At 40.2% G+C, this 144,179-nt stretch overlaps 7 protein-coding genes, 1 long non-coding RNA gene and 1 pseudogene across 8 annotated transcripts in view; 2 read left to right on the top strand and 7 right to left on the bottom strand.

The window, feature by feature from the left end:
• Positions 1–9,551, bottom strand: part of LOC120729232 (CD209 antigen-like protein A) — a 9,941-nt gene extending 390 nt beyond the window's left edge. Inside the window, exons 1-6 of the mRNA XM_040024774.1 lie at positions 9,383–9,551; positions 4,213–4,302; positions 3,944–4,030; positions 3,704–3,846; positions 3,501–3,601; positions 1–711 (exon numbers count right to left, since the gene is read on the bottom strand). The exon at positions 1–711 is cut by the window's left edge and continues 390 nt beyond it. Of these exons, the coding sequence (XP_039880708.1) occupies positions 573–711; positions 3,501–3,601; positions 3,704–3,846; positions 3,944–4,030; positions 4,213–4,302; positions 9,383–9,419 (597 nt within the window). The 5' untranslated portion in view covers positions 9,420–9,551 and the 3' untranslated portion in view covers positions 1–572. The remainder of the gene's footprint in view (positions 712–3,500; positions 3,602–3,703; positions 3,847–3,943; positions 4,031–4,212; positions 4,303–9,382) is intronic.
• Positions 9,552–26,943: 17,392 nt separating this feature from the next.
• LOC120729231 (CD209 antigen-like protein A) lies at positions 26,944–30,934 on the bottom strand. The gene is made up of 6 exons (XM_040024773.1): positions 30,704–30,934; positions 29,085–29,174; positions 28,815–28,901; positions 28,575–28,717; positions 28,372–28,472; positions 26,944–28,196 (listed from the first exon to the last, which is right to left on the bottom strand). Exons 1-6 carry the CDS (start codon positions 30,738–30,740, stop codon positions 28,058–28,060), a joined length of 597 nt encoding a protein of 198 aa, XP_039880707.1. The 5' UTR covers positions 30,741–30,934; the 3' UTR covers positions 26,944–28,057.
• Positions 30,935–37,458: 6,524 nt separating this feature from the next.
• LOC120729230 (CD209 antigen-like protein E) lies at positions 37,459–43,538 on the bottom strand. The gene is made up of 8 exons (XM_040024772.1): positions 43,230–43,538; positions 42,998–43,087; positions 42,713–42,775; positions 41,092–41,151; positions 40,954–41,016; positions 40,042–40,184; positions 39,828–39,928; positions 37,459–39,687 (listed from the first exon to the last, which is right to left on the bottom strand). The coding sequence occupies exons 1-8, from the start codon at positions 43,351–43,353 to the stop codon at positions 39,543–39,545; spliced, it is 789 nt and encodes a 262-aa protein (XP_039880706.1). The 5' UTR covers positions 43,354–43,538; the 3' UTR covers positions 37,459–39,542.
• Positions 43,539–61,001: 17,463 nt separating this feature from the next.
• LOC120729229 (CD209 antigen-like protein E) lies at positions 61,002–67,002 on the bottom strand. Its single transcript, XM_040024770.1, has 7 exons — positions 66,751–67,002; positions 65,225–65,314; positions 64,627–64,683; positions 63,638–63,780; positions 63,452–63,552; positions 63,116–63,263; positions 61,002–62,778 (listed from the first exon to the last, which is right to left on the bottom strand). The coding sequence occupies exons 1-6, from the start codon at positions 66,869–66,871 to the stop codon at positions 63,116–63,118; spliced, it is 660 nt and encodes a 219-aa protein (XP_039880704.1). The 5' UTR covers positions 66,872–67,002; the 3' UTR covers positions 61,002–62,778.
• A 13,627-nt stretch (positions 67,003–80,629) lies between these two features.
• LOC120729228 lies at positions 80,630–82,892 on the bottom strand. Its single transcript, XR_005694867.1, has 3 exons — positions 82,685–82,892; positions 81,047–81,154; positions 80,630–80,953 (listed from the first exon to the last, which is right to left on the bottom strand). It is a non-coding gene; the product is annotated as an uncharacterized LOC120729228 (long non-coding RNA).
• Positions 82,893–84,078: 1,186 nt separating this feature from the next.
• Positions 84,079–94,132, top strand: LOC120729252. The gene is made up of 6 exons (XM_040024793.1): positions 84,079–84,487; positions 85,959–86,159; positions 86,252–87,899; positions 90,267–90,449; positions 90,811–90,902; positions 92,239–94,132. The coding sequence occupies exons 2-6, from the start codon at positions 86,148–86,150 to the stop codon at positions 93,889–93,891; spliced, it is 3,588 nt and encodes a 1,195-aa protein (XP_039880727.1). The 5' UTR covers positions 84,079–84,487; positions 85,959–86,147; the 3' UTR covers positions 93,892–94,132.
• Positions 94,133–100,282: 6,150 nt separating this feature from the next.
• Positions 100,283–103,414, bottom strand: LOC120729223 (CD209 antigen-like). The gene is made up of 6 exons (XM_040024766.1): positions 102,992–103,414; positions 102,236–102,337; positions 101,845–102,156; positions 100,832–100,968; positions 100,608–100,708; positions 100,283–100,453 (listed from the first exon to the last, which is right to left on the bottom strand). Exons 1-6 carry the CDS (start codon positions 103,134–103,136, stop codon positions 100,312–100,314), a joined length of 939 nt encoding a protein of 312 aa, XP_039880700.1. The 5' UTR covers positions 103,137–103,414; the 3' UTR covers positions 100,283–100,311.
• A 4,195-nt stretch (positions 103,415–107,609) lies between these two features.
• On the top strand, positions 107,610–109,590 carry LOC120729222 (annotated as a pseudogene).
• A 15,458-nt stretch (positions 109,591–125,048) lies between these two features.
• Positions 125,049–140,572, bottom strand: LOC120729224 (CD209 antigen-like protein C). Its single transcript, XM_040024767.1, has 6 exons — positions 140,288–140,572; positions 138,586–138,687; positions 138,321–138,506; positions 125,598–125,734; positions 125,374–125,474; positions 125,049–125,219 (listed from the first exon to the last, which is right to left on the bottom strand). Exons 1-6 carry the CDS (start codon positions 140,430–140,432, stop codon positions 125,078–125,080), a joined length of 813 nt encoding a protein of 270 aa, XP_039880701.1. The 5' UTR covers positions 140,433–140,572; the 3' UTR covers positions 125,049–125,077.
• Positions 140,573–144,179: the final 3,607 nt, after the last annotated feature.

Raw genomic sequence — 144,179 nt, 5'->3', positions numbered from 1 at the left:
ATCATTCTTTTTACAAATAATTTGGTTTTTTTCTGGCACCCTTAAAAAATGGTAACTGTGACAATCTTCCACATGGGTATTTGCATTTTTCTCATTTAGTTTCCAAACTATTGAAGTCATTTACTTGTTTTCCAGTAACCAGGCTCATGTTGTCACACATAACTCGAGAAACAGTTCTTGCTGTTATAATGTAATGAATAAAGTATTTTTGATATTATTTGCAAACACACATGATTATGTTTGCTCGAAGCAAATCAGTGCTGCCAACACATTTATGGAACGTTTTTGTACCACTTATGGCAGAAAACTCTGGAACAGAGGTAAATTTTATATGTATAAAAAGAAGATAATCACATAATTTGAACAGTATTTAAATATTTTTCTGTGTATAACATACAGACAACAGCCTGCACACCAACTTTATAAACAAAGTATTATGTTGGTTGTCTTTTCTTCTGCCTCTCTGCTTTCACTTAAAATCAGCTGACTACCTGAAATGAATGGTGATATTATATGACTACATTTATTTGTCATGATTTTACATCTTAATATTTTCTGGTGGGTTAAATTATCTATAAATTTTTTTCACAAATCCAGACATTTTTTCTGCCACATGGTGCATCATTCCAGGAGTTTTCTCTTTTATAGAAATAGATTTCTCCACAATCTTCACCTCCATCAACATTGTTAGGCTCGCCGATGTACCAGAAGCTGAACACAAAAACAGAAAAAAAGACTAACCATTTTATACTGACACTGAAGTCATGGTATACTGAACTACGGTGGCCCCTAGAGACAAAGCACATGCAAACTCCAAAACACTTGCAAACTCCAAAACACATGCAAACCCCAAAACACTTGCAAATTCTAAAACACAACGGAAGTGCTCCAGGACGCTAGGGGCAGTGTTGAGCTTTTGTTACCTAGTAACTACACAAGCCAGGAAGTACCAATGACCGGATTTGGGGTCTGCAGCCTTAAAGGCCGCATTTTAAGGCCGATTACGTCACAGCGATACGACCAAGGCTGCTCGAAATGCGGCCCTCAAATGCGCCATTAATTTCGCAGAATTTTAAGGATGGGTCGGTGTAGCCTTCATGGCCCAACATATCCCAGACTTCATAGCGCAGCGGTGGTGTGGATAATTTTGCCGAAAAAAAGCGGCGGAAGCGAGCGGACGAAGAGTAAACTTTCAGAAGTAAGTACTGAATATTATGTCACTTATTTATGCGCAAATGTTTTTATAATGAAGAACATTAAAACATTACTGTTGGCCACATGTCGGGAAAGTTATGTGACATTAGCGATGTTTGTACTAACTTGGTTTTAAAGCCTTTCCTTCAAAATATACGCCGTTCAATAGTTGACTTTAATCTTACAGAGAATGTGATGATTTATGGATAATTAAAGTCAGTCATATATCCACAAACACAACAAGCTGAAAGTTAGTGATGCTGCTCGGTTTGCAGTCCTGAATATCACGGCACAAGCAGGATTCACTGCACTGTTAATGTTAGCTATGTTATATTGCTGCCTCTGTTCGGTGGTGTCGAGCCAAACAGACTTTAACGTGTTTGAACGAGCTGACGGTTCACTCGTTAAGCTGAAAGAAAGATGCTTTAATCACAGGAGTCACACATGTGTCCACTGTACCATCTGGGAACTCTTCTTGTTTCGTAATAACACAATCCTCCTTCTTTTGTGCTGTTTTGTAGCAGTGTATACACCTGAGACTGTCACCTGTCTGTCTGTCCTGCACTCTCTCTCTTTTTCTTTCTCTCTGATTGTGTAATAAAAGTATGAACATTCATTAATAAGTCACACTTGTGTTTGAATCCTGCAGCTTATCACACATTTGATTTCCATGTGTGACAACTGCAAGTGTCCAGAGTGAGGACAGACTGAGGGACCCACTGCTGCACATCATCTGTGAGGCTTTGCACCCCTGATGATCCACCAGGACAAACTCAGCAGTGTGTGAGGAAGAGGAGGAGGAAGAGCCAGCAGCAGCTGACAGATGGAGAGAATAGACAGACTGTTCCCTGTTTGTGAAGGACTGCTAGGAAAGTTTAAATAACTAATTTTCTGTCCTGAATCAGTCTTATTAGGTAATGTTCAAGTAATTGTATCATTCCAGTGTTTTCAGTGTGGGAGAAAGTACTCAGGGCCTTCAAGTTACACACTATGAAAGGCAGCAACAAGTTTAATATTCAGAAACCTAAAGTATGTATGAGCAGCAGAATGGAGCTAAAAATAAATGTTTGTTTCAGTTCTATGAAGCTTTGAGTATTTTGGATTATTAGCACTGCTGTGTTTGTTGCATCATATTGCTGTAATTGTTTATATGCTTTATATATTCTGAGGTAAGTTGATCTATAGTGTTACATCACATTCTATAAGGATGTTATGTGTTTGTAGACTTTCTGCCCAGTTTGACCCATTTAGCAGAAGTCAGCCTGTTTAAGGCTCTGATATCTATTCTGTATGACTTAAAGCAGTTATGACATGGTCTGATTTTCACACCCAATAAAGGAATATTTAATATATCAGTCTACTCTTCATTTTATCAGAAACAGTTATCACAGCTCGTACATTTTCTTTTTATAAATATATGTAAGCAATGAGCCAAATTTAGTAATGCCAACATACTGAAGGAACAACATTTGTCTCTTATATATGATACACCTATATATGCACTGTCAAAGATACTTGTCTTTGAGTGAAGATTTAAGGTGATAAGACATAAATAACTGCAACTTGAATCTGTACTGAGGCTCAGTATTTGACATGAGTTCATGTTCACTGCTGTAATAGCCAATAATGATTAATATAATAACTATAATATTGGCCATATTATATTTACATTACCAAAGTGATATGACTTTAGTCTCATGAACAACATTAGCTAATTGTTATTTACTAACTAATCTTAAATGACTGTTCAGTACAGAAATGAAGCCCAAAAATCATGTTTTACTGTCCTGTGGTCTCAGCCTCAGATACTTATCAAATCACACAAAGCTCTTATAGAAACAAACAAACAAATGAACAAAATATGTTCTCCTTCATTTCTGTCAAGCCAAGTTGTATGACACGTTTCCAGCGGTTAGTATCATGGTTGCTAGGCAACCTGGGAAGCGCGACGGAGACTACACTGTCCCATACAGACACACTTGCCGTTTATTTTGCAAATCGAGCTCAACACTGCCCCTAGCGTCCTGGAGCACTTCCGTTGTGTTTTGGGGTTTGCATGTGTTTTGGAGTTTGCAAGTGTTTTGGAGTTTGCATGTGTTTTGGAGTTTGCAAGTGTTTTGGAGTTTGCAAGTGTTTTGGAGTTTGCAAGTGTTTTGGAGTTTGTACGTGCTTTGTCTCTAGGGGCCACCGTACTGAACAAACACCTACACACAAGGACAAGAATTTACACCTACACTTTATCTTAAAATGCAAGTTACCAATAATAATTTATGAAAGAGTCATGTAACAAACATAAAGTGTGAAACCTGATGGTAGGTGTAGTCCCATCCACCCATTTCCATGTCTGTTCTTTTTCTGCGTCAGTCAGTCCAATCCATGTCCGATTTTTAAACTCTCTTATGAAGTTCTTATTCACAGAAAAAGAAATGAACAATAATATAAAATACATCTGAGTTTTACACTTTTGTCTTTGTGTCTCAGAAACAGATTTTGCTCCTATATACTGTACCTGTTCCTCTCTGCTGTTGATAATCACCAGGTCTGCCCCTCTCTGCAGACAGTCCTCTCTGCTGTCATTCCAGGTGTTTTCAGTAGATGAAACGTAATATAAACTGTGTTTGAAGTATATCCATCCTTGTTGGATATAGCGAGCTGCAAAGGACAGTAAAACTGAACCTTCAAAATTATGCTCAAGAAAATAACAAACAGCAATGATAATAATGATAATACTGTTTAGCGTTACACTCACCTAATTCATTCATTTTAATGTCTTCTTCTTTAGTCAAGTTTTTAATAATGGCCTCACAATCTGGTGTTGTTGTTGTATCAGAACTGTCTGTAAGAGCAAACATTTCCTTAAGTAACTACACCACCAGAGTGCCACATGAATGAACCTGATTCAAGTTAAATTCATTGCAATTCTTCAAACTGTAACAGTAATTCTCTGTCATTCTGTTCTTATATTATTCAGATGGTGAATTTATGGTCACATTACAAAGAAAATGTAAATTGACTCACAAAAAGGCAGTCGCAGTGAAATGTTGAGTGTAGCTTGAAGAATACACAGAAGTGCAAAGCTCAAAGCAACCAGTCTGCAGAGTTTTCTTTCTGTGTGCAGGAATCAAACAGATAAGAAAATTACATTTATTGTCATTATATCAGAATGTAAAATGAAAATTATGCTGCACTGCCAGGATATGGACTCATGCATAATAATAATACTATAAACACCAACATGAGAATAAAAAATGTATTGAGGGATAAATAAAGAGAAAGTACAAATGGGTTTAGTGGTTTTTGAGTTCAGTGTGGTTACATTTGTAGGGTAAGAACTGTTCAGGAATCATTTGGTGTGACTTTTTATGCATCTGTATCTCTTACCAGATGTGTATTAGCAGACTGATAAAAGAGCATTAGTTGGTGTGCTAAACCATAAAGATTGCACAGATCACAGGTTTAAAAAACCATCTTAGAAATGTATATTTAAAGATGGAATATTGACTGCATTCATTTCCTGGATTGTCAGTAGCGGCTCCTCGAAAAGCAAGTCTACGACACATCTGTTTGAACAACACCAGTTAATCTGTGACACCAGGTAATCTGAAACACAGGGGGCAGGGTGGCAAAGTCAATAAGGATGCTGACAGCTGTGGCTTGTAGGGATGAGACCAGCGGGCCAAAATATTGACTCTGTTTATTTCCTGGTTTTTCAGTAGAGGCCGCTGAAAACGCGTAGTATTTTCTCTGAACACCGGACGATACCATTTTTTACGGGACGGTTAGCAACTACTAACCGTATGAATAAAATAAAGTTCACTATCAGTAACATTGTAGCACCCACCCAGCTGCACACTCCGTCGTGCTAGCTGGTACGCAGTACGAGTTATTGTAACTGACAGTAAAAACTTAGCACAACGAAAATAAACTACACCCAGGGCTGGACTGGGACAAAAAATTGGCCTGGGCATTTTGACTAGAGACCGGCACCCCAGGTATTATAGGAAAAGCTATAAAGCCTTTGAATGAAAACAGACGCTGTTGTGAAAGTGATGTACACTGTCTTGGTGGTATATGTATGATTTCTATACATTTTACGTCAGATAAAAACTTTGGTTGTAATCTTCAGATAATTATTTAATGAAAGCGAGACATTTTAAATGAGAATAAGAACGTATTTCTTTGTGCCCCCTTTTCCCTGTTAATGCCCTACCTGGCAAAACCTGGCAAAACTTTGCTAGATCCGCCCCTGCACAGTTACCAGCTGTCAGCGTAAAAAAGGATCCTGGTGTTATTTGTCTCTCAGAAACAGTTCATAACTTCCCTTTAACTCATTCATGTAACCTAAAAGGTGAACCCGTTTGTCCATCACCGGTTCAGCTCTGATGATTCAGTAAGGACATCTCCTGGATCCATCTTCATGTTTCCCTCTCACCACAAATCCAAACCATATCATGACCAGCAGCTTTTTTGCAGCTGTGGCTCCAGCAAACATCAGCTGATACTTGAAATTAATATTAAATAAATTCTAACAACAGCTGATCAAGCTTAAACATGCTGCTGTTGTTTAACGCGACATCCGCTGGTTTCCTCTTTCTGGCGCAAAGTGGGCGATAAACAAGAGAGAAAAGCTGATCAGCTGATCATTGATCAGTTTCATGATCATATTAATTGAAGTAGAAACAGGAGAGGGAGGGGAAAGAATGAATGAAGAGGAGGCAGCTGACAGCGTAAAGACAGAATAAATCCAGCTTTGTGTCTTTTTCCATCCTAGTGAAGTACAGGACAAACTGTGTTCCTTTTCAGCTCAATACGAAACGCGTAATATTTTCTCTGAATGCGGGACGATTCCGTCTTTTTACGGGACGGTTGGCAACTCTACTAACTAACCTTATGAATAAAATAAAGTTCACTATCAGTAACATCATAGCACCCACCCAGCTGTATAGAAACTCCGTCATGCTAGCTAGTACGCAGTACGAGTTATTGTAACTGACTGTAAAAAGTCAGCACAACGAAAATAAACTCCACCTAAACTTGGTTCATATCTGACCCAGATAGACTGCAGGTCATAACTTCTTCCCTGAAGTTCAGTTCACCTGACACTCGGGCCAGCGGCTGCCTCGGGTCTCTCCTTCTCCTGCCTCCCCTTTCTCTCATCCACCTGCTGTCCTCCACCACTTGCTAATGTTACTGAATCTGTGGAAGCTCCGCAATAGCCACCACCAAACAACTGAGTTATTTTTACACACCGGCCAGCATCTGACCAATCCACCACCTTTCATTGTTTATACCGTTACCAGAAAAAAAAAAAAAAAATCATCGGCCCATAACAACGAAAAATCACCATCGGCCCACCGGGCAAATGCCCGGTATGCCCAATCGCCAGTCCAGCTATGACTACACCTAAACTTGGTTTATATCTGATCCAGATAGACTGCAGGTCATAACTTCTTACCTGAAGTTCACCTGACACTCGGGCCAGCGGCCGCCTCGGGTCTTTCCTCCTCCTGCCTCCCCTTTCCCTCATCCACCTGATGGGTGGATGAGGGAAAGTTATTACTCGGACTGGGTGATATATTGTACGGAGCCCCGCAGGGGACATGGGAGAAAAAAAAATTAAGACGGACTTTTGCGAGATCTCGCAAAACTAACTCGGGATCTCGCAAAACAAACTCGGGATCTCGCAAAACTTTTCCGAGATCTCGCAAAAGTTTAATACAGCCGGGAGGAACACCGCTTTCCCGGCACATTGTGCTTTGACCTCCCGGTCGGCTTCGAGCCGGCATCCGAAGAATGCGGCTAAAACTTTTGCGAGATCTCGCAAAAGTTTTGCGAGATCCCGAGTTTGTTTTGCGAGATCTCGCAAAAGTTTTGCGAGATCCCGAGTTTGTTTTGCGAGATCTCGCAAAAGTCCGTCTTAATTTTTTTTTCTCCCATGTCCCCTGCAGGGCTCCGTAATATTGAGATTTTTAATACATTGATATATTTTTAGACGAGATATGAGATGTGAAAATATAGTCTATGTTACGTTATAATTATACTTGTGGAACCGCAAGTTTGTCTCTCTTTCGTCCACTATTGTCTCTACGCAAAGTTACTCTGCCTCGCCTCTCTCCTTCACTGAACACAACTCCCCCTCCCCCATTGCTTCACCTGCAGGCAACGACAAGATGGACACAGAAGCTATCAAAGAGGATAACACGTTAGCGTTGCGGTTAGCGTTAGCAGTTAGCTTGTTAACGCATCGACGGCGTGCAGCTAGCAGTACTAGTGTTTTCACCATTTACAACAGCGCCATAAAGTGCAAAATAAAAAGTGTGTGAAACTGTATGCTGTATCCCAGACCGCGAAGTCTTCCAGCCTTCTGCCCCGAAACAAACTACCTTACAAAACTCGTATACCGTATTTTTCCGACTATAACCGTACACTAAAATCTTTTCATTTTGTCAAAAATCGACAGTGCGCCTTTTTTATGAATTCTGGTTGTGCTTACTGACCGCGAACTGATTTTATGTGGTACATGGCGGGCAGCAATCTGTCAAAAACTGTTTTAGTGCGACTTTGGTAAGCTGCGAAGCTGCACTGCTTGATGGATTGTGGGAGCATTACGGCTGCGGTAGTCAGGAGCCTTGCAGAGTAATATTACCGTAATAATACCGTATTGTGTGTGTGTATTAGGACCACAAATGGTACCTGTTAAGAGACACGGTTACGAAGCAGATTTCAAACTCCAGGCTGTCAGTCGCGCAGTAGAACTTGGGAACAAAGCAGCTGGGAAATCTGTTTGTCTTTGTTATTATGCTCAGCGTATTTTTAGTTTACATTTTGACTGCACAATTGTGAGCTTTTTGTTATGCACAAAAACAACATTGTTTTACTTTATTTATGGAGCATTATTATTTAATAATTGCTGATAATTTATTTCTGACCAATTTTTTGATGTACATCTGCGCTGTATGTTAATAAAAGTGCCTGTGTGAGATCTGGGACACAGCATGACTGAGAACTCTCTTTTTGTTCCTACTATATGGCTTTAAAGAAATATCAAGATATATATTGTATATCGCCATCCAGCTAAAGGATATCGAGATATGAATTTTGGGCCATATCGCCCAGCCCTAGTTATTACACTTCAGCCAGCATCTGGCCAATCCACCACCTGTCATTGTTTATAATGTTCGAAAGTAACAAAAAAAAAGAAAGGAAAAAAAAAGAAAAATCATCTACTGGGGTCCTATGGCACTATTTATTCTTGTCTGATTATTTAAGACCGTGTATGCGAGGAGAAGGATTTTGAATTAGATTCTGGAATAAACAGGGAGCCAATGAAGGGAAGCCAATATATGAGAAATATGCTCTCTTTTTCTAGTCCCTGTCAGTACTGTTGCTGCAGCATTTTGGATCAACTAAAAGCTTTTCAGGAAGTTTTTAGGATATCCTGATAATAATGAACTACAGTAGTCCAGCCTAGAAGTAGTAAATGCATGAACTAGTTTTTCAGTGTCACTCTGAGACCAGATGTTTCTAATTTTAGTGATATTAGGCAAATGGAAGAAATCAGCCCTACATATTTGTTTAATACCTGCACTGAAGGACAAAAATGACTCCAAGGTTCCTCACAGTGTTCCTCGAGGCCAAGATAATGCCATCCAGAGTAAGAATCTGTTTAGTATGGAAGAGGATTAGGGCCACCGGGGGAAAAAAAGTGGGCACATCTTTTTTTCTTTTCCAGAATTCTGAGAAAAACGTCAGAATTCTGACTTTAATCTCAGAATTCTGGAAAAGAAAAAACAGACGTGCCCACTTTTTTGCCCCGGTGGCCCTAATCCTCTTCCGTAGATTAGAGACCATATTTCTGCATTTTTTCAGGCAAAGTACAATGACCTCAGTTTTAGCTGAATTTAGAAGAAGAAAGCCCTGATACTGAGGTCTTTAAAAGAAGAAGCTATTCAATATTTTATAATTATTAAATAAAATTATTACATAATTTTAATTGTGTTAGTGGTTGAAAAAATAAACTTTGAATGCAGTTTATTCCCTAATAGTTTGTTTAAAAAAAAAAAATCCTCCACCTGATTCCAAGAATATCTACCAAGGTGGGGTTTTCAGTGCAAACTCATACTTAAAGCTAGAATAAAACATATACATTGACAGCATGAAAATCTTATAAATAAATTGATTTACTTACTACTGGTCGAAGTATCAGCTCCATTTTCACAATCCATGTCAGATTCGTATTTAAGAACAAACTTATTTTGCTGTGGTATGGCAAAGGCATATAGTGAGAAAATGCAGAACTAATCAATAACCTTCATCTATCTTTCTTTCTTCCGTTTTTGACAACATCGGCACACAGCTTCCTGTACACAGAATACATCTACCCCTTCTCCCTTATCAGATCAACTCAGTTTCCAATTTCCACTAAGATAAAAACATTCATATATATCTACTTTTAAATATGAGACGGCAGCATGCTGAGATAGTTTACTAGTTTTTATTGTACTCAGCTACTCCCTTTGCTTCAAGTAAGAGACAGCTGGCTTGGTAGAATGTCCAGGAGGCAGGTACAGGACATCTACTCACTACCTCGCAGTGATTTCTGTGGACAGTTACTTATTGGCACAACTGGACATGATGTGAACGTTATACTAAAAAGCTGGAATGTTAAAACCTGAGTAAAAACAGCTTATATTTTAGGGGGCTACTGTGGTGTCATCAGCAAACTTGATGAGGTTGTTGTTGTGGGCCAAACTGCAGTTGTGGGTGTAGAGGCAAAACCTCTGTTTTTATAAAAGTGCTCTCACTAACTAATGATCAGTTATTTAAGTGCATTTGAATAGTAGCACGTAGCTGTTTACCTATAGTCTAAATCTATAGTCTGTAACAGGGGTGGGCAATTCCAGGCCTCAAGGGCCGCTGTCCTGCAGGTTTTAGCTCTCACCTTGGGTCAACACACCTGAATCACATGATTAGTTCGTTACCAGGCCTCTGGAGAACTTCAGGACATGTTGAGGAGCTAATTTAGCCATTTAAATCAGCTGTGTTGGTTCAAGGAAACATCTAAAACCTGCAGGGACACCGGCCTTCGAGGCCTGGAGTTGCCCACCCCTGGTCTATAAGGTGTACAGACCTGCATAGAGTTCATATTCATATATAAGATATGACATACACATACAAGCATCCAATCACACTTCCATACAAAGGTTGCTGAGTTCCACAATGATCCAGGATTATTAAAACAAAAGGAAAATGTTTAAACAACATAGCCACCTATAAAATCTTTTTCTGCATTTTTTTTAAACAAATCACCAATAAATCTGATCAAAAGGAATGAAAAGTTTGTCTTATATAATATAAAGTTCTTTATAAGAAAACTGAAATCCAGTCCTTTTCATGTCATATACAGTTTATTAGTAAAATGGCTGATTCAGAACGGCTTTGCCAAATTTAACTGAGGTTACAGTGCTAACCACAGCAAGAAGTTTACTTAATGAGTAACACATCAAAGTACTCTGCCTGCCACATTGTTGTCTTGGCAACAAAATATAGTTACAATTGTTATTATTTAGTATGTAGTAGTACGCTAATACTGTCTTACAGAGAAATAAAGTTCAGTCGGATATCTGCAAACTATATACAAACATGCCTTTTTAGCTAAAACTGGTAAATGCATCTTAATATAACCATGTTAGTTTTACATAGTCAGAGGTTTTCTTGTTCACACACTTGAGCAGTTTTCACTGTTGCAGCAATTTATTAATACACAGCAAAGTCCCTGATTTGTCCTTCTTTGTAAAAGAAATTTCACAGTGCTGCTAACAGTATTGCCAACTTAGCGACTTTGTCGCTATATTTAGCGAGTTTTCAGACCCCCTTAGCGACTTCTTTTTCTAAAAAGCGACTAGCGACAAATCTGGCGACTTTTTCTGGTATTATTGGAGACTTATTTATGACGACTTTTTGACGTGAAAGAGCGTGTTGCTCTTACTCTCACCAAGCAGCGGTGCTGCCGTGGGCACCTCACCCGTGCTAAATCGCCCGCGGGCGGAGGATCCCTCTGCCTGGGAGGGATGTGAGATGGGCAAATAAACTGAATCATTTCTTCAACAGATTTGATTCAGCCATGAGGCAGTCTGCAACATCGGCTGCAGACTCACCCACCCCCACTGCTGCTGTTCCACCTCAGACACTTCACACCTCCTCTATTCACCCTGCTCACTCCCCCCCACCCCCAACTGCAGCATCCAATACACACTCAACACAAGGCTCCAGCCTGTCTCTCTCAACCACCCAGGTTAGGAGGGAACTGAGGAGGATTAATGGCAAGAAGGCAGCGGGTCCAGATGGCATCAGCTCGAGGGTCGTCAGGTCCTGCGCGGACCAACTGTGTGGGGTGATGGAGCACCTCTTCAACCTGAGCCTGAGGTTGGGAAGAGTCCCACAGCTCTGGAAAACCTCCTGTGTTGTACCAGTGCCAAAGACTTCACGCCCCAAGGACCTCAACAGCTACAGGCCGGTGGCTCTGACATCCCACCTGATGAAGACCCTGGAGCGGTTGGTCCTGGCTCAGCTTCGGCGCCTAATAAGCTCATCACTGGACCCACTTCAGTTTGCCTACCAGCCTGGCATTGGAGCGGATGATGCCGTCATTCACCTCCTACATCGTTCCCTCGCTCACCTGGAGACCGCTGGAAGCACTGTGAGAATCATGTTCTTTGATTTCTCCAGTGCCTTCAACACCATTCTTCCCTCGGTTCTAAAGGACAAGCTGGTGAACTCTGGAGTGGACCATCACCTCACTACCTGGATCCTGGACTACCTCACCGACCGACCACAGTATGTGAGGACTCAGGGCTGTGTGTCGGACAGGGTCGTCTGCAGTACGGGGGCCCCACAGGGAACGGTTCTGGCTCCGTTCCTCTTCACCATCTACACTGCAGACTTCTCCCACAATTCCACCCAGTGCTTCCTGCAGAAGTTCTCTGATGACTCTGCAATAGTCGGCCTCATCACTGATGGGGACGACAAGGAGTACAGAGGTCTGACCCAAGACTTTGTGGACTGGTGCCAGCTGAACTACCTCCAGATCAACGCCAGTAAAACCAAGGAACTGGTGGTAGACTTCCGCAGGCACAAGCATTCTCCACTGCAACCACTGAACATCCAAGGTATGGACATTGAGGCTGTGGACAGCTACAGGTACCTTGGTGTTCATCTGAACAACAGACTGGACTGGACTCATAACTCAGACGCCCTCTACAGGAAAGGGCAGAGCAGGCTGTACCTGCTGCGGAGACTCAGGTCGTTTGGAGTGGAGGGCCCACTCCTGAAGACCTTCTATGACTCTGTTGTGGCTTCTGCTATCTTTTATGGCGTGGTCTGCTGGGGCGGCAGCATCTCTGCTGGGGACAGGAAGAGACTGAACAGGCTGATCCGCAGGGCCAGCTCTGTTCTAGGATGCCCTCTGGACCCAGTGGAGGTGGTGAGTGACAGGAGAACGGCGGCTAAGCTGTCATCCCTGTTGGACAACATCTCCCACCCCATGCAGCAGACTGTGACAGCACTGAGCAGCTCCTTCAGTGGCAGGCTGCGGCACCCACGGTGTGGGACGGAGAGATTTCGCAGGTCTTTCCTCCCCACTGCTGTCAGACTCCATAATAAAGACTTTAACTGATCAAGCACACACATCCATACATGTGCAATAACACTAATGTGCAATAACACTAAGTGCAATAATCCTTTCTGTCATCGTTGTATTTTTTACTCAGTTGTATATAGTATTTGTATTTGTATTCTATTTTTATCTTATTGTATATTTATTTTATTTTATTCTACTGTATATAGTATTTTATTCTATTCTGTACAGTTGTGTACTGTATTTATTCTTATTGTATTCTAATTTTTGCCTCATAACTTTTGCACTGTCCACTTCCTGCTGTGACAAAAAACAAATTTCCCACGTGTGGGACTAATAAAGGTTATCTTATCTTATCTTATCTTAGTCCTTCCCCAGCTGCAGGAGATGTTCACATCTATGCGTCCAAACTGCAAATGAATCGCGCATGAGCGAAGCCGCTGCTCCCGCACTGACTGTAACGCAGTCAGTTCTTCTTTTACTGTTGTGCTGTTTTGTGGATCACAAGGTTTAAAACTACTTATAAACACACACTCTCACACACAGTAACTCCACCAGAGTGCCTATTTCGGGTCACTTTTGCCGGTCGAAGCCCGAATAAAGGAGCAGGGTTGGAATTGTGACATTAAAAAACAATAATTGCTAAAATAAATTAAATTTGTAGTTCTAAATAAATTCTAAATGCATTTAGGACGTTTTTTGCTAACTTTATGTCTCTTCCACGATGTTATTTCTCTCTCCAACAGCGTAGGTTACAATTATATTAGCATGACCAATTATGCAAATTAGGTGATGACGTCATTTAGCGACTTCTAGCGACTTTTAGGACAGCCAATAGCGATTTTCCTTACTGAGGAGTTGGCAACACTGGCTACTAACTCTTGTTGGCTGCTGGGAAAGTGCATTAAGGGAGATGTTCACAAAAACAGGAAACATGTGGCAACGCAACATATTTCCTGTTATTGGTTGTGCATTAATATATTTTACAGCCATTATCCTTATTTTTATGCAATTTCTATGGTCAGAATAATTTTTTAATCTCTTGAATTTGATTTTAATGTCCATATTTGTTTGAACTTGCATGCATAATGATAAGCCGTTTTCCCTGTGGCTTAAAATACTAGTCGGATAGCCAATTACAGATCCACAATCTTTTCACAGATCCAAAAGTTTTCACTTTTGCGCGCTCTGTCATTCCATTTGTTTTCATCTTTAATGATCTTCATTTCTCCACAGTCTTCATCTCGGCCATTATAACTGTTGGGCTCCCCGTTGTGCCAACTGAAACTAAAGAATCAGCTTTTTTCACGAAATCAGAGATGCATATCAACAACTTATAAACAAACAGGAACAAGGTCCTCAAATTAGCTGTATCTTGAAGTTCAACCTGGATCAGTAAAACAGTAACCACTAAATAAATCAAATAATGATTAAATATCATCAGTGATACACAAACACGGAACTCAAGACTCTGAACATTACAAGATTTATGGCGTATACCTGAAGTTGCTACAACATATCATTAAACATTCAGGCACAGCATACAATTAGCTGAAGGTTGAGCAATTACTTACCATGACAAACAATAATTTGACTTGTGAGTGCATTTCAGCTTCACTTGTCTTTAAACTGTTCATACAACATGACCAACATTACTTCTGCAAAATGTGGCTACTTTGTGGAACAGTTTTATGACTGGTCATGATTGGTCAATACTGCCACATTATTAGTGATTATTAAAAAGAGAATTTATGAACCTTCTGTTCAGTAAAGTCCCGTCCACCCACTTCCACGTCCCCTCTTCCTCTGAGTCAGTCAGTACGATCTATGTGAAATCTCTAAATTGTGTAATGAAGTTCTTGTTCACAGGAAAAAGAAATAAGAAGATAAATCGTAGTCATCTTCCACCATCTAGTTTTAAAATGTTGTTTCCACTCAGGCGTGCTGCCCTGACCGGCTTAACAATAACAATATATTGAATAATGACCAGTGTTGGGGAGTAACGGAATACATGTACCGCCGTTACGTATTTAAAATACAAAATATGAGTAACTGTATTCCGTTACAGTTACCGTTTAAAAAGGTGGTATTCAGAATACAGTTACTTTGTTGAAATAAATGGATTACACTGCGGTACTTTCCTGTTTCATTTTGTCGCGGGTCAGGACTGTTTGGGTTTTGTTTGACAGCTATGTTCTGTTGTTCCAGGCGGCAGCGTTACGGTTGCCATGGTTACAGGACGACACTCTCTCTCTCTCTGCGACTGTGTGTTTCCTGGGTGAGAGAGCGCCTTTTCGTTGTTGTTGTTGTTGTGCTAAGCTAACAGGCAGAATGCTACAAGCATAGCTCTAAAGAATGTAGCATCATGGGCAGTGTAGTCCGTGCTGCAGGGAGAATGGACTGCCATACACGTTATGTGTCTGTGAGCGAGGAGGGAGAAAAAGGGGAGTGGAAAGGTACGAGTTGTCATCGAGGAAAAACGGGAGCTGGAAGCATGTAAATATAATAATAACCACTGCAGCCAAGAAGAGTGCCTGACGAGCCCAGTTGTAAGTAAGCTATTAAGACTCGACTGTACACCGTGTTCGTGTTTTCCTCCGAAACAATAAGTTCCGTTGGAGCAGTCTTTCAACGCCTCTCTCTGTCTCTCGCAAGAAAAGTTGACCCACACAACAAAGTAAAGCTATTTTTCGGCTACGAGCCGACAGGGACCCCGCCGTATTAGTCAGAGGTCCCTTTACTACAGTTCGGAGTCGCGGACCTTCAGTAATAGTAATAAATCACACAGCAATAGTACATTCACGTTGTTGTAAAAAGCATGATAATATATTAAGTAATCCAAAGTATTCAGAATACGTTACTGTCATTGAGTAACGTAACGGAATACGTTACAGAATACATTTTGGGGCATGTATTCTGTATTCTGTAATGGAATACATTTTAAAAGTAACCTTCCCAACACTGATAATGACTAAACTAAACTCAAAGGCCTACAGACTCCCTCAATAATGTGTAATTGTTTTGTGTAATTTTAACTTTGTTTGTTCGTATGTATTTGTTTTGAAATGTGCTGCCTCTTGGCCAGGACTCCCTTGAAAAAGAGGTTTTTGATCTCAACGGGACATTCCTGGTTAAATAAAAAAATAAAAAAAATAAAAAATGACTTTAAAAAATAATATAAAATAGTGTGCAAATACTGATAACAGTGCAAATGTTTGCAATATAAGAAATAAATGAAAAATGTAAACATCTATGTTTAGTGAACTTTGCAGTGTTGCTCTGTGGTGCAGCTACGACACCGTAGCAAAGTTTACACACTATGTCTACTTGATCTACGTCTGACTCCGTGAACCCATAATGTTTCCACACCACTGAAGTTTTTTTTTTTTTACCTCTCTTTTCAACCAACGGCAGACAGTCACTGTCCTCTCCAAATAACTTCTGCTTAGCTTTCCGAGCTTCCCTCGGGTCCTCTTAATTGTTGTGACGAGTGTTCGAAATGCAGAGAGGTGCGCTCGATTTGCCACACGGAGCAGCGCGAGAGTAAAGCATGAGGGAGGGGCTAATAATCGGCTCAGTCATTTTTAATGATCGTTGAAAGCCCAGATCGTAATCGTGATTAAAATTCGATTAATTGAGCAGCCCTAAGTTGAACTACAAACACCACCAAGTGTGGTTCAGTTTCTTACTCTTAAAACCCCCAAATTACTATCCAAAATATACAGAATGCTTTCTAAAACAGATGAATCAATATCACTTCCTATTGCAAAATGGGAAGCGGATTTATCAGTTAACTTAGACCAAAACTTCTGGTCTCAGATTTGCTTAAAAACCTTTCATCTAATCAGAAATCCCAGTCTTCAATTAATTCAATACAAAATATTACATAGAGTGCACTATACAGGTCATCGGATGTTCAAGATGGGCTTTACGTTTACCAACAACTGCTCACACTGCCAAACCAATTCACCGGACAATTATATCCACGCTCTTTGGTTCTGTCCACCAGTTCAGAAGTTTTGGCGCGAGATATGTGAAGACTTATGAAAGTGTCTGAAATGTAACATTCCAACTTCCCACTTAGTGTGTTTGTTGGGCAGCTTAGATAATGTCACTTCAGAAAAGAATATAGCCCATATGGTTTTCACTGCCCTATGCATGGCCAAGAAAACATGAACTGGAAAAATAAAAATAATCTTAATTCTAACCAATATAGAAATTATCTATTAGATTACATTAGTCTTGATACAGCCTCTGCCACCACATCAGATCATTTGCTCTGGGCTCCTTTGATCAGCTCCATCACCTAGTGGGGGTGGGGGGTCATAGTTTGGTCCCGCCGATTGGTGTGGGGGTAGGGACAGGCTTAGGGCGTCGGGGGGTTCCCCGGAGGCATCTTCCTTGGGGGGCTCAACCCGGGGTAGCGGTCATGGCCAATTAGGGGCTCTGTTGGCTCTTAGGTGACGGTTTCCTCGTGGCTGCGTGCAGCGGGGCTAGGGGAGGGTCTGTGCTGACGGACGTGGGTTACTGACCTGGTAGCCTGGCTGCCCCTGGGTGGGTCCGGGATGGGCGTGAGGTTCTGGGGGCGCTCCGGCTCTGGGCTGGGGCCCTGGCCGGGCCTCGGGGGCTTGGGTCCTGGTTGGTGTGTTGCCGGGGTTGTGGGCGGGTGGGTGTATGGGGGCCCAGCCCTGGCGCAGGGTGCCGCCGGTGCGTCGAGCCACCTGGGGGGCTCTTCAACTGGTGGGGGAGGTTGTCACATGTTGCAGGAGCTTTCCTCTCTTCAGGAACTCTCTCTGCAGGAGGGGGAGATACAGGAGAGGTGGAGGAAGATCTCAGTCTGGGCGTCTATTGTCTTATGTAGTCTGGAAGATGAGTGGATGGTGGGGTGGGTGCAGTTTTCTCTGTGGTGGGGTTGGGTGGACTGTCCCGGACTCTGTGGGGCCGGGCGGCGCTGCTGCACTGGGCCCCGGTCCGGATGGGCCTGGGCCCCCTTTCCCTGGCGGGTCGCGGAGTATGGGGGTGCCTACTGGGGTCAGCGGGGGAGCTGGCCCCAGGGAGGGGTCACTTGCCCCTCCCGTCCTTCCCTCCCCATCTCCAGCTGCCTCCCTCTTCCCGCTCCACCACAACCACCCACACATGCAGGGCCTTGGAGTAGGGGTGTGTCACCAGGGTGCAGAGGAGGCTACCCCCCTCTGTCCCCTTCTGGCTGCCTCTGCCTCAATTTTATCCCACAACTTAGACATTCACATTACTCACACTCTCATTACACATACATATAGGATCTTGGGGGTGGGCACGCTACACGGAATCCAAATTACCATCAGGGTGTACACCTCACCCCTGGCGTCGTTGCCCACCTCTCAATTTTAAATACACGTAGACCTTGAGGGCTAGCAGGAGGGACTATGCGCTTACCTGCTGCTCTCTGGCAGGTAGCTCCATGCCCTCCTGGGTTTTAAATGCACCTTAGAACACACATGCATCAACACTACATATGAGCGGGTGGAGGGAGGTTTGGAGTCTTCTCTCACGCCCGTTCTCTGCGGCCTGCTGGAGCGGGGGGCTAGGAGGAGGAGTTGGCCATCCGACTGGGGTCTGGAGTGTGGGGCCTCCCTGCTGCTGCGGAGTCGGGGCGGTCTGCTTCTCCCCACCGCAGGGAAAAGGGTAACACCACCTGGGTCTGGGTGCAGTTCCCCCCTCCAGGGGCAAGGGTACCTAGACCCGGTTTGTAGAGTACGTTTGGGGAGTGTGATTGTGTGTACAGCGTCTCTTTATGTCTGTCTCCATGTTGGTTGAGTGTGGAGTAAGTGCATATGAGAGCATGAGGGTGGGAATGGATGTTTGTATCTGTGTGTGCCTGTATGTCTGTGTCTATATGTCAGGTTGGGTGTCAGACGCCACCTCTCTGGGGACATCTCAGGCCCTCCAAGGTTTGGAGGCCTATCTCCCCCTACCACCACTTCCCCTGCTGGTGGCGAACTCCCTCAGACATCGGTGCGTTGGTGGTTCTTTGTGTCCGGGGATGGGCGTCCAGGTACACACCGGCTCACTCCTTGGCGGCCGCTTATCGGGGCCTGGAGCCTGGGGCTCGCTCGGGCCACTTCGGAGGTGGGGTGCCCCCGGCCTCTCGGCCTGGGGCTCGGTCACTCAGGCACAGCTGGCTGCCGGCGGAGCTCACGGGCGCGTCACTGCAACCCCCCCTGGCTTCTGCTCCGCGGCTGCTGAGTGAGCCCTCATCTGGGATTCTCCTCAGCTCTTTCTGGGACAGTGGCGCGGCTGCCCCTCTGTTGGTCTTCCTTGGTCTCTTGTGTTCTGGGGGCCTCTGGATGTCTGGAGTTTTGATCTCCTCCATACCTGCTTCATGCCCTGGAGGACAGGGCAGTGGCTCCCCACACCCTCTAGCAGATCATTACATGAAGGAACCTTTTAAAACAAAAAAACAAGCGCGTCCATGCTCACAGGTGTACACACGAGTGATCACACCCACAAACTACACCCTTTTTGGCTCCTACCTCAAAGCACACTGTGTTCTGTCGATCTTACGTGCTGCACAATACAGGGAGTGCAGAATTATTAGGCAAATGAGTATTTTGTCCACATCATCCTCTTCATGCATGTTGTCTTACTCCAAGCTGTATAGGCTCGAAAGCCTACTACCAATTAAGCATATTAGGTGATGTGCATCTCTGTAATGAGAAGGGGTGTGGTCTAATGACATCAACACCCTATATCAGGTGTGCATAATTATTAGGCAACTTCCTTTCCTTTGGCAAAATGGGTCAAAAGAAGGACTTGACAGGCTCAGAAAAGTCAAAAATAGTGAGATATCTTGCAGAGGGATGCAGCAGTCTCAAAATTGCAAAGCTTCTGAAGCGTGATCATCAAACAACAAGCGTTTCATTCGAAATAGTCAACAGGGTCGCAAGAAGCGTGTGGAAAAACCAAGGCGCAAAATAACTGCCCATGAACTGAGAAAAGTCAAGCGTGCAGCTGCCAAGATGCCACTTGCCACCAGTTTGGCCATATTTCAGAGCTGCAACATCACTGGAGTGCCCAAAAGCACAAGGTGTGCAATACTCAGAGACATGGCCAAGGTAAGAAAGGCTGAAAGACGACCACCACTGAACAAGACACACAAGCTGAAACGTCAAGACTGGGCCAAGAAATATCTCAAGACTGATTTTTCTAAGGTTTTATGGACTGATGAAATGAGAGTGAGTCTTGATGGGCCAGATGGATGGGCCCGTGGCTGGATTGGTAAAGGGCAGAGCGCTCCAGTCCGACTCAGACGCCAGCAAGGTGGAGGTGGAGTACTGGTTTGGGCTGGTATCATCAAAGATGAGCTTGTGGGTGTCATGGTCTCCGTGCCTGCCCGGTCGGCCCCACAAGGCTACAATTGCTGTTTCTGTTCTCTCCCTCTCTGCCTGGGCGGAGCTCACTGTGGGCTCCTGCCCTTGGCCCACACACACACCTGACAACACTCACCCATCATCACCGGGAGCACTATTTGAGGCTGGAACACAGATCCTCTCGTCGCTGGATGATTGTACCCCTAACGTTAGTGTTCTCACAGCTCTTGTGCTTCATATTCGTGATTTGTGATTAGTTGGTGACCTGCCTTCTCGTCTGCCTCAGATCTCCCCCCCCCGGGACCTGCGACCTCCCTGCTGCGGGAACGTGTGTGAGTGTGAGCGAAGAAGACGTGAGCGAGTTACCCTGTGATTCCCCCGGAGTTTTGGATCCCTTCACTGTACATATATTGCACTGGCACTGTAAATAAACTACACCTTGGAGATACCTTACCGCTCTGCGTTTGAATCCCTGTACCAGATCGTGACAGTGGGGCCTTTTCGGGTTGAGGATGGAGTCAAGCTCAACTCCCAGTCCTACTGCCAGTTTCTGGAAGACACCTTCTTCAAGCAGTGGTACAGGAAGAAGTCTGCATCCTTCAAGAAAAACATGATTTTCATGCAGGACAATGCTCCATCACACGCGTCCAAGTACACCACAGCGTGGCTGGCAAGAAAGGGTATAAAAGAAGAAAAACTAATGACATGGCCTCCTTGTTCACCTGATCTGAACCCCATTGAGAACCTGTGGTCCATCATCAAATGTGAGATTTACAAGGAGGGAAAACAGTACACCTCTCTGAACAGTGTCTGGGAGGCTGTGGTTGCTGCTGCACGCAATGTTGATGGTGAACAGATCAAAACACTGACAGAATCCATGGATGGCAGGCTTTTGAGTGTCCTTGCAAAGAAAGGTGGCTATATTGGTCGCTGATTTGTTTTTGTTTTGTTTTTGAATGTCAGAAATGTATATTTGTGAATGTGGAGATGTTATATTGGTTTCACTGGTAAAAATAAATAATTGAAATGGGTATATATTTGTTTTTTGTTAAGTTGCCTAATAATTATGCACAGTAATAGTCACCTGCACACACAGATATCCCCCTAAAATAGCTAAAACTAAAAACAAACTAAAAACTACTTCCAAAAACATTCAGCTTTGATATTAATGAGTTTTTTGGATTCATTGAAAACATGGTTGTTGTTCAATAATAAAATTATTCCTCAAAAATACAACTTGCCTAATAATTCTGCACTCCCTGTAATGTTTAATATTTAGTATTTACTGTTATATTCCCATATATCATCGTGATGTTGTTTATTATGTTGCTCTTGTTTTCTTCTGCTTGTTTTCTTTTTTCTTTCTCAACAGGTGATCCAGGTGATCGATAGATGCATTTTTTTTCTCTGCTTATTCTGTTGGTTTTTGTTTTTTGCCCTTCTCCCCCGTCCCTCTTCTCAGCTGTTTTTCTTTCCCTCTTTCTTTCTCCCCTTCTTTCCCCCAGTCAAGTCTGTCCCGTATTCAGCAAGTGAAAATAAAATAAACAATAAAAGGTGAATCAAATGGAACATTACGGCAAGGCTGGGATGGTCAATTTGGTAAAGTAAATCCGTTGGGCATCTTTCTTCGCCTTTAGACAATAATTCTGATGGCAAAAGAGCCAAACGGGACAGGCAAAAAAAAAAAAAAAAAGGTGTTATACGATACCGGTGCTTAAAGAATGGAGAACACAAACTTTGTCCTAAAACCTCTCATGTTTAGCTGTTTTTTCTTTTGTAAAAAGATAACAATGTTCCATGTCCCTATTGCCAGTCTTGGCAGCCGGGGGTCAGTCCGCCAGGGCCTCCGCTCCTGGCCGCCACCCGGCACACAATGCACCCGACCCCTATGGCGCCTCCTGCGGGTGGTGGGCCTGTGGGAGGATGGGGCCCATGTCTCCTCTTCGGGCTGTGCCCGGCCGGGCCCCATGGACTAAGGCCCAGCCACCAGACGCTCGCCCTCGGGCACCCTCCCCGGGCCTGGCTCCAGGGCGGGGCCCCGGTAACCCTATCCCGGGCAGGGTAAACTGTTCCCTCGATGTTCTTCTCATGTTCTTCTCATGTTCTTCTCATGTCTTCTGAATCGCTCTTTGTCTGGTCCCTCACCCAGGACCAATTTGCCATGGGAGACCCTACCAGGGGGCAAAAGCCCCCAGACAACATAGCCCCTGGGATCCCTGGGACACAAAAACCCCTCCACCACGATAAGGTAGCGATTCAAGGAGGAGCTGGTGGCCTCAGAATCTCATCTCTGATTTTTGCGGATGACGTGGTTCTGTTGGCTTCATCGGGTGAGGGCCTCCAGCTCGCACTGGAACGGTTCGCAGCCGAGTGTGAAGCAGCGGGAATGAGGATCAGCACCTCCAAATCTGAGGCCATGGTTCTCAGCCGGAAAAGGGTGGAGTGCCCACTCTGGGTCGGGGATGAGTTCCTGCCCCAAGTGGAGGAGTTCAAGTATCTCGGGGTCTTGTTCGCGAGTGATGGGAGAAGGGAGCCGGAGATCGACAGACGGATTGGGGCTGCAGCTGCAGTAATGCAGACGCTGCACCGGTCCGTCGTGGTGAAGAGGGAGCTGAGTGTAAAAGCGAAGCTCTCAATTTACCGGTCGATCTACGTCCCTACCCTCACCTATGGCCACGAACTGTGGGTAGTGACCGAAAGAACGAGATCGCGGATACAAGCGGCAGAAATGAGCTTCCTCCGAAGGGTGGCTGGCCTCTCCCTTAGAGATAGGGTGAGAAGTTCGGCCATCCGGGAGGGGCTCAGAGTAGAGCCGCTGCTGCTCCACATCGAAAGGAGCCAGCTGAGGTGGTTCGGGCATCTGACAAGGATGCCCCCTGGGCGCCTCCTGGGTGAGGTGTTCCAGGCATGTCCCACCGGGAGGAGGCCCCGGGGCAGACCCAGGACACCCTGGAGAGATTATATCTCTCGGCTGGCCTGGGAACACCTTGGTGTTCCCCTGGATAAGCTGGAGGAGGTGGCTGGGGAGAGGGAGGTCTGGGCCTCTTTGCTTAGGCTGCTGCCCCCGCGACCCGGCCTCGGATAAAGCGGATGAAGATGGATGAATGGATGGATGGATAACAATGTTAGCCTTTTCTGCAGCTTATATGGTATCACTCTATCAAACAAGAAGACAGTCGCATAACTACAACGGTGTTTGCTAGTTCACCTTAGGTGCATTAATTTAATAAAGTGGTTAGCCTACACAACGTAAATTACACACGAACAACATTAAGCTACTCACCCAGAGAAGAGTAGCTTAATGTTTCATCATTTCTGCTACACTGGCAGGGCTAGGGGCCAGGACTCTACTCTTCGGGTTCTTGGGGCATGTTGATAACTCCGGGTCCGATAACAGGCACCACACCCGCAGTAGATGTGCACGGTGTGAGGTCTTGCAGCAAGCTATCAAATATGGTGCATTTCTCGGCTTTTAAAAAAACGCTATGCATCGCCAGGTGTTTCATCAGATTCGAGGTGTTACCTCCTTTGCACAGTATCACCTTAAAGCACTTGTTGCAAGCTGCTGAGTTTGAATCTTTTGCTGTGAAGTACAGCCAGACTTTGACCGCTTCGCCTTGGGCATTTTTAATCTGTAGCTCGGCTCTAAAAGAACGTATGTTCCTGGGCCTTCCTAGTATCCTTGGAAAGGTAAAATGATTGACTAGAATCCAAAGTGTATGAAAAAAAAAAAAGCACTGAAATAAAGCATGTGCGCTGCTTTTCGGTCTGGTTACTACCGTTTATGTCAGAACCAGATACCGGCACCCATCCCTAGTGTTTACAGAGTTTAATTCCTGTGTATCCTGTTTCTCTGGTGACATTTTTAAGCTGCAGTGTTAGCTTGACAAAAGTAGTTTTATTTATTAACAAGAGCTTAACTTTGGTGATGAAAACATATATGAACTGATTTTTTTTATTTTTGAATAACAGGACTGTCTAGTAACATCACTGCAGCCTGGTTTGTAACTCTGTTTTTAGCCTATGTCTCTCTTGAAAGAAATATCTGAATCTGTACTTACACCAGTGGGTCAGTAAGTAGGGAATCCTAACTATGTTGTTGCTACAGCTGGGCTTTCTTTTTTGCTAGAAACTTTTTTAACCCTCATCCTGCCAACATATTTAACATAAATGTAAAGCGGTTAACAAGACAATAATAACCAAATGTATTTCTTCTGGAAGCATTATTAGTTATGTAATATCACCTGAATGAAAAAATAGATTATTATTGTTGTTAAGGTTATAATGAAAGTTCGTATTTTGTTTTGCAAAATATGGATAAAATATGTTTCTTTAACACAACTTGCAAATACAATTACTTTAATATTAAAACGTTTTTATTCATTTACTCTGGCATTACTTGTTTTTCAGTTGCTTCAGTTAAAGCAATTGTGCTGTATTAATTGTGTGTCCATAATGTTTGGGACAAAGACACTATTATTGTAGTTTTGCCTCTTCATTCGATATGCGATTGAAGTGCAGACTTTCAGCTTAAATTAAAGGGGTTTTACAAAAAATTGTGTTAACTGATTAAGAATTAGAGCCATTTTTGTACATAGTTTTTTTCTGCGGTTTAAAATTAATGGGACAGTTTCATGGCCAGGTGAGGCCTTCTTCCTTTTTATTTCACAACAAATAAGCAGACATAATATATAGAATTTATTAAAGTGTTGAATTTGTATTCATAACTTTTGACTGTAATTTTCTTGTCAACCAGAAATATCAGATTAGACTCTGCAAGAAAACATATAAAGGAGTCTGCAAAATTCTGTAAAAAAATCTTTGCATTGATAAAATCAAGATTAACTTGTACCAGAGTCCTGCAAAAGAAAATTACAGAGGAAGGAAAAAGCTCCTGATCCAGAGTATACCACATTATCTGTCAAACACAGTGAAGACAACATTATGGCGTGGGTATGTGTGGCTGCCAGCAAAATGAGGCCACTAGAATTTATTGATGATGTAAGTGCTGAAAGAAGCAGTAGAATAAATTGGGAAATGAACAGATCTCTCTGCTCACATTCAGCCAAATGTTGCAACACTGATCGGACAGCACTTCACAGTACAAATGGATATTGCAGAAGAACCTCAAGACTTTTTCAAAACAAAGAAATGAGATATTCCTTAATGGCCAAGTCAACCTAACAGTGCATGGTATTCCATTATTAATTACAAAAGCGAATGCAGAAAGAGCCACAAACAAGCAGCATTTGAAGGTGGCTCCATTAAAGGTCTAATTGAGGAAAAACATTTGATGACGTCCTTGACTTTTAGACTTCATTTAGTCATGGCTGCAAAGTTTCTTCATCCAAGTATTAAAAAAATAAATCTTTATATTTAAATTGATCTTTTCCCATTAACACTGTGAGGAATCTTGGAGTCATTAAGCAAATAGGCGCCAGCAGGGAAGTAACGTGCCGCTTAAGCTGCGAGGCGTGAATAACAGGATGGACCTTCATAGCTGTTGGAAGCTTTAGACGATAAGTAACCGGGTTGTTTATTTACTCATGGCTGCAAAGGTTCTTCATCCAAGTATTAAAAACAATCTTTATATTTAGATGTATCTTTGTTTTCAGCATTAACACTGTGAGGAATTTTGAAGTCATTCAACACATATGTAGGGCTCTTTCTTCCATTTGCACAATATCTATAAAATTAGAAACATCCTGTCTCAGAGTGACGCCGATAAACTGGTTCATGCATTTACTTCTTCTATGTTCGACTACTGTAATTCATCATTATCAGGATGTCCTGTAAATTTCCTGAAAAGTGTTTGATTTGATCCAAACTGCTGCAGCAAGAGTACTGACAGGGAATAGAAAGAGAGAGCATATTTATCCTGTGTTGGCTTCCCTTCATTGGCTCCCTGTTAAATCCAGAATCAAATTCAAAATCCTGTTCCTCACGTACAAGGTCTTTTATAATCAGGGCTCATCTTATCTTAATGACCTTATAGTAACATGTCACGCTATTAGAGCACTTCACTGTCAGACTTCAGGCCTACTTGTTGTTCCTAGAGTTTTTAAAAGTAGAATGGGAGGGAGAGCCTTTGATTTTCAGGCTCCTTTTCTGTGGAACCAGCTTCCAGTTTGGATTCAGGAGACAGACACTATCTCTACTTTTAAGATTAGGCTTTAAACTTTACTTTTTGCTAAAGCATATAGTTAGGGCTGGATCAGGTGACCCTGAATCCTCCCTTATTTATGCTGCAATAGGCGTAGGCTGCTGGGGAATTCCCATGATGCATTTAGTGTTTCTTCTTTAGTCACTTTTCCAACCCACTATGTGTTTATACTCGTCTCTGTATTTAATTATTAGTTATTATTAATCTCTGGCTCTCTTTCAGAGCAAGTCTTTTGTCCTGTTTTTCTCCCCTCACCTGATTTCTGCATCAGTGATGTTGAAATCTGAAAGTTGACATGACAAACATACACCCTAAACTTCCTTTTAGGATAAATAACAACCAATTCTAGTAGTGATGACGTGACACAAACAGTACAGATGTCGACATCAGAGGTGTACTTATAAGTGAAAAAATTAAACTCTATACTATATACCACAAAAGTGTCTTGCACCTTTACTTATAGGAGGAGAATGATCAAAAACAGAAGCAAAGTCTGTACAAGTCTAGATACTGATCATAGTTGGGCTGATAGTTGTATAGTTGTATGCTCCATGAAGTGCTTTACATGGGGACAAAATCTGAAAAGCAGAAGTAAAACATATCCTACTTTTTCTTCCTTTTCTGACTTTACACTTGGAACTCACTTAACTTAGGAGTGGGGGTCATATGATTGTTGGGTTTTTCTCTGTATCTATGAAGCGCCTTGAGGCGACTTTTCTTATGATTTGGTGCTATATAAATAAAATGGAATTGAATTGAATTGAAATTGAATGGAGTGAGCAATGACTTTATATCAGATGCCCTTTATCTATTCATACAGGCTTCGGACCCGTACTAAAAATACGCACGCTTGTACACTTATGGCAGATTTAGAATCACCATTTAACCTAATTAACGTAACCACATGCATGCCTTTTGGCTGTGGGAAGTCTGAGTACCTGTACATGATTACCTATTGTTATGCTATGTATTCCATTTACATAATTCTGTAGACCATTAAACATAACCAGATTTTGCATGTAAAATGGCAATGTTTTTTAAATAAGAAAAAGCAATTCCAGACCTTTTAATGAAGTATCTGCAGTTTATTCATAACAAAATGAGACTAAATACAAGTCAGAACAGTCAGGCAACCTCACATCATTCTATCTAATTTATTTGTGTTTTTTCTGGCACCCATAAACAAATGGTAACTGTGACAATCTTCCACATTGGCAATTGCATGTTTTCCTCATTTAATTTCCAAAATACTGAAGTCATTTACTTGTTTTCCAGTAACCAGGCTCATGTTGTCACACATAACTCGAGAAACAGTCTTTGCTGTTATAATGTACTGAACAAAATATTTTTGATATTATTTGCAAACACACATGATTATGTTTGCTCAAAGCAAATCAGTGCTGCCAACACATTTATGGAAAGTTTTTGTACCACTTATGGCAGAAAACTCTGGGACAGAGGTATATTTTATATGTATAAAAAGAAGAAGATAATCACATAATTTGAACAGTATTTAAATATTTTTCTGTGTATAACATACAGACAACAGCCTGCACACCAACTTTATAAACAAAGTATTATGTTGGTTGTCTTTTCTTCTGCCTCTCTGCTTTCACTTAAAATCAGCTGACTACCTGAAATGAATGGTGATATTATATGACTACATTTATTTGTCATGGTTTTACATCTTATTATTTTCTGGTGGTTTAATTATCTCTACATTTTTCTTTCACAAATCCAGACTTTTTTTGTGTCACACGGTGTATCATTCCAGGAGTTTTCTCTTTCATAGAAATAGATTTCTCCACAATCTTCATCTACAACAAGACTGTTAGGCTCGCCGATGTCCCAGAAGCTGAACACAAAAACAGAAAAAAAGACTAACCATTTTATACTGACATTGAAGTCATGGTATACTGAACAAACAACTACACACAAGGACAAGAATTTACACCTACACTTTATCTTAAAATGCAAGTTACCAATAATAATTTATGAAAGAGTCATGTAACAAACATAAAGTGTGAAACCTGATGGTAGGTGTAGTCCCATCCACCCATTTCCATGTCTGTTCTTTTTCGGCGTCAGTCAGTCCAATCCATGTCCGTTTTTTAAACTCTCTTATGAAGTTCTTATTCACAGAAAAAGAAATAAAGAATAACATTAAATACATCTGAGTTTTACACTTTTGTCTTTGTGTCTCAGAAACAGATTTTGCTCCTATATACTGTACCTGTTCCTCTCTGCTGTTGATAATCACCAGGTCTGCCCCTCTCTGCAGACAGTCCTCTCTGCTGTCATTCCAGGTGTTTTCAGTAGATGAAACGTAATATAAACTGTGTTTGAAGTATATCCATCCTTGTTGGATATAGCGAGCTGCAAAGGACAGTAAAACTGAACCTTCAAAATTATGCTCAAGAAAATAACAAACAGCAATGATAATAATGATAATACTGTTTAGCGTTACACTCACCTAATTCATTCATTTTAATGTCTTCTTCTTTAGTCAAGTTTTTAATAATGGCCTCACAATCTGGTGTTGTTGTTGTATCAGAACTGTCTGTAAGAGCAAACATTTCCTTAAGTAACTACACCACCAGAGTGCCACATGAATGAACCTGATTCAAGTTAAATTCATTGCAATTCTTCAAACTGTAACGGTAATTCTCTGTCATTTCTATTCTTATATTATTTAGATGGTGAATTTATGGCCACATTACAAAGAAAATGTAAATTGACTCACAAAAAGGCAGTCGCAGTGAAATGTTGAGTGTAGCTTGAAGAATACACAGAAGTGCAAAGCTCAAAGCAACCAGTCTGCAGAGTTTTCTTTCTGTGTGCAGGAATCAAACAGATAAGAAAATTACATTTATTGTCATTATATAAGAATGTACAACGAAAATTATGCTGCACTGTCAGGATATGGACTCATGCATAATAATAATAATAATATAAACACCAACAGGAGAATAAAAAAAAATGCATGGGGGGCAAATAAAGAGGAAGTAGAAATGATAAACATGTTGCATAATAAATATTTTATACATAAAAAAAACTGTCTTTAGTGGTTTTTGAGTTCAGTGTGGTTACATTTGTAGGGTAAGAACTGTTCAGGAATCGTTTGGTGTGACTTTTTATGCATCTGTATCTCTTACCAGATGTGTTTTAGCAGACTGATAAAAGAGCATTAGTTGGTGTGCTAAACCATAAAGATTGAACAGATCACAGTTTAAACACCATCTTATAAATGTATATTTAAAGATGGAATATTGACTGCGTTCATTTCCTGGTTTGTCAGTAGAGGCTGCTGAAAACACCTGGACTGTATTTAACATTTGCCTGAACATACCTGGTGCCCAATAATCCAGCCCTAACTATATGCTTTATCAAAAAGGAAAGTTTTAAGCCTAAGCTTAAAAGTAGAGATAGTGTCTGTCTCCTGAATCCAAACTGGAAGCTGGTTCCACTGAAGAGGGGCCTGAAAACTGAAGGTTCTGCTTCCTATTCCGCTTTTAAATAATCTAGGAACTACAAGTAAGCCTGCAGTGCGAGAGGAAAGTGCTCTACTGGGGTGCAGCATTTTGGATCAACTGAAAGCTTTTCAGGAAGTTTTTAGGACATCCTGATAATAATAATGAACTACAGTAGTCCAGCCTAGAAGTAGTAAATGCATGAACTAGTTTTTCAGTGTCACTCTGAGACCAGATGTTTCTAATTTTAGTGATATTAGGCAAATGGAAGAAATCAGCCCTACATATTTGTTTAATACCTGCACTGAAGGACAAAAACGACTCCAAGGTTCCTCACAGTGTTCCTGGAGGCCAAGATAATGCCATCCAGAGTAAGAATCTGTTTAGTATGGAAGAGGATTAGTGACACCGGAAAAAAAAAGTAGGCACATCTTCTTTTCTTTTCCAGAATTCTGAGAAAAACGTCAGAATTCTGACTTTAATCTCAGAATTCTGGAAAAGAAAAAACAGACGTACCCACTTTTTTGCCCCGGTGGCCCTAATCCTCTTCCGTAGATTACAATTTTTTCGGGGAAAGTACAATAACCTCAGTTTTAGCTGAATTTAGAAGAAGAAAGCCCTGATACTGAGTTCTTTAAAAGAAGAAACTATTCAATATTTTATAATCATTAAATAAAATTATTACATAATTTTAATTGTGTTAGTGGTTGAAAAAATAAACTTTGAATGCAGTTAATTCCCTAATCGTTTGTTTAAAAAAATAAAAAATCCTCCACCTGATTCCAAGAATATCTACCAAGGTGGGGTTTTCAGTGCAAACTCATACTTGAAGCTAGAATAAAACATATACATTGACAGCATAAAAATCTTATAAATAAATTGAATTACTTACTACTGGTCGAAGTATCAGCTCCATTTTCACAATCCATGTCAGATTCGTATTTAAGGAGAAACTTATTTTGCTGTGGTATGGCAAAGGCATATAGTGAGAAAATGCAGAACTAATCAATAACCTTCTTATCTACCTTTCTTTCTTCCGTTTTTGACAACATCGGCAGGTTTAAGCACACAGCTTCCTGCACACAGAATACATCTACACCTTCTCCCTTATCAGATCAACTCAGTTTCCAATTTCCACTAAGATAAAAACATTCATATATATCTACTTTTAAATATGAGACGGCATGCTGAGATAGTTTACTTCAGTACTCAACTACTCCCTTTACTTCAAGTAAGAGACAGCTGCCTCGGTAGAATGTGCAGAAGGCAGGTACAGGACATCTACTCACTACCTCGCAGTGATTTCTGTGGACAGTTACTTATTGGCACAACCGGACATCATGTGAACTTTGTACTAAAAAGCTGGAATGTTAAAACCTGAGTAAAAACAGCTTATATTTTAGGGGGCTTTTGGGGTTTCAACCCTGTTTTAAAAAGCAAGGTCAGAATGCAAAATGAAAGTCACAGAAAAAACAGGAGGAAACGTCACATTGAGCAGTTCCATAACAGTCTATGATGCCTTTTAGTTATTTTCAGTGCTCTCTATTAGAACCTGTGAGGGGAAAAAAGAAACATGTAAATAGGAGACAATAGCAGAATATTAAAAGCTGAAAGTTACCCTTTATGGCAGGTGATAGCTGATGCAGCTAATTCCTGTGACAAATATATGAAGTCTTTTGAACATGTGGTGAATGTCAAGGATTTCTTACATAAGTGATCCAAGTGTCAAAATGTATTTAAGTGATGATATCTATTTACAATTCCACATGACATTAAAAATAATGATTAAATGTTATAGAAGGGTGCATAAATGTGTCATTGTGCATCTCATTAATCTCATTTCAATTTTCCTTTACTTATCTTTTGATCTTTTGAATGTAATATCCACCTGGAAATCTATATAATCTCTATATACTGTAGATTCTGATCTTATATAAGTATTTTTTCAATATGAATTGTCTATAATACACAGGCAACTATTTACACATACAGTCACTCAAAAACAAAATCCAGTGAAAGACAAACCAAACCTTGCATACTTACAGTGATGGTAAAACTGGTCTAACGTTCAAGCGTTTGTCTTCAGTCATTTGGAATATATTAAGATATTAAAACTGGAAAGACAGTAGGATTAATTCACACACAGACAAAATCACCACTCATCATGCTACCTTAGCATTGGCTACATCAGTATAAGCAATTCAAGGTCAGTAATTAAATGACCAGTTAAATATAAAATTTGCTTGGGCATCTGCGGCAAAAGGAAATCCTTGGAAAAATTGGTGAGTTTCTTAAAATTGGTGAGAGAAATTCTGTGACTTCTGTTATTGTTTTGAGGTGGGAAACAGCAGGTCAAGGGTTTATATATCTTTTTATAAAGCTTTGAACATTCTTAACAGCACACTGGTTTCAATCATGGGAGAAAAAAGGAAGAAGTATAGAATCAACGAAAACACAAACAAACAAACAAAAAAACAAACAAACCATCAAACAAGAGATTATCGGTCAGAAAGGTGACCAGCAGCGTAATGGTCTCTCTAACTGAATTCCCCTGTACAGTTTAGACAACCTGCCGTATGTTAAAAGCACTTTATAAGCCTGACCAATAGAGCCTTGGGACTAGAGTGCAGTGGACAGTAGCCACTTTAAGTAACCAGTACATAACAGTCATACTGGAAGTTGTAAAACTTAATCTGGATCTGAATCTAGAAGCTTTTAAAAGAAATTACCTTTGTGATGCCATTCCTCTGGAGAAGCATGCTGGTAGCAGTGTCATGCACTTATCAGTGGCAGGAAAATGGAAGCTTGTCAGAATTAAAGGGAAAATGAATACAGCCAAAAATAACGGATAATTGAGAGTTCTGGGAATAGAATAGAATAGAATAGAATTCAACTTTATTGTCATTGCACATGCACAGGTACAGGGCAACGAAATGCAGTTTGCATCCATCCAGAAGTGCTTTAGTGATATAGATATATTACAATATATATTAGCAATAATATAGATATGTGAGTATATTACAGAAATGGGTCTATTATGGTATGTTATAATGTACACGGTATGAAGTATGTTGTGAATATTCTATAACTATATGTATGTACAGGCTGTAGTGAGTACAAGCTATGTACAGGATATGAACAGGATATAAATATGAAAAACTATACAGAATATGAAATAAATAACTTTACAGAAATCTGAGATATACAGTTATACAGAAATGGGAACTATGCAAGTTGTAAACAGTTGTAGGATTAAAAATTATCAAATGTACAGAATGATTATTTACACAGAGCTATACAGTAGTGCAGTTAAGATAAGTGAGATATAATTTCTACAGAGGCTATATAAAGTGCTAGTGGTTGTGAGTGGTGGTTCAGTCCATGTTATTATTGTGTGTTTGAGGGTACAGTTGTCCATTGTGGGTGTTTGTATGTTCAGTCCATGTGTTAACGTGGGTCAGATGTCAGGAGGCAGAGTTCAGGAGTCTGACGGCTGTGGGGAAGAAGCTGTTCCGGTACCTGGTGGTCTTAGTCCGGAGGCTCCTGTAGCGCCTCCCAGAGGGCAGGAGGGTGAAGAGTCCATGTGATGGGTGACTGGGGTCTTTGATGATTTTCCCAGCCCTTTTCAGACACCGCTTCCTGTAGATGTCCTTTATGGCAGGAAGTGGTGCTCCGGCGATGCGCTGGGCAGTTTTCACGACCCTCTGCAACGCCTTCCGGTCCGAGGTAGAGCAGTTCCCGTACCAGACTGTTATACAGTTGGTCAGGATGCTCTCGATGGTGCAACGATAGAAGTTCACCAGGATGTCTGAGGACAGGTGGTTCTTCCTCAGAGTCCTCAAGAAGAAGAGGCGCTGGTGAGCCTTCTTGACCAGCTTGGAGCAGTTGGTCGTCCAGGTGAGATCCTCAGAGATGTGGACTCCCAGGAACTTGAAGCTGCTCACACGCTCCACAGCCGTCCCCTTAATGTGGATGGGTGGATGTGGGTCAGCATTCCTCCTGTAGTCCACGATGAGCTCCTTGGTCTTCTCGGTGTTAAGCAGCAGGTTGTTTCTGTCGCACCACTCAGCCAGACGATCCACCTCCTCCCTGTAGGTGGCCTCATTGTTGTCATTGATGAGGCCAATCACCGTGGTGTCATCTGCAAACTTAATGATGGTGTTGGAACCATCAGCAGGTCTGCAGTCGTGGGTGAAGAGGGAGTAGAGGAAAGGGCTCATCACACAGCCTTGTGGTACACCGGTGTTCATTGTGATGGTAGATGAGCAGCGGTTATCCAGCCGGACATGTTGGGGGCGGCTGGTCAGGAAGTCCAGTAACCATTTGCAGATGAGGGAACTGATGCCCAGGTCTGTCAGTTTCCTGATGAGTTGTGAGGGGTGGATTGTATTGAATGCTGAACTGAAGTCTATAAACAGCATTCTGGCGTATGTGTTGTTGTTGTCCAGGTGTGAGAGGACAGAGTGCAGTGCGATGGAGACTGCATCCTCTGTGCTCCTGTTCTGGCGGTATGCGAATTGGTGGGGGTCCAGGGTGGGGGGGAGACAGGATTTGAAGTGTGCTAGGACCAGCTGCTCTAAGCACTTAGTGATGATGGGGGTGAGTGCTACTGGGCGGTAGTCATTGAGGCAAGATGGGTTGGAGTTTTTGGGTATCGGGACGATGGAGGTGGATTTGAAGCAGGCCGGTACCACAGCGTGGGCCAAGGACAGATTGAATATGTCTGTGAGCACTCCCGCAAGCTCCCCAGAACATGCTCTGAGAACACGCCCGGGGATGCCATCAGGACCTGCAGCCTTGTGGACATTGATCCTGCTCAGCACCGCTCCTACATCGGTGGGGGAGAGAGTCAGAGGTTGGTGGTCTGGCGTCACGTCTGCTTCGGTTGTGGTTGTGGGGTTCCCTCGCTCAAAACGAGCATAAAAGTTGTTGAGCTCATTGAGGAAGGAGACATCAGAGGATGCGGGGGAGGGTTTGGTGGTCCTGTAGTCTGTAATGGTCTGGAGTCCTTGCCACATGCGTCGGGGGTTGGAGTTGGAGAAGTGTTCTTCTACCTTCTTTTTGTAATGGTGTTTGGCTTTTTTGATGCCCTTCTTTAGATTAGCCCTGGCTGTACTGTAGGCGTGTGCATCTCCTGACCTAAAGGCGGTGTTGCGGGCCTTCAGGAGGAGACGAACATCCCGGTTCATCCAAGGCTTCTGGTTGGGGTACATGGTGATCCGTTTCTGGGTGGTGACACTGTCTGTGGTTTCGGAGATGTAATCCAGTACAGATGAGGCGTACTGGTCCAGGTCTGTGTGGGTGAACATATTCCAGTCTGTGTTTTTAAATCTGTCCTGGAGCACTGCGTCTGTCCCCTCTGGCCACACTTTAATTGTCCTCACAGCAGGTTTCACACGTTGGATGAGTGGTGAATACCGAGGTGTGAGGAACAGGGAGAGATGGTCCGATTGTCCAATGTGGGGGAGGGATGTGGCTTTGTAGGCTCCAGCCAGGTTGGAATACACATGGTCTAAAGTCTTGTCTCCTCTGGTGTGGCAGGAGACATGTTGGTGGAATCTGGGGATGACTGTCTTTAAGTTGGTGTGGTTGAAGTCGCCAGCAACAATAAAAGCAGCCTCGGGGTGTTTATTCTGGTGTTTGTTAATGGCTGCAGAAAGTTCTTTCATGGCCAACCTAGCATTAGCGTCGGGGGGTATATACACGGCAGTGAGTATGATCGAAGTGAGTTCTCTGGGGAGGTAATAAGGTCTGCATTTGACCATTAAAAACTCCGCATTAGGTGAGCAGTGACTCTCAGTAGTAGTGGAGTTCATGCACCAAGCATTGTTAATATAAATGCACAAACCTCCACCTCTGGTCTTGCCGGAGTCATCTGCTAGCCTGTCGGCTCGGTGTGTGTGGCGTCCTGCTAACTCGATAGCATTGTCCGGGCAGCTGTTGTTCAACCATGTTTCGGTGAAAAACATGACATTTGAGTCCATAATCCGTCTGTTGTTAGTGATGGAGAGCCGTATCTCATCCATTTTGTTTGCCAGAGAACGGACATTGGCGAGGAAAATACTGGGTAAAGGCAGCCGGTGTGGTGTTAGCTTTAGCTGAATGTGTCCACTGTCACGTTATGGCTGTGTGGCAAGCAGGAATTGGAACCAAACACAAACTCACGGGAACGGAACTTAAACTCAAAAGCACTAGTGATGTGACGTTCTGTATCGAGGCTTCGAAGCTTGTGTCGAGTAATGGAGGGGGCGTTTCCGCGATGCGCGTATCGAGGCTTGCTTCATTTATGGGAGGAGCTGAAAATGATGACGTCCGAAGCCTCGCTGCCCGGCTGTACCACGTGACTGGTTCATGAAGTGGTTCGAACTTTGCCGCGAGATATGACAGCGATATAAACCCCTCAGACTTCATTCAAAAATGTGGGTGTTTGATGGAGAGTTGCGGTTAGTGAGAGTTTGGAGACAGTTTGGAGACAGTTTGGAGGTTTATGAGAGTGAGGAGAGAAAGTCAGGAGAGAATGGAGCCAGCTAAGAAGAGGAGGATGTCCTCCCCTGTGTGGGAACATTTTGATCTTATTCCTCCCAACAAGGTATGTAAATTTCTACAGAAGATGTATTTTCATAATACTGATGGTGCAATACAATTAATGTTAAGCTGTCGTTACTTTTGTACAAGGTGAAGTGTTTGCTATGTGCCAGGGAGCTGGGATATAACAACAACACCTCATCCATGCTTAGGCACTACAGAGCTTTGCATGAGAATAAGGGGAACACCGATTGTGGAGCAAGACCAGGTGAGCCATCAAATGCCATGATAATATAGCATGCAGTAATGTTACTAAATGATATAACAATATTATACAACTGTAATAAGTTACGTGTGTGATATTTATATCTGTGCTTTGTCTTTATTGTCTTTCCTCAGGAGAACAATCTCAAATAGATGAAGACCTGGTTAGCATGGTGATTGAGGACTCCCAGCCATTTAGCATTGTGGTGGACAAAGGATTTAAAATATTTGTTAAATCATTAAATCCTAGCTATGTTCTCCCCACTAAAAAGGTCATAAAAGCAGTGAAAATTTAGTTTTTACAGAATAAAATGTGAACAGGCAGGACTGAGGCTCAAAGCCTCAGTGTGTAGCTGTCCATACCTCAAGGTTACAAAAGCACAACCACTGTCCACACCCCAACCACACCTCACCTCACAGTAAATGATCATTTCCATTTTAAGCATTTCCAAATGATCATTTTCCATACTGGCAGTATAAATATACACAGTATACTGCCATCACTACAATATAGATGTTTTACACACTCCTTTTGTTGTTGACATTTACAGGCTGTGTGCAAAAAGGCCACACTCTTCAAATTCATGCCAACTAATATTTTTACGTCCAATAGATGTCCTACTAGAGCAAATGAAGCTTCAAGAAGCTTTGCGCTGGGGTGAACCAATTGGATGAAAAGCTTCAGTGCTTCATGAAGTTTCATCTGCCCATCACTAAAAAGCACACCTTTATTGCTGGGAAACAGGCAATATAAACAATACAAAATTAAACTGGGAAAAACTAATTATAATATGCACTAGGAGACACGGGGAGAATCACACACAGCTATGAGGGAGGACGCGACAGAACTGAGGGAGACGCAGACATAAATACACAGAAGGATAACAAGGGATGTGGGAGCAAACGGGGAACACAGGTGACACTGATAATCTTATCAAGACAGGGCAGGAGAAAACACGACAGGACGTACACTGATGGGAGACTATCAAAGTAAAACAGGAAGTACGCAGAGGGGGAGAGAGAACACGAGGAGAGCACAGACATAACAGGCTGGGGAAAACATGGAAATAAAACACAAGGAGGAGAAACTAGTCAAGGGAACTCACAGATACAAGGAGGGGACACAGGGGCGAGAACCTACTAAATAGTCAGAACACTAAAAAGAAAATGCAAAAATCTAAAGTAGGACACTAGACTCTATAGAATTTTTCAGTGTCACTTTGAGACCAGATGTTTCTAATTTTAGCGATATTAGGCAAATGGAAGAAAGTAGTCCTACATATTTGTTTAATTGTGGCAAAATCCATTCACATTTAGGTAAAGATATATATTTTTAAATGAAAATTTGAACATTATCTAAATTCTTTTCACACTGTAAAATCTAATATTGTGTTTAACTAAAAATATTAAGTCGACTGAGTTTTTATCAACTTGTTTTTAGAACTCAGTTTAAGTAAGTTACTAGTACTTTTCATTCAAAAAGCTGATCAGCTCTGGTCATTTGAGTTGTCTTAAATTAAAAAAAAAAAAAAAAGTAAGTAAGATGGAGATTTTACTACTCAGTGCGGAAGGATAAAACTATATGGTTTGAAATGCCACATCACTACCTCCCTCCTGCCTCACACAGATCAGTCCACATGTTTATGGCACTCAGGTTTTTTCTGGAATATGTTGAGAAAAGCTGGAGAAGCTTTATATAAGATCATATAATATACAGAAAACAGCCTGCACACCAACTTTATAAACAAAGTATTATGTTGGTTGTCTTTTCTTCTGCCTCTCTGCTTTCACTTAAAATCAGCTGACTACCTGAAATGAATGGTGATATTATATGACTACATATATTTGTCATGATTTTACATCTTACATCTTTTCTGGTGGGTTAAATTATCTCTACATTTTTTTCACAAATCCAGACTTTTTTACTGTCACATGGTACATCATTCCAGGACTTTTCTCTTATATAGAAATACTGAGACACTTTTGTCTTTGTGTCTCAGAAACAGATTTTGCTCCTATATACTGTACCTGTTCCTCTCTGCTGATGATAATCACCAGGTCTGCCCCTCTCTGCAGACAGTCCTCTCTGCTGTCATTCCAGGTGTTTTCAGTAGATGAAACGTAATATAAACTGTGTTTGAAGTATATCCATCCTTGTTGGATATAGCGAACCTCCTTATCTTTCTTTCTTTCATTTTTGACAGCATCTGCAGTTTTAAGCACACAGCTTCCTGCTTTGCTGTAGTTCTATCTTAAGTTATGGTTTGTTAGTTGAGCCAGTTTTTGTTATGGTCCCTGGTTCCTCTATGCAAGAGGTTTCAAAGTCATTTTATCTTAGAGGCCACATTGAGGAAAATATATTCCCAAGTTTAAACTTTTAATAAAAACCATGTAATGTCCGAGTTGCACCACATAAGAATATGGCAGAAAATTGTCAAATTAATTTACAGTGAGTTTATGTTTTCTGGCTTCTGCAAGGCTTAAATCAGAGTATTTCCAGCTGCGAGAATGAGTTCATTTGTAAAAACAGTTTTTGACATGGCTACACTATATAAACATACTTCATAGTATTTTAGTTGGGGGACCAGGGTCCCCTGTATGTCAATCCTGCGTCCACTGAATATGTACTTGCCAGGGTGGCCTTGCAGTCAAAAACAAATCACACACCTGCTATCAGCAGTTCTTCTCTATAATCTGTGCACTTGGTATTTAACTGGGTTAAGATTTAGTGGCCTGGAAAGTAGGCCCCAAAGATCTGTTAATTGTTAAATCCTGATTAACCTGTATGAACACTTGAGTGAGATATAACAATACACAGATCTTTACTTTTACTGTTTTACAAAGGGCTTAAAGGGGAACATTCACATTTTAGACTTTTTTAATGCAGGATATTTTATTAAAACTATTTAGCAGGAACAAAGCAAAACTGTAACCCACATGTTTCACATGTCTTTTTCACAGAGCCAAAAGTTTAGGTTTTCACATGCAGCATCATTCCAGTTGTTTTCATAATCATAGTAGTGATTTATTACTACACAATCTTCATTTCTGCGTTTAAAATTGTTGGGTTCCCCAGAGTACCAGAAGCTGAAAGATAAAGAGGACAAAATCGCAACACAAACACATGCAAATTAGAAACAACTTAAAATCAACAATTTCATGATATTTACAATCTAAACATGTAAATAGAGGAATTATTTAATTTGATTAATTTTTAAAGTGGAAACCTTGCCGTCAATGGAGTCTCATCCACCCATTTCCAAACTCCTTCTGTCTCTCTGTCAGTCAGTCCAATCCACATTACCTTCTGCTGCAGCCTTATGAATTCCTTACACATAAACATAAACATGCAGCAATCAACCATTGAAATGATGTCACACACATTTTTGTTTTACTTAAATGTTTCACTCTGTTATCTAATTATATCATAAATGAACATACCTGTTCTTCTGTGTTGCTGATGATTGCCAAGACTGCGCCTCTCTGCAAACAGTCATCTCTACTGTCTTGCCAAGTTTTCGTGATTGAAGAAATATAATAGAAACTGCCGTTGAAATACAGCCAACCTTGTTGCGCATAGTGAGCTTTCATGAGAAGAAAGAATGAACTGTAGTTACAGTATTGTACAAACCTAAATAACACCTGTGAAATAAGTGTCAAATGTTAAAAGATACAACATAGTTTTCATTTGAATGTGTTTGTTTGGTATTGTGTATATAGTGTATAGTGCTGTGAATGGGTATATCCCCTGTCATGTGTTGTTGTTTGAGCTGGTTATTTGTGGAACCAAAATGCAGAGACACAGAAGGAAGGAGTAAACTTAAAATGAACATTTATTGATGAAAGCCCAAACTACACAAGATCAAAAGCACTAGAAGATACCTGGAGGAGGGAGGTAAAGAGCTAGTGTACACACAGATGTGAGAGCTGAGGGATGGTGCCACAATAGACAGAGGGAGACAGACACAATATATCTTCCTGATAACGAGGGGATAGGTGGCACAACTGATATAATGAGATGGGGAAGTAAACACAACACAACACGTAGAAACAACAGAGCTGGGAAAATAAAATGAACCTGACACAGAGGGAAGATAGGAGGGAGACCACGGAACATAGAAAGATTAAATACAAAAACAGACGTGACTTAGAAGAACAGAAACTAAACAAAACCCAACAGCGATGTCAGCAATGACTAAAACGAGAACAGAAAATTCTGCATAAGGCAGTACAGTAAGGAAATCATAAAGAGCATTTTCACCTATACCCAATAACTGGTTGTGCAATCCTGGCAGCAAGAAAACGATATGATCATGTTATGAGTATGAGTATGAGTTTCATGCTCACACTTACCAAAGTCCCCTAGCTTCCTCTTCAACTCCTCTCTCTCTTTTGTCAGGAAATTCAGCTGTGAAGCTGCCATAAGATAAGAGAGACGAGCTGTTACATGCATCCAGTTTTCTGATAACTAATGGAAACACGTGTATTCACCAATATAATCGAGTTGCCTCTTCTGCTCTTCTCGCTCCTTATTCATAGAATCCTGCAAAGCTGATATTTTTAGAGAGCTTACCAACACTTGAAACATAAGCAGAGCATGATAAAAACATATAATTTTAAACTGAATGTATTGCATAAATGTATGAAAGTATACACTACCAGGTAAAAGTTTGGGCACATCTTCTCATTTAATGGTTTTTCTTTATTTTCATGAATATTTACATTGTAGTCTCACTGAAGGCATCAAAATTATGAATGAACACATATGGAATTATGTAGTAAACAAAAAGGGTTAAATAACTCAAAATGTGTTATATATTTTTGATTTTTCAAAATAGCCACCCTTTGCTTTGATAACTTGCACACTCTTGGCATTCTCTCGATGAGCTTCATGTGGTAGTCACCTGAAATGGTTTTCCAACAGAGTTACCAAAGATGCTGAGCACTTGTTGGCCCCTTTGCCTTCACTCTGCGGTCCATCTCTTCGACTGGGTTCAAATCAGGTGACTGTGGAGGCCAGGCCATCTGGGGCAGCACTCCATCACTCTCCTTCTTGGTCAAATAGCCCTTACACAGCCTGGAGGTGTGCTTGGGGTCATTGTCCTGTTGAAAAATAAATGCTGGTCCAACTAAACGCAAAGTGTATGGTATGGTATTGTGACTGCACTTGGGGACACATTCAAAGTTTTAACAAATTAATAACTGACTTATTTTCAGTTCTTAAAGTAATGATGGACTGTCGATTCTCTTTACTTAGCTGATTTGTTCTTGCTATAGCATGAATTCTAATAGGCTGTCAGTTGTGTACCAAACTGACTTCTGCACAAGATAACTGATGGTCGCAACTCCATTAAGAAGGTAAGAAATTCCACAAATGAACCCAAACAAGGCACACCTGTGAAGTGAAAACTATTTCAGGTGATCATAAAGCTAAGTAAGAGAAGGCCAAGGGTTAGCAGCACTGTCAACAAAGCAAAGGGTGGCTTCTTTCAGCAATCTAAAACTTACATCAAGTTCTTTATCATTTTTTTTCTTGCCTACATTCTTCCATATATCTTGCTTCATATATTTGATATCTTCAGTATGTATCTACAATCTAATCTTCCTCTTCACATTAGTCAATCAACATCAGTGCTGGTTTTTAAATTCAGATTAAAAACGCATTTTTATTCACTGGCTTTTGACTCTGACTTGTATTTACTTATATTTTATTGTTTTTACAATGTTTATTATTTTATCGTATTTATTATTCTTATTGTATCTCTTATATTTCTGTTATTCAGCACTTTGGTAAGGCTTGCGCGTTTTTAAGGTGATATATACATAAACTATTATGACGATGATGATGATGATGATGATGATGATGACGACGACAATGTAGAAAGTAGTAAAAATAAAGACAAACCATTAAATGAGAAGGTGTGTCCAAACTTTTGATTGGTAGTGTATATAGTTCGTGCTTATTTGCACACTGTAAATTTTTATCCATATTTCTGGCAGCTTTATTTAATTATTATGTGGCATTTATAAAACCTGACAAATTATGTGTGCACAATATTTAATAAGCATTTATTTGTGACTATTAGAGGGCTTTTATCCCCATGATGTTTACCAAAGTTGATCTTCTTCAAACTGTCTTCTACATTAGTTCGATTTTCACAGGTAACATCAGTACCTAGTGTAGAGATTAGCAAAATATCAGATTATGACCACCCAACACAACATTTTTCTTTAAAACTATTCTTTTAAATAACCGTAACAATAAACTAGCTTAGGGACATCATGCATCATTTATACATAAGATGGCAACAGTGGTGATAGACCATTCTGTTGTCTGTTTCCACAATAACAACATTTATTAACATGAGTATTTAAGTTATAATTAAAGCCATCTTACGCAGAGCCAGACGCAGGGAAACATTGAGAGCAGCCTGTAGGATACATAAGAGACAAAAGCTCCCAGCAATCCATTTATGCAGCTTTCCTCCTGTAAAGGACCACACACACACACACACACACACACACACACACACACACACACACACACACACACACACACACACACACACATTCATTACACACACTAAAAAGTGTAAAAAAACCCCACTAAAATTTCATTTGTGTCTTACCTGACACAGATGCAGTAGCTTCAACGCTTTCATCAGTGAACCGGTTCAAGCCAACACTCCTGGCTGGAGAGCTGAGGTTTCTAATATCCAGAACCATACCAGATTCATCTCTATGGCCTTTCATGTTTAACAGAAATTGATGTGACCCTTGCACAACCGTTAGTCACTGTGCATTGTTTTTCAAGTTGCTTACACAGGAAAATACTTTCTTCCTCATTTGTCTTTTTTTTTTTTTTCAAGAAATGTCATCACACTTTTAACCTCATTTGGACAGGAAGGAAGAGACGCATATAAAAGTGTCTAGCAAGCAGCAGATTTCCTGTCTTTTTGTTTTTTCATTTTTATTGTTTTTTTTTTTTAAATCAGTACTTTGGTAAATGGTAAATGGGCTGTATTTGTATAGCGCTTTTCTAGTCCCTAAGGACCCCAAAGCGCTTTACACAACCAGTCATCCACCCATTCACACACACATTCACACTTTATCAAAATGACACTTTACCATCCACGCCCTTTACTTCTGTCACACATTCTATTATCAGAACATTATTTCTTTATCTGTTGTACTTACTCAAAAGAAAAATATTTGTTTTTTCATGTTTGTCTCTTAAGGCTGTGTTACTGCCTGTCTGGTTAGTTTGATTATAAATACATTTATTTTAAAACAGTTATGTGAACAGAAGAAACAAAGATATTTCTGTATATCTATTTGCATCTTATAATTTGCCTGAATTTTTATAATGGAGACCTTTATTTGGTTCATTATAAATTTTAACCTTAAAAGTTACTCTAGACACTGTTATCCACACAGCAAGCGGCGCTACAAACTGGTTAATACTTCACTTCACCAAAAGCACAAAATTGGTATGCTGTTACAGAATGCAAATTTAAAAAAAATCAATGAATCATAACACATTCATAGTGTAAGAAACCTCCAGAGCGTTATGTTAGGTTTTGTAAGTTTTGTCATCAGTTAATTTGTCATTCTAAATGTTCGGCTCTTCAGTTTATTCTTCAGAGTTTATTCTTAATATATATATTTCTTAACAAGCTTAAATAAAAAATTAGTTTGAAGTGCAACTCTCCATCAGAGGTGCCTGAACATTTTAATTAAGATTTCCAGTAATTATTTTCCCAAGCATTACCAATAATTTCTGAATTATGGGGTTTATTTGCAGCAAAGGAGGGAAGTAATGAAGTACAAATACTTTTAATACTGTACTTAAGTAGAATTTTTAGTATTCTATTCAACTTTTTACTTTTATTCCCTACATTGTTAAAGAAATATGAGAACTTTTTACTGCCTACATTTTCAAAACAGTCTGGTATGTAGCATAAAAGAGAAGGAGGAGCCAAACCCATTTACCATAGTCAGAGTCAAAGTAGACTGGAACGAGTGCAGATGTCTGTAAGTTATAGTTGCGTACTTCATCAACTATCTAGCACTACAGAAGAGGAGCGAGAAAAGCAAGTAATTTCAAATGCAACATTTCTATCCGATCAACAAACATTGGTGAACACAGTTTCTGTTTACAGTTTGTTACACAGTGTGTTGCTTGCTAAAAGTACAGCTGCTGTATTTCACAGGGAGAGAAATAAAAGTTAACTTCACTCAGTGATGGAGAAAGACAAAGACAGTGTAGGAGAGGAGGGAGAGATTAGATTTAACCTCTGCTATGTGGTATGCGTTTGTATTGTGTTCAGGAAGTGGGGACAGTAGAAGGAAGTTTGACTTTAAGCATCAGTTTGCTAGGACCACACAAAGACAAATGTGTCCTACAGTTAAGGGTATAAGGATATGGAATTCTCTTCAAGATAATCTCAAGAGCTGTACAAACATGCACCGTTTTAAAATGTGTTATATACTTAAAAGGATAAATCAATATGAAGAACATGAAAGTAATTTGGGCTAAATGTGGAAGGAACAATTTTCATTGCCATTTAGTGCTGTATATTGCTGATTATACAGATTTGTTGTTTAGTTTTGCATTGTTACATAAAGATACACGTTAGAGGGATTTTTGGGGGTTACTGGCGTCCTCTTGTAAGAATAATTGGATTGCACATAGGGGGCAGGTGCTAACAAGAATTTATTCTTCTTCCTGCTCCTTTTCACCCATGGGTGCAGTGTTATATTAATGGGAAGGAGGATCTGTATGTGGGAAATGAAACACTGTTGAACCATGTGTGAAATAAATAAATAAATTAAATGAAATGAAATAAACTGGAAATTTAAATCTTACATCTAAGTGCTCATAAAGCTGCTGCGAAACCAACTGAGGTAGGCTAATGTGTCATTTAAAGGTTTCATGAAAATGCACCATAGTTCAGGATAATCTAGTTAGCTTGCATTAATATGATGAATTTAAAATAAAGCATTGTGTTTGAGTGGTGCACAGTGGATGGTGTGCTCATGGTCAGAGTTAGGTTACATTAAGTATAGCAGAGATGAATTTGAAGTGAAACTACAGAAGTTAAAATAATGCTAAGATTAATTCACCTTCATACTGTTTAGTATAATGACACCATAAACAGTAGTGCCAGTCAAACTCACCCAACAGAAAATATAGCTATTTTTTAATTTTCCTTCTTTTGCTCATTTTCTACTTAATTGATTCAAGCTGATTGAATTGGAATTCAAATTAAAACTGATGTAAAGGTTGTATTTTAATTTATTAATACTCTTTTTTTTTTTTTTAGATTAGATTAATATAGCACAAGGGTTTGTTTAGCTTTGCACAAAGCTTCTTACAAAGAGTTATTTTTTCCTTTCTTGCTTTGAGTACATTTCAGAGCCTGTAGTTTTTCAGTTTTACGCGAGTAAATAAGTTGAAAACGTAGGCACCACAGAACACAGAACTGAAGTCTACCTTCCCCACCTGAGGAACAGGTATGGGTGCAGGGACAGTCTGGGTCCTGCCACCGTCATCCTAGGAACAGGGAAAGGAACACTGTCACCCTAGGAACACAGACCTCTCCCACCCAAGAACAGGTACGGGTACAGGAGTGGACTGGACCTCGGCTGGCCTCATCCTAGGAGCTGGTATGGGTGTAGAAACCTGCTGGAGGCCAGTGACCCCCGTCTGAGGAACTGGTACGGGTGCTGAGGTTGACTGGGCCTCGGCTGGAAGTAGTCACAGGAGCATTTGATGGATGAACACTAGCTTTCCCTGCACCCGAGGAACTGGTACGGGTGCAGGGACAAGCTGAGTTAGCTGAGTCTAACAAAAAGGTTAGAGGAAGAAATGGCAAGACTGACAGACAGAATGGCCTCCCAAGAAACTAGTCAGGGTCTGGCTGCACAGCTACCTACTCGTCCATCACCGTTACCTGCTTCACCAGCAACACAGCCCCCTGAAGTGACTATACGCAGGGAATTTAGAATCAGTGGCCAAATTGGGGAACGGGGTCAGAAAGACAAACTGTCATACTCCAACCTGATTCATCAAATCGAAATGGGACTTAAAAAGAATCACAGCGAAGCTGAAATTATTGAAGCTGTTGTTAGGGCCATAAGCCCAGGCCTAAGTCTCCGTGATATGTTGGAGATTAAAACAGACCTCACCCTCATGCAGCTTCGTACCATACTGAGGGGACACTACAAGGAGGATAGCTCTACTGACCTCTATCATCGTCTGATAAATATCACTCAAGGAAGTAATGAGTCCCCACAGAACTTTCTATTTAGGGCAATCGAGCTGAAAGAAAGACTCCTAGCATCATCAAGGGAGCCAGGGACAGATGAACAATACAGTGTCGAACTGATTCAGAAAAAGTTTCTGCGAGCCGTTGGCACAGGTCTGATTAGCGACAATGTGAAATACCAGATCAAACCCTACCTGGATGATCCAGCAGTCACTGACGATGTGCTGATTGCAAAGACAAATGAAGCGGCCAGCCTTGAGTGGGAGAGGCAACAAAAATTCAGAAAGACCACCCAAGAAATGAAAGTAAGAGAGATAAAAGCAGAGGCACAGTCAGTGCAGGAGGCAGCGGTTGGTGCAGTGGGTGGGCAAGACCAGCCATTCTCCACCTCGACAAAAGGTAAAGCTGCTAAAGCACCAGCAACAGTACCACTCAAGGAAACTGAGCTGTTTGATATCATCGATCAACTAAAAGGGGAAATAGCTGAAATAAAAGGAGTTATTCGTGAGTCGCACCGACCTTCTCCCTCACACCGCCCAAGTCTCAAACGTGGCTGCAGGGATTGTCAGGACAGCAATAGAGGAGAAAACTGCGACCACTGCTTCAAATGTGGACAAAGTGGGCATTTGTCAAGGGGATGCCGCACCCGGAGAAAACTTCCAGACAGGGCAGAGCAGATTGGTATGTCAGCTAACACGGTGAACCCACGCCCGTCACCCTCTTTTCAGCTACTAAACCAAGGTGAGCAACAACAAGATGTTCACAAACTCTTGACGGACAGTATAAAACATTTGGAGACAAAAGTAGCAGCCGCCACACAAGATAAGAGGGATGAAGCGGTCTCCGTCAGCCTCCTCTCCCCAAAGCGAAGAGCCCAGCTCCTCAATCTTATTGGGAGGAAGCACATGATCACCTGCCTGCTTGAGGGAGTAAAAACCACAGCGTTGTGGGACACAGGATCACAGGTTTGTCTCATAAATGAAAAATGGAGACAACAGAACATCCCACACCTCAAAGTTAGGAGTTTAACTGAAATCATTGGGCCTGGTATATTAGATGGGAGGGCAGTAAAGCAGACACCAATCCCATTTTCCGGGTGGGTTGAAATCAAATTCAGGTTGCCCACAGAAGAGGCTGCGCAGTTAGAGCTTCTTGTGCCAGTACTAGTAGTAGCTCAGGAAGATGGGGTGGCGGAGGAGCCAATAATTGGCTTCAACGTGATTGAATACATGCTAGAGAGGGGAATAGAGCCACCTCGTGCTGTAACAGAAGCTGTTAGCACAGCATTCTCCATTGACTGTAAGAAAGCTGAGGTCTTTATAAAGGTGATGAAGAGTGGAGATGATAGGCTAGGTGACGGCAGAGTGAAAATTGGGAGAGAATTAATGAGTATCCCACCTGGTCAGATAAGAGTGGTCAAGTGTAGTGTGAGAGCAGGCCCACTCCCAGCAGGTCAGGATGTCCTGTTCGAGCCCAGCCCCTACCCTCAGATGCCAGAGGGATTGGAGGTGCAAGAGTGCGTTGCCCATTTACAGCAAGGCAGCTGGTCCCGTATTAGCCTCCCAGTCACTAATACCAAAGCTTATGAGATCATACTGCCTCTGAGAACTGTTTTGGGACAAACTCAGAGGGTCCGAACTATTTACCCAGCTAACACAGTGGCAGTGGAAATAGAACAGTTGGGAACAACAAGACCTACTGTACAAGCAACAGCTGCACCTCCAGCTAGCCAAATTGGGGAACAGGAAAACAGAACAAGAAGCAACAGTGAAGGTGTTTGGGACCCCCCAGTTCCCCTCGACCATCTCTCTCCGGCACAGCAGCTGAAGATCAGGCAGCTATTAAGGGAGGAGAGTAATGCCTTTGCTCGTGATGAACAGGATGTTGGCAATATCCCCTCACTGCAGCTTAAGATCCGCCTCAGCGACCCCACACCTGTTCGCCGAACATATACATCAGTGCCTAAGCCACTTCATAAAGAAGTAAAAGAATATCTGGAAGACTTGCTGAATAGAGGGTGGATAAAGAAATCAAAATCCTCCTACTCCAGCCCCATCGTATGTGTGCGAAAAAAAGATGGCAGCCTCCGCTTGTGCTGTGACTATAGGGAGCTAAATATGAAGTCAATCCCTGACCGCCATCCCATACCACGCATACAGGATATGCTCAACACATTGAAAGGAAGCTCCTGGTTCTCAGTCTTAGACCAAGGGAAGGCTTATCACCAGGGCTTCCTGGAAGAGTCAAGTCGCCCTCTCACTGCATTCATCACACCCTGGGGATTGTATGAATGGGTAAGAATCCCTTTTGGGCTGTCGTCTGCACCGGCAGAGTTTCAGAGGTCGATGGAAGAATGCGGGACGACACATGTCTGCCTTACTTGGATGACAACCTTGTTCATTCAAAAACATTTGAGGACCACTTAAATGATCTAAAGCAGGTCCTGCAGTGTTATCAGAGCCATGGAGTGAAATTAACACCCAGGAAATGTGAACTGTTCAAAAATCAGGTGAGATTCCTGGGGAGGTTGGTAACTCAAGATGGTCACACCATGGACCCCGCTGACATTGCGCCTGTCCAAGCCTTAAAACAAAGGAACCCCACCACCATTGGGGAAGTGAGGAAGCTGTTGGGATTCATGTCATACTATCGCAACTATATTCCTAACTTTTCGCGCATTGCAAAGCCACTCTATGACCTGCTCTCTTCAGAAAAGCCAGGGGAAGGGAGAGACAGGAAGTCAAAACACAACAAAAAGACAAAGAATCAAGGGGGTCAGCTACCATCCTCTCACCCAGTGGCATGGTCAGCTGAGCATCATCAGGTGGTCTGTCAGCTCGTCAACTTCCTCATTCAGACCCCCGTTTTAGGTTATCCTGACTTCGAGCAACCATTTATCTTACACTGTGATGCATCACAGGAGGGACTTGGAGCTGTGCTTTACCAAAGACAAAATGGGAAGCTAGTGGTTATTGCATATGGGTCTAGGACCCTTACTGCCCCAGAGAAGAACTACCACCTCCATTCAGGGAAGCTGGAATTTCTTGCCCTGAAGTGGGCCATATGTGAGAGGTTTAGAGATTATCTGTACTATTCACCACCCTTCATTGTCTACACTGACAATAACCCCCTCACATATGTGCTGACAACGGCAAAACTGAATGCAACCACACACAGATGGGTGGCTGAACTCGCTGACTTCCAGTTCTCCATCAAGTATCGACCTGGTAGAGCTAACAGGGATGCAGATGGTCTCTCACGAATGCCCTTGGATATGGAACACTACATACAAACGTGTACAGAAGCAGTGACACCTGAGGTCCTAAACAGCGTGACTCAGGCTCTGGCTGTTCAGCTGCAGGGAAGTGAACCCTGGCTCTGCCCGTTAAACATCTCAACTGTGGTAGCAGAGCAAAGTGAGGAGGTAGGGATGTCAGGTCTGGAAATCCCTAAGGCAAACTTAAGAGATGCACAAAAAGAGGATCCTGTGATCGGGGAAGTCCTGAAGTATGTCATCTCTAATCGGTGGCAAAAAGGCAGAAAACAGGCAGGCAACAAGGAGATCGCTGCCCTGGCAAGGGAAAAAACAGAAACTGCACCTTGATAAGGATGGTTTACTGTACAGGAAAACACTTAGCCGAACACAGCTACTCCTGCCTAAGAAATTCCATTCGCTCATTTATAAAGAACTACATGAAGACATGGGTCACTTGGGGGTGGAGAGAGTTTTGGCCCTCATTTGGGATCGCTTTTACTGGCCTCACATGCAGAAGGACGTGGAGCACTACATAACACAGGTGTGTAGCTGTCTAAAAAACAAGCGTCCCCACAAGCCCACCAGAGCCCCACTGATCAATATCACTACAACGTACCCGTTTGAGCTGGTCTCCATTGATTTTCTACATTTGGAGAAATGTAAGGGAGGGTATGAGTATATCCTCGTGGCCATGGACCACTTTACACGATTTGCTCAGGCTTATCCCTGCAGAGATAAAAGTGCCAAAACAGCGGCAGAAAAAATATTTGGAGACTTTGTGTTGAAGTTTGGTTTTCCCACACGGCTCCATCATGACCAGGGAAGAGAGTTCGAAAACAAACTCTTTGCCAAGCTGGAGGGATACAGTGGAGTCAAGGGATCCAGAACCACACCATACCACCCCCAGGGAAATGGTCAGGTAGAAAGGTTCAATAAGACACTGCTGGCCATGCTTCGGAACCTTCCAGAGGGAGCAAAAGCAGACTGGAAGGCATCCCTGACAAAGGTGGTCCATGCGTACAACTGTACGCGCAGTGAGGCTACTGGATATGCACCTTATTTCCTCTTGTTTGGGAGAAACCCCAGACTCCCCATTGATATGATTTTTGCTCTCACAGCTAATGACCAAAGCCCTTCTCATCAAGACTATGCTGAGAAGTGGAAGATTCGCATGCAGGACGCTTACAAACTGGCCTCAGTGACAGCCTGTAAGGAGAGTCGGCGGGGGGAAAGTGCTCTATGACAGAAAAACACATGGCGCAGAGCTGTACCCAGGGTGCAGAGTACTGGTCCGGAATTTTGGTGAGAAGGGAGGACCAGGGAAACTGAGATCCTTCTGGGAGGACCAGGTGTTTCAGGTGACACAAAGGAAACATAAGGAGAGCCCAGTATATGAAATTAAGCCAGAAAATGGCAAGGGACGTGTCAGAGTCGTCCACAGGAACCTCCTGCTGCCGTGTGACTTCTTGCCAGTCGAAAAAGTCAACTCACATGCAGAACTGGGAAAGCAAAAACAGAAAAACAACAAGGACAGACATGAGCGGCATGAGCAAGAGGACAGTTCGGAGGATGCAGATGAATGGAGAGCAATCAGAGGACTGTCAACAGAACAAGGGGAACGTGGTAGACAGTCCTGGTGGGCAGAAGCATCAGAGTTCAATGCAGAAAGTGGAGCAGGCAGTAGGGAGGATCTCTGTGATGACAATGACATGGAACACCAGGAGGATTGCGAAGAAGAGAATCTGGGCGTGAACGATATAGAACACCAGTGCGACCAGCATGACAAGGATACAGAGGCACAAGAGAACAATAAAGACACAGAGCAGACGCACCAGCTTGAGATGGAGTGCAGTGACCAAGAGGACACTGACCAGTCACCTGTCAGTGTGAAAAAGTATCCTTTCAGAATGAGAAAACAAAAGCTAATGTTTACTTACCACAAGTTAGGACAAGCCAACATTAGCACTTGAATAAGTACCTCAGACACAGTCATATGTTACATATTGCAGTAAAGCAGTTATAACAGTTACATTTTCAGGTTTTTATTAATGCTTTATTAGAAGAATAGAAATGTTAATTCTCTTTTGTTAGACATAAAGAAGAGTTAGTGTAATGACCTGTTATGAGAATGGCACCCTATGTTATGTAGCGAGGTTATGTCCAGGTGAGAGCACCTTACTCAGTAAAGATGCAGATACCCGTGATATGGACGGAAAAGCAGTGGACTGTTATCGTGCACAATAACACCTGCTGCGGCATATGACATGAAGGGGAGATACATGTCATGTGTTTCACTGTGGCTAGCAGTGATGCTGAACTCTGACTCCTGAAGGGATGTAGCCTCCTACAAGCAATGCATAGTTGCCACATAAGGACTGATATTGGTAGAATGTCGGGACGCCATTAACTTTTTGAGGGGAGAGTGTAAGGACAAGAAAGACATTGTGGACAAAACAGGATACCCCCCATAATCTCTAGTTACAATATTATAGTTAGTTAAATGGTCTGATTGTTCAAATCTGTATTTTCTTTGATTGTGGTAAAATAATGTGTGCCCCAGTCTCCAAAAATGACATAGTGCAGGAAGCGTAGTTATTCCTCCGTTACACCACAAGAGGGAGTATCCCCTAAAATGAGCAGCTCTAGCGGGAGTAAATAAGCCCAGCCACTACCCATAAGGCAGTGCGCCTATAAGAGTTGTGTGAGACTGCAAACGTGTGTAACGTTGTGCTATGTCCATGTATATATTTGCAGATGCAGTAAAGGCAAACTCACAAAGCCACACTGGTTTCAATTCATTTTAATCCAAGTGTGCAACATGAACACTAATGAGTCAAATACACAGCTGCGGGGGATGAGGGAGATCATGACAACGAACACAAGAAAATGCACACAATATAAAGACATGAGTGAATCAGAGCAGAGAGGAAACACCTGAGGAACATGGCTGGACAATAACTAATGAGACAGGGGAACAAGCACTGAGATGTGACTTACAAACCAAAGAGAGAGCGAGGGACTGTAAATGTAAACAACCAGACATGACTACACATGGGGCGTGGAGCAGGGGGGGAACCTAAAGAATAGATAGGAAAACTAATGCGGCCTAAGAATACAAATATTAAACAGAGGGTTAATTATAGTAACCAACATAAGGAACAGAATCTCAACCTCAGAATATTAAATAAACCAAAAGTCCAAACACAAATGCTGGGTCACAGACTCAGGACCATGACACATATATTAAACATGTTTTTTGTAAGATATGTTGAAAAACCATTTATCGTTTCCCAGTCATTCAAACAATGTACAGTTGTCAGCCAAAGATGACGTGATGAAGAGAATTTAGTGTCAGCAGTGATTGTGAAAAAAATTTACCTAATGGCAGATATGACATTATGTGGAAAAGGATATGTATACGTCAGGTGGGTTAAAGTTTTGTTCCCCAATTTGAAGTGCCCTTGAGCATGACAACATACTTTAAGGCTTAGATTCATCATTCGTTAGACTTTCAGTTTGCTTCCCCTATTTTTACCATTTCCAAATCTGTTAACCACAATGCATGAGTATATTTCCTCACCCGTCATTGCTGAAGAAATACACCAACAGGGGACAAACAGTTCAATGATCAGACAGCACTGAAGCTTTTTTCCTGTTGATGCCTTCAGAGTGTTGCAGGTAATGGAGAAAATGGAGACTAGAAATGAGCTGCAAAGATGCAATGGGAAATGCGGGATGGACAATAATAAAGGTAATGACAGTAATGACAAATATATATATATATATATATATATATATATATATATATATAGAGAGAGAGAGAGAGAGAGATAGATAGATAGATAGATAGATAGATAGATAGATAGATAGATAGATAGATATGAATGCAGTGAATGGCATATGTTTTAACAGAATAGACTTCACATATTACAACATACTAAAAATGATTTCGATTTTTCAGAGAGACGACTCCTTCAGCTGCTTTTCCTCAGCTTTGGTGTGCTGTGTGTCATACAAGCCACTCTCAATCTTGCTTTACGCCTCACATGTGAGCATCATTCCTTATCTATGAAATTCAAAAGAAAGAAAAAATATCCACAAACTGCCTTCATTTGTTCAGTGCTTGTCTTTCTTTGTTTTAGTCGAGGGGAATGACTCACCCCACACAACAAAGTTATGTGGCAACAACCAGTTAAAACCAGGAAATTTTGACCAAAATTCTTGTAGCGAACTACAAGAAAGAATCATTGCTTTGAACAGAGACAGAAGCGTGCTTGAAAAGAGAAATGAAGAGCTCCTTAACATCATAAAGAGTCTTGAGGAGGAGAAGAAGAGGCAGAATGGTGAGAAAGTTCTTCCTCTTTTCTGTACTTGCAGAAGAAATTGTGGTATTCTGATCTCACGCTCATCTTTTCTCTCTTAGGTTTCATCTCATCGTATAATTAGAAAAATGGCGGCTCATATGAAACAGTTGAGTTTCTCTCTAAAATGGTTTTGGTATTATTTCAACAAAGTTTATTATTATCATTATTATCATTATTATTATTATTATTAGTCTATAATCTGTTTTAAGCTAATTGTCCCACATGTTTGACTTTTGCAGTTAATGATTGTGATTGTATTACAGTTTGGATTTCTGTTTGGGGTTTTTAAAAATTACTTTTTATAATTTTTATTAATTACTCTTTGAAATATTTATGTCTGTATTATTCCGAAAGAGAAATTCTTGTTAAATTGAGTTGTTCATGTCTGGTTTTACTTCATGGTTTTCATTATAATTTCTGTTTTACCATCCATAATTTCTACCAAAGTGAGCTGTATTTTTTTAAATTATTTTTCTTTATGAAGGTTTTGGGTCCTATTTGTTAAATTTCACAGTAGTTTCTTGTCTATTTGTCTCCTCATGGCTGTCGGACTTTTGGATTTGTTTCTCATTTGCTTCTTGGACTTCCTTACGCCGTGAATTTCTACATTAACCTCAATAAAATGGCTTGTTTTTTGTTAGTAAGTCTGCCATCTGTGTCCTGCTTTTGGGTCCTAACCTTTGCACGCCACACGACCTAACAAACCAATGTTTTCATGCAGTTTAGAACACTGAATATTTTCACATTTTTTTCTTATTTTCCAGCACATTAGACCTTATTGTGTCTTCCTACACCTGCACTAGAAGTCTCTGAAGTCAAAGATATGATAAATAGAATAGAAAGTTTATATTTATAGAACTGTATCCTTGTAGTACAGTCAATTTCACTAACAAATTGCATTTTGTACCTAAAGCTTCTCTAAAGCACATCTCAGCGCATTATTGTGTAGGCTGTGAATGGTTGTTTGTCACTTTCACAGAGCTGAGCAGTGGAGCATCATCTCAGCAGCCTCCTTATCATTGGAGGGAAGTCATATCTAGATGTTTTCCCCTTTCTACTGGGAACAAAATGGCAGAAAGCAGAAAGTCTTGTGCGAGTGAAGAAGCTAACCTGGTTCTGATCAACAGTTAACAGAGAACAAATAGCCTACAAAAGGAACTGTTAAAGAAAGAGTTACATTAACAAATCGTACGTTTGTAATGTTGCTAAAACATGAATTCAAGTCATGTATTTCACCAGATCTCAGAAGAAAATACATCTACTCCACTATATTTATTTGACAGCAAATGTTACAAATTCACATTTTGCACATAAACAACAGCCATCAAATGATGTGATGTTGTGTTCTTCTGAAACACTTCTTTGATTGTTCAGTATGTCACAAAATTGGCAACTATTTGGATTTGAAAACCTAATTTGTATGATAAACTAATTATGCTAAAGTTATGAAGTAAATGATGACATTGGGGCATTGCTATTTAGTAATTTAAGGATATTTTAAGGGGTTTTAGCACTTTTCTTTATGTAAACATATATCATAAACATACATATATCATCTGGATGGAGATTTTTATATCTTTTACTGGATCATTTTACATGGCAGAGATGACCCCTTGAAGTGGCTGGATAAAAGTCCAATGACCAAAGTATAAGGCCTTTGAATAACTACCTACTTTTTTCCTCTGAAGGACGATACATTTAAAATATGAAATTAAATATTTTTGTAATTAAACTTTTTATTCGTCTTTAAAAAGTGTGTGAATGTGTGTGTGAATGGGTGGATGACTGGATGTGTAAAGCGCTTTGGGGTCCTTAGGGACTAGTAAAGCGCTATATAAATACAGGCCATTTACCATTTACCATTTAAAAAATTATTATATTTCAAATACCAATGCAGTAGTCAAGATTACCCAAATGCAAAATGCAAAAAAAGGGAATCAAATTAAAACAAGTCTTTATTTAAGCTGAAACACAAGTTCCAGAAATTAAAACAAAACAAAACAAAAAATCTCCATCCAAACACTAGACTGTGAGCACCTCCAGCTTCAACTTGGGTCTGCCGGCTCAGTAGGCCTACTGGCCTTGAGGCCGGTAAAATCTCCAACAAATCTGCTCTCTTTTTGCACCACCTGTGCAACCACAGAAACTCCAGCTGTCTAACCTAGCTTCTCACCCATAGTCTGCTTCCCCGCCAAATAAGACCACTCTAGTTTATACCCTCCTCTGTTACCCCCCCACACTCACTAGCCCCTACTTGATAGTAAAGTTCAATTAACTGAGTACTGACCAAAAAGTCTGCTTCTTGGGTCTTGCCAGTACCTGATCATGATATTCTTAGGCTTTCTCTCTTGGCAAATATGACCAAATTGACAAAGACTCCTTACCTGAGAAAGCAGGTCCACTCACAAAGTTTTGGTCTCATATACATTTTCATAAATTGTATTTGAAGATCCATTTTCCTGTTTCTGTGATGGTGTTATGGTCTCACGGTCTAAATATCTGTATATATGGTCAACAGCCACATCTTTAGTCAGTCTTACTCTGCTGGGCAGTTGTCCTTCAAGAGCTGCATACCTAATTAAAAATACTTTTCATAAAGTTGACTGACAAGAGGAAGTTAGTGGAATTAATTACCTTTGGTGACCCATTTTATCAGACTGATTTATATTGGCAGTTCAGTGAATCAAAGATCATGTTAATCTAACACCATCTTCCGTCGGCATTAGCATGTTGTGGATGTTGTGGTTTAACGGCAAATCATTTATTATTTTAAAGGCAACAAAGACAAGTAACCCTCCCACAGTAGGTGAGGGTCTGGTTCACTGTTCTACCACAGGATGCAGCGATTTCCTGCTGATCTACTACTAAATAAATACAGCAGCTGCTCATTAACCAGCTATACACAGAAACTGTTTCTGTGTTAGGTCATATTTGTTGAGCTGTTTGTAAAACAGTCTTTCAAATAATTTGCCACTCTGTTTATGCTCTTCAGCAGAGCTAGCTACATGCTGAGGTACCGTATGTACACCATAAATGCATCACAGTGGATGAAAAGGAAAAAGGGATGTTTTGGCGCTGGGAGGTCATTATTTTTAATACTTAGTAAATATCTCCAAATTGTCCTAACTGGATGCAACGCCAGGGAGCAGCAAAAAAAAAAAAAATAAAATAAAAAATACATAAATAAAATAAAAGTACAATAATTTCAAAGTCATATGGTTAAACTTTCCAGTCAAATTTAATAACTCACTCAAGTGAAGGTGCTGGAATACTATTCTGGATCCTTCTGGCCCACTTTAACCCATACAGATAATGTTTGTTTTTTTTTAATGCTGATTTTATTTCCACATGAACCATCACACATACAGTGCAGTACAACTAACTTTGGCTGATACATTTATATTAAAACAGGAAAGCTGGTATTGAAAAAGTAACAACAACAAGATACAAGATGTTAATTGTTAATGTTAATTTTTTACAACTGATAACTTAAAAAGTCTTAACACTGACCTTCCTGTTGAAGAAATAATAATCTAACATACACACTGTCAGCACACCATAAGTCAACGTGGACAAAAAAATTTACAATTTAAATTACAATTTGAAGTAAAGCTCCATCAAAGCGGTTTTATTTTCAGTCAAATATTATAATAGACAATACTTTTCTTGCCTAACACATCATTATAAGCTTAGAAAACCCCCCAAAACAAAACAAAATGTGTTTTTAGACTCTGTTATTCAGTATTTAGTACACAAATTTTTTGCAATGAAGTTTTTTGGGGGGTAAAATATAAGACAAGAATATAAACAAAGACTAATTAATGTGAGTCTTTGTTAAGAAAAGTCCCTCTGAAGTCTATATCAACTCAATATCCAGATATTCCCATAAAGTCTAATCTAGCTACTGATAGCAACAGTACTGAGTTGCATGTTGTAAATTATCATGCTCCCTACTAAAAATCTATGCTTATATGTACAGTGCAGATGCAAACACATGGAAAGTGGTTATTATGCATTTAGATGCACAAGTGTATGCCAACCAAAGGGGGACTTTCAAAACACATAAGAGTAACTGTGTGTCTCCTGGAAAATCCTCCATGCTCTTGAGACTGCTGGGAGACACAGAAAACCTTCTGGCAAAGGCATGTGTTGATTTCTGTGCAGCTGCTTAAGGCTCGAAATATTGACCTCTACTACCAATAGTAATAATACTAATAATGTATACTTTATTGATCCCCGTGGGGAAATTACTTGTTTTTCTCTGCATTTGACCCAAGCTGTAAAACCCTTCTGTGTTATTGTAGGGTCTTTACTTTACAATATAAAGCACCTTGAATGTTATTGTGATTTGGAGCTATATCAATAATTATTAATTGAATTGAGTAGGTTGACTCTTTGCTGCCACTCTGGTGCACTTGTTATTAAATTCAGTAACACCAAAGCAGCTGAAACTGATTAACAACCCCTTTGCAACTTAACTGACCCGATCAATATCACAGAAGTTTAATTGAATTGAAGCTATATGCTGATTAAAAAGTGTTCCTTTAATTTTTGGAGCAGTGTATTTACAGAATGGTAGACGGTAATCAGTAAAGACCGTTTAATGTCACATCTTAAATTTAAATTTTATGTATTGTGCTCTCAATTTACCGGTCGATCTACATCCCTACCCTCACCTATGGCCACGAGCTGTGGGTAGTGACCGAAAGAACGAGATCGCGGATACAAGCGGCAGAAATGAGCTTCCTCCGAAGGGTGGCTGGCCTCTCCCTTAGAGATAGGGTGAGAAGTTCAGCCATCCGGGAGGGGCTCAGAGTAGAGCAGCTGCTGCTCCACATCGAAAGGAGCCAGCTGAGGTGGTTTGGGCATCTGACAAGGATGCCCCCTGGGCGCCTCCTGGGTGAGGTGTTCCAGGCATGTCCCACCGGGAGGAGGCCCCGGGGCGGACCCAGGACACCCTGGAGAGATTATATCTCTCGGCTGGCCTGGGAACGCCTTGGTATTCCCCCGGATAAGCTGGAGGAGGTGGCTGGGGAGAGGGAGGTCTGGGCCTCTTTGCTTACGCTGCTGCCCCCGCGACCCGGCCCCGGACAAAGCGGATGAAGATGGATGGATGGATGGATGGATGTATTGTGCTTATTTTCTAAAACTCTCCCTTTGACTTCATCACAAAGTCCATTTTACTTGCTGTTTCTGGAGCTTTTAATTACAACTCTTTCTTCTTATGAACAAATCGAATCATCAGTTATTACAAAGGTTATTTAGCGGTTATGATATTACCGAGGTTTTGCAAGCTGCTGCACATAATTTGGTATAATGATATAAGTTTAAAGATAACTGGAACATATGAATGCCATTATTGTTTCTTCTTATACTTCTGTTTTTTTTCCCAGTTCAAATGAGTGTTTTCGTTGTTGAGAGGAGATGAAAGATAGTAATCTTCCAGCTTTCACTGATTATCATTTTTGGCTTTGGCCATGGACTCCAGTCGTGTCTGTAGTTGCTCTATCTGTTGAACCAGATTATTGAAACTGGTCTCATTATAAAGGTTTTCGTATGTTATCTCTAACTGGCGTCTTTGATCACTGAGGTTTTGGTATTTTGTCTCTAACTGGAGTCTTTGATTTTCAAGGCTTTCATAACTGGAGCGTAACTTATTACTTTGATCACTAAGGGAGTTATATTCACTTTCTAGCTGGTCCTTTATTTTAGAAAGATCGTTGTAACTGTTCTGAAACTGGTCTTTTTCTTCAGTCAGATTGTTGTAACTGTTCTGTAACAGAGTTTTTTCCATTTTCCAATCAGAGTTGCTCTTGGTATCTGCATTTGACACATAAACAAATAAAGAAAAAAATCAACCAGAGTTATCTCCTTAGGGCATCATCAGCATACCAAAGAAATACTCACATAAGAAAACCATATAAATGAGTCCAGCCAGGAGGAGAAGACACAACAGAGCCAGAAACACTACAGCAGCTCTGCAGGAATCCTTTGCATGTCCAGACGCTGAAGAAAACCAGAAATATATTATTTGTTTGCTTCCAAATGAATGTACATTTTATCAAAGCTTCACATCACATCTATTAGAATGAGTTGAATTTTGACATGAGAATAAAAGCCAGCACAGCCTTCATCAGTACAAGCATTGGTTTTCATTACCTCAGCGCAGGTTTCAGTTTTCTCTTGAGGCTACCTTACTATTTGTATCCAAATACAAATAGAATGCAGTATTATTATTAGCAAGCTATGATACTGTTACCCAAATATAATCTAGGCATTGCTAAATTATTTCACCTCATTCACTTGAATGTGTTTCCCATAATAAATGTTAGACTAATAGTGATAGTACTGATAGCAGAAGTTATCATTGGTAGGCTTTCTTGGGTATTTATTTGGTAATTACATGTTATTCATTTATCTTTTACCTTTTTAATATGAAATTAATTATTACATCGTTTTTATGTCATTAGTACAGGGCTGAAAATAGTTAGACCACATTAATTTTTTTTGCTTTTTCTTCTTTAATGTGGGTCAAAGAAGAAAAATGATCATCTTTTTAAAAAGTCATGTTCTAAATTTATACACATATTTGCACACTTACCTCAGCAGAAGTTGATCATTGCAGAAGCGTACATGAAAAAATTTACTGTGACACTAACTCAAACCCAGTCACCAAATCATTGTGTACTTACACTGCATTATTTACACTTACATGCATGACATACCATATTGTTGCCTTATTTCATACACTGTATGTATTAACTTGGTTAGTACACATAGTTTTCTGGGGTTGCCAGTCACAAAAATTACACTTCTAAGCTGACTCGAATGGTTTCTAAACCTATGTGCTTGATCTAACAATTATTTCTTTGCAGTGTTATCACGTCAGTCAACACCTGGGTGAAAATTATCACAAAAATTCATAAACTTTCAATCAGGTTTTCAAACACATGTGTTATATTCCTCAACAGATGTATTACCTGAGGGTGCAGCATCAGTTTGGTTGTGAAGCAACACATTATCATAAACATTTTGTGAATCGTGTGTCTCCCACTTCTTCCTGCTGTGTTTTCCTGAAAATCCATCAACATTAGCATAGATATTATCCATTTCCATTCTAGAACTGTCGATGTCTAATGTGAAGGTGGCAGTTTGTAGAGAGTGCCTGTCTAATACTCTAATAAGGAACACCTTCTCAAAGAGGCCCAATTATGTGTGTCTGCTCAACAGGAAATTGATGACTGATGCAATTATTTTTAAAGGTGACTGTCTTTTTCTGTTTAACCTGTTTGCAGCAACTACTTGACTGCCGCTTCTATTTTAAATATACCATACAATACCGTATTACTTTATTTATTAAGCACTTTTAAAAACACCACCATGGCCTATCAATATCACCAAACATAAAAGACAAACACAGGCCGGAGGGTAACAGATATAGAAACACAAAACAGCAGTAGAAGTTAAACAATAAAGGAGTACACAAAAAGTAACTCAAGATGACAGTGAACTTTTCAACTGGTCCGAAGGCCAGGGCGTAAAAGTGTGTCATCAAAAGAGATTTAAAAATGGCAAAGAGAGAAGTCTGATGTGAAATTGTGAAAGCTCTATCACCTCTGAGTTTGTGTTGCATCTTTGGAACGAGCAAAAGCATCTGGTCTGCTGATCTTAGAGAACGAGATGGGACATATGTTTCCAGCAGCTGGCACAGATAAAAGGGGCCACAACAAGCCTTTTAAAATAGATTAGTAAACAAACTGGAAGCCAGTGAAGGGAGGCTAAGATTTGAGGTGGCATGATCTTGCTTGCTTGCACCACATAAAAATCAAGCTGAAGCATTTTACACCAGCCGTAGGCAAGCAATGCAGGCCTGGCAAATTCTGATAAAAAAGTACATGGCAGAAAGGTTATAAGAGCATGCATTAATCTTTCAAGGTTGCATTTGGACAGAAGAGGCATGATTATTGGTAAATACATTTATTGACCGTTACATACAGTGCTTTGAAAAAACAATTTGTGCCCTTCCTGATTTCTTAGTTCCTTGCATTTTTGTCACATTTAAATGTGAGCGTGTAGGTCTATTTTGAGACCTTGGCAAAGTGGTTACTCTTTGGAATAACTTGTACTTTTACACATTTGTTTGAACCAATTATCTTGAAATCTGCAGTTGTTTTATAAATGGATCCGAGAGACTTTCTCAACTTCTATCTTCCACTTCAATCTACAACGCTTAGATCTTCGGTGAGTTCTTGTTCTGAGTATCTGTAAGAGTGCTGTCAAAGTCGTCCTTGTTATGCAGCAAAGAAAATTCAACATGTAAAAAGAGAAATGGCAGACAATTAAACATACCAACCAGACTTTGTAGTTGTTAGTTATTTTAGTCATTTAAGATGTTGAACTGTGTGATCAAACTTACTGCACTTCACAAATTGTGTGTGTGAGTTTGAAAAACAGCAAAACTATCTCATCAATGTCACATATTCATATGCACATATGCAATATCACTGCTCACATATGCAGTATGCAGTCAAAGGATTGTGAGACAGCTTTCAGGCATTTGTACATGAAATGTGATTTTAAGCCTTCAGATGAGGAAGTGTATTTGCACGATGTTACTGGCTTACTTAAGGAACCAGTTTCTTTTCACAGATCCAGAAGTTTTGATTTTCACATGGTATGTCATTCCAGCTGTTTTCAAAATCAAAAAAATTTATTTCGACACAGTCTTCATTTTTTCCTTCAAAACCATTGGGTTCATCAGGTCCCCAGTAACTGAAAAAAACAAAACAAAACAGAGAATTTAATCCAGGATGCATGCAGCTCACTATAATGTGGACAAGTTAAAAAGTTAGAAGATTCAAATAGCTTCCTTAAATAAACTGCAGTAATCTGGCACAACAATATGTGAGGGCATTAGTTTTGCCACTGATTAAAGTAGAATAAAACAATAATGTATAAACCTTTTGCTCAGTGGAGTCCCATCCACCCATTTCCATGTCCCTTTCATGGCTGTCTCAGTTAGTCCAATCCACATGACTTTTTTAAAGTTTCTTGTAAAGTCCTAGCAAATTAAAAGTAAATAATTAATGGAACTAATCACGTATTTATGAGTTTCTTTCCATTATTATTAAGTCACATTTACAAACCTGCTCTTCTTTGGTGTTGATAATTGCCAGGTCTGCACCTCTCTGTAAACAGTCGTCTCTACTGTCTTTCCAGGATTTCGCAATAGAGGAAATATAATAGAAACTTGGGCGGAAATAGACCCATCCTTGTTGAAAATATTGATCTGTTGTTGGAGAAAAAAAACAACATTTAATATTTCAGAGATTAACACATAAATTTACATTAACAGTTTTATTCTAAAGTTCGGCTCCTGTTAAAAATTAGAACATTTTAAATGGTCAGCTTATGTAAAAAATCTCTTTAAGCAAAATTATCAGACTTCAGAGGCGGTCTTTGCTTTATTTATTTGTTTATTTATTAATTTGCTGTGATCAGTATGTTGTCATTTAGAGATGATATTCCTAATAAGGTCAACCCAGGGCCTTTGTGGTCACGGTTCAAATGCTTTGAGTCTTCTTAAGGGAAAGTGTTTGTTTTTTAAATAAAAGATAAACCGCAAGAATGCTGAACATAAGAGGCCTAAGAGGTATTATAGACTGCGAAAAGCACAGCAATTTAAGCAGAGGCCAAGAATAAGAATTATAAAGCTGGAAATGAGCTAAATAGATCTCCTTTAAGTATTGTAAGTCTTGCTTACAGCACTTACACAATGTTTGCTAATGAGGAAGGGCCTTGCAAGGGTAAAAATAGTCAAATACAAAAAGTGAGATGTAAAACGCTGTAACATGTTAAGTTTATGTTGGTGTAAATTTTCATTTAACTCTAGATGGTGAATAAAATCATGCTGCCTACCACAGAACAAAATCCTGCTGTAACCATTTGAATGTAAATATCATTTACAGCTTGAGAATGTTGCCTTAATTTGATTAGCGATAAAAAAGACTCCTTTATTGTAATATATCCTACATGATACCCAGGTATACCAAAGTGTTGATATTATTAACCCTTAGTATATATACATATATGTGTATGAAAGGCCTCTTTACAAATTTTACAAACTCATGCTTACCAGTGAGGTTTTTCAGCTCTTCGGTCTCCACTGTCTTAATACATGATGTTTTACTGTCTGCAAAAGCAGAAACATGTTGTCAACAGAATGTACGACAAGCACGCCCTACAAAAAAAAGCCTAAAATTACTTTTTCTTCAAACCGATACTGGAAAACATTTTGTGTCACAGTGAAATGTAAGTACCTCATGACTATGGCTTTATTTTGAGTTTTTTGGTACTCAAAAACTGAAACATGACTTTAACTGGAAAGTCCCTTTCTTTTTCTAACGCAATCTTTAGGGGTTCTTTGGTTGCATTTTGACTTGATGTTTTTGAATCTAAACTTCCTCAAATCTTTTTTCTCTGTCTGAATGTCAAACAACTATTAATTCTAGCAGTACATATTACAATTCCTTGCCCTCAGTATTAGTGAGCTAAATGAAAACTAGACACAGGATTACAAATGTTTCATCTTGTCATTAATCAATGATGTACACAGTGATAAAACAACAACAACAACAACAACAACAACAACAACAAAACTAAACTAGGGCAGTACTCTGTTCCAATATCTGATTTGTAAAAAAAGTGTTTAAACGTTTAATTACGCTACTTACAGAAAGCAAAACGCAGGGAGATGTTGATGGCAGCTTGGAGGATACACAGGAGTCCAAAGCTAACAGCAACCAGTCTGGCTAGTTTTCTCCCTGCAACACAACCATATAAAAAGTCCTCTTTAAGTAGCCTCTTTAAAGAAACAGGTCTGCAGAATTTTTGGGCTCACCTTACTCATCGAAACCTGACAAACTCACAAAACTGAAAGATATCTGCATTTCCATGTTTTCATTTAAATATTAGGCGAATATGCAGTATAAACAATGATTGTTTGGAAAGTTATTACAAATGAATTTTCTTTATGTGGATGATGATCCTGGTAAAAGCATTTTAGTTGAAAATTATGGGGATTAGTTATGTAAAAACAACTTGAAACAGTTACATCAATTTGCGAGCATGGTGGAGTAAGAATGTGTAGTGGTTTTGCAAAGGAAAGAGAGAACAGAATGCAGAAGATGGACACAGCATGGCACTTCTTTCCCTGTAACCCACGAGCGCCTTCGATGCAAGTTTCTGTATGCTTATGCGTTTGTAGTATTGATGGTCTACATTTTTTTTTCTGTGCAATTCTGTGAAAATGTTTTTTGTTGTTTACTCAATTGCTCTGTATATAGCTATACATCCCATACCCTGGTTCACTCTCCACCCCCAGCATTACTGTACATGAGAACTTATGTCTTTGTTTTTTTAAAATACCCATTAAATTAGAATTCACTTCGATGCACAATAGCAGTTAGTTAGTTCATAAATGATAGTTTGGTAGAGTAGGAATTGACTAATATAAACAGAAATGGAGAACAGAGTTCTACATTCTGCTGTCACTCTGCCAAAGTTTCTAAACATTTCCTGTTTTGTTTTGTTTGTTTGTTTGTTTTTTTCAAAAATCTTCTAATTTTGGTGGCACTGACTTCTTCATTCATTCAAAAAAAGTTGAGTTCTAGGAATTCGAGGTTTTGGGTCCATCCATTCGCTTCTGCTTGTCCTTTTTCAGGGTCGCAGGGGGCACTGGAGCCTATCCAAGCTGTCTTGGGGCAAGAGGCATGGTACACCCTGGACAGATCGCCAGTATGTCGCAGGGTTAACACATAGACAGAGACAACGATTTGCGCTCACATTTACATCTATCGGCAATGTAGTTTTTCTAATTAACCTATTCCCACTAACTACATGTCTTTTGACTGTGGGAGGAAGCCTGAGTACCCACGCAAACGCGGGATGAACATGTAAACTCCACATAGAAAGACCCCAGCCTGATGGTGGAATTGAGCTCAGGACCTTCTTGCTATGAGGCAACAGTGCTAACCACCGTGCTGCCCAAATATATACAGAAGGGAGAAAAGCTCATTATTAGGTCACAAAACAGCAAAATGAATAAAATGACATATTAGATCAGTAAGAGTTTTCATTGCAAAATATGTACACATCAGTAACATGTGTACATCAATTATTGCTTCATTTAAAATATACCTTTAAAAATGTGTTTTTTTCATTGCTATTAAAGAAAAATTCAAAATGATTTATTTTTTACCTGGTGCAGCAGCAGCAGCCCCTTGACTGTGTTTATTAGAGCGACTTCTGGCTGACACATCAGGCAGATTTGCATAATCCATAGTAATCTCTAGTTGCTCTCTATGGGCAACTCTTGCCATCTTTTAAACAACTGCCTGGAGAGTGTCAGTGATTATGTAGAATCCACTTCTTCTTTTATACTTTTCTGTTTGCTTGTTTCCTCTTTCTGTCCTTCACTTTGCTCAGTATTACATAGGTTTTACCCTTCACCCCCCACTTCCAATGGACCAGTTCCTCTGGGGGAACACCCAGTGTTCCAAAACCAGTAATTCTATTGGGGGGGGGGGGGGGGGGGGGGGGGATTTGTCTGCCATAGTTAATAGTGATTTGTTGCAGGTGGCAGGGTCTCCCAAGGAAAACTAATGCTAAAAGCAGTTCTTTAGAACACTATGGAAAAGGCAACAGTGGTAGTGGGTCTGGTAGTCTGGCCTTTCCCGATGATGATCAGCCAGGGCACATGGGCCAGCCCTGCTATGCATCCACAACCGACGGGAGGAACCATAGGAGTTTGATCCAGTGTGGATGAGGTGGTGGTCAAATTTGGAGGACTCAGTGATTTAATCTATTTTAAATATATTTATAACTAACCTTTATGGATTGCTTATGAATAATTTATGCAGAATTGTACCTCGAGCCTTTAAAGTGCAGCTGTTTTCTCTTTTATTTAATCAATTCCTTTGCTTCCTGTAATACCTTGTGAACCTTCTTCCTTTTTTTTTTTTAAAGTAACCCATAAATAGGGTTGGACTAGTAATTTGGTATATATAAATAAAACTGAATTGAATTGAATGAGTCATTATATATATTTTGCACTTTTTACAGGCTACAAGCCAGCCTATAGCCTGGAATTATACAGGCTACAGGCTGGCTTGAAGGGCAACTGTGCACTGGCCCTACAAGCACTGATAGCAGCCCATTGGTTAATTTTTATTACAACAATATATTGCCCAATCAAATCTAAACCAACCTCTGTGTGGCTCATAGCATTTATATTTATATTTTATATTTTTCAGACACATAGCAATATCTTAATTGTAGTGAAACCCGATATTGTGAAAAGCCCAATTCAGCATAATGACAAATAATATGCGATAAATTAAGACCATACAAATTATAATTAAGGACAGCATTTACTCGTTTTGTTAAACATGATAATATTTAGCAAGTCATTTTAATATTAATGTATTTAAGTCTTTTAAAACTAGAAACACCGGGTCATTTATTAAAATGTTTGTTTGCAGAATTGTAGATGCCATTTACTAACAGTACCATCGACGGCAGTAAAAATGTTGTGGTTAAAAAAGGTTGTGAGGCCGCAGAATAAATAAATAAATGGCAAAGATTTTTCTTCTTAGTCATGCAGCCATGTGGGAAAAGAATAGCAACAATAAAAATGTTTTGAATGGTAATGCTTGAGGTGACAAACCAAATTTCCAACATTGCATAACTCGTAGTGATCGATGACAAAGCTGAGACTACGTAATCTTCCTGATGAAGCAACAGAGTGTGGTAAAAGTTCAGTTTTCCAAATGATTATCTCAGATAATTTACAGAGGCACAAACAGCCAGGGATTAAGTTTTAAAAAGTGAACATTGAAGGCTAAAAGCATCAGAGAATCAGGGAGAGCTAGACAGGAAACAAAACTGACAGGAAAGAAAATGAACCCCCCCCCAAAAAAAGAAAAAAAAGAATGAGACACAGGGAGGCACAGACAGAAAAACAAGGAAGATGATTAAGAATACCATGATGAATACTACGATTAATCATGAATCAAATCACAAAACTCAACTGATCACTAGAACCCACAGTGTGAAACAGCAAAAGACTCATTTTACGTTTGAATTTAGTGTCAACATTGACAGTGAAAACCAATTACCTAATGGTTGATGGTTGCATTATTTGGAAGTGGAAGTGTATAGGTAACAGACTGATGTAACACACATCATCAACTGTGCAACTCCAACAGTCACACTGGGCTCAGGTGCACATGTCCAAGTTTCCTTGAGCATGACTGTGAAAAAGACTGCAAAGGTATAACGAAGACAAAGAAATAGTACATGCAAAAAGGTTGTGAGTTGCAATTATCTCCAAAGCAAGACATGCTTTAACGCTTAGATTGAGGATGCAACATTCAGTTTGCATGCTAAACAACATAACAAGACTTAAGCATGAGAGGGACAGGCTTGAAATGAAACGTTATAATTTTTTAAAAAATTTTTTTCTGTTGTTGCCCACAGCTTGATTATGGGAAATTTGGGGGTTTGTGTCTAAAAATTGAAGGGTTTTTAAAAAATGCAAAAATAGTTCCTTATTATACAAATGTCCCAGGATTTTTCATGCAATGACTCCTGGTGCATATTGCTAATTGTATTTCAGAATCAATTACTAAACAGGTATTTATGTATTTGATAACAGTATTAATTCCAATTTTGCCACTGTGAAGAAAGGGTACAAGAAATAAACGTTTAAAACGTTTTAAAATATTGTATTAAGTTAATGTATTTGATCAGGCAGGTTAGAAGAGCAAATGTGAATTAATTAAAATGTCTAGTATTTTAGGCCATAGAGTGTCTTTTCTGAAACTAGCACTAGGAGTCACTAGAGTTATTTGCACAGTATGATCCTAGTTTCAGCTTCAGTCTAGTCTGATATGCAAGTACAATGTACAGTTTAAACATCTAAATAGAATACATGATTTATATTCATAGTACAGTAAATGCCACTGACACATTTCCATCATTGTCTTGTCTGTGATTTTCTTTTTGTTCTCTCACTGAGTTGAGCTGTGGTGCGTCTTCTCAGCGCAGTCTTTCACAGTGGAGGGAAGTGAACTCTAGTTACTTCCTCTCTAACCATCTGCTTTTGGGTCCGGTTTTCAAACACACCAGCAAACCCCACCATGAAACTTTCATTCAAATTCAGCATAAATTCAGCTGAATGTTTTACAGAACTATTAGTACAAGGGTCATTCTTGTCATAACAGCTCGAGAAAATAGCATTATATCTAAATAGATGAAACAAAAACAAATACATACATGGAAACATGGGGAAAAATAAAATGAACAACAATATATTTGGTATATTGCAAAAAGACTAAAGTTGTATTAAATACTTTTGGGCGATGCAGTATGATACATGATGACATGTCACATGGCCTGCTTCTTCCTGCTTAAAGTAAAGTGCTTCATGCTGAACTGTGTAGTACTTTTTTTTTTGATGGATTTAAACATATTTTGGACAGATTGTGTACAATGCAGCGAAGGTCTGAATGTTGATTGTACTTGAAAGAGAAACAGGGTATCATCTCTGTGACAGTGGTAAGAGATTTTATATTTTTGAAAAATAACATTAAGACATTTGTTAAGACAGTAAGGCAGTTTCACAAATCCAGTGATTAGTTTTTAAGCAAGTATGTCGTTCCATTTGAGTAACATATCACTGTTGTAATTTAGTAACTTGGCACAATCCTCTTCGATATGTTCGCCTCCTCCATTGTCAGGCTGTGGATGGTACCAGTAGCTGTGACTGGAAAAAATTGATAAAAGGACAATGTTCTAGTGAAATATATTTTGCACTAATAATAATGGGAAATAAAGTTAACTAATAGTGTATGAAGTTTAAGCTTAGAGTGAAATATTTTAACTGTCAGCAAACTGGATATACTGGATTTTGCATTCACCTTCATGATCTCCAGAGGAGGACAAAAATAATGCACAACGTTTTTACTCATGGATTCAAAGGTGTATTGTGACTCTGACTTTTAGAGGCAACTACTTTATCTCATTAAAAATGATAAGTGTAAGTTGTCTTTTAAGCAACACTAATAAAAAAAAAAATCTGGAACAAATGTCACTGTGCAGGTTTGAACATACTGTACACAATTCAGAGAACCTTGATAAACTCTTACGAGTTTATGGTAGTGACATTTTTGTCACTGCAATAGTTTTTTGATCGACAGTTGTCATATTTTGCATTAAGACCGTTGGTGATACATTAATGTTAAGATGGCTTTTTGTAGGCTAGAGGAAAAAAGTGTCAAAGGTCATCTTTTAGACTTACAGCATTTACAACAGCTGCAAACATTACATGCATGCAAACACTGTAGCCCTTCTGCTGATGGCTAAACGTAGGTATGTACAGATCACATTCAGTGATGACGTTAACCCAACAAGAACAAAGAAATATATAACTTACTCGGAAGCTCATTTGTCCTTATGATCTCAAGTTTTTGTTGTAGCTGCTCTCGCACTTTAGCCAGATCATTATAACTGTTTTTTAACTGGTTAAGTTCTTCTTCCAGCTCTTTGTAACTGGTTTGTTCCAGGTCCAACTCAGATTTGCCTGTTTTATACATAAACATCAAGAACTGTTGAATTGTATCACTTACTAAGTATTTTAGCAGCATTATGCCCTCCTGAAATTGACAGAGCTTCTTGGCCTGCTGGGTCTTCCCAAGGCAAATTGGTCCTGGGTAAGGGGTCTGACCAAGCTTCAACCCCTATGACAGAAACTAAATCAAGGGACCAGTCTACCCTGTCAGGGCCCCACTCTGGGGCTACTGTCTGTAGCTGTCTGTAGTCAGCAACGCTCTCTTCAGGTCCACAAATATGCAAGCACGATGAGGAAAATACTTCTCCACTGTGTAAAACAAAATCAAGAGCGAGAACAAGATAAACCACCCAAAAAAGACATTTTGTTCAGATGTACAATGCTCTATACAAAAAACGAATTAGTGAATTAAGAATCCTGTATTATTGCAGGCTCTTTACCTTACAATGTAAAGATACTATTCCCGCTGTTTCTCTTAACATTGATTTCTGTTGCAGCTGTAAGGTTGTATTCATAGAATTTTAAGACTTGCTTAGGACCAGGTAATCTTTTACTATGTCATTTTTATGTGATGTGTAATTTAAATATTTAAACTTTGGTGGAGTTAACTGAATATTTTTGAGCCAATACAGCAGCACCATCATGTGGCCATTTAAAGAGACTTCTGTAGTTTAAAAATAAAGCAAATGGGATATTGCACATGAGATAAAGTGGCAGGAGCAGCAGTACAAACTGAATAGTACAAAATTTTGAGTGGCAGTTAGTACAGTATTGCACAGAGTAAGGTTTTTATCTGTTTGAATACTAATAAGAATGAAGTGACCAGTGCAGAGTGTACAATGTACTTGTGAAACTGTAGGACAGATTCTCAGTGCATCTGTGGAGTGTGTGTGTCTGTTTAAGTGTTGTGGTTGAGGTGTCATGTGGCTTAATGGTCAAATATGTTTTTAAGTCTCGTATTCCGAGCAGACAGACTCTTGTAACGTCTGCCAGATGGTAGCAAGGAGAACAGCTGATGTGCTGGGTGGCTGTGGTCCTTGATGATGCTGTGTGCTTTGCAGAGGCAGCACTGGAGATAGATGTCCTGAATGGCAGGAATCCTCAAGCCAGTGATGTGCTCTGCTGCTTTCACCAGCCTCTGTAGTGATTTCTGGCTGCTGGCAGAGCAGCTTCTGTACCAAACTGTAATGCAGTTTGGTGCTCACAATTACTGATCATCAGGTAATCCAATGCATTTGATCACCTGTACATGACTGCTACTGTGGAAGTATGCATACTTCCTAAATATATTTGGGATATACTATATACAGATATACAGAATATAGAGATTCTTTATATCACACACTGTCATGTACAAGGAAGTGATAATAAGGACTTTTAATGCAAAGCTTATACTGTAGGGAACAGTGAGCAGGATCAGTCATATACATTTCATGAACTTCTTTTCTGTTTTCTATCACTGTGTGATGAGTTTGGATGCTGATTTATGTAGCCAGTTTCTTCTCACAGATCCAGACTCTCTCAAGGTCACATGATTCATCATTCCAGTTGTTTGGGAAATGAAAGTTCTTTATTTCTGCACAGTCCTCATCTCTTTGTGGAAAACCATTTGGCTCAAAAGTAGCCCAGTAGCTGAAACACAAACAAAATACAATATTTCAAAAAACAAAAAACAATGCAAAAGACACACTCTCTCTTTAAGATTAGGCTTCAAACTTTTCTTTTTGATTAAACTTATTGTCAGGGCTGAATCAGGTGACCCTGTATCCTTAGTTATGCTGCATTACTCTTGGGCTGCTGGGGGGACTTCAGTGATTCACTGAGTGTTTCTTCTTTACACGTCTCTTTTCACTCCCTGTGGGTTCATACACCACTCCGTACTTAATCAATCATTTGCTGATATGGTAACTGTTGGGGTTCCTTTTTAATATTTTAGGAAGTTTACGTTACAGGATAAAGCACTTGAGGTGACTGTTGTGAAATGGCAGTATATAAAGTGAATTGAAAAAAATGATGATTTAGTAAACAAAGTTGTAGTCTTTAATGGAATCTGTACAAAAAAAATATTCAGATATCAAAAATTATGTTGCTATAAGACTGCAATATTTTTCCTGTTTGTCAAATCATTTTGTGAAATCTCTTCTAAAACACATCAAGCCATCATGTTGTATCCATATTTTTCTTATTTCAGAAATTTTGGATTTGAACTTTGTAACGTTTGGACTTAATGACATTAAATACTTACATTGGCTTTAACTTCTGCCTCCTACATCCTGTTCTTCAGTCCTCACAAATTAATGTGTATGCCATTCAGATGTTTGTGACAATTTATTTAACAAACCTTAAGCCAGTATGTGAAGAAGTAAGCACACCGCATGACTCAGAATCTTGTTTAACTGTGTTTAGCAGCAATAACTTTAAGTTCTTTCTGTTTGACATCGTTGCAGAAGAATTTTAGTCCACTCTTTTTCACAATGCTGCTTCAGTTTGCTGTGTTTTTTGGCCATTTGTTTAAACGCAGTCTAGTTGAAATTCTGACTTTGACTGAGACAGCACATTGCAGAAGTTCTGTGATTTGTTGAACTTTGCAGACCTAAGCCATGTTGACATGTTCTTTTTAGAGTGAAGAGAAGAGAGAAGACATGAAGATCTTTTTGTAATTTCTCTTTACATTGCACTCACCGACACAAGGTCATATATAAATGATTTTAAGACTTGATAGACTTAACTTAACTTATCTTGTGGTGCAGCACAATAAGAAAAACGTAAAACCTTGTAACAAGCAGAGACCCATCCACCCATTTCCAGATCCCCTCTTTCTCACTGTCAGTCAATCCTATCCAGATCAGCTTTTGAAAAGTTCTTGTGAATTCCTTGTTGAGAGAAAGAAATATATATACATTATATATATATATATGTATTATATAACATATATATAACATATATACAACACACATATAGACAGAAACCACATTTAGAAAATCACCTGTTCTTCTTTGCTGTTGATAATCACCAGATCAGCACCTCTCTGGAGACAATCATTTCTACTTTCTTGCCAGGATTTCTTGTTTGAAGAAATGTAATATAAACTACCATTGAAGTGCATCCATTCTCGCAGACAACCTGTTAAAGGAAAGAAAAAAAAACACAGGAATGTCTGCAGGTGGAGTGAAATGAGTTTATCTCTGCAGTGAACTCATCACTGTTAGGAGGCCTGATGCTGCTTTTGTCATTTCTAGCAGCTGTCAGTAGTGGAATCACTTCTGCATTTGGTTGTTTGACAGTTTTTTAACAACAAAATAGAGAAATGAAAAACAGCAGACACATCATGAATTAGCTCAGCCTGAGCGAAGAAGTCAGCTGAATTAAGTGATTAAATGCAGTCTTAACTGAGACATTACAGTATTATATCAGCTCTTTTGCAGTGGTTTTAATTGGGTGATTTGACATATACTGTATAAATCAAACACGGGGAACCAACACTGCATGTGTGCTGCTTTGGATAATAAATTTCTATTATTTCAAAACTTCAAACTTTTGTTGAGTCACATTTAGCTCCAAGATTTACTTAAGATGTCATTTGGGATGCACTGAACCTTACTTTTCCTGATATTTTTCCTAAACCTTAATAGGATTATTAATGTGGTGAGAAAAAAAACATGTGTGCCTTACTTACTTCAAAATATCCCCCCAAAACTTGTTTTGTTTTTATGGAGGTGAAATAACAATAATTACCAACAGACTTTCTCTGAAGATCATCTCTATTTTTGGTCATGTCTTCAAGTGTCTTTTGGAGCTGGCCTCTGTCTTCCACCATATTGTTGTAGCTTTTCTGTAGCTGGTCTCGTTCCATTTTCAGAATACTGTGCATGGTCTGTAATTGGTGTTGTTCAGTTGTTAGGCTGCGGTAACTGGTCTGCAACTCATTCCACTTTCTGGTCAAGTTTTCGTAACGGTTGTATGACATCATCATCTCTATCGTCTGCTGAGATTTGCCTTGGGTGACTGTGTTGAGCCCGTGAAATGAAAATAAGAAAACCATGTTAAACAACTACACATCACCTGTTGGAGATTATATTAACTGCTGTACTCACAAAGAAAAAATAGAGTTATGAGTCCAATCAAGAGAAGAAGACACAGCAGGCCCAGAAGAATCACAGCAGCTCTGCAGGAGCTTTTCTTCACAAATTTAGTACCTAGGCATATAAGTCAAGATTTGTGAAGTTTTAGAATAATGAAAAAAACAACCCTGTGCTATCTCTCCATGCATTATTCTAACAATATGTGGTTATTTTTATGTTTTGCATGCACAACAGAAATCAGAACTATTCCCAGAGTGAAAAAACTGCCTTCCTGACAAACAAACACAGAAAAACTGTTCTGCTGTCATGCACTGGGATACCATGTGATAGGTACAGGTCTCTCCATCACAGGGGACCCTTTCTTATCAAAGAAGACTGCAGTCCTTTTGTCATTTAGACAAAAATAATAAATTATATTTTCTTTGTTTCCCTGATTTTTAAAAATCTAGATCACCATGATGACCTAGTTTTAATTTCTGATCCATTACCCACCTACTATGATAGCAAAAACACAACTCTCTTCGATATTGTTTAAGTTAAGTCAGGGTGATACTTTTTTGATATTTTGTCAGAATGATAAAAGACTTAATGCTTTAATTTTCCAAAACTCTTTTGTTATTTACATTACATTTGCTACATTGCTTTTTTAGGATAACTGACCAGCGTTGATGATGGGGGTCAGGAAAGTTCTCTTAAGATTCAGATCTCAAAACCAGAACAGACTATAGTAAAACACATTTACAGTAACGCAGAAACATTTGTCTGAGACGGTTCATCCATGTCTAATAATTATTTTAACTCTGATGCAGTGAAACTTTACAAAGATCCTTTCTGATGGAGCTTTCAGGAGCCACTAGACACTTGCTGTAAGTAATGCTAGCGTATTGTGAGATATGAGATCAGTTATGATCACAGAGACATACATACAGCCAATAGTTGCTTGAACTGTAGACAACAGTATGTATTTATATAGTGCTTTACTAGTCTTTAAGGACCCCAAAGCGCTTTACACATATTCAGTCAGGTCAGTCAATTCTCATTCATCAAAATACAAAATTGTTAAAACAGGTAAAACAATGGGGTTTTTTTTGTTTAGTAAAGTTGCCTGTGTTTGTGCATAAAATTGTAACAGTGTCAAATTATTTGTTTATTACCTGTGAATGCAGGTGCAGGTCCAGTCCTGTTCATCTCCACAGTTTGGATATCATCATAAGTGACATAAATATTTTCTGAGGAATTTAGGTCCCCTTTTAGCTTTCTGTGATTAATTGCTATGTTGTTTAAATAAATGTCATCCATGATGTTATTCTGTGCTGTGGTTCAGTTACAACCTGAACAGGAACTTGAGATTAACAAAGTTTTGAGAACTGTGTGAAAAAGTGTGATTCTCTTTAACAGGAAATGAAGGTCTGATGGGATGAAATAATAATAGGCCACTTTATTTGTGTTCTGCCCACAGGTTGCAGCTGCATCAAAGCAGTGTGTGTGTGTGTGTGTGTGTGTGCGTTTGTGTGTGTGTGTGTGTGTGTGTGTGTGTGTGTGTGTGTGTGTGTGTGTGTGTGTGTGTGTGTGTGTGTGTGTGTGCGTGTGTGTGTGTGTGCGTGATGCACTGTTCATACTACAATATAAATCAAACTGAACTGAATTTGTTTGAACAGCTGTTTGACTTTGTTCACCTTTTTGAAGACAGTCTTGTCTGTTTTCTTTTCAAAATTTGCCTTATGAAGAAATATCTTTCACATGTCATTTGTACATCTTTTCAAACAAAAAGAGCGCTGAACAAAAGCTCTGAGCCACGCCATCTGAGCAGCACTCAGGGGTTAATGGAAACCAGACAAAGGGAGGCAAAACAATTATTAAATTTCTACCAAACTTGTGTCTATCATAGTGTATCTTGAAGACTTCAAAGACCATAGACCAACCAAAGACCAACCAAAATCAAGCACTTCAATCTCACGCTAAGGGCTTACTTGTGCATCCTATAGGATATTTAAAAGTAGAATGGGAGGCAGAACTTTTCAGGCCCCTCTTCTGTGGAATCAGCTGCCAGTTTGGATTTGGGAGACATAATTTTCTTTAAGAAATTCTTTAAGCAATGTCATTTCTCTCTAAGTTATCAGCTTTAATCAATTTTGGCTGTGGGGCGTATGCAACAAGGGAAATATCTGAATACAGTTTGCTGACAGAATATTTCCTGTCAGTTATAACCACAGTAGTATTGAGTACCACAAGCATGGCCCAGCATATTTAAGTAATCTATTGTTTTCCTGGGACTGTGTTTGTGGCTATCTGGTTAGTATTTCTGCAAAACCTGAAAAAAGTATGTTAAAATAGGAATGTTTATGCAGACAGACATAAAAGGATGTAAAGATCTTTCTTTAAGAAATAACAGATCCAATATTTATTGAATATTATGCATATGTCATATTGCCCATTCCAAATATAATATTAAACTTTTTCCCATAGATGCTGTGTTTCATTATTGCTAGCAACCAATTAATTCTTGCAAGCCTAAAACTTAACAGAAATTAAATAATTCTGCCACTTTTAGGTTATGCACCCCTCTGATATTCAGTCAACAAGTGCAGTTCAGTCATATCAGTACAATCTGTTTGTGTTCACTATTTCCCTCCTTGCTTCTGAGATGCCACAAACACACAAGGTTATGAAAAGGTAGGCAAGGCATACACATGAAAAGCACTAGCGAAATAATACATGCACAAGTACTTTTAATTTCTACCACTGCATTGTAGTTCAAATACAACGAAAAGATAGATAGTAAATGAGAGCCACACTAAGTAAAAAGAATAAAATATACATACAGATGGAAAACTTATGGTTAGAGAGTCTTTTTCTATAGGATGAGTATTTTTAAGCGGGGGATTGTTTTTAATCAAATACAGCTAACAATGTTATAACCAGTCCCACCAGAGCAGATCTCCATCACTGAGAAGGTTCATAGCGACAAAAGAGTTCTTGATTTTGAAAACAAAGCAAAAAGCCTCTGTGTGTACTTGTTTCTTTGTAAATTTCCACAGTTTTCTGTCCAGCTTCATTTCACGAATGCATCTTGTGGCTCTGTTTTATGCATTATTTGATGGACTTGATGTGAAGTTATGGGGAAGCTTTCTTCTCACACATCCAGGAGTGTAAAATAGAGCATTTTTCATCATTCCAGCTGTTTTTTGATTTGTAATTTTTTATTTGCCCACAGTTTTCATTTTTGAGTCCATTAGGCTCACCGCTATTCCAGTAGCTGAAAATAAAGATAAAATTATGAGAGTTAAACTCAACAATCTGATCAGTTTTTTCTTTTCAGTAACTGTAACTTAGATACTAAAGAGACAGCATGAACAGTATCTTTTTACTTGAAATATATGCAGACTAAAGAATGGATTCTATTTGTATTTAAACCTTGTGGTCATTGGAGTCCCATCCACCCATTTCCATGTCCCGTCTGTCTCTGAGTCAGTCAGTCCAATCCACAAATACTTGTTTAACTGATTCACAAAGTTCTTTTTAAAAAAGAGAGAAACCAACTGTAAGGATACTGAGTTTAAACTGATGTATCTATATAGCCTCCACTTAACTGAACTTTGATTTCATTTAAATTTTCATTTATATATTTTTAATGCACTCCCACCTGTTCCTCTTGGCTGTTGATAATCACCAGGTCTGCACCTTTTTGAAGACAGTCTTGTCTGCTCTCTTGCCAGGATTTCTCCTCTGAAGACATGTAATAGAAACTACTGCTAACATACACCCATTTATGCTGAAAATATAATATAAAAAAAATAGAAGAAGAATGTTAACAATTTGGGGTTACATTGTACGAGGTAGCTTTCACATAACCCTAATGATGAGCTTTTTCACAGCCATTGCTTTGGAGTTAGTGACACAAATTCAAAACACTTTGGTGGTGAAAAAAACTTTCTGTCATAGTTGCACAATTTGTCAGAATGTGTTTCCTAAGACATAGTCCAAGTCAGTGTTCTCAGCACTTTGATTTTTAGATTTGTTTTCGTGTTCATTAACAATGTGCACTTAATTACTCCAATTGTGCACAAAGTTAATAGTAACTCTCAGGGCTGAGAAGATGAGAAAGATATAAGATTATATAAGAAAGCTATTTGAACTTTGGTGACTTCTAGTGAAGATGTGTAAAATGTGATAAAGTGATTTCCACTGTAATCTGCATCAGCAGCTGTAGGTAAAAAAGGCATGGAAAGGAAGCTGCTTATTACTGTCATCAATGTGGCAAGACTCTTAATGCTGCTTTCATTTCTTACACAAGAAGCCCTAAGCGTAAACCACAATGTTGATGGTACAGTCATCTCTGTATTTGGTTGTCTTTTTTTTTATTATTATTTGCAACTTCAAGTACATAATTGAAAAAGAGTGAAGGCAAACTGAGTGAGTTCAGTTTGAGTCAGGAATTCACCTGAACAGCATCAAAAGATTGTTTATTTTCTAAGTCCAGTGGCATTAAGTTATTGTATGAATCCTTTGGGAATTTTTATCTCAGAGCTCTGAAATACTTCATGTATCAACTGTGTTACGACCCAGTGATGTGTGTGTTGTGTTATGCCTCCCACGGGGGGGATGGCTGTGGGTATCTTTCCCCTTTTTCTCTCCTAGGAGGTGGAAACCTGGGCGTGGCTGCTGGGTATCCGGGTGGAGTCTCTGCCTGTCCTGTGTGGATCCTGTGTGGATAATTGATGGACCACCTCCGGTACTTAAGGACTTAACGACAGCCACCTGGAAGCTCTCCCCGAGCCTCCACCACTCGACCAAGAACCTGTGTGATGATCTATGTTAGTGCAGTGTAGAGTTTTGAGTGTATATCTGGTTGGGATGTCTACTTGGTTGTAAATAGTATATCTGGGTGGGATGGCTATTATGTTGTAAATAATTGTAAATAGATTGTCAAATAGTGATCACGGGTTGGTTCACCTGATATATCACTGTCACTGCCGCAGCCTAGTAGGCGTGAGAAGCCGTTTTCTTTTGTTGAACAAGTTTTCTCCTGTTTTTCGTTAGATAGTTAGGTAAGTGACTTGTCTTTTGTTTTGGCTTCTTTTTATTTTGGTGTAGGGAAGAGTAGGGATTGTTTTATAGGGAGTTTTGTTTATTGTTTTGGCATTGCTCACTGCCGATGAAAATAAATGGCTGCTTAAATACTTGACAAAGGTGTCGTTGTTGGGGTTTGTGCGTGGGTGGGAAGTGAGTGGGGCAAACTATTTGTTACGTTTATTTACTTGCCGGGACCAGAACGTAACAACTGTTATTGTCTAACAGTGCAGCCGTGCTCCTTATGATGCCAAGAAATGAGTAAAAACAAACAAAGAAACAAACTGAAAAATGTGAATTTAAAACATTTTGCAATCACATTTAACTATGATATTTATTTATGATGTCTTGTAGGCAGGGTCTATGCTAAATCTACCACGTTTCGTTTGTTGCAGTTTATAAACTATTGGTTTATTATTGAATCATCAGAATAAAGGCTAGACCCAAGAACATATTTTCTTTGAATGAAATAAAGGAATAATTACCTTGAAACTTTTTCTGAAGATCATCTTTTTCTTTGGTCAAGGCTTCAACTTTTTTCTGGAGCTGGACTCTGTCTTGAACCACACTGTCGTAGTTTTTCTGTAACTGGTCTTGTTCTGTTTTCAAGTTGTTGTAACTGATCTGTAATGCTCTCTGTCTGCCCACATCCTCTTCCCACTCAGATTTGTCTTGGTTGACTGTGTTGGGCATGTGAACATTAAATGAACAAGCTCTATTAATGAACACCTATTTAGGACATCATCAGCATGCTATCTAGCTGCTGTACTCACAAGGAAAAGCCAGAATTATGAGTCCAGTGAGGAGAAGAAGACACAGCACACCCAGAAGAATCACAGCAGCTCTGCAGGAACTTTTCTTCACAAATGTAGTACCTGGGGCTAGAAGTCAGTATTTTTCAACATGTGTGCAAACATAAGACATTAACAACCTCATATTTGGCGACTAATAGCAACGGTGACCCTAGCAACTGCTCTTTTAATTTACAAAGTAGAAAAAAAACCCATCTGTTTTTCAATCAGCGCCTGAAGAGTATTGTCTTCAATACACAACAGCATTTATCTTTGTCAAAGCAATTTGGTACGGCAGACATTTACTGTCACAACAAAAAAAATAATTAGCACATTTAACACGAACCACTCCGAGAGTGTCATTTTTCTTTTTAAACATACTTTAAGAAGTTTGTTGTGCAGTAAAAAAATCAGCTAAGAGCAACATGACAGATGGTCAACTTAATTTAGGGCTGCAGCTATCAACTATGTATTAATTAAGTAACTGGGTAAGTAATACATTTTCTCTCATTAATGATCAGTACATACAAAAAAACCCACTAAACCCATCCATCCATTCTTTTCTGCATATCCTTGCCAGGGTTGCTGGGCCCCTACTAAACCCTTTCATTGTATTTACATGTTAAAATAAAAAATTTAAAAGAAAACATTTTCTTAAATGCAAAAAGATTGAAATAGTTAAATACAACTAAATACAGTAATGTAAAATAAAATGAGAAGGCATTTTTAGTTTGCCTCCTTGGAAGGTGAGAATTTTTTTTATAATCGAGTTATTGGTCTTACTTAATGAACTGAAATTTGAGCTAACTGTAGCAAGTATTGTAGCAAAGCTGGCCAAAATTTATTTGGTTACATTTTTTTTAACAGAGTTTAAATTTGTTTCCATTTTAGAAAAATGGAATTTGTCTATTTCCTGTACTTAAGAAGTTTTGGGGGCTGAAAAATGACGGAAAAATTAAAACCACTAAATTTCAACCTACCCACCCGTACTTTCAAGAGCTATAATTTGGGCACATTTTATAGTATGAAGGTAAAAAGTTTTGCATGGCTTTACTTAGTATGCTCATATATGAGCTGTTTGGGAAATACATCTTCAAAGTTGAAAGGTCGATGTTATGTATTGGCTTTTCTGTCCTGAGAATTTAAAATGTATGCAGTTATAAAGGGTTTATACCTATTTCACAGACTGATTTTGACTAAAAATACTGAATAATGATACTAAATGGGGAATTTCTCATTGTATCTTTCTTGTAATATTGTCTGCAGTAACTGCTTTTTAAAATTTGCGTTTTTCTTTTTAAGCCGTGACCACAAATGAAGATTATTATGCTAACTAAAATAAACTAAAACCTAAAACTAGATTCACAAAAGTAAATTTAAAAAAACATTTGTAATTTTGTCAACTGAAACACCTGCATGTAGCTGTTTTACATGATTTCTTTTTTTTTTATTTTATTATAGTATGGGTTAGTTTGTGAGGTTTAAAATAAAAATATTACAATACTGTAACAGCATAAACTTAATAAAAAACATAATAAAGAATAAATGTTATTAAACTTAAGGGTTTGGTCCTCTTTAGGCTTTCTGACCTTTGCCCCTTTTTCAACACTCTGTGATTACCTGGTATTTCTTCTGGATTCCTGTAGCGCATTTCCATGATTTTCAGATGCGTTGCTGGTTTCAGCTGGGTCTTGGGTTTCTGAAGAAAAGATCTAAGAGTGTCTCTGAAGTTGCAGACTGTTGTACTGAACTGTGTGAAACTGATACATGTGGTTCTCTATTTAACAGGAAACTGAGGTCTGGTGAGATGAAAACATTATACTGCTTGTGCTCACATGGCATGTAATAAATCCTGACAGTGCAGGGGCTAGGATGCCATTAAAATTGTAATTATTATTGACACATTTCATAAATTATTGAATAATGTATTTGTTTGATTCATTTTGGCACTCATGGCTCTCTGTGAAGACTTTGCTGGGGTTACGCCTGCATTCGTCTTTGCTTTTGAATGGGCTGACTACACTCACTGCAGCCCTTAATCTAACTTAAACCAATTTAAATTTACTGAGTAGAAATAGCAGAAGACCAATCCAACAACATATTAATATAACTGATTCATTGTTGGCTTTGGTCTCTTTAGAATGTCAGGTTATACTTTGACAGTCAGTAGTTCAAATGCTATATCTCTTCTTTATTCAGACCATAACCTCTAGTTATTCTGTAAATCTGTTATAGTAAAATCAATGCTTGCTGCAGAAAATGCTGCATTTTAAACAATTAGCTTAAGTAAAAAGTTTAAACTATTCAACAATAATTTAGCTTTTGATACAAAAACAACAACAACAACAACAAAACACAATAGATTTGATACAAAAACAACAACAACAAAAACCAAAAAAACAAATAATCTGCTTCATAGTTCACAGAAGCACGGGCAGCATTTACAATTTTTCTTCCTCACTGGATATTTTCTCACTTTAGACCATTCCCTGTAAACCGTAGAGATGGTCGTGCAGGAAAATCCCAGGACATCATCAGTTTCTAAAATACTCACACCAGCTTAAGTGACATCAAAAACCATGCCACATTCAGTCAACTTTCTTCCTCATTCTGACACTCGGTTTGAACTTCAGCAGGTATCTTGACCATGTCTAGATTCATAATCGCTTTTAGTTGAAAGTCACTGACTAGATATTTGAAATAATGTGACAAACACTGGAGCAGGCGTACCTGATCAACTGGTTGCTGAATGTATGTAGCGTGAAGTTGGTGGACTACACAGTAGTTGGTGCTTTGTCTGCTTTCTGATGCAAATGGTTTTGAGGGAAAAAAAACTAAACATTTTGAATGCTCAGTCTTTAAAAGGCGGTGAAATGTTTTTATTCATTAATTAAGGCGTTGAAGTGATTGCATGACTATTCATGTTTTCACAATTGTGAAAAAGGTTTTGATTGTTGTAGTGTCTTTCACACAGATGTCTCAGTGTTTTGTTATGCTACTGTTTAAAGATCTGCTTTAAGAGTGGTGAGAATAACTTTTCTGCTAGAATTGAGCTATGAGAAAACTGTAAGCGACATAATACTCAGCTTGGACTAATTGGAAACCATAACTTCTTTATTCAACTTTTTGCGACGTACTAGACAATTCTATAGACTATGGACTATAGGATTTCTCCTCACATGCTTCGAAATACTTCGTAGCACCTGAGGAGGGCAGCAAAACGCCCTCCACGTGTCAAACCCGCCTGAAGCCGGAAGAAGACAAAGCCGAAGAGGCGGAGCAATAGGGATTCAACATCAAATTACTGAAATGAAAGTGGAAGTTAGTCAAAGTAAAATTAGAGCTGCAGACAGGTCAATCTCCGTATCTAAAGAAGATCAAGAGAAGATTTTTTTTTTCTCTCAACAACAAACTGGAATGCAGGTGAGTGCAGCTGATCAGATTTGCTGTGTTTAACAGGCACTGTTTCTCTCTTAATGTTACTTCACGTGAAATGTCAGATTAGTTCAACTGGAGACTGATGTTAAGAAAGGTCCATCCATTCTCTTCTACTTATGCTTGTCGGGGTCGCCGGGGGGCTGGAGCCTATCCGAGCTATCATAGAGTAAACCCTGGACAGGTCACCAGTCTGTCGCAGGCTGTGTTGAGCAAAATGGGAGGTAATATCATCAAAGTTAAATGTGGAATATTCCCGAAAAACAAACAAACAAAACAAAAGCAAAACTAAAGGTCCGCTTCGAATTTGTTTCGAATTCGTTGTAAAAACGGAGTGCTGCTGTGAGATGGAATGATCATCCCACAAAAGTCTACACAGTTTCTTTTGACTTGTGCTTTCTTTAAACCACTTAAATGAGCTGTGGGCCACTGCTGGCACTGTCATGTCATTGGAGGGCCACTTTAATGATCAAATAGAGTGTGTGTGTGTGTGTGTGTGTGTGTGTGTGTATATATATATATACACACACACACACACACACACACACACACACACACACACGCGTATGTATATAAAAAAAAAATCAGACAAAAAGCAGTTCATCTCCCCATTTCTTGAGATACCCAGCGTCTTAAAGTCTGAAACAGCCAACAATGCTCAGTTGTTAGAAACAATGCAACAAGGTTGGGTAGTCGTTTAACTAACCGTAGAAAATCTGCTTATAAAACACACTGCCGTTTCAGCTCGATTGTCTGACAACAAAAGCCTTTCTATAGTGTCAGTGTAAAAAGAAAAAGTAATTCCTGTTTGTATAAATTTACCATGAAAAGCCAAAATGCCAACAGCGGCTGATGAACCTTATTAAAACACACCCCGCTAGGAGAAGACAGAGCGTGCGCAGTGGGACCGCAGTGCCCCTTTTCGGATGAGTGAATGCGCATGCACGAGATTGCATGTGCACGTGCTTGTACGTGCAAAAGATGCCAGTTTTTAAGCTCGGCAACGGGGGTGTGGGGGGCATACCCTCCCCCACCCCACCCCTCCCCTCACCCCTCCACCCCTTGTAGAGCAAAATTTAGTGTTTTGGTCTAGATTTGGTCTAGGCCTAGACATTAAAACTTACTTTTTAATGTTTTTTGCATAATTATGTGTGTGCAATTTGTGCAATTTTGTAAATCCTCTGTGTTTACATTCATAAAAGCATCTCTTGATTGCAGATTTTGACAGTGATACCTCATCTATGATATTCTTGATTTGGTTGGATGTGAAGTTGTTTTTTCTTTTAAACAAAAGAAATAATTCCATCATCGTGCACTTTAGTTATCTTGAAGTCTTTCGGGCCTTTTGGTGTTGCTGAGTTGCTCAGTGAAAGTACCAGATTTTTGATTTGCCTACTCCTGAAGTTTTTTCTACTACTTTGATTTAATTTGTTTGTTTGTTTTTGTTTGTTTTGTTCAGCTTAATCATGGATCCCTCAGTTGCACTGACATCTCTTTGGGCCTCATATTTTAAAGTGAAAAATGAAAAGCTATAAAAAGAATCAACAGTATGAAGCAATTTCATTTTTCATGAAATCATGATGGAACAGACCTCATCTGGCTATGAAACAGCTTACCTAATTGTCCCATTACCTGTGAGCTTCTGCAAATGAGAGACAAGGTAATTCCCAAATATTTTTCTTAAACCCGTTGAATCAGACATCTGTAAAAAAAAAAAAATTTTTCCCTAAAATGTTTACTTTTGTTTTGTAGACTGCAGCCATGTTTGCTGCTAGTAATCTGCGACCTGAAGATCAGTTTCTGTGCTCCATCTGCCTGGATGTGTTCACTGATCCAGTCACCACACCATGTGGACATAACTTCTGCAAAAACTGCATCACCCGGAACTGGGACATTAATGTTAGGTGCAAGTGTCCCCTGTGTAACAAACTGTTCAAGAGACGACCTCAACTGGAAATAAACACTTTGTTCTCTGAGGTGGTTGCTCAGTTCAGAGATGAAGCTCAACAGAATGCAAGCAGCAGCTCAGAGCAACAAGCTGCCAAACCAGGAGAAGTTCCCTGTGACTACTGCACTGGAACCAGACTGAGGGCCCTGAAGTCCTGCCTGGTGTGTCTGACCTCCTACTGTGAGACTCACCTAGAACCTCATCTGACAGTCAAAGGTCTGAAAAGACATCAGCTGATTGAGCCTGTGGAGAACCTGGAAGGCAGGATGTGTATGAAGCACAATAAACATCTGGAGCTGTTCTGTAAGACCGATCAGACAAGTGTCTGCACGCTCTGCTCTGTTTTAGACCACAAGACTCATGAGTTTGTACCTCTGAGAGAAGAATCTGAAGAAAAGAAGACAGAGCTGAGGAAAATGGATGATCAAATTCAGCAAATGATCGAGAAGAGACGACAGAAGATTCAGGAGATCAATGAGTCAGTGAAGATGAGTAAAGATGCTGCAGACAAACAGAAAACAGAAGGTGTTCAGATCTTCACTGTTCTGAAGGAGTTTATTGAGAAAGGCCTGAAGAAGGTCATAAAGGAGATAGAAGACAAACAGGAAACAACAGAGAAACAGGCAGAAGATCTCTGCAAAGAGCTGGAACAGGAAATCTCAGAGCTGAAGAAGAGGAGCTCTGAGCTGAAGCAGGCCTCACGCTCTGAAGACCACCTCCACTTTGTTCAAAACTTTTCATCTCTGAAAGCTGTTCCACCTACCAAGGACTGGACAGAGGTCATTGTTCTTCCACCAACGTATGAGGGGACTGTGATGAGAGCTGTGGCTCAGCTGGAGGAGACACTCAAAAAACATTTTAAGAAGCTGCTTGCTAAGGCTGAGCTGAGGAGGGTCCAGCAGTATGCTGTGGATGTGAGTCTTGATCCTGATACAGCACATCCTGAGCTCATCTTGTCTGATGATGGGAAACAAGTGAATTTTGGTAATGTGAATCAGAGTCTTTCAGACAACCCAAAGAGATTCACAGTTTTTGCAAATGTTTTAGGAAAGCAGGGTTTCTCTTCAGGCAGATTTTACTTTGAGGTTCAGGTTAAAGGAAAGACTGACTGGATTTTAGGAGTCGCCAGAGAGTCAGTGAACAGGAAGGGAGGAAACTCAGTAAAGCCTCAGGATGGTTTCTGGGCTCTATGGCTGAGGAACAACAACGAGTACACAGCATGTACTGGCCCAGCAGCCGTTCTCTCTTTTCAGTCTGCTCCTGATAAAGTGGGAGTGTTTGTGGATTATGAGGAGCGTCTGGTCTCCTTTTATGATGTGTATGCAGCAGCTTTTATCTACTCCTTTACTGGCTGCTCCTTCACTGAAAAACTTTACCCATGTTTCAATCCCTGTAATAATGATAATGGTAAAAACTCTGCACCTCTTGTGATCACTCCTATCAATCGCATTAACTAGACAAGAAAGGTTATTACATTTTATTTGAAAGTGGTCTGTGAAAAGATTGTAATGCTGTTTTATTGTTCTCTTTGACAACATGTTTCTCAATACTGAATTTTCATAATTTCACACTCCCCCACAATTACATTTTTCTCCCTTTAAGAGGGCAAACAGGACGTCTAGTCTAGTGTCGTTTAAACCAAAGGAGCAAAAACATTTAGGAAATGTCCTTGTAGAGAAAAAAGCATATCTTTAAATGTGTACATACACATATTTGATTACATTCAATATAATCAAATGTTGGATTCTGAAAATTTAAAGCTGTGTTATTCATATATTTATTAAAAAACTTTTTGGTTAATGACAGCTTCTGATAAATGTGTCAGTTCTTAGTTGCGGAACAGTTTTTAAGCTGTATGTATGTTTACTGCACAAAGAGTATTCATTTCTGAGGTGAGACCAGCCAATCTGTAATTATGTCTTCAATAATGATGTGTTTCAATGCTGTCTCCACCATAGGACATGTTTTCTCAATCATCATGTGCCTGTCTGTATATTTTTTATATATATGTTTTGTACACAGGTCTCTCTTGAAAAAGAGGGCTTGATCTCAATGAAATTATCTATTTAAATAAAAGATTTAATAATGATAAACAGACTTTCTTTACATTAACAGGATAAACCTTAAACCCCAGTCAGAGACAACAGTCAATGGTTGTTACTTTCTTTGCACTCAGATAAATAGCAGCATTGATGCATCAAAAAATGTATTGTATATTATATAAAATCTTATACTCTATATATCACATATATTATAAAAATCATTATTATAACACGTGACTTTTCTTATGTCCCTTGAAATACTGTTTTTAAGAAAAATCATGACACAGGTGACCTGAACCTTTGTGTAATATCTATTAGGAATAATATATTTCCCCTATTTTATTCAGGGGAATCTATGATGGTCGAGATGGAAGTATTTGATGACCTCTCATGAAATGACCCATAAGAACAATTTCAACATTTTCTGCATCAAGAAATGAATGCTTGCAAATTCCACTGTTAATGTAGTTTGCACTGCTGTAACTTTACAGTAGGTGTTCATTGGCAGTGTTAGTAAGAGTGATCTCATCAGGTTGAGCATATAAAAGCTAATACTATAAGAAGTATTGTGGTAACACACTACTTGAAACACAGTACAAAACAAAAGTGTTTCTCCCTTTCGACCTAATAATAAATAATATCATTAAATCTACTGAAAAGGAACTATTAGATAATGTTGAGTCAATTTTAGATATGTAGCAATGAAAATGTCTGCAACGGAGGGTTAAACACAAAGGGAGGAAAAGTTAGGCACTGTGGTGTTTACGAAAAGAAAATGCACCAATCAAATTTGCTGCTGGACTTTTACACCTTTCATTTCACACTGACATGTCAGAATAACTCAAGTAGCATTAACTTAAACTGTAAACAATCAAAGTTAAAAATTCTGTTCTTATTGTTCATGAAACTGTTCATATGGAGGGATGAAGGACTGGAAACTTCCAATTCAGTTTGTGACAAATGTCTTCACTTTTTTGGAGAAAGTTGTAAGCACTAGGGCCTTCATATGATCCATCCATCTCAACACCCTGTTTGGCTTTTGTTGACCACTTTGAGCCTGTCTCTCCTTATTAGAACAGTTCATTTCCAGTATAAACCCATCAGGATTCCCCTTTGATGTTATTCCTCCTCAACTCCTTAAGAAGGTTTTTCCTACCCTTGGTCCTTTTATTCTTGCCATTATTAACAGTACATTGACCTTTTGTAAAAATATTTTTGGGCAATTCTCGCTGAAAAAAAACAGGCCTTGACCATTCTTTTTTGTTTCAGGGGCTGTCTCCAGGCTACCTTTCTTTTCTAAACTCCTACAAAAAATTGCCTTTACCCAACTGAAGTCCTTCCTGGGTGAATGTGCAATTATGGAAGTGTTCCAGCCAGGACTAAAAACTCACCAAAGCAATCAGTATGTTTTATTAAGGCTTTTTTAATGTTATATTTTTTAGCAATAGCTTCTGGTGACTGTGTGCTACTTGTGCTTTTGGACTGAACAGCTGCCTTTTAACGCTGTGTTCCTTGAGATCCGCGTGTCCAGGGTGGAGCAGTGGGTGGGCATCACTGGCTCAGCTCTCCAATGGTTTAGGACCCACCTTTCTGATAGAACCTTTACCTACACCTCTGCTGCCCTCCTCTGGCGGGATTACACAAGGCTCTATTCTTGGAACTGTCCTTTTCTATTTGTACCTGTTACTACTTGGAATAATTTTACAGAAAAATAATATTTGCTTCCATTATTATGCAGACAATTGTCAAATTTATTTTCCATTGATGCAAATTGCAGCATCCTCTCTCATCAGTGCTTTGATCACCAGTGAACTGCCTACTCAGCATACTGTCAAACTGGTCATGGTGGAAGATGTTGAAGGTCCAGACTTTCTGTTGCATGTCCTCAGTGTGACCCTCCTTTCATCTGTGAAGACAACCGGCACACCATTGGACAACCTGCTGGTTCTAGTGTTCACAAGTAAATGTCAATCAAGCTGCACGGCTCTGCACAGGACCCACTAAAGGACGTCAGTCCCTCATGCCACCCTCACAGAGTCTGTTTCTGACAGTTTGGTACTGCTGGGTTTATACACTCATCCTTGCCCATATCTTCTTGTGTAACAGCCTTAGTATCTCCTCAATAGGACTGAAAGATTATGAATTTAACTGAGTCTGTGATCGAGTGTTACCTTCATTTTTCTAGCACTTTATAATCATCTGTGGACCTGAAAGAGGAACCAAAACCTTAACAAACACGTGCAGGAAGAGTTGGAGAAATAATAGGAAATTAAACGTCAAATTCTTGAAATGAAACTTAATGTTAGTGTGAGTAATAGCAGTAATAGCAGTACTACAGCCGAAAGCTCTGGATTTGTGTCTCAAAATCAAACAGTGTTCATCTTTTGTTTCTAAGCAAGTGACTCAAATACTGGTGAGTACAGAACGAGCCACACTAACTCAAAACTTCACTTATACTGTAAGTGCTAAAATTTTAAGAGTACATTTTTTACAGTGGTTTGTTTTAATTATCTATATTAAATTAAACTTAACTCTCATGAATGTTTCTCCTTCTTTTTTTAAGTCTCAGAAATGTTGTTGAATTCAAATTCAAAATCAGCTAATTTTTCTCTTAAAGTGATACTTTTTTTCTGTCAGCTTACACATGATGCATAGTGTTTTGTTTGCATTTGACAAGCAGACCTGATTTTTATTTTTTGGAATTATATCACATATTTTGGATTTTACAACATTTGCTGTTGAAAAGATGCTGAGAAAGTGTTGTCCTTAAACACTGAGCAACCACCTATACCACATGGTAACATAAGCCTTCAAAATGTAGCCAGAATTGCCTTTTTTAAGTTTCCTCCAGTGAATGATCAGAAAACACATAGAAAATACAGGGTACCGATACTTGTTTCTGTTTCTCTACGTCACCAACATTAAACTGGTGCAATTTATTAATATCCTGATATCCCACGATACTGATCCTCAAAGTATGCTATAGAAAAATCATGACACCAGTGTAGAATTCAATTGAATGTAATTTTTTCAATGCTAAAAACGGCATGCTTCAGTCTCCTCCTATATCCATATGAAGTTATGAGTGTTAAAAGTTGCTGCAAAAATCTTGAAACTTTAAGAGTGCCAAATTCCAATTCACCCCCACTTACTTAAGAACCAGGAAGTGTGAAGTAAAAAAAAGAATATGCATGGCTTTATAAATATATTAAAGATATTTTACCGGAAAAAACGGCTGAAGAGAGATGATGAATGATTTTCCATGGACTAAACTATGACTAGAATTAAAGAAGTGGTTATGAAACCAAACATAGTCACACTCTCATCTGAAACAGTGCAGGATAACATGAGAAATTTATTTAAACTTGTAAACAAACATAAAGTCCTGGGATTAACTTCGTAGACCTGATTGATATAACACAGTTCTAAAACTCCTAAAACTAGCTCGGGGTGAGTCCTCCAGTCAGGAGATTGTAGTGAATGGCAGCACTTACTGAGTAAGCTCTACATGTAGAAACATAAAGTGAGTGTGCAGGTGATGTCTCTGAGTGGATTACTCTACTCGTGAATTATTTGATGTGATTCTGTGATTTTTGGACTCCATGCAACATAAGATAGTATACCTTGAAGATTTTTTCAAGTTCTTTGCCTCATCTGAAATTGCTGTCATGATCCCACTTCGACAGTTCTAAACCACTCACAGAAAATCGTTAGACTTTAACTCATCATGCTTTGACTTTTGTTCCCAGAGTGCAGATATGTTTGCTGCCAGTAATCTGCGATCTGAAGATCAGTTTCTGTGCTCCATCTGTCTGGATGTGTTCGCTGATCCAGTCACCACACCATGTGGACACAACTTCTGTAAGAAGTGTATCACTCAGCACTGGGATAGAAATGTTCCTTGTCAGTGCCCCATGTGCAAAGAGGCTTTCTACTGTAGACCTCTGTTGAAGGTTAACACTTTGTTCTCTGAGGTAGTTGCTCAGTTCAGAGATGAAACTCAACAGAAAGCCAGGAGGAGCAGCTCAGAGCAACAAGCTGCCAAACCAGGAGAAGTTCCCTGTGACATCTGCACTGGAACCAGACTGAGGGCCCTGAAGTCCTGCCTGGTGTGTCTGACCTCCTACTGTGAGACGCACCTAGAACCTCATCTGACAATCAAAGGTCTGAAAAGACATCAGCTGATTGAGCCTGTGGAGAACCTGGAAGGCAGGATGTGTACGAAGCACGATAAACATCTGGAGCTGTTCTGTAAGACCGATCAGACAAGTGTTTGCACGCTCTGCTCTGTTTTAGACCACAAGACTCATGAGTTTGTACCTCTGAGAGAAGAATCTGAAGAAAAGAAGACAGAGCTGAGGAAAATGGATGATCAAATTCAGGAAATGATTGAGAACAGACGACAGAAGCTTCAGGAGATCAATGAGTCAGTGAAGATGAGTAAAGATGCTGCAGACAAACAGAAAACAGAAGGTGTTCAGATCTTCACTGTTCTGGAGGAGTTTATTGAGAAAGGCCTGAAGAAGGTCATAAAGGAGATAGAAGACAAACAGGAAACAACAGAGAAACAGGCAGAAGATCTCTGCAAAGAGCTGGAACAGGAAATCTCAGAGCTGAAGAAGAGGAGCTCTGAGGTGAAGAATCTAATATGCTCTGAAGACCACCTCCACTTTATTCAAAGCTTCTCATCTCTGAAAGCTGTTCCACCTGCCAAGGACTGGACTGAGGTCATCGTTCTTCCACCAACGTATGAGGGGACTGTGATGAGAGCTGTGGCTCAGCTGGAGGAGACACTGAGGATAGAAATGAAGAAGCTGTTTGAGGCTGAGCTGAGGAGGGTCCAGCAGTATGCTGTGGATGTGAGTCTTGATGCTGATACAGCACATCCTGAGCTCATCTTGTCTGATGATGGAAAACAAGTGAATCATGGAGATGAAAAGCACAATCTTCCAGACAACCCAGAGAGATTTTCTTACTGTGTTTGTGTTTTAGGAAAGCAGAGTTTCTCTTCAGGCAGATTTTACTATGAGGCTCAAGTTAAAGGAAAGACTGACTGGGAATTGGGAGTGGCCAGAGAGTCGATCGACAGGAAGAAAATAATGACTCTTAGTCCCGAGGATGGATTCTGGACTGTAGTGCTGAGAAATGGTAATGAGTACAAAGCTCTCGATGATCATGATGTCTGTCTCTGTCGTCCGTCTGGTCCTGAGAAGGTGGGAGTGTCTGTAGATTACGAGGAGGGTGTGGTTTCCTTTTATGATATAGATGCAGCAGCTCTTATCTACTCCTTTACTGGCTGCTCCTTCACTGAGAAACTCTACCCATACTTCAATCCCTGTAATAACGACAATGGCAAAAACTCTGCACCTCTCCTCATCACTCCCATTAATCACATTGAGTAGAAAAATGATTTTATATGTAGCAGTCTGTGTTAAGAACACATTCGTTGGTGACACTGATTGATTTGGTCTCCTTTTCTTTTCTGATTCTGATTGATTTCTTTGTGTTTTTATGTCATATTCATCTTAAATTGAGCTTAAAGTCTGAGTGATGCTGATTTTGACTGAGGCAAAATAGTCTTTTAATTTTTTTATAATTACAAAACATTTTTGTTCTTTATTAAAAGATAAATAGAAGAATACGTTTTATCAATATATAAATGAAAAAATGGATTATGTGCTGCTTCCCTGTTGAGCAATTATCATCAAAATAGGAACACTGGGATAAGTGCATCTTTGGATCCAGACATGCTCATCCTTTCTCAAACCTCTCCTCACAAAAGACAAAGACAGCATTAGCTCAGAGAAGGTTAACTAGCTCAGTATAGCTGAAGTAGGCTCATTACGGTTTTGTGATTTTTACTATTTGCTTTTGGTTTTGCGTTGCTCTCGCTAACTTGCTGTAATAAAATTTCCTGCATTTGAAGTCTAAATTCTGAACATTCGCTCCTGAACTGATATATTTCAAATAAATGTAGAAAAATGACAAAAGACTGTTGACAATTGAGAATGTTTTTTTCCTTGTTTTTTTCTTTTGGTCATGCCTGTGATGATGTTATTAACTCATAAAGGATAAATAAATTGTGTTTGCATCACAAATCCACAAAAAGCAAAAGATCTGCAAGTATGACAAAATATTCTCTCAACCATTTAGTGGTAAACAGGGCAGATTGCCAATGTTTATAAATGAAAGTCTCTATTCTAAAATTAAACTATCCACATTCTCAAAAACTCCCATCTTTCATCCATAATTTTTATCACAGTGCCATTCAGCAGAGTTTACTAGTTAGAGACTCTAATTATCGTTAGCTCACCATTCAAACTCATTCAGTAGTTCAAGAATCTGGAGACATAATATTTGCAAACATAATAAAAAAAAAATAAATTATGGATAAGGTGAGAAATTCCTTTTCCAGAGAAGACACTTACTTCTCCTCTTTCCTTCAGAACTTTTCCTCAGTAATTTTATCTCACAGCAAGTAAGTAAATGCAACAATCTGCTCATAGTGATCATGCACCCATCTTCCTGACATTAAACATCTAATCACAAATCAAACCCACCACAAGAGGGCGACTCATTACATCACTTCTTTAACACCCAGGTTTTGACACTTTCTTTTAGACAGGGTGGATTATTTTTTTCTTGTTCAATGATGAATACCATTACAATTGAAAAACAACAAAATGAATTAGAAATTAAAACTGATTGCTATTCTAACAAACGAGCAGCTCAAATACAAGCACTTTTAATAAAGTGCAGCTCAAACCTTTTGGAGAAAGCTGCATTCCTCTGAGCAGAACCCAACACAACCCAGAAAGCTTTTAAAAAATAATTAATTGATTCTTTACAAATTTTGAATTTGGAGGTAGAATCGATATTTGTCAAAAATATCCAAAGTCCAAAAAATTTAAACACATTTATCTCTTCATACATTTACTGTTATTGTAACAGTAAATGTTCTTTTGCTTTAGACAGTAGAATATAAAACGAATAAATCTGAGAGTAGAGTAAGGCTTTATAAAAATAAAGTGGTACAGAAGATATTTACTGTCACTGTCATGAAAAACTAGGAGACAACCATGTGAACATGCTCTTAGAATACCTTTCTATTTTACACTTATTCATTGGTTCAAAAGCTAAATTGTGACAAATGAAAGTTTTTAGGCAAGTTACTTGAACAGCATTGTGCCGCTCCCTGTAAAATCAGTCAAATCTGAGGTTGCCACTGGACCTTTTCAAAATCAGAGGATTTGTTTGTTGTTTGTACGACAGTTTTAACCTTCATACTGTAAGAAACAAAAACTATCCAGCATTTTTCATTTTTTAACTCCCCCACACTTTTTAAGGCAGAAAAAGAACACATTTAATGATTTTTTTAAAGTAAATTAATAAACCAAAACTACAAGTCTCAGGTTTTGAATCTAAAATCATGCATTTTTTCTTCCTGGCAAACATCATGAGCAGATATCGTAGTTTCAATATCAGATTCCACTGCTTTAATAACTGTGATGCATAACAGGAGCAAGTATTAGTTCACTGGATGGTCATCTTCTTTCTCAGTACTCAAAGGAGAAAAGTTGAACAAATGCTTTTTGGGTGAACTTTAAAGGATTATATCACAATGCGCAGGGTGCAAATTTGCCAAGGGTGGATGGCAAATTTGGCTAAAGCCACTTTGCTATCCCACTCCCACTGAAAAAGCTTTCAAGTAAAGCCACAATTGTAAAAGTGGAAAAATATCTGACATATTGTTGAGTCAAATAAATAAACAAACAGGAGAGACATTTTCTCTTGGTGCAAAAGTGCAATGAACTCACCACTCACTGGGACAGCTGTGAGTGCAACACATTTTTCTTTGCTTTGCAGTTTTTTAATTATGCTTTAGATTAGCTACATATGCTGATTAATGACCTCTTTCCAGTTTTAAAGAAATATGAGGGGTACTTCCCAAAATCTGAGCTGCATTCCTCGGTCAAATTGGTTACCATGATTGCCCCACAAAACTGCAGTTTACCAAATAATTAAAGTGAGCTTGCATTACAATAACTTTTGTGAACTTTTGTCCACTTATTACTTTGAAGGGTCAGTCATTTCTAGCATAACCCACCGTGAACTGAAACTGCTGTATTAACATTTCCGCATTTATCCTAAATATAGAAAAGCTGAGACATCATGAATTATCTCAGTTGTAGCTGAGAAGTCAGTTAAACCTCAAAAGGTTGTTTCTTGTCTATTCAGGTTAAAGTACTAGTATGAACTGTGTCATGCCACAATCTAAAGAAACTCAAGAACAGATGAGAAACAAAGTCATTGATCCCTGTCAGTCTGGAAAAGGGCTACAAAACAATTTCAAAGGCTTCGGGACACCCTCAAACTGCGGTGAGAGACATTTCACACAAATAGAGAACCCTATCCAGGAGGTCACAGAAGAATCCAGTACAATAGCCGCTGTGGCTGAAAACCACAGGTTTTGAAAATTCAGAAAAAGCTGGAGGTCAAGTTAGAGAGAAGTGAGCTTTTCTCGAAGGTCCACTTCTCTCTTTATTAACATTCCTGAACTCAGTTGTGTGTTTTCCAGCTAAACATGGAAATACAGAACAGATGAGATGTTCAGATCTACTTCAGTTTTAACTCATGTATGGGAAATTAATATTTTCACTCACATTATTCTCAGCTTACATGTAATTCTGAGGTTTTCCTGAAGTTTTCTTTTTTAATAGTATGAACTGGGACTTTTTTTTTTATCAAAGGCCTTTCCTGGGATGTTTAATACTCTATTTTGACCACTGTATTAAATGAGATATCATGTCTGCTTTATGTCACAATTATGATAAAAAGATCATTTTATCAAAGTGTTAGCTTCAAATGTAGAGGTAAAAATTGCCGTAAAAGATAAAACATACAGAAGTACATCACATAGATAAGTAGAATATCAGAACAGCTGCGACACTTCACTATCTCACTGAGTATGCCAATTGCTGTACCTATTGGCCTGCTGTTCAATCAGTTAATGCTCCTTAAAGTATATCTGGAAAGAGTCCTTGTCCTGAGGAAGCCATCGCACTGGCATCCTAGAGATAACTCTCTAACAATATGTGTGCAACTGCAATAAACATGCACAATAACAGTGTGTGGGTCCCCGTCATTACATGTATTATTTTACTCTTCTGAACTCCTTTTTCTGACCACCTGATATTTCCTCTGTGCTTGTACAGCCTTGATCCATGATTTGAATCTGCATTGTTAACTCAGGTGGGTGGGTGTTCAGATATCTGAGGTGAACAGCGTTTTGTGAGTTTCTGAATTTGCAAGTTGTAGTTCCAAATATCCACTAACACAAGTGGTTGTCTATTAAACAGGAAAGTGCTATTTAAACTATTAAAACTCAATACAAACAAGATCCAGCTGTAGCATGTACTATGAAGTATGTTCAGTAAAACCAGAGCACTACTGAAAACCCAGCATTAATCCTGAAGTTAAGGCTTTAGTTTAAGCTTCCTGTATGCAAAATTTTTGTTTTTACAGAATTGTTATCCTGGAAAAATTCTCTTTCTGTATTTTTAATTTTAAATTGTTATTTTTTTTTAACTTTGGCTGAAGTACGGTCAAAAGCTTTCATTTACTATATGCACTATAATTAACTTTCTTTCCTCCTACATATCACAATAAGTGGTATTACTGCAGCTTGGACGCAATCAGAAACCACTGCAGCTCAGCTTTTATTATCATTATGGTAACCTAGCATGCTGCTTTCAAAATGATTAAATAGTTTTTCTATTTACAATAGTTGTAGTACAATGACTCTTACTTTGATCCAAAATAAAAACCAGTGCAGATAAATCAGATGAATAACACTACTGCTTTAATTGTCTCAACTGTGTTTATTATTGATGTATACAAATTTACTGAATAATAATATTCAGCAAATTTATATACTTGGATGCATTTATTGATTGTTGGGTACTTGCAAGAAAAAAGATTGAATAGGGATAAAGTTGATGAACCATACCATCTTTAAGCTAGGTTAAGAAGCAACATAATGATCAGCAAGCAGGAGTATGGCTTTATGCCAAGAAAAAGCACTACAGGCTGATGTTTGCTGTGAGAGTGCTTCTCTCGGTATGGAGAAAGTCAGAAGAGGTGCACTGTGTCTTTTATGAATTTAGAAAAAACAGAGGAGCTGAGGTACTGCACGAAGTCAGAAGTGGCAGAGAAGAACAAAGGGTAATGTGGGACAGTGAGATAGTCGTGAGGAGTGGAATAGGAGTGACAGATGGGTTAAAGGTGGGCATGGAGGGCATCAGAGATCTACTCTGAGCCCATCATCAGAGATCTTGTTTGCGGTTGTGATGGACAAGTTGACAAATCAGGTCAGGCAGACGTCTCTGTGAACAATGATGTTTACAGACGATACTTATCTGTAGTGAGAGCAGGACCAGGTGGAAGAGACTATTGAGAGGTGGAGCCATAATCTAGAGAGAAGAGGAATGAAAGTAAGACAGAATGAGTGAGGATAGAAAGAGTAGAAGTAGTAAAGATATATGAGTTTAAATACCTGGGTTTAACAATTCAGAGTGCACTGGAGAGTGAGTGGAGATTAGTGTCAGGTGGGATTTGGGACAGAAGAATAGCAGGAAACGTGAAAGGGAAGGTTTACAAGATGGCAGCAGGCCTACTGTGATGTATGGTTCAGGTTATGGTTTGTGCACTAACAAAAACATGGGAGGCAGAGCTGTATATGTTAAGACTTTCACTAGGACTAGGATGAACAATATTAGAAATGAATACATGAGAGCGAAAACTTGGGTTGGGTTTTGCATTTTTGCACAGCACACTGAGAGGATTTTTTCCCAAATCTTCAGTCTTTCCTCAATAAATGAGTCAGGTGGAGTAAAACAAGTCCAAATTGTCAACATTTTAATGATTAAATTGTAAATACAGATGGAAAGTTTATGATAACAGAATATTTTTCTATAAGATGAGAATTTTTGAGCATGGGATTGTTGAGCAAGTTTTTTAATCTAACACGTCTTAAAATTGTCATGACCAGTCACACCAAAGCAGATCGCCGGCTGATTAAAGATCCTGGATATAGTAACAAAAGATATTCTTGATTTAGAAAGCAAAGCGAAAACCCTTTAAACTTGTTTCCATCTAAGACTATGTCCACACGTACATGGGTATTTTTGTAAGTGGAGATTTTTCATTTTCGTTTAAAAAAAAAGAATCATCTTCCACAAGTGCATTTTTATAAAATATCTCTATGATATAATGCTGTGTCAAAATGTTGGCCAATCAGAAGTCTAGATGCCTGAGAGGGTAAGCGTAAACAAAGATGGCGCATAGAAGCAGAAATGAGTCCTATGTGTGGACAGACAGTGAGGTGGAATTATTCCTTAATATTACACTTAGGTTGTGAGAGTGTCTGTGTTGAATGTAAAAGCCACGTCCAAAGTTCACTCTGTCTTTCCAAGTGGAGGGGCAGCAACTGCGTGTGTATATGTAAGCATGTAAAAACTGCAGATCTGATGTTAAAAAAGGTGCACACCTTTGACGTTGCGTGGCTAGATCTCCATTTTGCTCGTCCACATGTAAACGCAAAAACTGAATTTTTCGAAAATCTCCACCCTGGCAGGAGTTTTAAAAAAATCTCAGTTTTCAGTGGACAAAAGGCCCAAACGCATAGAAAAAGCTGTGTTTTCAAAAATACCCGTGTATGTGTGGACGTAGCCTAAGTGGCCACTGTTTTCTGTTCAGCTTCATTTCAGGAGTTGATCTCATGGCTCTGTTTTCTGCACTATTTGTTGGGCATGGATGTTAAGTTATGGAGAAACTCTCTTCTCACATATCCAGAAGTGTTTATTGGAACATGTTTCATCATTCCAGCTGTTTTGCGAGTCGTAAACCTTTATCTGTCCACAGTTTTCCGTTCTGCCACCATTTGGTTCACCACTATTCCAGTAGCTGAAATACAGATAAAATTATAAGAGTTAAACTCAACAGATCAGTCAGTCTTTTGTTTTTAGTAACAAGATATGAATTAAATTAAGTTAGTTAATGTACTTGATGATATAAGAAGACTTTATGGACAAGAGAGGAATTTAATTTTTATTTCAACCTTGTGGTCATGCGAGTCCCATCCACCCATTTCCATCTTCCGTCTGTCTCTGAGTCAGTCAGTCCAATCCACAAAGACTTCTTGAACTGGTTCACAAAATTCTAGTTGAAAGACAAGTAAGTGTAAATATACAGAACTTAAAGTGATGTGTCAGTGCATTCTCTGATTTCATTCAGTGTTTTATTCTGAACATAGTACATTAATTTATGTTTGCACACACACACCTGTTTCTCTCGGCTGTTGATAATCATCAGGTGTGCACCTTTTTGAAGACAGTCTTGTCTGCTTTCTTCCCAGGATTTCTTCTCCAAAGACACTTGGTACAAACTATCACTGAAGGCCACCCAGTTTCCTTGGCAATCTGTTTAAGAAAAACAGAATAATAATTTGGGCTTTGTTAGGATCTTATCTTTAAGGCTAATATCTCATAATTAGCCTCACATATTTATTACACAAGTGTCAGTTGTACAAATTCACAAAGCTTTAACATATGAAAGAAAAAAAACACTGTCCTATTGTTGCACAATATGTCTAGTTTACATCAAATAAAAAAGTTTTTTTTTGGTTTTGTGTTTTAAAAGAACATGAAAAGTAATGCCTCATTTTTGTGCATTCAGAAGGAGTGTGTGGGAAATATATATTTTATCTAAGGATTTTGCTTGAGTCAGCAACTGTTACTGACCACTGAAAATAAGGAGAAACTCGAGGTTTTGTCCAAAGTCCACTTCTCAGTTAGAAGGCTTCATGGTGCTTTAGTAATTTCTAACATAACACACACTGTGAACTGCAGTATTAAAATTTCTGTCATTGGTTAGGTGTCTTTCACAACTAAATATGGAAATAAAAAAACAGCTGAGACATACTGGTTGAAGTTGAAGATAAAACTGAAGAGAATCTTTTTTCCTTCTCTACATGGATTAAAGCACCAGTATGAGCTATATCTAAATAGACTTAGAACATATGAAATATTCATATATTCACATTAAGCTTAATTTACATTTAATTCTAGGTTTTACTGAGGCTTTCTTTTTTAATAGTATGGAACTGTCCAGATGTTAATATGATGGAAGGGACACTGAATTTCACTTTTCAAGTCTTAACCAGTATCGTTAACGCTGTGATTCAATAATGCATCAAATGAGAAAAAAAACAACAACAACACCGTCATGTACTTGTGTTAACTTCAAATGTAGAGGCAAACATTTCTGTACGAGATAAAATGGAAACAAATAATTACCTTGAAGTTTTCTCTGAAGATTGTCTCTATTTTTGGTCATGTCTTCAAATCTTGTCTGGAGCTGGTCTCTCTCTTTAACTTTGTTGTTGTAACTGGTCAGCAATTGGTCCTTTTCAGTTTTCAAGTTGTTGTAACTGGTCAGCAATTGGTCCTTTTCAGTTTTCAAGTTGTTGTAACTGGTCAGTAACTGTTCTCGTTCGGTTGTCAGGTTGTTGTAACTGGTCAGTAATTGGTTTCTCTCGCTGGTCAAGTTGTTGTAAAGACTGTGTAGCAACACTGTGTCCATTTCACCAGGAGATTTGCCTTGGGTGACTGTAGGACATGCCAATATCAAATAAAAACATTGCCTGTGAGGTTTTTAGCATGCTAATTACATATTTCTTGTACTCACAGAGAAAAACCACAGTTATGAATCCAATCAGGAGGAAAAGACACAGCAGACCCAGAAGAATCACAGCAGCTCTGCAGTAACTCTTCTTTACAAATTCAGACTCTGCAGGTAGAAGTTTATATTTGTTACAATGCTAAAGGTGAAGAATATTTATATCCTCATATAGTTTATCATAACATAAAATACTATTTTCTCTACAAAGTAATATGTGAACTTCTGCTCTTGAACTCAACATCTGACCACAAAGAAGCAAACTTGTTTCTGTGTGATTATGGCTGTGACACAAATATTGTGATTGTCGCACAGTATTTTATTGTATGATTTTCTCATTTGAACTTAGAATCCGACAACAACACACCACAGTATAAATTAAAACTAACACTGAAACTAATAAAAACCAAAGATTTTTGGTTTATTAAACTATTAAAACTGAACTGAAATAAACACACGCTGAATGTGTTTGAGCCTGTCCTGAATTAAAAACAAAAATTACAATTTAATCAAAATTATGGGCCAAGGGTCACCTGTCAACTAGTCATTTCAGCACAATCAAATACAGATTAAAAAAATACCTTAAAATATAAATCTTTAAAATTAAAAACAAAACATCCAAAACTACAGTAACTTTGCAGCAAACCGGACCCTACATCTACCCGGTATTAGTTTTACTTTTTGTTTTATTTCTGCACAATAATTCATCATCACATATCAATGTAGTATCTAAATCTAATATGTTTACTTGTTTTTGTTTATTACCTGGGAGTCCAAGTCCAGTCGTTTCACATTGCACAGTTTGACTCACTTCATCATCGATATAATTGTCTTCTGAAGTTTCTACCAGCCTTCTCAACTTTATGTTGCTGCCTGATATTTCTTCCATGCCCTTATAGGCTTGATCCATGATTTTACTGGTATTGCTGGCTCAGTTGGGTCCTTATGTATCTGAGGCGATCAGCATTTTGTGAGCGTGTGAACTGTGTAAAAATCCACTGGCACAAGCAATTCTTTATTTAACAGGAAACTGAGAGCTAGAGGAATGAAATGCTGCTTTCATTTCCCTGAATCCTGGCACACCTCAGGACTGTTGTTGGGTTATGACTGCATCTGTCTTTGCCTTTGAATACACAGACAACACTCACTACAGCCCTAATCCAACTGAAACCAATTACTGTATGTCATACTTGGAGTACAAAAACAGTAGTCAAAGGAGCTTGCAAAGAAAAGCGTCTGGACTTCTTTAAGTTGCTTGAAGACTTTTCACCTCTCATCCGAGAAGCTTCTTCAGTTCTAAGGTCAAATGGTGGGGAGACGCAACAACATTGTCATCCCCTATGTAGCCGGTGTATCAGAAAAACTCAGGAGAGTTTTCTCCAAGCATGACATCCCAGTGCATTTCAGACCCAGCAACACGCTCAGACAAAAACTGGTTCACCCGAAAGACAAAACTCCAAAACACAGACTTAACAGTACAGTGCAGCGAGGAATGCCCAGACCTCTACATTGGAGAGACCAAACAGCCACTTCACAAGCGCATGGCACAACATAGAAGAGCCACCTCCACAGGACAAGACTCAGCAGTCCATCTGCATCTTAAGGATAAAGGACACTCTTTTGAGGATGCCAATTTTCACATTTTGGACAGAGAGGACAGATGTGTCATGGTCTGCGGTGGGTGGCTGGAATTTCCATAAGGCTCCTGAACTGACCTGGGATCTGCCCCTGGGCAGGGCCAACTCCAGCTCCTGCACACCTGGAGCCTATTGCAGGCAATCAAGCCAGAGGGATTTAAACCACACGTTGATGTTCATTCACTGCCAGTTCGTCATCAACACATGTTGGTAACAGGCCTTATACTTCAAGTTCTTGCTGTGATCTATCTTATTAACACGACTCTCTTGTGCTGCAGTTGCTGTATTCACCTTGGCTCACGCTCCACCTCCGGACTCTGGATACCAAGCAATCATTCTGAAAATTAGTGATGGGCAGATGAAGCTTCATGAAGCACTGAAGCTTTTCATCCAATTGGTTCACCCCAGCGCAAAGCTTCTTGAAGCTTCATTTGCTCTAATAGGACATCTACTGGACGTAAAAATATTAGTTGGCATGAATTTGAAGAGTGTGGCCTTTTTGCACACAGCCTGTAAATGTCAACAACAAAAGGAGTGTGTAAAACATCTATATTGTAGTGATGGCAGTATACTGTGTATATTTATACTGCCAGTATGGAAAATGATCATTTGGAAATGCTTAAAATGGAAATGATCATTTACTGTGAGGTGAGGTGTGGTTGGGGTGTGGACAGTGGTTGTGCTTTTGTAACCTTGAGGTATGGACAGCTACACACTGAGGCTTTGAGCCTCAGTCCTGCCTGTTCACATTTTATTCTGTAAAAACTAAATTTTCACTGCTTTTATGACCTTTTTAGTGGGGAGAACATAGCTAGGATTTAATGATTTAACAAATCTTTTAAATCCTTTGTCCTCCACAATGCTAAATGGCTGGGAGTCCTCAATCACCATGCTAACCAGGTCTTCATCTATTGGAGATTGTTCTCCTGAGGAAAGACAATAAAGACAAAGCACAGATATAAATATCACACACGTAACTTATTACAGTTGTATAATATTGTTATATCATTTAGTAACATTACTGCATGCTATATTATCATGGCATTTGATGGCTCACCTGGTCTTGCTCCACAATCGGTGTTCCCCTTATTCTCATGCAAAGCTCTGTAGTGCCTAAGCATGGATGAGGTGTTGTTGTTATATCCCAGCTCCCTGGCACATAGCAAACACTTCACCTTGTACAAAAGTAAAGCCGCTTAACATTAATTGTATTGCACCATCAGTATTATGAAAATACATCTTCTGTAGAAATTTACATACCTTGTTGGGAGGAATAAAATCAAAATGTTCCCACACAGGGGAGGACATCCTCCTCTTCTTAGCTGGCTCCATTCTCTCCTGACTTTCTCTCCTCACTCTCATAAACCTCCAAACTGTCTCCAAACTGTCTCCAAACTCTCACTAACCGCAACTCTCCATCAAACACCCACATTTTTGAATGAAGTCTGAGGGGTTTATATCGCTGTAATATCTCGCGGCAAAGTTCGAACCACTTCATGAACCAGTCACGTGGTACAGCCGGGCAGCGATGCTTCGGACGTCATCATTTTCAGCTCCTCCCATAAATGAAGCAAGCCTTGATACGCGCATCGCGGAAACGCCCCCTCCATTACTCGACACAAGCTTCGAAGCCTCGATACAGAACGTCACATCACTACTGAAAATCTCTCTGTGCCTCACCTGCCTGCCCTCCATCACACTCCATCTGAAGCCCCGGATCTCAGGCCAGCCTTTCCACGCCACTCAACCTCTCCTGGATTCTCATCACCCCCCTCTCAACACTCCATGTCCCCTACTGCAAGTAAGAATTGCTGCTCTTACAACTGGCCACTTCAGAGCTGCCTCCACTACCTCCCTAACTCCTCTATCTTCTCTCTTCAGTGTGACTGTTCCCTGCTCAGCTCCACTCCGCATCTCAGGCCTCATTCCCTCGCCCTAGCCACGTTCCCCAGGCCACGCCTCGTCAAACTCCACGTCTTATTGTTTTTTTGTCTTTGCTACGTTTTCTTTTTTGCACTTAAGCCTAATAAATTGTTACATCATCTGCTGTCTCTGCTCTGGGTTTCTGCACCTGAGTCTTGTTCAGTACAGGCCACTCGGCCCCGTGACAAGATGGTTTGAAAGAGGAGTGAAAGAAGCCATCTATGTCCACTGTGAGCGACCATCTTTGAACAGAGGAAGTGGTTTACGACACCAACTGTCTGCCATCTATAATCCAGTTTTGAGTTCCCTCCCCAGACGCCTTAACGCCCACTCACATCCTGGGCCATCTGACCTCAGGAATTCGCATGATAAGCTGGGGCCAGGTTTCACAATGAGCTCACCCGAAACCCTGGCTGATTGGGACCCACACCCAGTTTCACACCTTGGCTCAGGCGATTAGAGGATCATCAGGGGGTCCTTTTGTCCCTCTGTGGGGGGATACTCCCACTAGGTTTAAATCTGTGACTCCCCACCATTTGACCTTAGAACTGAAGAAGCTTCTCGGATGAGAGGTGAAAGGTCTTCAAGCAACTTAAAGAAGTCCAGACGCTTTTCTTTGCAAGCTCCTTTGACTACGATGACCTGGATGACTGAGAACCTTCACAGAGAAGTAGAACAGTAGAAATGACCACTGCATGGGAGTTCATTTGCACACATGCTGGCACGGTAAGAACACTTTTCGTCTATATATACACTTCCTCTCCCGCTTGCCCCTGCTGGCAGTCTATCCTTCAAGCTCGGGTCCTCGGCCTGGGAGCTTGAGGGTCCTGCGCAGTATCTTAGCTGTTCCCAGGACTGCGCTCTTCTGGACAGAGATCTCCGCTGTTGTTCCCGGGATCTGCTGGAGCCACTCGCCTAGCTTGGAAGTCACTCCGATAGTGCTCCGATTACCACTGGGACCACTGTCACCTTCACCCTCCACATCTTCTCGAGCTCTTCTCTGAGCCCTTGGTATTTCTCGAGCTTCTCGTGTTCCTTCTTCCTGATGTTGCTGTCATTCGGAACCGCTACATCGATCACTGCGGCTGTCTTCTCATGTTTGTCTGAGCACTCTGTCAGTTGGGGCCATCTTCGTGATGTACTCGTGGATGTTCGTTGTCTCATCCTGGACTGTGGTGCTGACACTCCCCAGTCCCTGGCCCCCTTCCTTCCGCTTAGCGTACAGCCTCAGGGTGCTGGACTTGGAGTGAAACCCTCCATGCATGGTAAGGAGCTTTCTTGTCTTGACTTGTGATGTCAGTGGCTTCTATCTCCTCCTTTGGCCAGCCTATTACCCCAGAAGGGTACCTGATCACGGGCAGGGCGTAGGTGTTGATAGCCCGGATCTTGTTCTTACCGTTCAGCTGACTCCTCAGGACTTGCCTGACCCTCTGCAGGTATTTGGTGGTTGGAACGGCTGAAGAGAGATGATGAATGATTTTCCATGGACTAAACTATGACTAGAATTAAAGAAGTGGTTATGAAACCAAACATAGTCACACTCTCATCTGAAACAGTGCAGGATAACATGAGAAATTTATTTAAACTTGTAAACAAACATAAAGTCCTGGGATTAACTTCGTAGACCTGATTGATATAACACAGTTCTAAAACTCCTAAAACTAGCTCGGGGTGAGTCCTCCAGTCAGGAGATTGTAGTGAACGGCAGCACTTACTGAGTAAGCTCTACATGTAGAAACATAAAGTGAGTGTGTAGGTGATGCCTCTCAGTGGATTACTCTACTCGTGAATTATTTGATGTGATTCTGTGATTTTTGGACTCCATGCAACAGAAGATAGTTATACCTTGAAGATTTTTTCAAGTTCTTTGTCTCATCTGAAATTGCTGTCATGATCCCACTTCGACAGTTCTAAACCACTCACAGAAAATCGTTAGACTTTAACTCATCATGCTTTGACTTTTGTTCCCAGAGTGCAGATATGTTTGCTGCCAGTAATCTGCGATCTGAAGATCAGTTTCTGTGCTCCATCTGTCTGGATGTGTTCGCTGATCCAGTCACCACACCATGTGGACACAACTTCTGTAAGAAGTGTATCACTCAGCACTGGGATAGAAATGCTCCTTGTCAGTGCCCCATGTGCAAAGAGGCTTTCTACTGTAGACCTCTGTTGAAGGTTAACACTTTGTTCTCTGAGGTAGTTGCTCAGTTCAGAGATGAAACTCAACAGAAAGCCAGGAGGAGCAGCTCAGAGCAACAAGCTGCCAAACCAGGAGAAGTTCCCTGTGACATCTGCACTGGAACCAGACTGAGGGCCCTGAAGTCCTGCCTGGTGTGTCTGACCTCCTACTGTGAGACGCACCTAGAACCTCATCTGACAATCAAAGGTCTGAAAAGACATCAGCTGATTGAGCCTGTGGAGAACCTGGAAGGCAGGATGTGTATGAAGCACAATAAACATCTGGAGCTGTTCTGTAAGACCGATCAGACAAGTGTTTGCACGCTCTGCTCTGTTTTAGACCACAAGACTCATGAGTTTGTACCTCTGAGAGAAGAATCTGAAGAAAAGAAGACAGAGCTGAGGAAAATGGATGATCAAATTCAGGAAATGATCGAGAACAGATAACAGAAGATTCAGGAGATCAATGAGTCAGTGAAGATGAGTAAAGATGCTGCAGACAAACAGAAAACAGAAGGTGTTCAGATCTTCACTGTTCCGGAGGAGTTTATTGAGAAAGGCCTGAAGAAGGTCATAAAGGAGATAGAAGACAAACAGGAAACAACAGAGAAACAGGCAGAAGATCTCTGCAAAGAGCTGGAACAGGAAATCTCAGAGCTGAAGAAGAGGAGCTCTGGGGTGAAGAATCTAATATGCTCTGAAGACCACCTCCACTTTGTTCAAAGCTTCTCATCTCTGAAAGCTGTTCCACCTGCCAAGGACTGGACTGAGGTCATTGTCCTTCCACCAACGTATGAGGGGACTGTGATGAGAGCTGTGGCTCAGCTGGAGGAGACACTGAGGATAGAAATGAAGAAGCTGTTTGAGGCTGAGCTGAGGAGGGTCCAGCAGTATGCTGTGGATGTGAGTCTTGATGCTGATACAGCACATCCTGAGCTCATCTTGTCTGATGATGGAAAACAAGTGAATCATGGAGATGAAAAGCACAATCTTCCAGACAACCCAGAGAGATTTTCTTACTGTGTTTGTGCTTTAGGAAAGCAGAGTTTCTCTTCAGGCAGATTTTACTATGAGGCTCAAGTTAAAAGAAAGACTGACTGGGAATTGGGAGTGGCCAGAGAGTCGATCGACAGGAAGAAAATAATGACTCTTAGTCCCGAGGATGGATTCTGGACTGTAGTGCTGAGAAATGGAAATGAGTACAAAGCTCTCGATGATCATGATGTCTGTCTCTGTCGTCCGTCTGGTCCTGAGAAGGTGGGAGTGTTTGTAGATTATGAGAAGGGTGTGGTTTCCTTTTATGATATAGATGCAGCAGCTCTTATCTACTCCTTTACTGGCTGCTCCTTCACTGAGAAACTCTACCCATACTTCAATCCCTGTAATAACGACAATGGCAAAAACTCTGCACCTCTCCTCATCACTCCCATTAATCACATTGAGTAGAAAAATGATTTTATATGTAGCAGTCTGTGTTAAGAACACATTCGTTGGTGACACTGATTGATTTGGTCTCCTTTTCTTTTCTGATTCTGATTGATTTCTTTGTGTTTTTATGTCATATTCATCTTAAATTGAGCTTAAAGTCTGAGTGATGCTGATTTTGACTGAGGCAAAATAGTCTTTTAATTTTTTTATAATTACAAAACATTTTTGTTCTTTAATAAAAGATAAATAGAAGAATACATTTTATCAATATATAAATGAAAAACTGGATTATGTGCTGCTTCCCTGTTGAGTAATTATCATCAACTAGGAACACTGGGATAAGTGCATCTTTGGATGCAGACATGCTCATCCTTTTTCAAACCTCTCCTCACAAAAGACAAGAACAAAATCAGCATTAGCTCAGAGAAGTTTAACTAGCTCAGTATAGCTGAAGTAGGCTGATTACGGTTTTGTGATTTTTGAATTTTTTGCTTTTGGTTTTGCGTTGCTCTTGCTAAATTGCTTTAATAAAATTTCCTGCATTTGAAGTCTAAATTCTGAACATTCGCTCCTGAACTGATATATTTCAAATAAATGTAGAAAAATCAAATACAAAAAGGCAAATTTAAAATGACAAAAGACTGTAGACAATTGAGAATGTTTTTTCCTTGTTTTTTTCTTTTGGTCATGCCTGTGATGATGTTATTCACTCATAAAGGATAAATAAATTGTGTTTGCATCACAAATCCACAAAAAGCAAAAGATCTGCAAGTATGACAAAATATTCTCTCAACCAGGGGCGCTTCTAGAATCAGAGCTTTGGGGTGCTGAGCACCCAGAGAGCTGCCAATCCAGGCAAGATAAACTTTACTCGTCACGATGAGACGAGTAAAGTTCCCTGTCTCTGTCAGTCCCTGCATCCTTAAATGTCTCCAGTTGTCCCGAGTTCCCTCTGACTGTCTCCTTGGTGCATTTAAACCCCTGTTCCTCCCTGTCCTCATCGTCTGTTGTCTTCATCTCCATTATCAGTCATCATAATTTTACCATCTCTGTGAAAGTCTGCAAATTTCTTTATTAAATCATAAGATTCTTAAATCTTATGATTTATTTATATAATCAAGTCTCTCTGTTCCTGGGTCCTCGTCACAAAACATGACATCACTGTTTTGTACATTTTAACACAATTTAATCCCCACATTTGTGAAAGAAAAGCAAAACACTTTTTTGAAAAGTCTGTAACAAAACCATCAAATCTGATAAAGGTTGTTTAAACGCTGCTAAAGACTACTACTGCCAAAGAAGAATGGATTGGAATTTTAAAAAGAAAAATACATATCCTAACCTTAATTACTGGGGGAGAATAATGAATGATGCTCATAGTGAGTAAAAAGTAAACTGAGTGCATTTTTTGGACAGAGATTCACTTTTAATGTGTATGTATAATACAATACAGATATATAAAAAATACAATCCAAAAATAGAAGAGTCCTTGAAATGTACAAAATACTATTAATAAATTAAAAAAATGGAGATGCCTTGGCCTATGGTACAATGTATACAATGTATGAAAAGATGTTTACTGCAGATACTACTATGGCTCTGCAGATTTTTTCTTTTCTTTTATCCTATGTCGCCTCACCTTGAGGTTGGCAAATCTGTCTATCACATTTTGATGGTCAAGTCTCTCAAGCATCTCTTTCTCAACTGACATCACAGCCAGGTGCTGGAGTCTGCTTTGACCCATGGTCCTTCTCAGCCAGGTATGGAGCTAACTCAAGACACTAAAAGACCTTTCACAGCTACAGCTGCTAACTGGGTTTGTTAGGGCAACCTGAATAACAGTTTTCAGTGTGGGGAAGATCTGATTATCCAGAAGATTGTACAATGTTAACATATCTGGAATGGCACCAGCCTCACTCTTGAGATGCAAAAAGTTTTTGGCAACCGTGACTTCCTCTGACTGAAGCTCAATATGGTAATTAGGGATGGGTATCGTTTAGGTTTTATCCGATACCGGTGCCAAATCGGTACTTTTGAAACGGTGCCGGTGCTCAAAGAATGGAGAACACAAAATTGGTCCAAAAACCTCTCGTGTTCAGCTGGTTTTTGTAAAAAGATAACAATGTTAGCCTTTTCTGCAGCTATAGGGCATATATGGTATCACTCTTGGCTGGAAGCAGTGCTTAAACAATGGAAAAAACACAAACTTTGCTCTAAAACCTCTCATGTTTAGCCGTTTCCCTCTTTTTCTTTGGTCATTTTAGCCTTTTTGGCCAGGGTGAAGGGAGTATCTGCCATCAAACAAGAAGACAGCCGCATGTAGCAATGATGATGTTTGCTAGTTCACCTTACATGCATTAATTTAATAATGTGGTTAGCCTACTCAACGTAAATTACACACGAACAACATTAAGCTACTCACGCAGAGAAGAACGGCTGCTGCTGCATCATCATCATCCTCATCATTTCTGCTACACTGGCAGGGCTAGGGGCCAGGACTCTCCTCTTCGTGTTTTTGGGGGATGTTGCATAACAGGCAACCCACCCGCAGTAGATGCGCTCGGTGTGAGGTCTTGCAGCAAGCTATCATACGGCGCATTTCTTGGCTTTTAAAAAAAAAACGCTATGCGCCGCCAGGTGTTTCATCGGATTCGAGGTGTTACCTCCTTTGCACAGTATCACCTTAAAGCACTTGTTGCAGGCTGCTGAGTTTGCATCTTTTGCTGTGAAGTACAGCCAGACTTTTGACCGCTTCGCCTTGGTCATTTTTAATCTGTAGCTCTGCTCTAAAAGAATGTACGTACCTGGACCCGCCTACTATCCTCGGAAACGTAAAATGATTGGCTAGAAGTGTATCACAGCTCAGGAAAAAAAAGCACCGAAATAAAGCACCGAAATGTGCGCTGCTTTTCGGTCTACCGTTTATGTCAGAACCGGTGCCATCATGGCACCGGACACCGGTACCCATCCCTAATGGTAATGCAGTGCCAGGGCTGACAACCCAGTTTGTTTAGCAGATTCTGTATAGCAGCTTTAATATAGGGAGAACACAACTTCCAGATTGCACGAGTAAAATTAGTTTTGTTTTTTTTCTTTGCCAGTTTAACAGTTTCTGTTTTGCCTGTTAGTACTCCCTGCCTGTTTTCTTACCTGGTCCGTCCTGACCTTGTACTTTCTCCTCATGTTCCCCTCTTTCCTCTCTCTTTCTTTGGACTGACAATCATACACAAATAGATTGTATTCAATTAGATTAAAAAAAAACAAAAAAAACTATTAAGATCACTAATAAAAAAGTCCTCTCTCAGTGTACTTTCAACCAAAAGGCAAATAACCAAACCACATGCACATCTAATAAAAGATATAAATATTGAAACACTGATCCAACATTATCCTTTATTGATGGATCATTTGATCTTACACTAACTGAATGTGGCTCCTTTTTTTGAAAAAACCTCCTCATATCCATTATGAACCTGGCTGTCTCTCTGTACACACACACACACACACACACACACACACACACACACACACAACAACAACAACAACAGGAGTTATAAGGTTAATGGGCATCCAGTCAGTTAGCTAGTTAGTACCTTGGGATCAATATCGGCACATGCACATATGAACAAAATAACCAGTTTCTCTCATTAGATTTCAAACAGGACAGTGGTAACAACAGCAGGCTACGGACAATGTTGTTTTAGATTTTAAATAGGCTGTATAAATTTCAATGGGAGCAACAGAACGGTCAAATATCGCTGATTTTACTACAGAGCAGGACAGATTGTAGGGTAGCAAACATAGTACATAGTTTTCAACACAGCAGGTTACCTGGGTGTAATGTTTTTCAGCTAAAAAGACTCCTACCTAACTATATAAAGAGCAACTGAAGGTTAAATGCAGCTAATATGTCCTGTTTTAAGCCAGGCACTTACACCTCCGCTCAGCTGCGTCTCAGCCACCATCGCTCTGGCAGCAACGGCGCTAGAGCCAGAGCAGGGGAGAGGCGAGCTGGAACAAACCATTTTGGGAGGGGTTATCTATACTTTTGTTGTTAAAATGTTCCATCTCAATTAAGTACTGTATGCTTTTTATATTTTTAGTAGTGTGTCCCACAAACAGCAAATATTGTCAAAAAAAGTAAGAAATCTTTGGGGGTGCTTTGATTCATTTTGGGGTTGCTGAAGCACCCCCCAAAATGGGCTAAAATCGCCCCTGCTCTCAACCATTTAGTGGTAAACAAGGCGGATTGCCAATGTTTATAAATGAAAGTCTCTATTCTAAAATTAAACTATCCACATTCTCAAAAACTCCCATCTTTCATCCATAATTTTTATCACAGTGCCATTCAGCAGAGTTTAGAGTTAGACTAGAGTTAGAGACTCTAATTATCGTTAGCTCACCATTCAAACTCATTCAGTAGTTCAAGAATCTGGAGACATAATATTTGCAAACATAATAAAAAAAAAATTAATTATGGATAAGGTGAGAAATTCCTCTTCCAGAGAAGACACTTACTTGTCCTCTTTCCTTCAGAACTTTTCCTCAGTAATTTTATCTCACAGCAAGTAAGTAAATGCAACAATCTGCTCATAGTGATCATGCACCCATCTTCCTGACATTAAACATCTAATCACAAATCAAACCCACCACAAGAGGGCGACTCATTACATCACTTCTTTAACACCCAGGTTTTGACACTTTCTTTTAGACAGGGTGGATTATTTTTTTCTTGTTCAATGATGAATACCATTACAATTGAAAAACAACAAAATGAATTAGAAATTAAAACTGATTGCTATTCTAACAAACGAGCAGCTCAAATACAAGCACTTTTAATAAAGTGCAGCTCAAACCTTTTGGAGAAAGCTGCATTCCTCTGAGCAGAACCCAACACAACCCAAAAAGCTTTTAAAAAATAATTAATTGATTCTTTACAAATTTTGAATTTGGAGGTAGAATCGATATTTGTCAAAAATATCCAAAGTCCAAAAAATTTAAACATATTTATCTCTTCATACATTTACTGTTATTGTAACAGTAAATGTTCTTTTGCTTTAGACAGTAGAATATAAAACGAATAAATCTGAGAGTAGAGTAAGGCTTTATAAAAATAAAGTGGTACAGTAGATATTTACTGTCACTGTCATGAAAAACTAGGAGACAACCATGTGAACATGCTCTTAGAATACCTTTCTATTTTACACTTATTCATTGGTTCAAAAGCTAAATTGTGACAAATGAAAGTTTTTAGGCAAGTTACTTGAACAGCATTGTGCCGCTCCCTGTAAAATCAGTCAAATCTGAGGTTGCCACTGGACCTTTTCAAAATCAGAGGATTTGTTTGTTGTTTGTACGACAGTTTTAACCTTCATACTGTAAGAAACAAAAACTATCCAGCATTTTTCATTTTTTAACTCCCCCACACTTTTTAAGGCAGAAAAAGAACACATTTAATGATTTTTTTTAAAGTGAATTAATAAACCAAATCTAAAATCATGCATTTTTTCTTCCTGGCAAACATCATGAGCAGATATCGTAGTTTCAATATCAGATTCCACTGCTTTAATAACTGTGATGCATAACAGGTGCAAGTATTAGTTCACTGGATGGTCATCTTCTTTCTCAGTACTCAAAGGAGAAAAGTTGAACAAATGCTTTTTGGGTGAACTTTAAAGGGTTATATCACAATGCGCAGGGTGCAAATTTGCCAAGGGTGGATGGCAAATTTGCTATCTTTGCTATCCCACTCCCACTGAAAAAGCTTTCAAGTAAAGCCACAGTTGTAAAAGTGGAAAAATATCTGACATATTGTTGAGTCAAATAAATAAACAAACAGGAGAGACATTTTCTCTTGGTGCAAAAGTGCAATGAACTCACCACTCACTGGGACAGCTGTGAGTGCAACACATTTTTCTTTGCTTTGCAGTTTTTTAATTATGCTTTAGATTAGCTACATATGCTGAATAATGACCTCTTTCCAGTTTTAAAGAAATATGAGGGGTACTTCCCAAAATCTGAGCTGCATTCCTCGGTCAAACTGGTTACCATGATTGCCCCACAAAACTGCAGTTTACCAAATAATTAAATTGAGCTTGCATTACAATAACGTTTGTGAACTTTTGTCCACTTATTACTTTGAAGGATCAGTCATTTCTAGCATAACCCACCGTGAACTGAAACTGCTGTATTAACATTTCCACATTTATCCTAAATATAGAATTAAAGAAAAGCTGAGACATCATGAATTATCTCAGTTGTAGCTGAGAAGTCAGTTAAACCTCAAAAGGTTGTTTCTTGTCTATTCAGGTTAAAGTACTAGTATGAACTGTGTCATGCCACAATCTAAAGAAACTCAAGAACAGATGAGAAACAAAGTCATTGATCCCTGTCAGTCTGGAAAAGGGCTACAAAACAATTTCAAAGGCTTCGGGACACCCTCAAACTGCGGTGAGAGACATTTCCCACAAATAGAGAACCCTATCCAGGAGGTCACAGAAGATTCCAGTACAATATTTCACAATTATGATAAAAAGATCATTTTATCAAAGTGTTAGCTTCAAATGTAGAGGTAAAATATTGCTGTAAAAGATAAAACATACACAAGTACATCACATAGATAAGTAGAATATCAGAACAGCTGCTTTCGTTATCAGTATCGTGACGTGTTGGGTCACGTCCAACAGGGCAGAGGAGGATTTGGTCTTTGAGCAGTAACACCTCGGTGGCAACAGGCATCTGTTACCGAACGTCAAAAAATGGTGGTGGAGGAGATGCGACGACAGGAGGAAACAGCCAGACATGCTGGAGCTGTAGCGCTGGTCAAGCAGGGTCGCTGGATGAATTGGGAGAGTGTTGAAAAGAGGAAACTCTCATGGAGTGAAATCTGGGGAGTGGAGTCTAATAGACTAACTTTCATCATCGACTAACTTTACTAACTTTCATGGGCGATCGTGGCTCAAGAGTTGGGAGTTCGCCTTGTAATCGGAAGGTTGCTGGTTCGAGCCCCGGCTTGGACAGTCTTGGTCATTGTGTCCTTGGGCAAGACACTTCACCCGTTGCCTACTGGTGGTGGTCAGAGGGCCCGATGGAAAAGCCATCAACGCTCAACCTTTCACCAGCCAAGAGGGGCGTCAGCTTTCATCAACATTTGTCCGGGAGGGAGACAAGCCGAGGACGAGCCCCTGAACCAAGGGCGTAGATTTGGCATTGGTGGGGATGAATGATTCAACCACTGAACCCTGCCATGTTTCTTATTTTTGTCCTTTTTGTCTTTGCTTCTTGATAAAAAAGGAGAAATATACTTGCCTACATATGCTATTCTACATGCTTTTAAACCATTTAAAATTACAATTCATAGTTTTATATGTGAATTATATAATGTTAAATTACTATTAAACAAATGACTGACTAAAGTATTTTAGGCTTTAGTTTACTTCAGCTATATTCCATATAAATCAGGTATCATACAAACATAAAAATAGCTTCAAATACAGTCATGACAATAAAAGAATATGACTTTAAGGACTTAACAACATTACTTCAGTTATACTACACCAACATTTCTTATACATTAGCACTAAGGGAACACTCAGTGACCTGCTGGGTTTTGTCCATAAAACTACTCATCTAAGATTACCACAAAGTAAAAGATCTCTCGGCAAAATTATGCAACATTTTAGGCACTACTGCCCCGATCAAGTCAGTGAGCTGGGATGTTTTATTCTAAACATGAACTACTGTTACAGCAACAGACATGGACTACTGGTGTCCCACACAACAACTCAACGTCCTCTATGTGAAGGAGGCCAAACACATGCCTGCTCCTCTCGTTAACTGAGATAAACTGCTGGCATATTGGTTTTACATCTATACTGTCTAGTCTCTCCTGGTAGACATACAGCAGCATTGTTTAATCTCATTTGAGTCATTGTTGACCTTAGCCATGTTTTTAGTCTTCTGAGAGCACTGAAGCTTCTTCCAGCCTCAGTACATGCATTTTATCCTCAGATTAAAATTATTATTATGTGCTTGATGTACCTCATGTTTGGCCCTGGCTCTTCCCCTCTGACTGCACTAGGACATATTGCCACCTGATAAAATAACACATTGATTCGTGCCATATAAAAAGTGCGACATGTCAATTCAGATTCTTTGTCAAATATACACTAATGAAACAATTTACATCAGCAGCCTAACAATTGTCATGATAATAAATACTAGTTAATCTATAGCACCAAATCATCAGTCAGTCACCCGTGACCTCGCCTCTTCACCTCTGTCTGAGCTACAACATGGCAGAGCTCAGTGAGACATTCCAAATACATGCAGTCACACATGTGCTTCAAATACAGTCATGAACCACCAGGTCATCATCCAATTCCACCTGTGATCTTGTATCGCCATTACTCTCTGAGCCGGTCTTGACCGTCGGGGGAAAAGTCACTTGGGTCAGAACATGGGGTGCCACCAGCATCCCCTGCCCCGGCGTCTGCCGGAGCAAGTGGTCGGTACGATGAGAGCCTGTCCTGGTGCAACACCACCATGCGCCCCAGGCGGTAGACCACTTCTGTTAGCCGCTCCACGACCTCCGCCGGCCCTTGCCAGTGACTGCACAGTTTGGGGGACACTCCTCTCTTGCGGACCGGGCAGTACACCCAAACCTTGTCGCCTGGCATGAAAACCCCCCCTCGGCACTTGGTGTCGTATGCTCTTTTCTGTCGTACTCCGGCGCTGGCCTGGGCCTGGCGGGTGTAGTCATGAACCACCTGCAGCCGCTCCCTCAGCCTCCTGTAGTAGTCCATCTCTGGCCCACCATCAATCTCCGGCTCGGGGGGGGACCCGAACACCAGATCCACAGGCGTCCGGAGCTCCCGTCCAAACAGCAGAGCGGCAGGTGTGCACTGGCTGGACTCCTGAACCGCAGTCTGATACGACCAAAGGACCAGGGGCAGATGTCCGTCCCAATCCCGCTGGTGGCGGCTGGTGAGAATGGCGAGCTGGGTGGCCAGCGTGTGGTTGAAGCGCTCAACCAAGCCATCGTTTTGCGGGTGGAGCGGTGTGGTTCTCGTCTTCTCCACCCCCAGCCGCCGGCAGATCTCCCCGAAGACCTTCGATTCCAAGTTACGCCCCTGGTCACTGTGGAGCTCAGCCGGGACCCCAAAATGGGTGAACATCTCCTCCACCAGCTTCTCGGCCGTCGTCGTTGCGCTCTGGTCCGGCACCGCGTAGGCCTCTGGCCACTTCGTGAAATAGTCCATAGCCACCAACACATACTGGTTCCCTGACTCTGTGACGGGGAAAGGCCCTAGGACGTCCACTCCCACTCTTTCCATTGGGGCCCCCACCAGGTACTGCTGAAGGGGGGTAGTAGAGCGTTGAGTTGGGCCCTTCTGTGCCGTGCAGGTGTCACAGCAGTGCACATGAAGTTCCACATCCTGTCGACAGCCAAGCCAGTAGAACCATCCCCTGAGGCGGTGGAGAGTTTTGGCGTTCCCATAGTGTCCTGCCCCCACCGAGCCGTGGACCAGCTCAAGCACCTGTGACCGCAGCGACCGAGGCACCAACAGCTGCAGGAGGTCTCTGCCCTGACCGGGGGCCCGCCATCTCTGGTACAGGAGGCCGTCATGGGTCTCCAGATTGTTGTGCTGGGAGTAGTAGGCCTTCACCCCGGGCTCCTGTCCCGACACCCCCGTCCAGGCGGGGCGTTGGGCCGCCTCCAGCCAGGCCCCCACCTGAACCAACGTCGCGTCGGCCTCCTGCTCCCGCTTCAGCTAATGCGTTGTCAATTGGAGCCAGCCCCCTCCACCGGCTGTGGCCTGAGCAGAAGCCACCCCCAGCACCTCCTGGGCCCGCTCCTCCTGTCGCAGGCAGTAGCGGCACTCGACGGCTACGCAGGGCCGTCTGGAGAGGGCATCAGCGTTGCCATGCTGTCAACCTGCCCGATGCTGGATCTCGAAGTCGTAGCCCTGAAGGACCTCCAGCCAGCGGGCCACCTGCCCTTCTGGGTGTTTGAAGTTCAGGAGCCAAGTCAGAGACGCATGGTCAGTGCGCAGGAGGAACCGGCAGCCGTGCAGATATGGCTGGAAGTGCCACACCGCTAGCACTACGGCCAGCAGCTCCCGCCGGGTCACGCAGTAGTTCCTCTCGGCTCGCCCCAAGGCACGACTGAAGTACGCCACCACCCATTCTCCAGCCTCGTCCTGCTGGGAAAGGACCGCCCCGACTCCTACATTGCTAGCATCAGTGTCCAAAATGAAAGGTTGCCGGGCGTGGGGGTAGGCCAGGACTGGGGCTCTGGTGAGGGCCTCCTTCAGCTGTGCAAAAGCCGCAGCACAGGCACCCCCCAGCCAAACAGCTGTCCCTTGTCAGTCAGGCGGTGGAGGGGGCTGGCCATCGTCGCGAACCCCTTGATGAGCCGACGGTAGTAGGAGGCTAGGCCCAGGAAGCTCCGCAGTTCTTGGACGTTCGAGGGAGTCGGCCAGTCCCAGACCGCAGACACTTTTGCGGAGTCAGTGGCGACACCTCGAACGCTGATCACATGGCCCAAGAACGTGGTCTCTCTCACCAACAGCCGGCATTTCGCGGGGTTGAGCCGCAGCCCAGCTCGTCGGATGGCACTCAAGACCTCGCTCTGGTGAGACAGTGCACTGTCGAAGTTGCCACCGTACACCAACAGGTCATCCAGGTACACAACGCAGCGGCTACGAGGGATATCCACGAGCACCCTCTCCATCAGCCTCTCAAACGTCGCTGGCGCATTGCAGAGCCCAAATGGCATGACCCTGAACTGCCACAGCCCCTGTCCAATGGTGATTGCAGTCTTAGGCCTTGCTTCAGGGGCTAGCTCCACCTGCCAGTAACCGCTGCGTAGGTTGAGGGAGCCGAACCAACTGGAGCCGGTAACGTAATCTAGGGTCTCGTCGATCCGCGGAAGCGGGTACGAGTCCTTCTTGGTCCTTCACTGAGATGGCGAAAGTCCATGCAGAACCTCGGGCTACCATCCTTCTTCCCCACCAGAACCACGGGTGCTGCCCATGGGCTATTGGACGGCTCGATCACCCCAGCCGCAGCCATCTCACGGATCTTCTCTTCCGCTACCTGCCGTTTTGAGAGGGGCAGCCGGTGTGGGCGCAGACGGATGGGCTGAGCAGAGCCGGTGCCGATGGTGTGCTGGACCAGACTCGTCTGCCTACAGTCTTTGTCACTGATGGTAAATATGTCCACATTCTCGTCCAGGAGGCACCTCAACCGCTGGCGCTGGTCGACGTTGAGGTCTACGCTGCTGCGCTGCCAAAGGTCATCAACAGCCTCGATGGTCTCGGACGAGGGAGGTTTGTCGGGCTGAGAGGCTGAGGCAAGTGGAGATGACCCGGAGCCATCGGCATCCGAAATGTGCTGAGCGGCAGCTGCCCAACGCCTGTCTTGTCTGGTCCCCTCCGCTCCCTGCTTTTGGCCGCACTGGAGGGCAAAAGTCTCTGCGCCAAGAGTGATAGCCAGCTTTGCGGTGTCGACGCAGGCCCCCCAGCAGCTCAGCAGATCCAGGCCAATGATGCACCGGTCTTGAATGTCGGCGAGCCAGAAGTCGTGCACCAGCTCCAGATCCTTCACTCGGATCCGCAACGGTTTCTTCCCCCGCATAACAGTTTTCTCCCCCGTCACTGTCATCAGCTGGGTGTCAACCAACCCTTCACCAGTGGCCCGGATGTTCCAGGGAGCATGCCAGGTCGTATCAGGGAAATGGTAGACCCCGTGTCCACCAGGGCCTGGCATGGCTGGTCCTCAACACAGCAGCTAAGGTAGAGTCCCTTGAGGTGCCCAACTCGGCCCCCACTGTGCATCATCCTTGGAGGGGGGCAGGAAGCTGGAGCAGTGGTCCCCTAGCTACACCGCTCCCTCCTCGTTTCCCTGAGGCTGCATAGTTCTGGTCTTCGGGGCTGGTGCTGGGCAGTCGCGCGCCACAAGGCCAGGCTCATCGCACCGGTAGCAGCGGTTGGTCGGTCGGCAAGGACGCCTCCGGGGCACCGAGGGTTGCAGCTGGGATATCTCGACGACCTCCCCCTCCCCGCCGCGGTCTGCGGCTCTGATTTGGGGGTAGTTTGGGGGGGGGCACCTGCTGGTTAGGTCGCAAGGTGAGCACCAGCTCGGCTCTTTCAGCCTCAAGGAGCGCCTCACGGAGGGTCTGAGGCATGGCCAGGCGGACGTGTTGTCACTCTGGGAAAAGTCCTCGCAGAAAAGCATGCAGGCTAAGCTCCTCACGGGCTGCTGCTGGAAACTCCGGGTAGCCACGACGAGCATACAGCAACACGTCTGCTGCAAAGGTGTCCAGGCTCTCCCCCGGCCGACGGCTCCAGTTGGCCAGCCGCTCTCTGCTCTGATCAGTGGAGTGCCGCTGCCCGAATCGCCTCTCGAGTGCCGCAGTGAGGGCCTGGAGCTCATGCTGCTCTGCCGGGGCTAGGTCAAAGAGTATCTGCAGTGCATCTCCCTCTAATGCTAGCGCTAGGTGTGTAGCAGTCTCCTCTTCGCTCCAGCCACTATGTCTGGCGGCCAGCTGCACTTGTGAGAGGTAGGGCTCTAGCGGGGTTAGCCCGTTGTATTTCGGTACCTTAACTGGCGTGGTAGGCATAACTGCTCGCGGTTGGGGGCTCAGCGTGTGGGTTGACAGAGGTAGCCCATGAAGCATTGCCCTAGCATCTGTCGCGACGGGCCGCCGCCGCGGTGCACTCGCGCCATCGGGACCCGTCGGGGGACTTACATGGCCACTCACATCCTCTCTGTTCAATCGCCAGCTTCCCAAGCGGGGAATGTTCTCCTCGACAGCTTGCTCCAGCCTCTGAATGTCTCTCTCCATTACGGTGAGGGTGAGCTATCCCACTTCTGACACCAATGTGGCGAGCTCAGACAAGGAGGAGACAGAATTCCGTTCGGTCTGGCTTCCCCGCCTCTTAGCCAGGGAGCACAGCCATTTATTTACATCTGCCAGAAGAACACTGCCGCTAGCTAACTGCTCAGCGCGGCAACAGCACAGCAACAACAACAACACACAGGGCGCCCTCTGACCCCGGAAGGACACACCGTCGCAGCGAGAGGGCGTCACTATGGTAACATAAGCAAAACATAACTGTAAAAACAGAACCCCGAACAGTCCTGACCCGCTACAATATATTGTCTCAACAATTAACCCTATGAATACGTCAGTGCCATTAGGATGAAATTATTGTGTCACCAACATTTTAACATTAGACATATAATTTTAACAGCCTGTGTAAACTAATATCCTGGCCTGCTCAAGGCTGCCGTTTTCTCTGACAGTTTCAATCAAAATTAGAAATGCTGCTCTGAGACTGAGAAAACCAATAATGCTGCCTGTTGTGCAATTAGTTTCCAAAACACGTTATTCATGGTTACATACAATTTTAGACTGATGTGGGCCAAAGCCTAGCATAGCCTGTAACGTTATTATGACCGACACATTTTATGAGTGAACTTGAGTTTAAGTGACTTACAGGTTTCTTTGAAAAATACTTTCTTATATCCAGGTTCTTCCTCTTTGCTGCCGTCTTCCTCTCCTCCTCGCAGCGCAGGCTTGCCGTTGCTAAAACTAAACAGAGCTCCGTGAAAGGCACAGCCAATCACACTGGCCATATTTGTCACATGACGTAGGACTCCAGTAGAGAACGTAATTTAACTCTTTCTGCTCCGCTGGGTGAATGAGACGCTGACAGATCGTTTTTTCTTATTATCGGGATTGTTGTTCTTTACTCGAAGAGATCAAATTATTGGTGGGGACAATTCAATAATCGCTGGATATTGGTGGGGACATGACCCTGCCGTCCATGCCAAATCTAGTGTTTGTATTGTATTGTGGCGGAGGTGTGGTCCCTGGATCAGCTGCAGGGGAGGGGTAGTGCAGTAAGCTCAAGGGGGCGGTGCCAGCGAGGTTGGAGGGACAGGTGATGGCGATTGTCCTGATGAGACTTTTCCTTTATATTGTGAGTGTGTGCTGGAAGCTGACTGGAAAGTTGGTGGACGGGGTGCCGAACTGTAGAACTATATGTGTCAGAAAGTCTCCTTGTATTTCAGGTTCATTGTTATAATTTTAGTGGTAATTTCCTTATGCATCCATAAGTGGAATAGGAGTGACAGATGGGTTAAAGGTGGGCATGGAGGGCATCAGAGATTTACTCTGAGCCCCTTCTTGTTTGCGGTTGTGATGGACAAGTTGACAAATCAGGTCAGGCAGAAGTCTCTGTGAACAATGATGTTTGCAGATGACACTTATCTGTAGTGAGAGCAGGACCAGGTGGGAGAGACTATTAAGAGGTGGAGCCATAATCTAGAGAGAAGAGGAATGAAAGTAAGACAGAATGAGTGAGGATAGAAAGAGTAGAGGTAGTAAAGATAGATGAGTTTAAATACCTGGGTTTAACAATTCAGAGTGCACTGGAGAGTGAGTGGAGATCAGTGTCAGGTGGGATTTGGGACAGAAGAATAGCAGGAAACGTGAAAGGGAAGGTTTACAAGATGGCAGCAGGCCTACTGTGATGTATGGTTCAGGTTATGGTTTGTGCACTAACAAAAACATGGGAGGCAGAGCTGTATATGTTAAGACTTTCACTAGGACTAGGATGGACAATATTAGAAATGAATACATGAGAGCGAAAACTTGGGTTGGATTTTGCATTTTTGCACAGCACACTGAGAGGATTTTTTCCCAAATCTTCAGTCTTTCCTCAATAAATGAGTCAGGTGGAGTAAAACAAGTCCAAATTGTCAACATTTTAATGATTAAATTGTAAATACAGATGGAAAGTTTATGATAACAGAATATTTTTCTATAAGATGAGAATTTTTGAGCATGGGATTGTTGAGCAAGTTTTTTAATCTAACACGTCTTAAAATTGTCATGACCAGTCACACCAAAGCAGATCGCCGGCTGATTAAAGATCCTGGATATAGTAACAAAAGACATTCTTGATTTAGAAAGCAAAGCAAAAACCCTTTAAACTTGTTTCCATCTAAGACTATGTCCACACGTACATGGGTATTTTTGTAAGTGGAGATTTTCCATTTTCGTTTAAAAAAAAAGAATCATCTTCCACACATGCATTTTTATAAAATATCTCTATGATATAATGCTGTGTCGAAATGTTGACCAATCAGAAGTCTAGATGCCTGAGAGGGTAAGCGTAAACAAAGATGGCGCATAGAAGCAGAAATGAGTCCTATGTGTGGACAGACAGTGAGGTGGAATTATTCCTTAATATTACACTTAGGTTGTGAGAGTGTCTGTGTTGAATGTAAAAGCCACGTCCAAAGTTCACTCTGTCTTTCCAAGTGGAGGGGCAGCAACTGCGTGTGTATATGTAAGCATGTAAAAACTGCAGATCTGATGTTAAAAAAGGTGCACACCTTTGACGTTGCGTGGCTAGATCTCCATTTTGCTCGTCCACATGTAAACGCAAAAACTGAATTTTTCGAAAATCTCCACCCTGGCAGGAGTTTTAAAAAAATCTCAGTTTTCAGTGGACAAAAGGCCCAAACGCATAGAAAAAGCTGTGTTTTCAAAAATACCCGTGTATGTGTGGACGTAGCCTAAGTGGCCACTGTTTTCTGTTCAGCTTCATTTCAGGAGTTGATCTCATGGCTCTGTTTTCTGCACTATTTGTTGGGCATGGATGTTAAGTTATGGAGAAACTCTCTTCTCACATATCCAGAAGTGTTTATTGGAACATGTTTCATCATTCCAGCTGTTTTGCGAGTCGTAAACCTTTATCTGTCCACAGTTTTCCGTTCTGCCACCATTTGGTTCACCACTATTCCAGTAGCTGAAATACAGATAAAATTATAAGAGTTAAACTCAACAGATCAGTCAGTCTTTTGTTTTTAGTAACAAGATATGAATTAAATTAAGTTAGTTAATGTACTTGATGATATAAGAAGACTTTATGGACAAGAGAGGAATTTAATTTTTATTTCAACCTTGTGGTCATGCGAGTCCCATCCACCCATTTCCATCTTCCGTCTGTCTCTGAGTCAGTCAGTCCAATCCACAAAGACTTCTTGAACTGGTTCACAAAATTCTAGTTGAAAGACAAGTAAGTGTAAATATACAGAACTTAAAGTGATGTGTCAGTGCATTCTCTGATTTCATTCAGTGTTTTATTCTGAACATAGTACATTAATTTATGTTTGCACACACACACCTGTTCCTCTCGCCTGTTGATAATCATCAGGTGTGCACCTTTTTGAAGACAGTCTTGTCTGCTTTCTTCCCAGGATTTCTTCTCCGAAGACACTTGGTACAAACTATCACTGAAGGCCACCCAGTTTCCTTGGCAATCTGTTTAAGAAAAACAGAATAATAATTTGGGCTTTGTTAGGATCTTATCTTTAAGGCTAATATCTCATAATTAGCATCACATATTTGTTACACAAGTGTCAGTTGTACAAATTCACAAAGCTTTAACACATGAAAGAAAAAAAAACACTGTCCTATTGTTGCACAATATGTCTAGTTTACATCAAATAAAAAAGTTTTTTTTTGGTTTTGTGTTTTAAAAGAACATGAAAAGAAATGCCTCATTTTTGTGCATTCAGAAGGAGTGTGTGGGAAATATATATTTTATCTAAGGATTTTGCTTGAGTCAGCAACTGTTACTGACCACTGAAAATAAGGAGAAACTCGAGGTTTTGTCCAAAGTCCACTTCTCAGTTAGAAGGCTTCATGGTGCTTTAGTAATTTCTAACATAACACACACTGTGAACTGCAGTATTAAAATTTCTGTCATTGGTTAGGTGTCTTTCACAACTAAATATGGAAATAAAAAAACAGCTGAGACATACTGGTTGAAGTTGAAGATAAAAATGAAGAGAATCTTTTTTCCTTCTCTACATGGATTAAAGCACCAGTATGAACTATATCTAAATAGACTTAGAACATATGAAGTATTCATATATTCACATTAAGCTTAATTTACATTTAATTCTAGGTTTTACTGAGGCTTTCTTTTTTAATAGTATGGAACTGTCCAGATGTTAATATGATGGAAGGGACACTGAATTTCACTTTTCAAGTCTTAACCAGTATCGTTAACGCTGTGATTCAATAATGCATTAAATGAGAAAAAACCAACAGCAACACCGTCATGTACTTGTGTTAACTTCAAATGTAGAAGCAAAAATTTCTGTACGAGATAAAATGGAAACAAATAATTACCCTGAAGTTTTCTCTGAAGATTGTCTCTATTTTTGGTCATGGTCTCTCTCTTTAACTTTGTTGTTGTAACTGGTCAGCAATTGGTCCTTTTCAGTTTTCAAGTTGTTGTAACTGGTCAGCAATTGGTCCTTTTCAGTTTTCAAGTTGTTGTAACTGGTCAGTAACTGTTCTCGTTCGGTTGTCAGGTTGTTGTAACTGGTCAGCAATTGGTCCTTTTCAGTTTTCAAGTTGTTGTAACTGGTCAGTAACTGTTCTCGTTCGATTGTCAGGTTGTTGTAACTGGTCTGCAATTGGTCCTTTTCAGTTTTCAAGTTGTTGTAACTGGTCAGCAATTGGTCCTTTTCAGTTTTCAAGTTGTTGTAACTGGTCAGCAATTGGTCCTTTTCAGTTTTCAAGTTGTTGTAACTGGTCAGTAACTGTTCTCGTTCGGTTGTCAGGTTGTTGTAACTGGTCAGCAATTGGTCCTTTTCAGTTTTCAAGTTGTTGTAACTGGTCAGTAACTGTTCTCGTTCGATTGTCAGGTTGTTGTAACTGGTCTGCAATTGGTCCTTTTCAGTTTTCAAGTTGTCGTAACTGGTCAGTAACTGTTCTCGTTCGTTTGTCAGGTTGTTGTAACTGGTCAGCAATTGTTCCTTTTCAGTTTTCAAGTTGTTGTAACTGGTCAGTAACTGTTCTCGTTCGGTTGTCAGGTTGTTGTAACTGGTCAGCAATTGGTCCTTTTCAGTTTTCAAGTTGTTGTAACTGGTCAGTAACTGTTCTCGTTCGGTTGTCAGCTTGTTGTAACTGGTCAGTAATTGGTTTCTCTCGCTGGTCAAGTTGTTGTAAAGACTGTGTAGCAACACTGTGTCCATTTCACCAGGAGATTTGCCTTGGGTGACTGTAGGACATGCCAATATCAAATAAAAACATTGCCTGTGAGGATTTTAGCATGCTAATTACATATTTCTTGTACTCACAGAGAAAAACCACAGTTATGAATCCAATCAGGAGGAAAAGACACAGCAGACCCAGAAGAATCACAGCAGCTCTGCAGTAACTCTTCTTTACAAATTCAGACTCTGCAGGTAGAAGTTTATATTTGTTACAATGCTAAAGGTGAAGAATATTTATATCCTCATATAGTTTATCATAACATAAAATACTATTTTCTCTACAAAGTAACATGTGAACTTCTGCTCTTGAAATCAACATCTGACCACAAAGAAGCAAACTTGTTTCTGTGTGATTATGACTGTGACACAAATACTGTGATTGTCGCACAGTATTTTATTGTATCATTTTCTCTTTTGAACTTAGAATCCGACAACCACACACCACAGTATAAATTAAAACTAACACTGAAACTAATAAAAACCAAAGATTTTTGGTTTATTAAACTATTAAAACTGAACTGAAATAAACACACGCTGAATGTGTTTGAGCCTGTCCTGAATTAAAAACAAAAATTACAATTTAATCAAAATTATGGGCCAAGGGTCACCTGTCAACTAGTCATTTCAGCACAATCAAATACAGATTAAAAAAATACCTTAAAATATAAATCTTTAAAATTAAAAACAAAACATCCAAAACTACAGTAACTTTGCAGCAAACCGGACCCTACATCTACCCGGTATTAGTTTTACTTTTTGTTTTATTTCTGCACAATAATTCATCATCACATATCAATGCAGTATCTAAATCTAATATGTTTACTTGTTTTTGTTTATTACCTGGGAGTCCAAGTCCAGTCGTTTCACATTGCACAGTTTGACTCACTTCATCATCGATATAATTGTCTTCTGAAGTTTCTACCAGCCTTCTCAACTTTATGTTGCTGCCTGATATTTCTTCCATGCCCATATAGGCTTGATCCATGATTTTACTGGTATTGCTGGCTCAGTTGGGTCCTTATGTATCTGAGGCGATCAGCATTTTGTGAGCGTGTGAACTGTGTAAAAATCCACTGGCACAAGCAATTCTTTATTTAACAGGAAACTGAGAGCTAGAGGAATGAAATGCTGCTTTCATTTCCCTGAATCCTGGCACACCTCAGGACTGTTGTTGGGTTATGACTGCATTTGTCTTTGCCTTTGAATACACAGACAACACTCAACTGAAACCAATTACTGTATGTCATACTTGGAGTACAAGTAGAACAGTAGAAATGACCACTGCATGGGAGTTCATTTGCACACATGCTGGCACGGTAAGAACACTTTTTGTCTATATATACACTTCCTCTCCCGCTCGCCCCTGCTGGCGGTCTATCCTTCAAGCTCGGGTCCTTGACCTGGGAGCTTGAGGGTCCTGCGCAGTATCTTAGCTGTTCCTAGGACTGCGCTCTTCTGGACAGAGATCTCCGATGTTGTTCCTGGGATCTGCTGGAGCCACTCGCCTAGTTTGGTCACCACACCTGGTGCTCCCTTGGTATTTCTCGAGCTTCTCGTGTTCCTTCTTCCTGATGTTGCTGACATTGGGAACCACTACATCTATCACTACTGTTTGACTATGTCCGGTTGGTTAGCCACCACTGGAAATCCCATATATATATATTAGGGGTGCAACGATGCTCGTATCGATACTGAACCGTTCGATACAGTGCTTTCGGTTCGGTACGCATATGTATCGAACAATACAAAATTTTTAATTTATTTGATCAACTTTTCTTCTGACTATGCTGTCTGTGTTGCAAGCTCAGTGGATCTGCGTTCGACTACTCCGCCTAGGCTGCACTGTCGAGCGCAGATCCACTGAGCGCAGCGCAAGCTAGCAAGACAGGAGCTAAGCTCGTTGCAACATGGCAAATTGAACCTCCCCCACCCTCATTCAGATCTGGCCTTTGGAACTATCTTGGTCTTCATGTGAAGTATGACCCTGAAGGTAAGCACGTCATGGACAAAAGTAAAACAGTATGTCGAATGTGCCACGCAATGCTCAATTACATGGGTGGGAACTACTGTGTTAGCGCAGTTAGCTTGTTAACGTGTTGACGTCGTCCAGCCCCATGCACGGGGCGATCCGTGGTAGCTCGTTAACGGAGATTTACCATGTTGTGGCGTTAACGTCATTTCAGATTAACGCTGACAGCACTAGTGGGAACAAAATGAATATGACTGCACATTTACGCCGACATCATCCTAGTGCAAAGATAAGTGGAAGCAGACAAAAACAACAAGCACGCATGCTACAAACTTTACCCGAGTCATTTAGACAGCCGTTAGCACATGATTCTCCTTATGGGGACCTGATATATTTAATATGCTGCTGAGAGTATACCCTGGAAGAAGCGTATAGTATAGCTTTTATTTTGGAAAGAGCCATTTCTCTGTAATAAACTCTCTTTTCCAAAGATGAGTGTTTTCCCAATCAGATAGAATTATTATTTTATCCCCTTGTTGTTTCAGCAACATTAAATTTAAAAACTGTACGTTTGAGTTAAAATATATATTTATAATTTTAATAAATGACAAATTAAAAAAGCATGAACATTTTTTTGTATCGAAAAAATATCGAACTGTGACACCAAAGTATCGAACCGAACCGTGAATTTTGTGCATCGTTGCACCCCTAATATATATATATATATATAATTAAATAATTTAATTTTGTAACTTCTTCTCACAGCACAGACTACTTTTGATGCAAAATTTATATTTTACATTACAGACAGGTCAGAGAGATGGACATATACTTCATTCTTTAGGTGAACCCACCACCAATAAGCAGCCATTATCATTTTTGTAATTGATTTAGTGAACTAAGTTGGATGTATCGCTCTCTCTTTTTTTAGTTTATTTAACAGAAAAATGAAACTGATGCACTCTCATAAACTTAGAATTAACCCTTTAAAACTACATATGGCTACCAGTGGAAACCACCATGTTTCCCCACCATCTTGAATACACTAGCTGAAGTGTGCACCACCTTTCTATTTAATTGCACTTTTGGCTAGAGACCAGCCAAATACATTGTATTCCAAATGAGGAGAAGAATAAAATTTGTGGGCATTTGTTTACTGTAGGGGCAAATTTTAATTTGTGTCTGCACCTTAAGACTCCAGATGTGAAGGATAATTTCTATCTCTTACCATCTGAGAAGACGTCCTAACAACCTAACTGGCATCTAGATAAAATATTAACCTTTTCACCTTAACCGAAGTCAGGAAACTAACATACAAATAACTGCATATGCATGCTTATTTATTCCCGATATTGTGACAATGACTTATTATCAGAAGATTAGACACCTTTTTGTCTCAAGACAGCTGAAAACAAGCCTGCTAAATAAGAAAAACCTCTGCGGGTGATAAGCTAACATTATAGCAGGAAATTTTTGGCTGGAAAAAAATCATGCTTTCCTTCTGATAAACAATTTGATTATATTCTCACATTGTATGAAAGTCACTAAGTGACCAAGTACAACATTGCTTGATCCACTTAAAAGAAGGTTTCAGTAATGCCGGCTAATTTTAAATTACAGCAGCTAACAGCAGCTGTGACGGCTGCAATTACAGCCAGATACAGTGGTAATATCAACTAAACATCAGTGTTACATTAAAGATGTACAATAACACTACACTTACATATTTGTCTTTCTTTAAATATGTAAATTAATTTACTGGGTAATAAAGAATTGGTTTTGGTTTAGAACTAATTTACTTATAAAATCACATAATACTGTATTCTAAAATAAGTGCACAAATTTTAGTTTACACTGTTATGTCTATGATTTAGTCTTTCTTTGTTTTCTGAGTTACCTCAATGGAATCTGCTCCCAGTCCCTTGTTGGATAAGCTAAGAGGTGGAAAAGGGATGGAGCAAGCCCATATGGAGAACTGCAATTTGGGTCTTGACCACTATTTAAGTTTCCCCTTTGTCTTGTTTAGGTAGGTCAGTTTGTTTGAGTTAGTAGTATTGTTTGTTGCCTGCTTTTGAGTAGAGCTCTGTTACTTTGATGTGTGTTGTGTGTGTGTGGGGGGGGGGGTGCCTCCACAACCATCCACATCACCACCATGGCTTACAACAGCGTGAGGTGGGTGACTATTTTTTGCTGGTCACATTTTCTCTATGGAGGCCATGCAAACAGATCCTGATTTGCTGGTTTATGGGCTCAGCTATGAAAAGAATGTTCACGATTATGAAATATCTAAGACTGAGAATACTCCTGTCAAAACACAGTAACAAAATGACTGTTGGTGGGGCAGCCATCAGCAATCCCATTAGCAGAGGTGCAGTCATTAAGCCACCAAAGACGCCTTCCTCAGACTGTCTTATTCCTCTTCACAATTATTTGGTGTTGCTCATACTAAAGACTGTCCTACCATGGAGAATACTAGTTTTACTCTTCCTGTGACTACCTCTGTTTTTGACTGTTATCCAAAACGAAAGTCCAAAATGTCAGTCTGGACCAGAACTTTAAAACTAGCAGGAAATAAACCTTTGAAAACTGCCATCTTGACTCCTCTTTCACTGTTTTAACTTCATGTTAGTCCCTCCTATCCCGCTGGTAACATACAACTTCTTCCAACTGACCAGCCAATCAGTCTTTCCAAAGTTGTATTTATATCATTCCCACAAACCTTCATTGCACTCAGCACATGATTATTAAGACATTATTTTGTTCTCTCCTAATTCGCCACTAGATGTCACTGAAACAAAGCTTTGACGAACCTATTTTCAATACAATTGATGAAGTGGTTCAGTACTAGCTCATGGCTTCATTTTCACATCACTACAGTGATTTTTAAAAAAGATGCTCTTTCTGTCCTTGATGATTGCTGCACCCAGAAGCAGAGCAGAATATAAGCATTGCGAAGGGGGAAAAGTCGTGATAGTTTCTATGTAAAGTACATATTAGTGTACTACTGCTTATCACATCCTTAAGCAACATGCGTATGATGTCACATTCAAAACCTCAGATTAACTATCCCATTTAACATTTGCGTAATTCTTTTAATTAGTTGGAGAATAATTGCAAATTGCCCATGCTGTGCGACGTAAGGAGCACTCTGATTAGTGTGAGACAGTCTGACTGCTTGAATTTTTCAACACTGACTTTCCTAGACAGTGTGCTGCTTGTACAAAGGCATTCAGCCTCGGTATTTACACTTTATTCAACATGGATATATGAAGATCATTACGAGTGGTCATTGCTGCCAGTTAATCTTCAGTTAATCAAATTGTCTTCCCTTTATTGTGACATTCATTGTGATTTGGTGCTATATAAATAAAATTGAATTAAATTGAGGATGTATCATTTATGTAAAGTGCTGAGGATTGTCTCCTTGTCAGAAATAGGCCATCTCTCAGCTTCCAAGTTAGGAAAAGTGGCACAGAAGTCTTTTTTTGACAAACAAGTTATTTATTAGTTGGTTTATTTATTTAATTATTGTTACCTAAACAAATAACATAACCTTTTGGATAGCAAAGCTGTTTATACAATAAAAACACAGCACAGCAGATCAATAGTCTGATCACAGGCCCCCTCAGACTGCAAGGTGAAATATCCTTTAGCATGAACAACAAAACAAATTGCTTTAACTTATTTAACAATACATACATCGTAAGTGAAAAGAATATCAAATAAAACTTCATGTTAAATGACAGCACATACAGGGAGTGCAGAATTATTAGGCAAATGAGTATTTTGTCCACATCATCCTTTTCATGCATGTTGTCTTACTCCAAGCTGTATAGGCTCGAAAGCCTACTACCAATTAAGCATATTAGGTGATGTGCATCTCTGTAATGAGAAGGGGTGTGGTCTAATGACATCAACACCCTATATCAGGTGTGCATAATTATTAGGCAACGTCCTTTCCTTTGGCAAAATGGGTCAAAAGAAGGCCTTGACGGGCTCAGAAAAGTCAAAAATAGTGAGATATCTTGCAGAGGGATGCAGCAGTCTCAAAATTGCAAAGCTTCTGAAGCGTGATCATCGAACAATCAAGCGTTTCATTCAAAATAGTCAACAGGGTCGCAAGAAGCGTGTGGAAAAACCAAGGCGCAAAATAACTGCCCATGAACTGAGAAAAGTCAAGCGTGCAGCTGCCAAGATGCCACTTGCCACCAGTTTGGCCATATTTCAGAGCTGCAACATCACTGGAGTGCCCAAAAGCACAAGGTGTGCAATACTCAGAGACATGGCCAAGGTAAGAAAGGCTGAAAGACGACCACCACTGAACAAGACACACAAGCTGAAACGTCAAGACTGGGCCAAGAAATATCTCAAGACTGATATTTCTAAGGTTTTATGGACTGATGAAATGAGAGTGAGTCTTGATGGGCCAGATGGATGGGCCCGTGGCTGGATTGGTAAAGGGCAGAGAGCTCCAGTCCGACTCAGACGCCAGCAAGGTGGAGGTGGAGTACCGGTTTGGGCTGGTATCATCAAAGATGAGCTTGTGGGGCCTTTTCGGGTTGAGGATGGAGTCAAGCTCAACTCCCAGTCCTACTGCCAGTTTCTGGAAGACACCTTCTTCAAGCAGTGGTACAGGAAGAAGTCTGCATCCTTCAAGAAAAACATGATTGTCATGCAGGACAATGCTCCATCACACGCGTCCAAGTACTCCACAGCGTGGCTGGCAAGAAAGGGTATAAAAGAAGAAAAACTAATGACATGGCCACCTTGTTCACCTGATCTGAACCCCATTGAGAACCTGTGGTCCATCATCAAATGTGAGATTTACAAGGAGGGAAAACAGTACACCTCTCTGAACAGTGTCTGGGAGGCTGTGGTTGTGGTTGAGTTTTTTGGGTTCATTGAGAACATGGTTGTTGTTCAATAATAAAATTATTCCTCAAAAATACAACTTGCCTAATAATTCTGCACTCCCTGTATTTAGTCAGTTTTTTTGCTACTAGACAAAAAACTGTCACTTGTTCCGAGAGGCAAAAGAGGAACTGGGGTAATCAGAATTTGAATCAGCATACATAAGTAAGTCATGGGTGGCAGACATGTATGTGAGGGTAGTGAAAAAACTGTTATGAGGATATTGAGCAATGTTGTGCTTGTTTAAGCACAGCATCGATTAATTAAGCATTCTCCTTTTTAAATGTGTAATTTTTAAATCAAATATAGCTTACAATCTAGTGTAATAACAAGTCACATTAAAGCAGATCCCCTGCTGGTTAAAGATCCTGGATATAAGGATAAGTATTACACACATCTAGGTAAATGTATTTGTAGGTGTGCAACCGCCATGAAATTTCCATCAGATGTCGGTAACAACCCATTCAATCCACAGATGTAAAGAAATCAAACAATAGATATGCATAGATTAGGTTATGTTTAAAAGTGAGAAATAACACAGGGGGAAAGTATTAAACATGCTTACTCAAATGTATTTAATACTTCATACAAAAGCCTTTGTCTGCGATGATTGCTTTAATTACGATGCCTACTTGCATTGCTTGGGTGTGATTTTGGCTCAGTCTTTCACACAAACTATCTTCAACTCCTGAAGGTTCTATAGCTCCTTCTGTGAACTCTGAGCTTTGCTTCTTTCCATAGATTTTCAGCTCGATTCAGGTCAGGCGATTGGCTGGGCCGTTCTAGCAGCTCCATTGTCTTTCAGCTAAGAGTTTCTTTAACTTTGTTTTTGGGATCATTGTCTTTCTGAAACATCCACCCTCGTTTCATTTTCATCATCCTGGTAGATGGCAGCAGATGTTTACCAAGAAAAACTTGGTACTGTGGAGATACAGAAATTCTTTTATTGCTGCCATATAATCTGCATCATTATAATCGCATTGATAACATTCTTTACAGCATTATTTCATCTAATAATATTTCTCACAGTATTGATATTGCATTAAAGTTGTTTATTGAAGATGTTCATTTGAGGATCCTTCCATTATGTTAACTTTTTTTACAAGTACAGTCAGAAGTATTTCATACACATTGCATAGTATTTGTGCTCATTAAGAGTTGTTGCTTAGTCTACAGAGGGTCTTAAGCTTTGTGAAGCGCGACGTCTTCACAATCTATTGTGTTAGAGACTAGAGCATAAAGGATAACTGCAATACATGCTTACAATAACACATATAATCTAGGAATGTGTCAGGCCTGAGGCCTTAACTCATTTAGCTTCTAACTGTATTTTAGTCTACTTGGTAACAGATGACCAGAGTCAATAATTTGCCCCAGAGACCCTGAGGGCTTGAAGTTTATTACTTTGTATGGAAGGTGTTATAGAAAAGAGAAGTTCTATGTCTGTTTATAGCCATTAAAGATGTACAAGATGTACCATTCACTGTAACTAATGTCTTTGTAAACATACACGGCAGACCCAGTGGCATTTTGATAAGTTTTTATTAATCCCTACACGGTTGCTGTACATTCGCACTCAGAGCTGCAGCTCCCCCGCTGCTTTATAAGTGTTCTCCATATGTATTTTTGTCAGAAGACATATGCTGATGTTTTCTCCTGACTGTTAATAAACTCACCGTTTGATTGCACTTTTCTGGGGCCTCCGTGGGTTGTGACACTGCTCTACATTGATCGATTTCGCGACAGTACATTTTTACATTCATCCTCCTTTCAATTATATGAAAGATGCCAGTGCTGAATGTTGAAAAATAAAATAACCCAACATTATGATGAACCCACCTCCAAACTTCATTATTTGTGTGGTGTTTATTGGGTGATATGACTTTTGACCTTCAAACATGCTATGTATTAGTCTCATCTGGCCAGACTATATTCTAACAGTATTTCACAGGGTTGTCAAAGTGTGGTTCAGCAAACTCTGAATGCGCTTTAATATGCTATTTCTTCACCAATGGAGTATTCCACATTGAACGTTTACACAGGCCATGACAGTTGTGTGCTTTACTTATTTCCTTTGAAATGAATGTATCAGCTAATTTCTGTAGCTTTCTGCAAGGGGTCCTTGGCCTTGAACATCTCTTTTAATAATCGTTTTCACTTCTCTGTCTAAAATCTTTTTGGGATCGTCAGGTCTTGATCGATTTATGGTATAATGATGTTCTTTCAACTTCTTTTTTTACCCCAACAGTGCTCACTGGAACCTTCAGTAGTTTAGAAATTCTTCTGTTATCAATATGTGTTGCAACAGTCTCAAGAGACCACATTGGTTTTACCCATCATGAGATGTTTGTTAAGCAAAACCTCAGTAATGACACAGCTTTTTATAGCCCATCAGTTGAGACTGAACCAGCTGATAGTAATTTGCCTAAGTGACAGAATTGCTTTCTTATTACTAATACAGTTCAGCTGGTGTCACAGCTCTCCATGCCTTTTTGCACCTTTTTCATGTGTTCAATACTTTTTCCGTGTCATTTTTCATTATTATACATGCTTGTAATAATGACTTGTATGGACTGGATGGGTTGTTACTGACATGGCAAGAATTTTATGTTAATTATACCTTTAGAAATATATTTACTCAGAAAATTGGTGACTTATTTTACTCGCTGTAAGTGTCCACTGCTTTCTGTTCAGCTTCATTTCAGAAGTTGATCTCATGGCTCTGTGTTCTGCAGTATTTGTTGGGCGTGGATGTTAAATTATGGAGAAACTCTCTTCTCACATATCCAGAATTTTGCACTGGAACATGGTGCATCATTCAAGCTGTTTTCTGAGTTGTAAGTTTTTATCTCTCCACAGTTTTCATTTCTGTCACCATTTGGTTCCCCACTATTCCAGTAGCTGAAATACAGATAAAATTATAAGGGTTAATCTCAACAGGTCAGTCAGTCTTTGGTTTTTAGTAACAAGATATTATAATTTTGTTAATGTACTTGATGACATAAAAATGATGACAAAAAACTTGATGACATTCTCTTTTGTCCTCTTCTTGTTTTGAAGTCTTGATGGTGTTACAAGCATCACCACATCTATATTCAGCCGTGTGAGAACTGAAGAAGGCTGCAGATATAATTGGAGCTAAGAAGTCAGTTAAACATCTTTTTTTTTTTGTCTATGCAGGTTTTAACAATCAAAAAGCTATTAGAAACTGTCTAAATGTGAACATATAGAATGTTGATATTTTCACTCACATTAGACTTAGATCAAATTGACATTACATTTACAACTTTACTTTTCAAAGGCCTTTCTCAAGATCTGTCCATCCATTCTATAGCACTTATCCTTACCTCGGCCGCGGGGGGGTTGGCATGTGTTCAGAGGGAGATTGGCAGTCTGACACAGGGCTAACACACAGACAGACAACCATTTTCAACTACATTTACTCCTATGGGGAATTTTGAATGATCCTAACCCACTAGAGAATGAGTGAAACAATGCAAACATAGGGAGAACATGCAAACTCCACACACACCACACAAACCCAGGATTCCTGCCTCACCATGCTTTTTAAAAAGCTACATTTGTTAAAGTGTTAAAGAGACAAAAATGTTGTTAGAGATAAATGCACGATCGTGGCTCAAGAGTTGGCAGTTTGTCTTGTAATCGGAAGGTTGCTGGTTCGAGCCCCGGCTCCGACAGTCTCAGTCAATGTGTCCTTGGGCAAGACACTTCACCCGTTACCTACTGGTGGTGGTCAGAGGGACCGGTGGCGCCAGTATCCGGCAGCCTCGCCTCTGTCAGTGCGCGCCAGGGTGGCTGTGACTACAATGTAGCTTGCCATCACCAGTGTGTGAATGGGTGGATGACTGAATGTGTAAAGCGCTTTGGGGTCCTTAGGGACTAGTAAAGTGCCATACAAATACACGCCATTTACCATCAAGCATTAAGATATAATTACATTGAAGCTTTCTCTGAAGATTGTCTCTGCTTGTGGTCATGTCTTCCAATCTTTTCTGGAGCTGGTCTCTCTCTTTAACCAGATTGTTGAAACTGGTCTGTAACTGGTTTCTCTCGCTGGTCACGTTGTCAGCAAGCTTGTGTAGTATCACTGTCTCCATTTTCCACTGAGATTTGCCTTGGGTGACTGTTGGACACATCATCATAAAATAAATACATCACCTGTGAGGATTTTAGCATGCTAATTACATTTCTGTTGTACTCACATAGAAAATCCACAGCTATGAGTCCAGTCAGGAGGAAAAGACACAGCAGACCCAGAAGAATCACAGCAGCTCTCCAGTAACTCTTCTTTACATCTTCAGAACCTACAGGTAGAAGTAAATATTTGTTATATGTCTAATAATAAAATATGTTTATATCCTCATAGGGCTGTTTGATATAACGATATATATCAGATGACGATATAAAAACGTCTATTGTTTCATTTTATGCTATCGTTTGTTTCGTGGTGTCGCAAAAATTCTTTGACCGGCTGGAGCAGCATCTAATAACCAACTCGCAAAATAAAACAAAATAAAAACAAACCAACAAACACGAATACACCAGACATTATGATACAGACTTATAATTTGCACCGATGTTTTTTCAAAATTCTATACGTGAAAAGTGAGCGCGAGAGCCCTCGGTGCGCCTGCTTACTGCTGAAGTCAAAGTAAACTTTATTGTCATCTCTGCTACAGTCCAGTATATAGAGAGACGAGACGACGAGGCTCCAGTTACAGCAGTGCAAGTAAACAAACAATAAATATAAGAAGAGTAAGAAAATAAATATACACTTTAGGACCAGGGGTAAAGGGATCAATAACAATTTAAAATTTATAATTTACAGTTTGAGGGTTTAAAGTTTCACACACAACCCGTCGAAAGGGGAGGGGGGTGGCTGCTTCCAAATAGAGCACATTTCATTTATAATGATGTAAATCCAAGCCCATTATGTATTCATGATTTGAATCCTGGGTTGTGTGAAATCTCAGAAATGCACCCTAGACAAAGTAATTCTGTGAACTAAGGTGTAGGTCTGTTAGGTTATGTTGTGGTGATCCTCGGTTTGAGGGATGGGTGTTCATACTGGAGTGCAAAATTAAAAACTATGGAAGATGGACAAGAAAAGTTCAAAGCCATCAGGTGCTCAGTTTAGAAAAAAGAGAAAAGAAGTGGAGGAGAAAGGAGCAAAAGATACAGGTAAGCAGATGTGTCAGTGGATAATGGCAGGTCATCCTGAAACAATCAGAATCAGAATACTTTATTAATCCCTAAGGAAATAATGTGGATTACAGTTGCTCCAAAAAGAAATGGTAAAAATAGTAACAGTAACAGACTAAACTCTTAAACAATACATTATGTTACAGATTCTAATATTAATTAGTCAGTGTCAATTTTTGATTTGTCCTGTTCTCATTGTATGACGAATTATGATGGCTGTTTGGTAGCCATTTGCATACAATGCATACTCTCTCTCTCTCTCTCTTCATATGTGTGTGTGTATAACAGTTTTATGTTAATGTACAATACTTAATATGTTTTGTGTGTGTGTGTGTGGGGGGGGGGGGGGGGGGGGTGTTCGCCCAGGGCGCCAAACAGGCTAGGACCGCCACTGCATGCATCGGTTACATCACTCGACTCCAGCTACCTGACGTGCAGCTGGAAGCACTTCCCGCAAGTCGAGCTGCCCGAGATTCACAGAATTTACAGAAAATGTTACATTTTTGTGATTTATATTGTTAAAAAATTTAATTAAATTCCATAATGTTATGAACATGTACACGTACGTATGTATGCATGCATATGTATACTTTCTTCAGACAGTTTGTATAGAATTCTCAGTTTTATTTTTAGTTTAGTTTTGTGCACAAAACTTTAGCAACATGTAATTGTAATACCTATAGATAGGTTTGTGGTTTTTACCTGGGGGTGAAGGTCCAGTTGTTTTACGTTGTATGGTTTGGATCACTTCATGATTCACATAAATGTCTTCCACAGTTTGATGCTCCCTTTTAGACTTTCTGCGACAAGCTAATACTTCATCCGTACTCGCATAGACTGCATCCATGATTTTTATCTGTATTGGAGGTTTATTTGGGTCTTTAAGTCTCTGAGGTGATCAGTGCTTTGCGAGAGTCTCTGTAGTTGTGTGTAGTAGCTCTGAACTGTGTGAAAATATATTGACACAAGCAGTTCTCTTTTTAACAGGGAACTGAGATCTGATGGCACTCCTCAGGACTGTGTTAGAGGTTTTGACTGCATTTGTCTTTGTATTTGAATATGCACTTAGTACTAGCTGCAGCACTTTTTCCACTTGAAAGAATTTAAAATATATCACACATTATAAGCAGTGATGGGAATAACGGTGTTAGTTGCCATCAGTAACGCTGTTACTTTTTTCAGTAACGGGTAATCTAACTAATTACTACTCCTATCGTTACAACGCCATTACAGTTACTAACAAGAAAATGCGGTCCCTTACTATTTTTCAACAAACAGACGGTTGAAGCTGTGTTCAGCTTAACGCATCTTATATCAGTTGCATGGAAGTAGCTGACTACGTAAGTAATCTGGACGCTACAGCTTTAAGCAGCTGCGCGCAGGGTTGTCAAAGTGTGGTTCAGCAAACTCTGAATGCGCTTTAATATGCTATTTCTTCACCAATGGAGTATTCCACATTGAACGTTTACACAGGCCACGGCAGTTGCGTGCATTACTTATTTCCTTCAAAATGATTGTATCAGCCAGAGGCGAAGGCAGACATTTGATACACCCGGGGCTTAGCCCTAATGGGTAGTACGCATGTGGAATTTGGGGGTGGGGGGCGGGGTGGGGGGGGGTTAGAAATGACTGAAAGAATCAGAATCAAAACTAGATGATAGTAGCACTAAATATCATCATAGACCTGCACTACACTTATTTTTTAATTCTACCAAAGTCCACTATTTAGATTGAGAAAAGTTTATATAATTATTTGAACTTGTTGTGCAAACAAGCCTGCAAAACGTAATAAATATAGAATTTGAAAAATAACAAACCTAAAAAGAAACACTAGGTACGAGATACATGAGTACCTATGATACGGTGATACTTTTGTTAAACAACCATTTGACTAACAGGTCTGTGTCACCTGCTCTTGTTCCATCTCTGTTCCTCTCTCTCTCTCTCTCTGTGCTGACAATCAAGCCAAACACCAACATCATCAAATATACAGTTGAAACCCGATATTTACAAACTCGTCAGATAAAAACACAAATACTTTTTTAATTGTAACATCAAATCCGACTAAATGTTTATTTTTTTAGATTGATAAATATAAAAAACATATTTGTTAACTTTAAGAGTAAAGAGAGAAACTATCTGTATTTCTTAATTGCAAATGGCACCAAAATGTATTCAAAATTGAGCCACACTTATGGAGCTCCACAATTTTTTTTCCTGGTGTTTTGGTTGACATCTCTTCATTTTTCCATGTCACACAAACAGGCTCTGTGTTTTGCCTTATATGCATCCACAGGTGTGCCACCAATTTACTCACATGGACTCTACTAACCTATCAGAAGCTTCTTCAGCTCAGAATGGAATCGTCTGGAGTTTTCTTATTAATTAACAATAATCTTCGTGTATATGTACTCCTATATTTCATGAAAGTGATAGAAAATAGACAGCTCTGTCTCTCTTTATTCAGACATTTAACTAATTCAAAAGATATTTCAATATTTATTTATCCAAAACAAAACAAGTTTACTCTAAATCGATGTTGTACAGTAAAAAAATGTTCTTGTGTTTTCCATAAAGTGTATGTAAATATCTGGTTTAAACTGTGAATATACTGCTGTGTATTGAAATTCCTCTTGTTTTGCATAGAAATATACTGAACAACATACAAAACATAATATATAAAATAACACCTACCAGAGTTTTTTCTTTGAAAGAAGCCACTTATGTCCATTCTTGTATATCAGTACATTACTGAAACCGATTTATTTAGCCATGGAGGGTAACAACTGAAAATATGAAATAAACACACATGTAAGCTAAGACTCTCTAAAGAAACAGCATTGTTGCTGTTCGGCTTTTCACTTTGCCGTTTATTGATTCACTTGAAGAGCAAGTAACGTAATATGGGTCAATCTTTCGTGATACACCATCATATTTACATTATTTGTACAGTACGAATGATTTGCTTTGGTACCTGGTGGAACTTCAGTTCTCCTCTGTCTGCCTGGCTCCCAGTGATGCGCGAATCATGAACGAATCGTTCAATACTCGAGCATCACTTTACTGACTCATGAATCATGATTCACAAGCCCAACTGACTCACTGAGTCATCCCTGTTGCTGTTAGCAGCAATGTATCTAGCTTATAATTAAAATTGTGGAGAAAAAAAAAACATCCAGTATCGTAACAAAAAAAATTCTGCTCTGAACTGGAAGAAAAAACCCTGAGTAGAAGCTCACATCAAGAAAATAGCTCGGTTCACAGTAGCATCGCTCTGCTAACATGCTAACAGCACATTTGAGCTACTCACACCCTCCCTTCCTGTGCTGAATCGTAAGCGTAAGCGAATCACTCAGGACTCGCTCACCCCCTCCCTCCTGTGCTGAATCATAGAGCGAACGAATCACTCACTCACTCACTAACCCCCTCCCTCTTGTGCTGAATCATAGTGCGAATGAATCACTCAGGACTCGTTCACCCCCTCCCTCCAGTGCTGAATCATAGAGCGAACGAATCACTCACTCACTCACTCACCCCCTCCCTCCCTCCTGGCTCACAGCTTCTTCTTCTTCTTGGTTGGCAACCAATGTTAAGGCACATTACCGCCCCCTGGCTCACAGCTCAGTGGACATTTAGATGAGAAAATATATATTTAACACATTTAAGGAAAATGCTAATAAAATAAAAAATAAAAATATATTAAAATAAAATAAAATGAAAATAAATAAATGTTTATTAAGCAATTTTGATAGAAAATTGCTTAATTTTAGAAATGTTTTTGCTCTTTTTTGCTCTATAAAATAGTTGTTTTCTTTTAGGATCATTCATCTTAGCACTAGGATTTACATGAAAAGAGAAACAAATTAAGTTTGAGTGAAAATGTACATTTTTTGCACACTCTGGTCGACTGACTCAGTGAATCAAATGACTCAAAAAAACCGATTCACTTTGGTGAGTGACTCATTAAAACTCGGTTCAGTAAAAAGAATCAAATTTACCATCACTACTGGCTCCGTTTCTCCAACAGCGCACTCGCAGGCAGCAGCTCCCCCCGCCCCCTCGCTCAGTCACTTAGTGTCTGAGCTCGGATCATACCAATATTAGGGGGGATTTACGCACAGTCGTAAATTCCCACAGTGTGCACTATGTGCTTCGAATGTTGTGTGTAGTTTTTGTTTTATACAGTTGTCAGCCAGGCATCTAACTATGAAAAAATTACACTCCAAAAGACCCCGGGCTTCTGAAAAAACAACCCGGGCTTAAGCCCAGTAAGCCACCTCCCCGCTCCGCCACTGGTATCAGCTAGTTTCTGTAGCTTTCTGCAAGGGGTCCTTGGCCTTGAACGTCTCTTTTAATAATCGTTTTCACTTCTCTGTCTAAAATATTTTTGGGATCATCAGGTCTTGATCGATTTATGGTGAAATGATGTTCTTTCAACTTCTTTTTTTACCCCAACCCAGTAAACACCAGTATGTGGGCCCCACATGGGCTATGGGGGTTCCAAGTGGGGATGGGCTTACAATGGGCATCCAATCTGGGACCCACCTGGGTTAGCCAAGTAGGACCCACCTGAGCCAGCCCAGATGGGCTATGT

Source organism: Simochromis diagramma, unplaced genomic scaffold, assembly GCF_900408965.1.
Source record: "Simochromis diagramma unplaced genomic scaffold, fSimDia1.1 OVJJ01000302.1, whole genome shotgun sequence".
Taxonomy (NCBI): Eukaryota; Metazoa; Chordata; class Actinopteri; order Cichliformes; family Cichlidae; genus Simochromis; species Simochromis diagramma.
Note: the sequence above shows the minus strand (reverse complement) of the source record. Positions and strands in the feature narration are given on the sequence as shown.

Bases quoted from the DNA above. Each gene is read 5' to 3' on its own strand.
- LOC120729231 (XM_040024773.1), bottom strand. From the start codon at position 30,740: ATGGATTGTGAAAATGGAGCTGATACTTCGACCAGTA. The intron at 28,718-28,814 runs GTGAGTGTAACG...TGTCCTTTGCAG, and splicing joins CATTAAAATGAATGAATTAG to CTCGCTATATCCAACAAGGA. The intron at 28,473-28,574 runs GTACAGTATATA...TCTGTGAATAAG, and splicing joins TCAACAGCAGAGAGGAACAG to AACTTCATAAGAGAGTTTAA.
- LOC120729230 (XM_040024772.1), bottom strand. From the start codon at position 43,353: ATGAAAGGCCATAGAGATGAATCTGGTATGGTTCTGGATATTAGAAAC. The intron at 43,088-43,229 runs GTAAGACACAAA...GGTCCTTTACAG, and splicing joins AGCTACTGCATCTGTGTCAG to GAGGAAAGCTGCATAAATGG. The intron at 39,929-40,041 runs GTATGTTCATTT...TTTATGTGTAAG, and splicing joins TCAGCAACACAGAAGAACAG to GAATTCATAAGGCTGCAGCA.
- LOC120729229 (XM_040024770.1), bottom strand. From the start codon at position 66,871: ATGGCAAGAGTTGCCCATAGAGAGCAACTAGAGATTACTATGGATTAT. The intron at 64,684-65,224 runs GTAAGTAGCGTA...CTGCTTTTGCAG, and splicing joins CTCCCTGCGTTTTGCTTTCT to ACAGTAAAACATCATGTATT. The intron at 63,264-63,451 runs GTTTATACATTA...TGTTTTTTTCAG, and splicing joins GGGACTCCACTGAGCAAAAG to TTACTGGGGACCTGATGAAC.
- LOC120729252 (XM_040024793.1), top strand. The intron at 87,900-90,266 runs ACTAGACAAGAA...TGCAAATTGCAG, and splicing joins CACTCCTATCAATCGCATTA to CATCCTCTCTCATCAGTGCT. The intron at 90,450-90,810 runs GTAAATGTCAAT...GAGTAATAGCAG, and splicing joins GCTGGTTCTAGTGTTCACAA to TAATAGCAGTACTACAGCCG.
- LOC120729223 (XM_040024766.1), bottom strand. From the start codon at position 103,136: ATGGATCAAGCCTATAAGGGCATGGAAGAAATATCAGGCAGCAACATA. The intron at 102,338-102,991 runs GTAATAAACAAA...TTCTACCTGCAG, and splicing joins GACTGGACTTGGACTCCCAG to AGTCTGAATTTGTAAAGAAG. The intron at 100,709-100,831 runs GTGTGTGTGTGC...TCTTTCAACTAG, and splicing joins TCAACAGCCGAGAGAAACAG to AATTTTGTGAACCAGTTCAA.
- LOC120729224 (XM_040024767.1), bottom strand. From the start codon at position 140,432: ATGGATGCAGTCTATGCGAGTACGGATGAAGTATTAGCTTGTCGCAGA. The intron at 125,735-138,320 runs GTAATTATATCT...TTTCTTAAACAG, and splicing joins TCTTCAGAGAAAGCTTCAAT to ATTGCCAAGGAAACTGGGTG. The intron at 125,220-125,373 runs GTTGAAATAAAA...TCTGTATTTCAG, and splicing joins GGGACTCGCATGACCACAAG to CTACTGGAATAGTGGTGAAC.